The sequence below is a fragment of the Monodelphis domestica genome, chromosome 8, assembly GCF_027887165.1.
Source record: "Monodelphis domestica isolate mMonDom1 chromosome 8, mMonDom1.pri, whole genome shotgun sequence".
Taxonomy (NCBI): domain Eukaryota; kingdom Metazoa; phylum Chordata; class Mammalia; order Didelphimorphia; family Didelphidae; genus Monodelphis; species Monodelphis domestica.
Genome location: NC_077234.1, coordinates 209,651,483 through 209,763,788, shown reverse-complemented (window position 1 = coordinate 209,763,788; position 112,306 = coordinate 209,651,483). Strand labels below are relative to the sequence as shown.

Genomic DNA, 112,306 nt, shown 5'->3' with positions numbered 1-112,306 from the left:
TTCATTGAGTCACTTAGTCTAACTTTAAATTCAGAGCCCTTGCACCAACATACCAGAATCTGGATCATTATGAATAATAAGAAAAGGTGGCTGCAGAAGCACTAAGATTTGCCTTATTGGAAGAAAAGGCAAGAGATTAAGTAGAAAAGATGGAGAAAGTTTGTGAAGCCTAGAATGAAGCGCTTAAGTGGGATGCAAACGATGGTAGAGAAGTCTTTGGGTAATTATAAAAAGTAAAGACTTAATTCCCAAAGAAAGAAACTTTTGTCAGTGATGTTTTGGACTGAGTAGGAGGTCAGGAAGAAGAATGACCAATAAGGACAAATCTATGCTATGCCTAATTAAAGTCTTTCTGTTTCCATTTTTAAGTATCACAAATGAAATGATTGACACATCAGAAAGTAAATAATAATAGTGAGGTCCAAGACAATCCCTTATGTGCCAGGCCCTTTACTAAATGCTGTATATAATGTAAAAGGCAGTCCCTGCCCTCAAGGAGCTTACAGTCTAATGGGGAAAAGATGCATAAAAGCAACTATATCCAAATGAGATATATGCAGGATACATTGGAGCTAGTACCACATGGGAGGTACCACTATTAATGGGCAACAGCTAAGGTTTTTTGCAGAAATGGGATTTTAGCTGAAACTTAAAGGAAACCCAGAGGCAGAGACAAGAAGGGAGAATGTTTGAAGGGTAGAGTGAAAATACCTGGAGTTGAGAGCTGGAGTGAATAACAAAGAGGTCAGTGTCACTGGATCACATGTTAAAGGGAATACGGTATAAGAAGCCAAAAGAGGTAGGAAGAGGCCAAGATATGAAAGGACAATAAAAGCTAAACAGAAGATTTTATATTTGATCCCAAAATTCAGCAAGTAGCCCTTAGAGTTCTTTGAATGAAGAATGGCATAGTCAGATTGAAGTTGAACCACTGAAAACCTAGACTTGGCATATGTAAATAAAAGGGCTTAATTTTGCCTGATAGTTAATAAATAATGGGAACCTTACCTTCTTGGGAGTTTTATTTGCTATTAGTTGAGGAGCCCTACAAGAAGGATACTGATTTTAAATTGTTTGTTCCCTGGGATAGAAGAATGATGAGTAAGAGATTGGATTATATTTTATATTTAGTTATTTTTCAATCACGTGTAACTCTTCATGAGTCCTTTTGGGGTTTTCTTGGCAAAGATACTGGAGTAGTTTGCCATTTCCTTCTCTAGCTCATTTTTACAGATGAGGAAATGGAGGCAAACAGGCTTAAGTGATTTGTCCAGGGTCACATAGTCAGGAAGTATCTGAGACTGGATTAGAACTTAGAAAAAAAAAGTCTTCCTGATTCCAGACTTGGCACTCTATCCACTATACTACCTACCAGCCTCAAGAGTCAGGGTTACTTTCTTTGTAGTCATTTTGTGACTCAGAAGTCTGAGAGTTAAGCAGTACCATACTTCTACTTTGTTGGAAGACTAAAAGGAAGTATGACTTCAAAAGGAAGACATTTGAGCAGTGGAATCAGGAAATCCAGCTTTAGATATCCAGACTTTAATGGAAGCTCTGTCTTATTTTATATTCTTGGGCTCAAAGGTCACTGTAGATGGCAACAAGACCCTTGCTTCTTGGAAGGATGACTTTGGCAAGTCTGGACAGTATACTAAAAAGCAGAGACATCACCTTGTTGACAAAAATCTGTACAGTCAAGGCTCCGGTTTTTCCAGTAGCAATGTATGGCTTCAAGATTTGGACTATAAAGAAAGCTGAGCTTCACAGAATTGGCACCTTCGAATTACAGGGCTGGAGACTGCTATTTAGGAACAAATCTATCAATACTTAAAGAAATTAATTCAGACCATTTACTGGAAGATCAAATACTGAAGGCAAAGCTTAAATACTTTGGCCACATAATGAGAAGACAGGATTCATTGGAAAAGACTCCCAATGTTGGGAAATATTGGAGGTGAAAGGAGAAATGGATGACAGAGTTTGGGATGAATAGATGGTATCATGAAAAGTATGAACGTGAGCTTGGACAGACTTTGAGTGGAGGCTAGAAGAGTCTGGTGTGCTATGATCCCTATGGTCATGAAGAATCAGACAGGACTGGGCTACAAATTTTTGACCTTAGTCAAATTACTCCCCCACTTTTGGATTTAGATTCCTTATTTGTAAGACAGGGACCACAATGCCTGAACTGGGGATCTTGCAAGATTATTGGGAGAAAGGTGCTCTGTAAACCTTACAGCACAATAGAAATTGCTTTCTAACGTCAACACTTTCAAGTACCTGGGCAGCACCATCTCCAACGACGGGTCCCTAGACCATGAGATCAATGCCAGGATCCAAAAGGATCCCAGGCACTCGGGAGGCTGCGCTGCAAAGTCATCCAACACAGCGGTGTAAGCACTGCAACGAAGCTCAAAGTGTACAATGCAGTGGTCCTCAGCTCGCTCCCATAAGGTTGTGAAACATGGACACTGTACCGGAAGCACATGAAACAGCTGGAGCAATTCCACTAATGCTCTCTCCTGTCAATCTTGAGGATCCGATGGCAGGACCGAATCACCAACCAGGAAGTCCTCGACAGAGCCAACTCCACCAGCATCGAAGTCCTGGTCCTCAAAACCCAGCTACGATGGTCTGGACACGTCATCCGCATGGACCCACAGTGAATACCAAGACAGGTATTCTATGGTGAACTGTCAGCTGGACTCAGGAAACAAGGCTGACCAAAGAAGAGATACAAGGATCAGCTAAAGTCCAACTTGAAGTGGGCTGGCATGACACCAAAGCAACTAGAACTCGCTGCCTCTGTCAGAAGCAGCTGGCGAACCCACATTCACCATGCCGCCACCACCTTTGAAGATGAGCGACGTCGACGTCTTGCCGCTGCGCGTGAACGCCGACACCAGGCCACAACCACACCTCCCATAACAACTGGCGTCCCATGCCCCATGTGCCACAGACTGTGCGCCTCAGTCTTTGGACTTCAAAGCCACATGAGGGTACATCGTAGATGAAACTGCACAAAGACAATAGTCATTCTCAGTCACTGAGAGACTACCACTATATACAATAGAAATATAAGTTGTTACTAATAAAAGACAATGGAATACTAATACATAGAAGGCCAAGCCAGTGTCAGAATGGAAAAGAAATGACTTCTCTGTCTCTGAAACAGTCTCAGTTGCTATCAAATTCTAACCTCCATGAGGACAGGGACTTTTGTCTTCTGCCTCTTTTTGCATCCCCAGTGTGGGGGTATATAGGAGGCAATTAATGTGCTTATTAATTGATCAATTGATAACTCTGGGTAACTCACTTAACATTTTAGTGTCCTAGGTACCTCTCAGAGACTCTGGATTATAGTTAAACTGCCGGTTTGCAATGGTGGAAAGAGTTTATACCTACGGGAGTTAAATACCTAAGTGAAATAACTGATCAAAGACAAAAACAGTTATTTATGGAACAGGGCTTTAAGATATTTCTTTGTTTCTACTTCTTTATTTTTCTTTTGCCCCCTATTTTCCTGTCCTCAAGGGCTAGAGGTTTTATAGATATTACTCAAATTGAAAATATATTGGATTGTAATCTATACCTTCTGCTACTATCGTGCTATGTAGATTTTATTTTTGTATTTATTAAAAACTTTTAACTTCCATCTTAGAATCAATACCAACTATTAGATCCAAGACTGAAGAGCAGTAAAGGCTAGCCAACTGGGATAAAGTGACTTACCCAGGGTCATACAGCTAGGAAGTATTTGAGGTCAGATTTGAATGCAGGACCTCCCATCTCTAGGTCTGGTTCTCTATACACTGAACCACCTAGCTGCCCCTGCTTTATAGATTTTATGGATTTTTAATTTTATAAATGTAGAGTCTTCTTCCCACAGAGCAGATAACAACCCATCTACCCTTCTTCCTATCATGGTTAATTGCTATATATAAATGTTATAAGAACAGTTTTTCCAGTCATCCTATGAGTTCAGTTTGGCCAGTGGTGAAATCCCATTCAAACATTTCCCTCCTTCCAATAGGTGATGTCACTGGCCAGCAAACTCACTTATCTGATGAACCAGCATTGCCCAAATAAAGATATTTTCCAAGCAATGCCTAAACTGTGTCAACAAGGGGGAAAAGAAAATTATAACGTTTGAAAGGGTCAACTGGTTTTCTCTTGGCATGCAGGAAAACTATAAGCATTCATTCAACATTCCAGGGAATCCTGATTAGAGTATTGTCACAGTACTTGCTTGACCTTACAATTCACCCAATCTGAAGATGGCCATGTCTCCAGGGACAGGTGAATTCCTCGAGTCTTGATAAGTAGTCTTAGTGGAGGACGATCTGAAACAGAGACTACTGGCCCAAACACAAGACTACTCGCCTTACAATGCTAGATATCCTTCCAACTTCATGTGGGCAAGAGTCCTATTTTTCTTTAAACTGCATTTGTATGTACTTACCCATCAACAAGATGTGTTTCTACTAGTTTGAGTATGTGTGTGTGTGTGTGTGTGTATATATATATATAGATATATATATATACACACACATGTATAATGTGAGGAGGGATGATCAGGACACCCTTGATCAAAAGAGTATCTCCTTGCCCCAGTTGACAAAGTTACAGATGGTAAGGAGCACGTAGCTGAAAAAATAAGGTATTAATGTCTTTAAAGAACTGCAAAGAAGTGTCTACCCTTTGTAAGATAGAAAGTTCTTTGGTAGATTGATGGAATTAGAGGGTGATTAACCATTGACCACGGTTCTGGTAGCTCTTTAAAACATCAATGTGTTAACCTTGGAAAACTTAGGTGTAGATGTTAGTGGAATAAAATAAAGGGGGAAAAAAGCAATATGCACTCTCATGCAAAGATTCCCAACTTTTTTTGTATGTGTCATGTACCCCCATGGCAGTCTTGTAAATTCTATGACCCTCTTCTCAGAATATTAAAAAAAAAACAAAACAACCCTTACCTTCTGTCTTAGAATCAGTACTGTTCCATATTCCATAACATACTAATACCTTCTGCTATTATTGTGCTATATAGATTTTATTTTTGTAGTTATTAAAAACCTTTAGTCTTAGAATCAACAGGATGCATTGGTTCTAAGGCAGAATTGCGGCAAGGGCTAGGTAATGATGGTTAAGTGGCTTGCCCAGGGTCACAACCAGGAAGTGTCTGAGGTCAGATTTGAACCCAGGACCTCCCATCTCTAGGCCTGACACAATCCACTGAAACATCTAAGTTTCCCCTTCTCAAAATGTTTTTAAGTGCAGCAAATAAAATACATAGTATTACAAAGGAAACCAATAATATTGAAATATAATCATGGAAATTTTTAAAAATCATAGATCCCAAGTTAAGATCTCTGAATAATCTAAGCAGGAGACAATCCTCAGAAATTTGAGCTTTAGTTGTGGACATGTGAGCCATCCCTGGCCCAGGAGCTGAAATTCAGAGAACAGAGCCACATGCCCAGAAGAGATGCTGTGCCCAGAGGGAACAGAATGAGCACCTCTCTAGAAGGGAAAGACATTGAGGCTCTACAGTGCCAGAACTATGAGTTGCATGGGCCATAGTTTCCCTATGTATGTACCTCTCTATTAAAGCATTGTATGTGAATGACCATTCTTCCCACTAATACTGTGTATAGAAGAGCTAGAATATAGCCCAGGTTTATGGGGAAGCATACCAATGGGGGCTCATGAGCTATTGTTTTTAAGAGTTCAGATCTGTAGAGTATTCAGATATGGGAATAATTGCTTTAACAGGAACCCAATGTTATAATTTTACTTGGGAGAATAACTTTGATAAGGTTGATACATGCACACATATATATGTGCATATGTGTGTATATATATATATACATATATATATGTATACATATATGTATATATATATATATACTAGCACGTGTGTGCGCACATGTGTGTGTGATGAGGACTGATTCATTACCAGAAGATATATCCTCACAGGGGAGAGGTTGTGAGCTAACTTCCAGGAAATTGGGGTGATGTGTGATAGAAATGTTAGCATATGTGTAGACAGTCTGTATCTGATTTCAGCTGGCTAACTATGTGATAAATAAGAGATTCTAGTTGTCTACAGGGGCATTCAAAAAAAGATCGAGACTTTAATCATGTTCTTTTGGTGAATATTTTGGACTTCTTTGTTGATGGCATTTGGTGAGAGACAGTGTTGTAAGGGGACTGACTTGAGACCCTGTCAATTGAAACCAAAAATTGACCCCATGAAATGGGTTTTGTTCCTTGGCCTCCACATTTGTTTCTTTCCATTCTATGTGAAGATGTAAGATGAGAATGAGACTCTGATGTCCCAGCATCCCAATATCCATCTGTTGCAAGCAATTCTACATTGATGCCCCATGGAGGAATGATCCAGTTTAGTGTTGGTTCAGACAAGGAGTGTTCTTGGCAACAATTCTCTCTTTGGATAGGAAGTTAGTAGATCCATTGTTAAATAGAAACTAAGCAAGTTTGAGCATTCTCCTCCAGAGACAGAGGTGTGCCCCCTAAGTTGTTGTTGGGGTGTGTGTGGAATTTGTACTGTTATCATTACTATGTCTTTGAAGTAAGTATCTCTTTACAAAATTTAAGTGGCTAAATGAAACTGAATACTAGTCATTGGACCTAAGAGTAGAGGAACACAGCCCCAGGGAGGGGGTGAGCCAATAGTACTAGAAGAGAGGTACTCTAGAACCCCTCAAGACACCACTAGAATTAGGCTCTGGAATAGTTGTCCAGAGCATACTATTTCCAAGGCTTTAGGATTTTGCATCCTTGGCTATCTCTTTCAAGACCTGAGGGAAGCTGGTAGTCAAGATATGTATAAACATACATACAGGGAGACAGGAAATAGCATGTCCTTGGTGAGCATATCCCAACCAATATCTTGACCACCAGTTCCCCTTAGATTCCGACAGAGATGGCCAAAGATTCTGAATCCAAAAACTGAATTCCCCTCAGATCCCTGGCCCTGCTTTCAGCCTATTATGGAAATCAGGCAACTGCTCTAGGAGATCTCATCCCTACTGCTTCAGCAACTGCAGCTACTAAAGAATCAGATAAGAAAGCTCTTGGAAGGGGGCAGTTGGGTAGCCGGGTAGCTCAGTGGATTAAGAACCAGACCTAGAGACAGGATATGCTAGGTTCAAATCTGGCCTCAGACACTTCTTAGCTGTGTGATCCTGGGCAAGTCACTTAACCCCCATTGCCTAGCCCTTACAACTGGGAGAAAAAAAAAGCTTTTGATTCCTTTAAAGGTCCTTTGCACTGTCAAAAGAAAACACATTACCATATGCTTTGCCATTGCACTCCAAAGAGGGAATTGAGGGGATTAGGAGAATTAGTGGTTAATTGTGGGATTTGAGGAAACCAAACTGATTCCATCTTGTGACTCAAATCCCATTCTTTCAGTTATGGATCTAGTACCATTTTGTCTTGTGAGAAAATGTTATTCAATATGGGAACTGGGAGAAAATCTTATTGTATACTTTGAACCTAGCCCATGTGAGTAGGAAGTTGGACCACCCCTCCCTGCTGTCAATACCGCTTATTAGTCTAAGTTAGAATAGCTGTAAGAGCTAGGCAATGAGGGTTAAGTGACTTGCCCAGGGCCACACAGCTAGGAAGAGTTTGAGGCCAGATTCTAGTGCAGGACCCCCTCCTCTCTACATCTACCTCTCAAAGCATGGAGCCACTTAGCTGCCCCTTGTTTAGAGATCTTTATCAAAAGATCAACATTGTGCTGACCACCTAGACTAATGCAAAGTAGTTTTCTCACAAAGGTACACATTTAAAGCAACCCTTATGACTTATGAGAAAGAATGCTATCCACATCCAGAGAAAGAACTGTGGGAATAGAAACACAGAAGAAAAATAACTGCTCCATGGGTTGATGGGGATATGATTGGGGATATAGACTCTAAACAATAAGCCTAGCAAATATCAATAATATGGAAATAGGTCTTGATCAATAACACATGAAAAACCCAGTGGAATTAAGCATCAGCTACTGGGGTGGGGAGGAGGAGGGGAGGGAAAGAACATGAATCATGTAATCATGGATAAATATTCTAAATTAATTAATTAAATAAAAAATTTCAATTAAAAAAATAAAGCAACCCTTATATCTTATCTGAAAACTGGCCCCCACACTGATCAATCAGTTACAGTTTCCGCATTTTTTTAAGTTAGAGTTTCCATATTCCTTTGATTGTTCATAGATATTTGAGATACCTTTTTTTGATTTTAGGGAATTGCGCCCTTTTATTTCCTCCTCCTAACTTAGAAAGTCCCTAGTCTTCCCTCCAATTAGAAATCAAATCATCTAAAGTTGTATCCTGGTTAGTGGTTCCCTTTTAATTAATTGGCCTTATTTGAGTAATTGTTTTTTTAATGTATGTCTCTCCTTGTATTTGGGATCCAGTGCCAAAGCTGAGGAAGGCTACTGGTCCCAATTTGTTGGACAATTGGCACGCATTGCTTGATAAATCAATATGTTCAAAAGCTTGCATCTTTGCTTCCTTAGTCATTTTATCTTTCACCGGCCACACCAAGAGCTACTGGACTTTTCCATTTGACTTGCACCAGAAACTTCCATATATATATATATATATATATATGTATATATGTTATTCCTTCTCTACTTTTCTATTTGTATCTCCATTATTTAGCACAGTGCTTTGGACAGAGCTTAATAAAAAATGTTTTGTATTTATTTACTTATTCATACATATGTAGGTATACATATATGTATATTTTCCAGTCTTTTGGGATGTAAAGGCGAATCTACTAATTTTCTTTGGTTTCATAATCTTAAGTAACAAAAGATAGGTTCCTTATAGTTATGTAAGTAGTAGGGGGCAGGGAGGAGAGAAAGTGGGTAAATCCCACTTTCTGTGATATATAAGAGGTAATAAGCCCAAAAGCAAGAGCAGAGACATTCTTAGTCACTACCAGACTGTAATCACACTGGGTCAATAGACTCTTTTTGTGTGTGGTTTTAAAAATATTACTTTGAGGGTGGTTATAACAAAAATACTCCATTATTTCTCTGGACTGTCTATCTGTATTCTTGCAAATTATAGGCTACCTCTTTGGGGGAGAGGTTTGCTAATGAATTTTTAGTTTGCCAAGCATTCAAGAACTAAGATATACAGGTTTGTGTGCTGGGATGTGTATAGAGATAACCATAAAATACAGCTGGAACCAATGGAAACAGTAGCCAAAGTTTGACAATTGTCAATGCTTTTTTTTTTAACCTTTATCTTCTATCTTAGAATTGGTATTAGGTATCCATTCCAAGGCAAAATAGGCAATTGAGATTAGTGTCTTGACACAGCTAGGAAGCACCTGAGGCCACATTTGAATCCAGGATCTCTCATTTCCACGGAATCTCTCTGCTACCTTTTGTCAATGTTGTTTTTTCCAAGTATGTTAGCTACCTTCCTTCTCTTCCTAGGTTACCCTACCTGCCCCTTCTGGTGTCAGGCCTCGTCCTGAATACAAAGTTCCTACAAACCACACTTTTCTTTTCAGCTATTGTTAAAACCTGGAGAACTGGAATTTTCTGGTTGAAACTCCAGCAGTGTTGAATGTGATCAATTGTATATTACAACTGAAATGAGAAAGTTTTTAGATTGGGATAACAGATAGAATAGTAACTTTGTGTCTCCATAGTCTTGACCTAGAAAACTCAGAATTAGTCATGCCTGAGAAGAAGTAACTTTGAAATTTAAGAAAATCTATTTTCTCCTTTCTAAAGGGTGCTCACTCTAAGTGATCATTCTACTTAATCACAAACCCCTTTGGGTTTCTTTAACCAGGGTTTTCTTGCTGTGTTCTCTTTATTTTAGCCCATGATTTGAGAAAAGAATTTTTTTTGTGTGTGTGTCTGATGATATTGCAAAATGGCCAAATCAAACATTCACTTTAGGAGAATTTTGTTTATTGTTTTTAGTAAGCTTCTGATTAATTTCATGTATTTGCAGTTGAAGTGAGCCATCATTTGTCTTTGATTGCATCTTTTGGTGGAGGTTTTGGACCTGTTCTTTCTGATGTATTAAAAGAATTGATAAAGTAAGGACAGCCTGGATTTGGATCTCACCACAGATATTTTATAGCTCTTTGATCCTGGGCAAATTATTTAATCTTCTCATTTTCCTCTTTAAAATAATGAGGCAGAATAACCAGCCAGGTGGCTCATTGGATAAAGACCCAGGTCTAGAGATGGGAGGTCCTGGGTCCATATCTGATCCTAGACACTTCCTAGCTGTGTGACCCTGGGCAAGTAATTTAATTCCCATTGCCTAATCTTTACCACTTTTCTGACTTGGAACTGATTTCAATTCTAAGACAGAAGGTTTTAAATGTTTTAAAACAAAACAAAAACAACCAGCACTCACAACTAGTCAAACTTTGACTAGTATTTTCATTGGTTTATGTTGTGTTTTGTGGTTATCTGTATATGCATCCAAGCACACAAAGGGGTAAATCTTATTTCCTTAATGCCTAGCAAACTAAAAATTCATTAATGAACCTTTCCTCTGAAAAGGTAGCCTAGAATTTGCAGAAATACAGATACTCCTGAGAAATCATAGAGTACTCGAGTTATATCCACTATGCAGTAATATTTTAATGACATGTCTTGTATGATGGCATATATGCCACCTATATAAAATTGTTATATCAGGGACTGGTGAAGAAGGGGGGACAGAGTATTCAGAATTCAAAATTTAAAAAAAATGTAAAAAATTATTTTTGTATGTATTTTGGGGAAATATTATTGAAAAAAATTTTAAATTAGATTGGATTAATGGAACCCCTGAGGATCCCTTTTAACTCAGAATCTATGATCTATGATTCTAGGAGCCCAGAAAGCATTGACACTTGTCAATTCATTCACTCCTCAGTGAGGAAGAATGATTGTGTCTGATGAGAAATGAGTTGCTTTATTCAGGTGTGTTAAAGCCTCCCTTTTATCCTGGGCTTATAGAAAAGAGCTGACAGTTTTTTAGAGAGCTCCAAAGAGAGAACTGACCACAAGCCACATACTAAAGACCTAAATTCAGATCTGAGAGAGATGAAGTACGTGCACCTAAATAGTCTCTCTCTTTCAGGTACTAATGAGCCATACCTTGAATATGGTCTTGTCCAAGAAAAGATGGGAGAAGTCCTGGTCCCAGCTATAGAGAGATAGTAGTGAAGCTTCTCAGCTCTCAGGCAATCAAGGCAAGGAAAATTAGGTGACCAAGCAGTGAAATTCCTAAACCCAAGCTTTTTGGCAGGAGTGTTGAGAGTTGCAAGACTGAGGGTCTATCACTTGGCAGTGGAGCTTCAAGAATTATAAGGAACTGGGCCAAAATATGGAGGAACAAAAAAAATCTGGACATTGACTTACACAACTACCACGAGTTATTTGGACAGTGTAGTCCCTTGGGAAAGGGAGAGGCTGCTCAATCAACCTCAAATTTTTTCCCTCCTTTAGGGATTCTAGACTCTTGGGCTTTTGCCATAAGGTTGAAAGGCTGTATGGATCACTGTGGTCTAGAAAGGAGTCACCAGAATGTTGGGAAAGAGATAATCTTTCTTAAAACAACAACAAAAAATTCAGTTTCATTTTCCTTCCAAGCCCATAGGGTAGTAGTGTAAGACTGGAATAATATATTAGTCCCTTTAGTGAAGGTGGAACTTGTCAGAAAGGTGAGGGTGGACTCTTTATTAAGCTTTTGTGAATTTTTTTTTCCTTTTTCTATGGGAAAAAAATAAAGGTCAACCTAAACTTGAAATGAAATATTACCTTGAGTGGTTTCATGGGAACTGGGAACCCTTTTAATCCATTTTGATAGAAACATAGATATCAGTACTTTCAGAGAAAACTGGGTGGTGGTGAATAAGCAAAAGAAATTTTGGGTTTTTTTCCCAAGATTGAAATTGATCTATATACACCAGAGTTGTCAAACACAGTTTACAGGCTGTAGGTGGCCCAGGGCACTCCAAAATTCAGTTAGAACCAGATTAAAATGCAATTGGGAAATATTTAGTGAAACAAATAAAATTAGAATAAAATATAAATAATGTTTGTGTGTGGTTTTCTAAGTCAGTATGTGGCCTGCAGGGATCTTTATGTATGACTCAGTGGCCTCCATTTCTATTTCAGTTTGATACTACTAATATACACAATTGACCTTGGGATGCTGGGACACAAATTGTAATTCTTATAATTATCCTTAATATATTTTAGTGCCATAAAATTTTTCATCACACTGAACATAAATTAATTTGGAGACTATTTCAAAGCTCATTATTTTTAAATAAGGAATTTGTAATTCCCTGTTGCAAGGTAATATCTAATATGCCCATCATTATATGTTAGGATTAAAGCGTTAATAGGGAACCATTTGCTGGTTAATTAAGTCCCTGTTTGTACTTCTAAATAAAGGACAACCATCTATTAACTAAGTAATACGCTGTTTCTTCTTGAAGACATAAAAATAATGACTGACGGGAAACTTGTGATCTCACATTTTTGAAAGTTAAGAACAGCACTTAAAAATTTGTAACTTTAATTAATGATCTTTTTAAGAAAAACACATTTCCCTTTATATTCTTCTCTTACCCTCCCCCACCTTCCAAGTCTCTCTTGTAACAAAGAAAAGAGGGCAGGCAAAACCAACCATGACTATTCACATCTGCCACATTTGGCAATCTGTACTAGTCATCTGATCTCAACATTTAATATTGGTCACTGAATTTATTGTTGCCTTTTTAATCGTGTTATTGCAGTCATTGTGTATATTCTACTATTTCTGCTTACTTGGTTTTATATGAGCTCATACAATTCTGAATTTTTCATATTGGTTTTTCTTATGAGGAAACAATTTCCCATTACATTTATAAAGCACAGTCTCATCAAGACCTTTTTCATAAGGAATAGTTAATGATGAAAAGGGCAAAAAAGGGTTTTTTGTGAAGAGGAAAAATGGAAATTGATTGCTAAATGATGAGGGATATTGCTGTTTTATGGATGCACATTTTGATGTGTCTTATGATTAGAAAAGGATTTTGTTTTAGTAAACATTCCTTAAAATATCTGGGCAGTTAGGTAGCACTGGACTTGGAATCTGGAAAATTCATCTTCACGAGTTCAGATCTAGCCTCAGACATTTATTAGCATTGTGACCCTCATTTAATCCTGTTTGCCTCAGTTTCTCATCTCTAAAATGAGTTAGAGAAGTAAATAACAAATTATTTCAGTACCTTCGCCAAGAAAGACCTAAATGGGCTTATGAAGAGTCAGACAAGACTAAAAAAGAAAACCAAAATATCTGAATGAAGAAATAGTATTCAGATGGGATTTGGGCAGTTGTTTTTTTTAAACAATGTGAAATGATAACTCACTTATGTAGGAATAGCTTATTATAAAGAAGCAGAGAAAGATCTTTTATTCATTAAAGACTAGAGAAATGTGGTTACAAGAATTGAAGTTTCAAGGGCACCAGAAAGACATAATATCTTTTTGGAGACTTCAGTATGATGGATACCTCCCTTAATTTGCATATACATCAGGAAAATTAATATTTCATTGGGATATTTTTTGAGAAATGGTTCCACTTTTTTTGGCTGGCAAGAACAGTTTGATTTTAAAACTACAAAACCGTCTCTCCCTCAGGCTATGAAACCTGTTGGGTCCACCAACCAAGGATAAAGACTTATTACTGGGCTGGCTTTTGTTGCAGAAGGATTGAAGACCTGCTCCTTGTTTACTTGTAGACAAGAACTTGATTAGGTAATGAAATCAGTGTACTTGGAAGTTGCCATTTTGGGTGCCACATGGTGCAGAGGAAAGGGGCCTCTTGGTGTCCAGAAGATTTGCCTTTTCTGGAGATTGAGATCTGAGCTCATTTCTTATGTGACCACACTCCAGTCAGAGATGTTCTGGGGAAGGACCAGGGCAGTGATGGGGAACCTATGACACAGGTGCCAAAGATGGCATGCAGAGCACTCTCTGTGGGCACTTGTGTCCACCCCCACCCCCAGTTCATTACTAGAAAGGCAGAGGGACTCTGGCAGAGCTGCTCCCCTCCCCCTCTCCACTATGCTTGACAACATTTTTTCACATTCCCCCATCCCTCTACCCAGCAGCCCAATGGGAGCTCACAATGGGTAAGGTAGGTGGCTCACAGGCAGCAGAGCTGGAGGGGAGCAAGTGCTCAGGCCACTCCTTCCCCCCTCTCTATACTCTCTGAAGATATTCCTTACTTCATCTGCCCCTTTGCCCAGTAGCCCAAAAGGAGCACTTCCTCCCTCCCTTGTGTAGGGGAAGAGGAAGGGCACAGCATTTGGTCTGGGTTGGGTGGGGTGGGGGCAGGGACCAACACTCCATCTCTAAAAGGTTCACCATCACTGGTCTAGGACATGGTGCCAGAAGGGACACATATTGGTTTGCTAGATAAGAAGACTGCCTTTTTCTTTCATCTTGCTCTCCTGCCTAGCTTTCTAGATACTTGATCTCTTTGACCCTTCTCTCTAGCCTAGCTCTCCTGCCTAGCCATTTAGTTGCTTGGGCTTAAGCCTCTGCTCTTTCTGGCCCTTCCTGGCTACTTGTGCCAACTAGTCTTGTTCTTTTGGGCCCTCCCCTTCTGCCCCAAGCCATTCTGAGGTGGATGTTTCATCTGTGATTGGCTAGAGTTTTTCGATTAACTGATAAATAAATTAATATTTTAAAACTAAAAATACAGCTTCCAGAGAATTGTATTCATTACATGTGTTATTACTTAAGAGGTAATACAATGAAAAATAGAAACACTTTGAGATATGATTTGAAAAGGATGATAGATTTGATAGTGTGACAGATAAAAGAGTGGTTTGCATAAACTGTGACCGCAGAAATAGGATTTCAAATCAAAAATGAAGTGGTCGCCAGGGAAAAATTCCCAAATATGAAATATCCAAGTCAGCTGGGTTTTATGGAAACTTTAATTAATACAAATTAAGGAATTAATGAAAGAGAGAGATTAAGAGGAAACAATGAGAAAAGGGCTAGGCCAGCCCAGGCCAGCCTAAGCCAGCCTAGGACCAAGCCTTAAGAGAGAGATCAGTCAGTCTTTAATCCACTCACCACAAGATTTGTCCCAAGCAAGATTCTAGTGTTCAGAGAGACCCACCAGTTCAGCTCCTCAGCTCAACTTCAGCTTCCAAGGCTGAATCCTTTTGAGGTCTTCTGATTCTCCTTTTAAAGAGAATTTTCTCCTATGTCACCTCCCCTAAGTTCTCACATCTACCAATCATAGCAGATGTTTTTCAAAGGACAGACCATTCTTAATTCACACCTTCTTTAGTTCTCAGCTTCTCTGGGTAGACTAAAACTTCTGAGTAAGTTCACACCTCTTTGCCCCTTGCAAGTTTGCAAGTTGCCTGACCTTTATAAGTACTTAGCACCTTCCTAAAAATAGACTTAGCTTAAGGCTTTTGCTTCACTATAAGTATGAGTTAAGTACTTTTTCATTGTTCAGTAAAGAGTTTACAACTTTATCTTCCCCTAAAGTATGCTTAAGTATGGGTGGAGTAGAGTTCTCACATTCCTAAGTCCCTTCATTGTTTAAAATGGGGAATGGTCTTAACCAAATCTTCTGAAGTAGGGTCTGAGAATTTTTAAGATTCACAATAGAGACTGTTTGGATTAAAAAAAAAAAAACTTTTTAAACAAAGTTGTGACTTTTAAAAAAGAAAGGCAGGAGAATCAGTCTTTGAGTCAGGAGGACCTGGGTTCAAATGAAACCCCAGTTATTTCCTATTTGTGTGACCTTGGGCAACTCACTTAAACCCAAGTACCTAACCCGTACCAATCTTCTGCCTTAGAAATTATACTTAGTATTTATTCTAAGAGGATAAAAAAAGGATTAAAAAAACAACAACAAGAAGAGAGAAAGGCAAGTCAGTGAGAGTTAGGTGGTTTTTATTAAACCAAAGAAAGTCAAGATTCTCCATAGCAAAAGAATAGTAGGAGAGAAATAACAATCTGATAAGAATTAAAAATAGCAGTGAGGATGAAATGTTACTTTGTCAGAGAATCTTGGTGTGAAGCTAAAGACCTATTTTGTCTCTAGATCCCATTGTAAGACAAATACTATGCTTCATTGTAGGAGCATTGGAGCATACCCTTTGACGGTATTACACATTCATATAGTAAAATTTGTCCTTCTTGTCCTTGTTCTGTGGCTATTCACTTTGTTTCCAGTTTTTCACTACTACAAAAAATACAGTGGTTAATATTTGAACATATGTTTTGGAACTTTTCTTTTGGTCTTTAACTTTCTTAGGGTATATTACCAGTAGCGAGATTTCTAATTCACAGGTCATGAAATATTTAAGAACTTTTCTTGAGCAGTTCAAAGTTATTTTTCACAACATTTTGACAGTCTTCAGCTCAAACAACAATATATTAGTGCCTGATATTTCTTACCTCCTACAGCATTGACAATTTCTATCTTTTAGGAGAAACTACCTTTTAGAGGCATCTTGTGGAATCAAGAATACTTGAGATCAAATCCAATTTCAGACATTTTCTAGTTGTATGACTCTTAGAAAGTCATTTAACCTCAATTTGCCTTAGTTTCCTTAACTGCAAAATGGGAATAATATCTCCAGCCTCAGAGGGTTGTTTTAGAAATCAAACAAGGGGGCAGCTGGGTGGTTCAGTGGATTCAGAGTCAGGCCTGGAGATGGGAGGTCCTAGGTTCAAATCTGACCTCAGATACTTCCTGGCTGTGTGACACTGGACAAGTCACTTAACTCCTATTTCCTAGCGCTTACCACTCTTCTGCCTTGGAACCAATACCAAATATTAATTCTAAGACAGAAGGTAAGGGTTAAAAAAAAATCAAATGAGATACTATTTATTTTTAAAATGCTTAGCACAGTGTCTCATACATAGAAGGCACTAAAAAAGTACCCTATTATTCCCTTATCTTCCTCCACTTTTACGATATCTATCAATTTGAAGAGTATTAGATGATTTCTGAAAAACCTGGAAAGACTTACATTAACTAACGCAAAGTGAAGTGGGCAGAACCAGGAGAACATTGTACATAGTAACAGCAATATTGTGTGATGAACAACTGAATGATGACTTAGAAATTTTCAGCAATACAGTGATCCAAGAAAATTCCAAAGGACTCATGATGAAAAGTGCCAGAACTGATGGATTCCAAATGCAGAACAAAACATTTCATATTTCACTTTCCACAAAATGACTAATAAGGGAAAAAAAAGTTTTACATGATTGCACATGTAAATTTTATATCAGATTGCTTACCATTTCAGGGAGGGGGGATAGAAAGGAAAGAGGAAGAGAGAGAATTTGGAATTTTAAAAAAATGTTAACAATTATTTTCACATGTAATTGGGGAAAAATAAGATGTTATTAAGAAAGAATTGCTTTAGTTTTCACTTTTCTCATTATTAGCAACTTGAAGTGTTTTTAACATGATTATTGATAATTTCTGTTTCTTCTCTTGGAAATTGTTCATATCCTTTGCTTTCTTATCTCCTGGGTAATAACTCTTGGTCTTATTTTTGTTTATTTTTTATGTAACTTAGAAAAATGACTTTTTAGAACTTCAAGATTTTTTTTTACTTTCTAACTTCTCTTATTCCATATTTATTTCCTTCATAGTGTAATTAGGAATTTGACAAAGTAAGAGAGCAGTTCTTAACAATGTTAGTTATTTTAGTTTTAATGAGAATATAGTAAAAGGAGGGGAATATAGGAGCAAGAAAAATTGTCTAAGTACTCTATAACTCCCTATAACTGTCTAAAACTGCAGTTAGCGAAAGTTTAGCTGATCGCCCTTCAGCTCAGCTCAGCAGGCAGAATCAATATATATATATATAGACATATATATATATATATCCCAACCACCAACCCACACCACCAGCAATCAACCCCCCAAAGACCAACTACGAATGACCCAACCACTTCCCAACCCAAAAAAGATCCAAAAGCTCCTCCCAGTTCTCGACTGGCCTTTTATGTCCCCTTCTTACCTTACTTCCTGTCTTTCTGGTTTCTACTTCTTTTCACTGTGGGCTGGTATATCTTTAATATCTCTATAAAGAACCTCCAGGTCCCCAGTTAAATTAGAGAAAGGGATTAAGAATTTCCTTTTACCATAGTAAAGCTCTTAATTGTATATAATTGCATATAATTGAAATAATCAATTTTACCCTTTATGAAACTTCTATTTCTTGTTTCAGTCAGATTCTTCCACATTTTTATAATTGTACCCCTTTCTATTATCCTGTTTATTAATGATATGGTGCAATGTCATGCATATTTGTGGAGCTTTATGTGGTATATGGAATAAGATCTGGTCCAAACCCATTTTCTGCCACACTTTTTTCAGTTTTTGCAGTAGTTCCTGTTGAAAAGGAATTCTTTACTTCTAAGTATTATTTGTCTATTTTGCTCCATTTCTATTTTTCTTTTTAAAAAAATCAAACCCAAATCATGTTAATAACTTACTTTGGAGGATAATTTGGACCTAGTAATGCTAGGTCCTCTTTATTTTTGAATTTAAAATTTTTTTCTTGAAATTCTTGATTTTGATTACTCCAGGTGAATTTTCGTGTTATTTTGTCTTGCTCTCTGAAGTAGACCTTTGGTAGTTTGCTATAACATTCAATTTGCAAATTAGGACCATATGATTGAAGATCCAGAGTTGGAAAAGATTTTAGAAGCCATCTAGTTCAACCCCCCATTTTGCAGTTAAGAAATTGTGATAGGAGAATTAAATTAAGAGCACACTTTTTAAAAATTACATTTGCGTGGCCTAACCACGGACAATAAAGCTGTCTCTTAGTTATTTCATTCTTTTGTTTATATAATGAGTGCTTTGTAGTTATGTTTATATATGTACTGAGTTTATATATGTACTGAGTCTAAAGGTTAACTATAAGTTATTTCATGTATTTTATAGTTATTTAAGGTGGAAATTCTTTTTATTCACCACTACATTCTCCTAAAACAATTAAAAAAACAACCTTATTAAGTGATTTCAACTGTGAGTAAACATCATTTTCTACTTTTTTTCTACTTATTTTTTCTACTTATTTGCTGATTATTAAAGGGAAAGGGAGCATATAGGTTGTACAGTAGATATAATACCAGGCCTGAAGTTGGGAGGATGTGGGTTCAAATTTGACATCAGACACTTCCTAAGTTGTATGACCCTGGGCAAGTTACGTAAACCTGATTGTCTAGCTCTAGCCACAATTCTGTCTTAGAATTGATATTAAGACAGAAGGTATGGGTTATTTAAAAAAATAGGAGGGAAGTATTTCTGCTTTAACTTTGATAACTTTCCATCAATTTTGAATTATATTGTCTTATAGCATGATCTTTACTTTCTGGATCTGTCTCTTCACTCTTAACCATTTTTGGGTAAACCTTCCCATATTTCTTGAATATTTCATATTCATCATTTTTTAGTGTTATAGTAATATTTAAATCACATTTGTGTGCTATAGCTTGTTCAGGCATTTCCTAATAATCAGGTACCTATATAGTATGCAATTTAAAATTATTATAAATATAATGGTGCTATTTTTATACATATGAATTTACACAGATTTTGAAAAAATCAAATAGGAGATGATAAAATTGAATAAAGACTACTGATTTTTTTTAAACTGGTAAAAAGAGGTTAAAAAACTAATAAATAAATTATTAAGCATCGATTATATGCAAGATACTGGGCTATATGATTTATTTAATATATATTATATGTAAATAAAAATGATACAACATATATATCATATATAAACATATATAATATAAAATATGTATTGCTGATATATAAATGAAAAAGTCCTTGCTCTAAAGGAGCTTATGTTCTGTTGGGGGACAATACATATCTCTCCTATGTATATGCATATATATTATATATGTAAAATTCAATGAACCGTTAGCTAATTTGAGAGAGGGCAAGGGAGAAAGGGAGAGAGGGAGGGAGGGAGAGATAGGAGATAACCAAATACCAATATAAAAAAATGAAAAGGAAGAATTTAAAATGAATAGAAAGAAAACGATCAGAAATTACTTTATCCAACTACATGCCAACAAATCTGGAAACTTAAATGAAATGAATAAGCATAAACAAATATACAAAATATGCAAGTAAAAATTGTGTTGTTATAAATTAATTTAAAAAACAAGGAAAAAAACTCTAATAAAGCAGGATTTAGAAGTGAATTGTAACAAATATTCAAAGAATGAATAATCCTTGAGCTACCAGAATTGTTCCTAGTCACCCTATTAAACTCCTTTTTTGACACAAAATACCTTGATTAGCAAGAGACAATAGATCAATATCACTAATTAATGTAGATGCAAAAACATTGGATAAACTATTATTAAACCAATTATAGCCACATGTAAAAATACCCATTATCATCAAATTCATTTTATATATGGAGTGACAGGGTAGTTTAACATAAGAATAATTAATTACAATAATAAAAAATTTAAAGACTTCACTAAGACCTTTCCCTAATATGATCAAAGACATTTATCAAAAATGTGACAATACAGATACTCTGGAAACTTTCCCTAAAAGATTAAGGGTAAAACAAGGCTGCCCATTGTTTCTACCATAATTTGATATAGAAGAAATTAAGGGAATAAGCATGATAAAAGAACATGCAGATTTATATCGAATTTTGCATGATATGAACATATAAGCTCTTTAAGGAAAGGAATCTCCAATATGTGCCTAACTAAGTGCTTGACCCAAAGTAGGTACTAAATAATGCTTCCTGATTGATTGTCTTTTTTTAAAAGTCATTTTTATCAGTTTAATAGGCTTTTCATTTCAATTTGATTAATCCCTAGTTTGCACAGTAACTAGCATAAAGTATGTCCTTACTAAATGCTTATCAGTGGACTACTTAAGAAATGCCAGAGAATAAGAAAAGTAACCAAAACAATTACTAGCTTTAAGAAAGTAATCAAGACAAGATTAGCATTGTGGATAAAAGGCTCCTGATGAATGACAGCTTATCATCCAGTTCTTCAAAGTCCCCCACAAATCTCTAGATTACATTAGAAAATGAGTTGCCTGTCTAAACAGATTTGTGGAGGGAGTTCCCAACACTGATAAATCACAGACCTGGACAAAATAAATCCCCCCAAATCTCAGGATTTCTATAGAATTACTAACCAAATATGTCTCTCCATTTTTCTTTTAAAAATATTTTCAAATAGTACATTGCTTTTGTTGGTTTAAGACTGGTAGTGGAAGAGCTTACTTTTGCTTATCAGTTAAAGAGCTGCTTCTGTCATGGAGGAGGTATAGCAGAAAGTCCAAATGGCAAAGGATGGTGAGATCTTCCAAAAGTTTTTGTTCATTGATATCACTGTGCTGATTGTATCAAGCCATGAGGATGATTCAAGACCCACAGTTGATGTTTGTTTTGGGTCTTTATTTGACTTATGTAATCCCCCAATCTCTTCCCTGGTTCCTATGCTATGGTTCATTTGGGGAAATTTCCTACATTTGGATTTTTGACAGTCAACTAGAATTTAATAAGCAACTACTATATTCCAGGCACTGTGCTAAGCTCTGGGGATAGAAAGAAAGGTAACCCCCACCCCTAAAAAAACCAAAGATTTCCCACCAAACCCACCTCTACTCTTTTTAAAAAACATTTTAAAAAATTTCCCTAATTACATGTAAAACAATTTCTAACATTAAAGAAAAAGTTGAGTCCCAAATTCGTTTCCTCCCTTTCTCCCCTCCCCGTTCCTTGAGATGGTAAGCATTTTGAAATAAGTTATTCATGTGCAATCATGCAAAACCTATTTCCAAATTAGTCATGTTGTGAAAGAAAATGCAGACCAAAAATAAAAAAGAATGCATGAAAAAAACAAAGTAAAAAAATAATATACTTTGCTATGTACTCAGACTCCATCAGCTCTTCCTCTGAAGGTGGATAACATTTTTGATCATGAATCTTTTGGAACTGTCTTGGATCCCTGAATTGATGATAATAGAAAGTCAATCATTTTTGTTCATTGTACAAGCTTGTTGTTACTGTATACAATATTCTCCTTGATCTGCTCACTTCACTTTTCAAGAGTTCATGTAAATCTTTTTTTTTTTAATACTTCATTTCTGTCTTAGAATTGATACTGAGTATCAGTTCCAAGGCAAAAGAGAGGTAAGGGCTAGGCAGCTGGGGTTAGGTGACCTGCTCAGAGAAGTTTGAGGTTGGATTTGAACCCAGGACCTCCTGTCTCCAGTTTAGCTGTCTATCTGCTGAGCCACCTGTAACTATTCTTTTAGTAAGTCATTCTATTAATTAATCATGCCTAGTTCATGTAAGTTTTATCATAATAGTATTCCATTACAATCATATAGCACAAGTTGTTCCCCAAGAGATGGGCATCCCCTCAATTTCCAGTTTTGTGACCACAAAAAGAACCACCCTTAAAGAAGCTCACAGTCTAATGGGGCAGAAAACATGAAAAGAATTATATATAATCAAGATACACTATATACAGGATAAATTGATGATAAAAAACCAAAGAGAAACTACTGAGTTAAGGAATGGGAAAAGCTTACTATAGAAAGTGGGAATTTATCTGGGACTTGAAGGAAGCCAGGGAAATGAGATGAAGGTTAAAAAGGAGAGTGTTCCAGGTGTGGTGTACAGTTAACGAAAATGTTCAAAACTGGGAGATGAAGTGTCATAGTCAAGAAATAGCAAGAAGGCCACTGTCACTAGATCACAGAGTATGTAAAGGAAGATAAGTATAAGAAGACTGGAAAGTTAGAAGGGGTCATTATGAGAGGCTTTAAAAGCCAAATAGAAAACCTTATATTTGGTATTGGAGATAGTAGGAAGCCACAGGAGTTTCTGGAACGGGGCAAAGGGAGGGGGAGGTGTGACATGATCAGATTTGGATCAGATTTGTATTTTAGGAAAATCTCTTTGACAGAGGAATGGAGAATGGACTAGAGGGGGCAAAATTTGAGGCTGGGAGACCAATCAGCAAGCTACTGCAATGGTTCAGGTGGGAAGTGATGAAGGTCTAGATGAGACTAGTTGCAGTATAAGAGTAGAGAAGGGGGTGTATGGAGAGCTGTTACAACATCGTATTACTTGATTGGATATAGGGAGTGAGGGACAGTGAAGAATGGGAGTGGGAGTCCATGTAGAGTGATGGAAGTAGCATGATGCCACAGCATCCTCCAATACAGTACTCATGAAAACACTACAAAGGAGTAGGGAGCAACCAGCAAATGTTGAGTTGTTAAGAGAGAGAGTCTTGAGGAGGTGGAGAGGCCACCAAGGGCATTCAGGGAAACAAATGATCTATATGACTGCTTCTTCAGTGAGCCTACAACTACTATTTTAGTAAGTTATTCCATTAGTTAATCAGGTCTTTAGATTTTGGGGTTCCAAGGGAGAGAATCCTATATTTAGTTGAATAGTTTCTGATTAAGGAGATGAAATGCAAACCATCATCTGAAAAAATGATGATAGACAGTGATGATAGACAAGATGATAGACAAAATTCTCTGCTGAGAGACAGTGTGATATAATGGAAATGGCTATGGAGTTGAATTCAGGATGACTAAGGTTTATCCTTTCTCTGATACTCACTAACTGTGTGACCTTGGACAAATTGTTAACCTCTATGTGCCTGTTTTTTTCATCCGTAAACTGAGGGGTTTGGATTCAATAGCCTCTATAATACCTTCTAACTTTTAAATTTATGAACCTAAGAATGAGATGGCAAAATTCAGCAAATGCCACTGCATCCTGAAATGCCATGACTGGAAGAGACCTTAGGTATTGAGTCCACAACCCACATTTTACAAACAAAGTTCAGACAGGTTGTGACTTGCCTGGAATCATATTGCTAGTGAATGTCTAAGATGAGATTTGAACCTAGATTTTCCCAAGTTCAAGTCTAGCATGCTATTCAATTTGCCCTGGTTCCTCTCATAAGGTTTTAGCATTCAGGGAAGGAGATTATGGCAACCTTGGTTGTGTGCTGGAGGGTGGGACATAGTCCAGGGCAGTGATGGTGAACCTTTTAGAGGGGTGAGAAATATCTTCAAATGCCTATGGAGAGGGAGAGGGGAGCAACCTGACTCTGCATCCCTCTGACTTTTTAGTAAGGAATACTGGTGAACTCTGAGCTGGGGTGACAGCTTGTGCCTACAGAGAAGGCTCTGAGTGTCCCCTCTGGTATGCATGCCGTAGGTTCACCACCATGGGTCTAGGGCAATTGTGCAGAGAATTCAACTGTACTATTAAGAGTAGAACCTAACATTTAATTGGCTCTGAGTTAATTTTTCCCCCCTAGGCAAACCAAACAAGACAATTGAGCAAACCAAAAACCAAGGATAATATATTCCCTGAAAATAATCCAGCCAAACAACAAATAACAAAAGAGGGATTGTGATTGACAGCATATGCCCCCATGGCCTTTGGTAATTTGTAGTATGGTCAGGAGCTTTCTCCTTTCCACAAGAACTCCTTCTTTACACTGACACTAGTGGAGAAAAGGTAGGCAGATGGATGGGCAGTGAGTGTCCCATGCCTTCTGGCTATTCGAAGGGCAATGTTTATATCAACCACAAGGTGGTGCTCAAATTTTAACTTGTTCAACTCTTTCCTTTTGCACAGGTGGGACCAGACTTTTGTAGGTCACTGCATTTTTAGTATTTAGAATTCAGCCCAGTTTCTGTTCCATCTCAATTGCTCTAAAGAGGAAAATATGAAGATTGTGTGGATGAGAGAGGTACAGTCTGCACTGCAAGGACTTGGTTTGCGGGAAGAAAATGGAATTCTGCTGGGATGGGGCTAGAACCTCTAGCCAAGAAAAGCAGATGAACAGTTGGAGAAGAGTTCTTCACTCTTTTGAACTTGAAGGGAGAGGAGCATCTTTCTGAGCTCAACCTGCTGTGATCCCTCATCTATCTGAAGAAATCAGATTAGACATCCTTCCTCAGTAGTGGTGGATGGAGACTTTCCTTTTGGGGAAGATAAGAGACTATCCACCCAAGATTTTCAATTGACCTCTTCAATAACTGTACATTTTTCTATATCAGGAAAATACAACAACCTGATTCCTCAGTCTCCTCAGGGACTCAGGTCGCCAGACCTGAGCCCTCAACCCCTGAAGGGAATTTAGGTTAAAATAGAATTAGGGACTTCCTAATTTTCCCTCTTCCCTAAACCTACCATTCCTAAATACCAAATAGAATAAATAGATTTTATTAATCCAGAAGAAACTAAACATTGTATTCTAATGTGCTAAGGGGATCAGGGATCAAAGGAAGAAGCTGAGCTCAGAAGAGACTGAAGGGGATTTCCTCTTCACCTTTCAGCTCTGGACATTGACCAATCTCTCACCTTCCCTAGGAGAGGAAGTAGTGCTTCTTTTTATCTGTCCCCTCTATCCCTTAGGCCTTTCAAACTTTGGTTCCTGATTTCCAGCTAGTACAATTGTCACAACTTACCTAGCTTATTAACCACCATCATCATTAAGATTCAAATGTCCTAGAGGCAGCTGGTGGCTCAGTGGGTTGAGAGCCAGGGCTAGAGATGGGAGGTCTTGGGTTCAGATTTGACCTCAGATACTTCCTAGCTGTGGGACCTTGGGCAGTTCACTTAACCCCTATTGCCTAGCCCTTATTGCTCTTCTACCTTGGAACCAATATTTGTATGGAGTCTAAGATGGAAAGTAAGAATTAAAAACATTTTATTAAATATCCTCCCCCAGCAACTTCCTAGCTGTGTGACCTTGGGCAAGTCATTTAACTGCCATTGCCTAGCCTTTACCACTCTTTTGCCTTGGACCCAATACATAGTATTGATTCTAAGATGGAAGGTAAGGGTTTAAAAAATATATTCTAAGGTCCTTCCTGGCTTCTAGGGATGCACAAAGGATTAAATACTCATGCTCTCATTAGAGTACATTAACTGAAGAAAATTACAATGAACAGACACAGCATCCAAATTCTTAAGCAGCTGAGCCCAGCTACTCCTTCAAAGGTCTCATCTTCTAGTGGCTGTACCTAGGAATCTGAATCCTTTACTGCTGTACTTTTTCTAAAGGAACAGCTTCATCCAGAGCCCTTTTGCCAAAGAGGGTTAGTAAGTATTTCCCCAAAATCAAAGTCACAAAAAGGGAAAAGGAGCTACTATAGAAGTAGCAATTTCATTTGAACTTCAAAACATCTTCTACTTAACTGGCAGAATGACTTCTACTCTGTAAGCTAACTGTCATAGATTTCATAGCTCTAGAGTGAGAATGGAGTTCTGAGACGAACAGTCCCACAAAATCATTTTATTCATGAGAAAACTAAACCCTAGGGAGATAAAGTCATTTGTCCCAAATCACAGAGTAAATTTCAAAGGTGGGTTTTTAACAGAGCTCTCTTGAAATCAGTCAGTGTTCTTTCCATTGTATCATTCTGCCACCAAATAACATATCATTATGTCATATTGGGTATGTTTCCCACAAGGCAAGAACCTATTTTTAAATGTCTCAATATAGCAGACTTTGGATAATTTTTTTTTGGCAACTTTATTTATGTAAATCTCCCAAAGCTACTCAAATTGTAAGCTTCCAATCTTTCTGGCACCTTCAAGATCAGAATAATGTAGGAGAAAGGACATTTTAAGAAAAAGGAAGCTGTTTCAAATATGCAATTCTTTGACTACCAGGCTGCTGCCCAGTAAGCCCTGGTATAGAGATTTAGGCTTTTTATACTTAGTAATTCTATAAACAATCTTGGACAAGACAAAAGCTATTCTTCCAGTCACACAGATATGATTAAAAAAAACCACAAAACTTTTTTTCTAATTAAAAATTAAATTTCTTTAAAAATAATGATTTTGTCTTACCAGCATATGGCGTATGTAAACTTTTAAGGGGTTTCAATTTGTTAGGTTATATTGTGTTTGTATCTTAGGTATTTATACAAGGCAAACAGTTTTTCTTCTTTGTCAATAATAGCCATTTTGAATCCCAATGGTTTATTAAATTATATTTTCTAGATAATGCTTTTTCACTTTGGGTTTCTATATTTTTACTATTTAATATATCTCAGTAATCTTTCCTTATTCTAGTTTAAGTTGTGTGATTTCTCTCAAAACTGGTTATGCATTTATTCATCACAACAAGATATTTCATTTCTTAAAACTGGGAAATGGTAAAATACAAAAGAGCTTCAAAATTAAATTTTATTATTTGAAATTAAAAATACATGACTATTCCTGTTATTTCCAGTTTTGAAAAATTTCACTTTTTAAAAACCATCTTACTATTTTATGTTTATAAAAATGAGACATGCTGGGAAATATAACATATTATAGAACTATTAACTTTCCATGCAAAGAACTTTACAATTTATACATTATACATTCAAATGAAGCAAAATACAATGCTACAACTTCTCCATGTTATGACTGACAATGATGATGGAAGATTGTGATATGCATCAACTTAAATTTGACCTCCTTCGCTCATATCTAAAAGAGAAGAGTTGGGGAAACCTCCAGAGAACCCAACTAAGAGTAGAATTGCAGAGAGACTGAGTAGCCTCAATATAATGAAAAACAAAAAAACTTTGCAGTCTGAGTTGTTCAAAAGTGGAATGAGTTGCCTCAGAGAATAAAAGGTTGGTTTCCTCTCACTGGAGGCATTCAAGAAAAGCCTTGATGGCCACTTGCCATGTATTTTGAAGTGAGGTTTTCCCCATCTTATTTTCTTGAGCATTAGAGATAATTTAAGGGTGATACATATCCCAAGAAAATAAAAAAAAATTGTTTTATGCTATTGCCTTTTGATTTGATTTTTTCCAGATTTCCTTCTCTTTAAGTATTTTTGTGGGCCAAATCTGTTATTCTCTCTTAAACAGTCTCCATTATATATTCAATTTTCTTACTCCATTCTTAGTCTTAATTGTGTGTTTATTTAAATGCTATATGGAGAGCTCTAATTTCTGTATCAAAATAATTACTAATTTCTTCTTTTAAAATGTTTATTTCTCTTTTGAACAATTCTGGATTTTTTAATATTAATTCATGGTCTATGGGGATTCCATGGATTCTCTTAAAGAATAATACTATTTCCCAATATATTTTATTTGTTCAAAGTTCTTTGGTTTCTTCGTAAGATTTACTTTCTTCCCTTGTCTTTATGCTTCTTTCTACTGGTTTATCTGACTTAGTTGCTGTTTTTAAGCCTGCACCTTCTGCCTTAGAATTAATACTGTGTAGTGGTAAATAAAAGTGGTAAGGGCTAGACCATGAGGATTAAGTGACCTTGTCTATAGAGTTATACCACTAGGACACATCAGAGACCAGATATGAATCCAGAACCTCCCATTTCTAGGACTGGCTCTCAATCCACTGAGCCACCTAACTGGCCCCTAGGCTTAGTTTTATATAGGATTTTGATATCAAACTTTTGGTGATTTCTACTGCATTCCCTATCCCTTGCCCATCTTTCTCATTCTTCAATCTCAGCACATTTCTGCTGCCATACAGAACCATTAGGTTTGTTGATAAATGGTTCAGGCTCCTCACAAAGAAGGATCTTTGGTGGTGAAGCAGCCTGGGTCCTTGTTCCGAATAACCTAGAGGACTGCCTCCAGCTGGGTTTCCGGCTTCCATTGCTCTCTTCCTTTTTAGCCTGTTGCCCTTTGTGTTATGTATAGTATGTCTTCTGGCCTTGGTTTTCTACTGCTTCCATCTTACTTTCTTCACTTAGCTGGACAGAATTAGGGTCTGTCATAGGGTTAGGAGGGTTCGGCATAGAGTTGCTGCCATGAAGAATTCTGACCAAAGGACCTTTAGTCTAACAACTTCTACTAGTTTTTAAGTGTATTTACAAAAGTAGAGTTGGCAAAAATGCAACATGGAAGATTAGGAGAACATGAGTATTTGTTTAATGTGTTTTTATTCACTTTTGAAATATGTAACTAAAAGTTACCTCTTAGTTGCTAAGAGAGCATTTATAGCTTATATATGTAGCAAAATTATAAGATCCTAGGTTTAGAGCTGGAAGGGAACATATATGCCATTAAATACAACTCCTTCATTTTGTAGATGAAGAAACTGAAGCTTAGTGAGGTTAAATGACTTCCCCAAAGTCATATAGGCAGGGAATGGTGGAGTTATGATCAAGTTTAATGTTGTGACCTACTTAAAAATAAGGGAATATTAAAGTAATTAAGTATTCTACTGTTTTGAATCTGTTACTTTGGACAAGTAAACCTAAATACAGAGTAATTGAATGAATATCTATTTAAATTGGAATTTTAACCAAGGATTTCTCCAAGCAGGATAGTACATGTTTAAATGTCGTTTATGCTTGTTTCAATATTAATTTCCTATTTTTAAAAGTTCCTGTGTAATGATTAATGCAAAAGATACTATTACAAGTTAAGCTCGACATGTTAAATTTTGTAGGTCTTGACAAGGAAAGAAGTCTTTACTATTTTAAAAATACCCAAAACACCAGAATGAAACATGATCAAAACAGATATTACTACTATTAAATATTTAGGAGAATCTTATTTTTTCATTACTCTCCTCTCAGAAGATCTCCAACTATGTAGTACTTGCAGTATACATAAATTATTTTTCACTTGAGCACAGTGGATAGGGCCCCAGGCCAAGAGTCAAGAAGACTTGATTTTGAATCTAGCTTCAGACACTTTCTAGCTTGATCCTGGACAAGTTATTTAATCCCATCTGTAGAATGGGGATAATAATAAAACCCACTGCCCAGGGTTGTTGTGAGAATCAGATGAGATAATTGTAGAGAGCTTAGCATAGTACCTGGTACACAGTAAATAGTATGTAAATGTTAGCTAATATGATAATATTGGATATTTGTTGTTAGTTAATGGAATTTAAAAAATTCCATTTCCTCTTCCTACTCTCACTTCAATTCCTGAGGTAAGATCATCTTCCTTTGCCTACCAAGTTGATTCTCCCATCTTTAACCTAAAAGTCTCCAGCATCTCTTATATTCAGTCCTTTTAAATTTTTCTTTAAAGGTCTCAAAAATATACCTTCTACATTCAGTTTCATAACATTAGTCAAGTCCTAATCACATAAGGCATGAATTCAATTTCACTCAATTCAACAAATCATGAATTACCTTCTATATACAGAGCACTGTGCTAATTACCAAGATAAGAGATATGAGATGTTGCCTTCATGCATGACATTTAGAATCCAGAATGTGCACTTGACATTAAAAAAATGTAGTATAAAGCAACCTGTGAGACAGTCCACATTAAAGAAGATTAATGTAACAGCCTCATAGTTATTTATATTCCATGCTTATATTCTCTTTCCTGTAGCTCCTAATTTTGTTTTCTTGTTGTTTAATTAGAGTTTTAGATATTTAGAAACATTTTACATTCATAATTCAAACTGCAACTTTAATTTTTCCCAGTGGGGTGTGATGACTAAAAATTATGAGACTGGCTTTTTTCAGTAATAAAATCAATTCACTGATGAGGTGGGAAATGACTAATAAGTTAATTGGTCAGTGATCTCTCTTGGTGATCAAAGATCCCTAAGTCAAGCTGAGAGTTTCTATAATTACAGACTTGGAAGCTCACCCTTCAGTCATCAAAGTCTTCTCTAATCAATGAATAGCCAATGGGGCTGAGAAACATATTAAGGTCAAACCAGACACATTGAGGTGGACGCATGACCTCTAAAGGATGGAGAGAAGTATAGGTCATGCAATCTACAAAGGCATAAACTCTAGGGGCCCCTCAGAAAACTGCACTTAAGGAAAACATGAGGACTAAGTGAAGAGAGAAAAAGACCATGTGACCAGTGACCATAAGTGTACACCTTTATAGAGATGTGGTGGATTCTCAAACTCTCAAAACTCCCCCCCCCCCCAATCCCCTGAGTAATGGTTGACAGTCACATACTTGATCTTATGCCCTCAACATCTAGGAGAAATCAAGTACTACCTAGTTAGGAGTCCTTCTCTAATACTCAGTGGGAGAATCAAGGACTTGATTTGGCTATTAGCAGAAGCTCCTAGTCTAAATTTACTAGTCTTATTTACTAGGCCAGATGAACCTCATAATCTGTCTTTGCCATCTGTTTACTGTGGAAGATTCTTCAGGATGGGGCATTCTCTGAATTCCCTAGGAACAAAGGAATAAGTAGAGAGGTCAAGGAACTGATTTGAGTCTCTAATTCAAACTCCAGATATAGAAATAATTCAGTATATTAGACTTCAAACTGCAGCCTAGATCAAAATTTAATTATTCCAATCTCTACCCTACTCAGGTTAACAGGATTTAGAAAGGGCTGTAGCAAAGGATCAAAGATTTAATTATTTGAAAATATGACCTTCAACAGACATGTGCAAAGCCAGAGACCTCTGGGCGGTCCTGGGTTAAGCTAGAGCCTCCATTGGCACAGGGAAATTGATGGACAGTGATTGGTAGATGGGAGAACTGAGGGGAGGCAACTTGGATGGTTTCCTTAAAGAGAGAGGGGTCTGAAGACTCAGGTGGTTGGTGGTGTTTTTAGGAGTTTTGTCGGAGTGGTTGGTGTGTGCTCTGAGAAGCTTGCTCTGGAGGAAGCTGAAGGTGGGGGCCCTGAGACTGTTTCTCCATTTTGGTCACGTGAGTAATAGGGACTGATCTCCTTTCTTTGCCCCAGCTATCTAAGGGCTTGGGCCTTTTGGCCCAGCCTAAACAGAAGGGGTATTTAAGCCCTATTCCCTTCTCTCCCCTTTCTCTCTCCCTCTATCTCTCTATCTCTAATTCCTTTCTACCTCCTGTTTGTAATTAAAACTCCATAAAAGGTTGACGGCTGACTTGAGTTTTCATTTAGGAATTACATAGCTGAATTCCTTGGTGACCTTAAATTAATATATATCAGTCTTTTAAAAGTGATTTCCTTGTCACATATTCCAATTGCTTAAGTCTAGTTTTAGTTCTGTGGAGAGTGTTTTGTAGTTGTGTTCATATAGTTCCTGTGTTTGTCTCAGGAGGTAGATTCCTAAGTATTTTATTTTGTCTAAGGTGATTTTGAATGGGATTTCTCTTTCTAGTTCTTGCTGCTGAGCTGTGTTGGAGATATATAGAAATGCTAATAATTTATGTGGGTTTATTTTGTATCCTGCAACTTTGCTAAAGTTGTTGATTATTTCAATTAGCTTTTTGGTTGAATCTCTAGGATTCTTTAAGTAGACCATCATGTCATCTGCAAAAAGTGATAACTTGGTCTCCTCCTTGCCTATTTTGATGTCTTCAATGTCTTTTTCTTCTCTAATTGCTACTGCTAGTGTTTCTAGTACAATGTCAAATAGTAGAGGTGATAATGGGCATCCTTGTTTCACTCCTGATCTTATTGGGAATGCGTCTAGTTTATCCCCATTGCAGATGATATTAGCTGATGGTTTGAGATATATACTGTTTATTATTTTTAGGAATGACCCTTCTATTACTATGCGTTCTAGTGTTTTTAATAGGAATGGGTGTTGTATTTTATCAAATGCTTTTTCTGTATCTATTGAGATAATCATGTGGTTCTTGCTGGTTTGCTTGTTGATGTGGTCAATTATGTGGATGGTTTTCTTAATATTGAACCAGCCCTGCATCCCTGGTATAAATCCTACTTGATCATGGTGAATGATCCTTCTGATCACTTGCTGGAGTCTTTTTGCTAGAATCCTATTTAAGATTTTTGCATCTATATTCATTAGGGAGATTGGTCTATAGTTTTCTTTCTCTGTTTTTGACCTGCCTGGTTTTGGAATCAGTACCATGTTTGTGTCGTAAAAGGAGTTTGGTAAAACTCCCTCTTTGCTTATTATGTCAAATAGTTTGTATAGTATTGGGATTAACTGTTCTCTGAATGTTTGATAGAATTCACTGGTGAATGCATCAGGCCCTGGGGATTTTTTCTTAGGAAGTTCTTTGATGGCTTGTTGGATTTCATTTTCTGATATGGGATTATTTAAGAATTCTATTTCGTCTTCTGTTAGTCTAGGCAGTTTGTATTTTTGTATATATTCATCCATATCCCCTAAATTGGTGTATTTATTGTCATATAATTGGGCAAAGTGATTTCTAATGATTGCCTTAAATTCCTCTTCATCGGAGGTGCTGTCCCCCTTTTCATCTTTAATGCTGTTAATTTGCTTTTCTTCCTTCCTTTTTAAAATTAGATTGACCAGCACTTTGTCTATTTTGTTTGTTTTTTCAAAGTACCAGCTTCTTGTCTTATCTATTAAATCAATAGTTCTATCACTTTCGATTTTATTAATTTCTCCCTTAATTTTTAGGATTTCTAGTTTGGTTTTCTGCTGGGGGGTTTTAATTTGATCGCTTTCGAGTTTTTTCATTTGCATTTCCAATTGATTGATCTCTGCTCTCCCTTGTTTGTTAATATAAGCATTCAGGGATATGAATTTACCTCTGATTACAGCTTTGGCTACATCCCAAAAGGTTTGAAAGGATGTCTCGCCATTGTCATTTTCCTCGATGAAATTATTAATTGTTTCTATGATTTCTTCTTTAACTAAACGATTTTGGAGTATCATATTGTTTAATTTCCAATTGGTTTTAGATTTGGTTTTCCATGTACCATTACTGATAATTATTTTTATTGCCTTGTGATCTGAAAAGGCTGCATTTATTATTTCTGCTTTTCTGCATTTGTGTGCCATGTTTCTGTGACCTAATGTATGGTCAATCTTTGTGAATGTGCCATGTGGTGCTGAGAAGAAGGTGTATTCCTTTTTATCCCTATTTATTTTTCTCCATATGTCTATTAATTCTAATTTTTCTAAGATTTCATTCACTTCTTTTACCTCTTTCTTATTTATTTTTTGATTTGATTTATCTAAATTTGATAATGGTTGGTTTAAGTCTCCCACTAATATCATTTTACTGTCTATTTCTTCCTTCAATTCTCCTAGTTTCTCCATTAGAAATTTGGGTGCTATATTATTTGGTGCATATATGTTGATTAGTAATATTTCCTCATTGTCTAAAGTCCCTTTTAACAAAATATAGTTACCTTCCCTATCCCTTTTGATCAGGTCTATTTTTGCTTTGGCTTTATCAGATATCATGATTACCACTCCTGCCTTCTTTCTGTCAGTTGAGGCCCAGAAGGTCTTACTCCATCCTTTAGTTCTGACCTTGTGGGTGTCAACCCGCCTCATGTGTGTTTCTTGAAGACAACATATGGTAGGGTTTTGGATTCTAATCCATTCTGCTATTCGTCTACGTTTTATGGGTGAGTTCATCCCATTCACGTTCAAAGTTATGACTGTCACTTGTGGACTCCCTGGCATTTTGATAACCTTCCCTAATTCTAACCTTTTTTCCTTCGGCTCTACCTTTTAGTCCAGTGATTTACTTTAAATCCGTCCCCCTTATCCCCTCCCTTGATATGTTTACCTTTTTAGTCCCTCCCCTTTTGTTCCCTCTCCCTCCCCCCTCTCTTTCCCTCCCCTTTTGTTTTCCCTCTACCCCTTCCCCCCTTGGTTTTCCCTTCTCCCTACCCTTGTTGGGTAAGATAGAATTCAAGATCCCAATGGATGTGGATGTTCTTCCCTCTCAGAGTTGATTTCCCTGAGATTAAGGTTTAAGTAAAAAACCCTCTCTTCCTCTCCTTCTTATAGGAGTTTTCTTCCCCTCCCCTTCCCATGTGAATCTTTGTGTGAGAAAGATTATTCTATTTGGTCTTTCTTTACCCCCTATTTATACATTACATTTTTCCCACATGTTAGTATACATATATTGATATAAATGTAGTCCTTATAGAAGAGAGTTTGAGTAAAAGAAGAAGATAACATTTTTCTCCTTTCCCTTTTCCTTAATATTTACCTTTTCAGGTATTCCTTGCTCTTTGTTTTTCGGTATCAAACTTTCCACAGAGCTCTGGTCTTTTCTTTGCAAAAAGTTGGAAATCTTCTATTTTGTTGAATGCCCATACTTTCCCTTGGAAGTATATAGTCAGTTTTGCTGGGTAGCTGATTCTTGGTTGGAGACCCAGCTCTCTTGCCTTTCTGAAGATCATGTTCCATGCCTTATGATCATTCAGAGTAGAACTTGCAAGGTTTTGTGTGACCCTGATTGGCATTCCTTTATATCTAAATTGTCTTTTTCTGGCTTCCTGTAGGATTTTTTCTTTTGTTTGAGAGCTTTGGAATTTGGCAATTACATTCCTGGGAGTTGTCTTTTGGGGGTTTAGTGTAGAAGGTGCTCTGTGAGCTCTGTCAGTGGCTGTATTACCCCCTTGTTCTAGAATCTCTGGGCAATTTTCTTTGATTATATCTTCTATCACCATGTCCAGTTTGGTGTTTATTTCTGGCTTTTCTGGAAGTCCAATTATTCTTAAATTATCTCTTCTCCCTCTATTTTCCAGATCTGTCACCTTGTCAGTGAGATATTTTATGTTCTCTTCTAATTTCTTGGTATTTTGGCTTTGCTTTATTAATTCTTGCTCTTTTACACGATCGTTGTCTTCCAGTTGCCTGATTCTGGCCTTTAAAGTCTGGTTTTCCTTTTCAGTTTGGTCATACCGGTTTTGTAGATGCATGAATTTCTTTTGCATTATTTCCCACTTTTCCTCCCGGAGGGCTTCCATCTTTTTGGTCATTTCTGATTCAAATTCTTCATGGGTTTGTGGAGAGTTTCCATTTCCTTTGGAAGGTTTCGGAGCATTTTCTTGTGTATCGTCTTCTATCTCCTCTGTATTTTGTATTTTGGCTCCGTAGAATGTGTCCAAAGTCGCCCCTTTCTTCTTATTTTTCTTGGGATTTTGGGGCTTCTGTGCTTTTGTGGAGTTTGCCATCTCTGAATGGGGAGGATTAGCTTTTCTTATCTCTGTCTGGTGTTCAGAGGCTTTAGTCCTGGGCAGACTGTTGGTTCTATGAGCTTTCCCTGGGTTAAACTGAGTATGCCTTAAGGCAATGACTTTCACTGGAACTGGAATGGAAGGGTCGGACCAGGGGGCCACACTCTCCCCCGGCTCTCTCTGTTTCCCTGCTGCTAAGGTGCCCCTTCGACTGGACTGGGTTGGGTTGCTTTCCGGAAGTTGCCTTCAGAATAGCTGGCCGTGAGGCTGTTTCATCGGCCCTGAGGGTTGCTGTTGTTTCAGAGGACCCTGCTCTCTGCGGGGGAAGGGGCTGCGGCTTCCCGGAGCCTTGGACTCTGCGCTCCTATCCCTTAGGTCTGAGTGATCTTGGGTTCTGGCTTTTGAGGGGGGCCGTACCTTTTGATCCAGGTCCAGGTCCAGGAGGAGGATTCCCAGGGTCTATGCTGTTGATCGTTTTGAATTTCGGTGCCTTAGGAGCTTGAGATCGGTCGGGAAGGGTTTCCAGAGATCTGAACTTTAGCTTTCCCTAAGCTGCCATCTTGAATGGAAGTCCAGTTTTTTAATTCTTAACATGAACTTCATTAATTGCTATAGCTAAAATAATTCCTGGGAGCCAACTTTCTGGTTGACTCTTTCTAAATTTAGTTGTGATCCTTTCCATTAGCTCACATATGTGAAGTCGTTTTAGCTTGGTGGGGCCTGTTATACTTTGTGTGTCATTGGCACTTCAAGAACCAATGAAGCACCAGAGTTGAACTTTAGAATTTCCTTGAGCATCAGAGAAAAAAGAGGAAGACAAAAAAATCATACCATGGTAGTAGCAGTAATCATAGTAATAGATAAATGTGGCAAATATTTTTTCCACGGTTACATGATTCATGATTTTTCCTACCTTTCTTCACTCTCTCCCCTCCTGGAGCTCATGAGCAATTCCACTGGGTTATACATGTATCATTGTTCAAAACCCATTTCTAGATTCATATTTGCAACAGAGTGATTTTTTAAAAGTTAAAATCCCAATCATATCCCCGTTGAACCACATGACCAATCATATGGTTTTCTTCTGTGTTTCTGCTCCCACAGTTCTTTCTTTGGATGTGGATCATAGATCCCTTGGGATTGTCCTGGATCATTGCATTCCTACTAAGCAGAAAAGTCTGTCACATTTGGTTGTGCCACAATGTATCAGTCTCTGTGTAGAATGTTTTCCTGGTTCTGTTCCTTTCACTCTGCATCAGTTCCTGGAGGTCATTCCAGTTCACATGGAATTCATCCAGTTCATCATTCCTTTCAGTACAATAATATTCCATCACTATCAGATACCACAATTTATTCAGCCATTCCCCAATGGATGGACACCTCCTCATTTTCCAATTTTTGCCACTACAAAGAGTGCTTCTGTAAATATTTTTGCATAAATATTTTTCCTTATTATGTCTTTGGGGTCCAAACCCAGCAGTGATGTGGCTGGAAAGAGCAGGCAGTCGTTTAAAGCCCTTTGGGCATAATTCCAATTTGCCTTCCAGAATGGTTGAATCAATTCACAACTCTACCAGCAGTGTATTATGTTGGATATGGCACTTTAAAATCTTCACAATGCTTTACTGTAAGGCTCATTTCAGCCTTATAACAATGCTGTAAGGCACTATAGCTATTTTATTCCTGTTTTGCAGAAATAATGTATTTTGCAGAAATTAAGTGATTCATTCATCTATGGTGACATCATAGTCCATTGGTAGTGGTAGTCAGCAACAAGGAGCACCACAGGAGGAATTGCCATGGGAAAGAGGAATTTTTCTTTCTCACCTATCCTTTCCTACTTATGAACATAGAAGTTAATGGAAATATAATGACATCTCAGGAATAGAAGTGGTTGATAGCAAAGTCTACATCAGGAGCTGAGACATTAAGGTGAAACTAGACACACTGAGGAGGAAGCATGACCTCTAAAGGATGGAGAGAAGTATAGGTTATGGAATCTACAAAGGCATCAACCCTTGGAGTCTTTCAGAAAACGTGAGGTCTTTACAAAGGGAGAAAAAGAACCAGTGACCATGGTAAATGTACTCCTTTATAGAGATGTGGTTGAACTTATGAGAATCAATTGTTAAAATTATCAGTGTGAGCATTTATGCCTCAGAAACTGTCATACACTACAAATTAGGGCTTGGTTTATTATTTTGCTAATTGTCTATACTTAAGAAAGTGATGGAGAAAATGTTAATAATGTAGATTAAACTTATAAGTGTGTACATACTGTCTGGATTTCTCTTCCCCATTATTAGATATACATTTATTTTGATCAATTTAATTTAAATAAATCAAATTAAAATTAAAAAAGAAATTAAATAAGAAATATTTACTAGCATATTTCTGACCCTTTATCACATTTATATCTTTAAACTTGTAAAATGCTTTACAAATATTATCTCAATTTACTTTCTCAACAATCTTGAGAAATAGGTGCTCTTTATTTTACAAATGTGCAAACTGAAAAGACAGAGGTTAAGTGACTTGGGGGGGGGGTTGTATTTTAATAAAAATCCAAGATTTAAATTTTTGTTTAAGATCTTCAATGAAAGAAGCTTGCTAACTCCTAAATCCAGAGAATAAACTGTTGCAGAAAGATGCCAGAAAACCTACACTACATCAAGAAGATCCAGAACGAACTTTGGGTGTGGTTGATTGAACTGAAGTTTGATTGAACATTCATTTGAATGTATGCTCTTATGCCAAAAGGGGACTGCCCCCTAATTGGTTTTTGTCAATGCGCCCAGCAAACATTGGTTTTGCTGCCTGTCTTTCTTCTATTTCCCTCTTCTATCTAATTATTGTAGTTTCCTCTTAGAAGGTGAAATTATGTATGCACCTGCACTTAGAAAATTTGCAGGTGCAGGATGATTATGTTTAGTGATCAATTTGAGAGACATTCTCCCAATCATCATCAGGGGGGATCGTGAACTTTAGATTACTCCACCCTACTTAGTCTAACAAAAACAGGAATGTCTAAATCCATACTTAAGGATTAAGTATTTAGGAGGATGGCCTATGACAGACATGGGCTAGCAAATGACAAATCAGAAACAACTGACAGATCCCTGGGCTGTCCTAAGTCAAGCTTAAGCTACCATTGGTACATATGAGATGCAGGAAAGTGATGTAAAAACCATCTATATATTTTGCGTCACTTCCTCTCTCTGGCCTCTTTCCGCAGAGAGGTGGCTCTGGCGGCAGCTTGCTGAGTGTTTCAGCATCTTGGCATGGCAGCAGCTATTGTCTGGTTTTGGCAGTGAGTTTTCCTTGATACTATACTGGGAGGAGCTTAGTAGCCTATTTCAGGTGAGGCATCTTCACTGAGATCTTTCGGAGTTTAGGCTGATTCTTTTCTCCTTTACCTTCCAAACACTATCCTCTTGGGAAAGCCTCTAATCTTCTTCAAAGACTTCGTGGTGGAGGTCTTTGAACTCCCCCCTGGCAAAGGCCAGGTGGAAGAAATCTTATACCCTCTCTCTCTCTCTCTTCTCCTTAATTCCTTCCCTCTATATTAATTAAAATCACCATAAATTTCCAACTGACTTGGGTATTTTATCTGGGATTTTCTCTGGTGACCAATTTAATTTAGATTAAGTCACAACCCTAAAATTACCTTTACACCTAGGGGCATACATGCAGTAAGGGTCTGTGGCATGAATTTAACCCAGGTCTTCCTGAATGCAGGCCCAACACTTTATTTGCCTTAGATATGTGCCTTGCTATCTTTGTGTTCTAATTTTGAGACCTTTGTGTACAAAGAAAAAGTTTTCCTCCAGGTTGGGGGAGGAGAGAGTTTCTATGACTATTCTTGCAATAGCTGTTTAGCAAATACCATTTATAGTAGTTAATTAAGTTTGACTGATAATTGCTAGAAAACACATAAATGTTAGTATTAGAAAAACCCAGAATCTCTGAGTTACTTACCCATAGAACAGTGAGTTGTAGAAGTCTGATGTTCTCTAAGGACTTGAACTGTGAGGGCAAGTGAGAATTAGGCAAGGAGTCCCAGAAAGTGTATTGTACTGTGGGTATAAGGGGCAGTGTTTGAACTCATGTCTTCTTGATTCCAAGTTTGCTATTAAATTCACTATGCCAGTGTAGATAATCCAGGGCCTTTTATTTTAAGGAATGTACAACAAAGAATTTCTCACACTACTGATTATTGAAGTATTTATTAGCACATCTAAACCAATTTAACAAACTATATTAAAAAAAGATAATTATGATGTTAGAAACCTGGCACACAGTTTTCTTTTCTGTTGCTCCGTTAATTTTAATTTGGAGTAGTATTTTTTTTACCGTTCGTCTGAATCATCTTGTTCTGTGAAACAAATGTAAAGAAGATAACATTTTAATTTTAAACAATTTTAAATTCTTAAATTACCTAGCAAGGCTTTAGTTAACATAAGCATGAAATAGTATGTATATTATTTTTAAAAGCAGAAAATGAATATGCATTAATATGTCCTTTAAAAAAAATCTCTTACCTTCCATCTTAGAATTAATAATAAGTATTACTTCCAAGGTGGGTGGTAAGGGCTAGGCAAATGGGTTAAGGTGACTTGTCCATAGTTATACAGATAGGAAGTGTCTGAGGCCAGATTTGAACCTAGGACATACCTGGCTCTCTAGCCACTGAGACACCTCTCTGCCCTTCATTAATATTTTTTTTTAAGCCCTTACATTCCATCTTAGAGTCAATACTGTATATTGGCTCTAAAGCAGAAGAGTGGTAAGGGCTAGGCATTGGGGGTTAAATGACTTGCCCAGGGTCACACAGCTGGGAAGTCTCTGAGGCCAGATTTGAACCTAGAACCTCTCATCTCTAGACCTGGCTCTCAATCCACTGAGCTACCCAGCTGCCCTCTCCCCATTAATATGTTTTTAATGATCACATAGTAAGGACAGTTTGAAATCCATTTAAGGAAGAAATCCACTACCAGCTATTCAGTACTGGAGATAAAAAGACAAAAATGAACCCATGAAGTTAAGGAAAGAAAAAATTTAAGGCAGATAATGACACAAAAATCATACATTTTTCTGAATGCTGTATGCATCACTGTGATAACAGCAAAATCTTTAAGGGCTTCTACCATATAAACTAAGCTAATTTCCCCCCTAAGAAGCAAGGAAACTGTTCCTGAGCCTTCACTGATCCAGGGGCCTGTGACATAGCCTCTTGATAATTGAGGGTATGTAAAAAGACTAAACTACGAGAAGTCAGTGCTCCCTTGGACTTGTTGGATGTCTTGCTCAGATGTTAATGGGTTATCTTTTCTTAGGTAGGAAATTTGGGTCAAATTTCTGGATCCAAATTCATGAGCAAAGTAGGAACTAATATTATACTTTGACAAGCCTGGCCAAAAAAAAAATACTTCAAAATATCTGAGACCAAGATATCTCTAACTTGTCTTTCCTTATTTTCTCCCTAAAGTAACTGATGTATCCCTCAGTGTAATGTAGGATCTTTTGAAGGCAAAGACTATTTCTTATTTTGTCATTGTGTTTCCAGTGTCCAGCAGAGTGCTTAGCACATAGTAGGTTCTTAATAAGTGTTTTCTCATAGATGCATTGGTTGAATATTGATGCCAATACTTCCTAATATTTGTTATTTTTTGCTGTTCAGTCATTTTAACCTCGTTCAATTCTTTGGGATCTCCTGGGTTTTCTTGGCAAAAATACCGGAGTGGTTTGCCATTTCCTTTTCCAATTCCTAATCTTAGTATAGATGATTGAGACTTGCAGATCAGTTTTCTAAATTATGATGGACAAGCACATATTTCTTTAAAAGGCCAATGATTTAGTATTATGTAAACAGAAGGAAATTGGTTGTGATGCATACTCAAAAAAAATCTCTCAAAATTTATTTTTTTCCCTGATAAAAGGCAACCTAAAACTTTAGTGTAATTTAATTTCCTACTGATTTTTTTGGAGTCAACTTTGTGTAAGTCATAGAAAATTCGATTTCTTTTCATGAAGGTCAATTGTGATATGTAAAAAATGCAGTGTAACAATTGTCACAGTGATAGTATTTTCTTAAAGGAATTTCCTTGCACTTCAAAATCATAATATTAAAATATCTGGAGTGATAATAGCATTTATGTAACATTTAAGAGCTAGTGAGAATTAATTTTGCTCCTTTATTATTGTGTCTGGAGGAATTATTTCTTCACACTGGTACATATTATAATTTCAGATATCATATCTACCTTATTCTCTGTCTTTATCCTTAGGGCCTTCTAGATATTCTCCCTTTTTCATTTCTTAAAAAAAAAACCCACCACTTCCCTTCTGTCTTATAATCAATACTAAGTATCACTTCCAAGCAGAAGAGTGGTAAGGGGCAGGCAATTAGAGTTAAGTAACTTGCCCAGGGTCACAGAGGTAGGAAGTGTTGAGGTCACATTTGAACCCAAGTTCTTCCATCTCTAGGCCTGGCTCTCTATCTACTGAGCAACCTAGCTTCCTTTCCCTCTTTCATTTCTGGGTCACATTCACCTGCTTTGGAATAATCAGTAAGGGGTTAAGCAGTAACTTTTCCAGTGAAACATAATGATAGAAAAATTAGAGAATTGATATAAAATAAGATTATACACCCTTTATAGAAGGCTATACGAATTTATGCATTTGTGAGAAGTTTGAAAACTATTTCCCTAGCTTTAATAATTTGGATGAATCGAATACCTGCAGATGTTTGTACTGTTGATGGTTTGGATAATACTGGCGGTTCAAGAACAGGTGGTTTCCAGAGTGTTAATGGAGTAATTTTTTTAGCTTTCCATACTGGAACAGAAGGTTTGTAAATGTCTTCCACTTCCTCTTCTTCTGATCCCTGTTTTAAGTTAAAATATATGTATAATTTTATCTACAAAAGTAAAAATCAAGTTTGGAAAAGGCAACAATTCTTTCCCCCTCCTCCAAAGTAACACTAAAAAAAGTTATTGATGTTATAAAATTTATTGATGTTACCAAATCTTAGGAAGGTAACAAAAATGTAACTTTTAGGTGGTTTATTTCATAGTATCTATGACATTACTGAGTTTTGAGGCCACAGAGTTTATATAATTCTAAAGAAAGAGGTAGAAGAAAGAGGAAGAAGGTTAGAAGGGGAAAATTTGATATTCTCTTTTATAAATGCTCATATTTTTAATTCTAGAAAGTTTCACTTAGCAAGGTACAATAATATTTATTTTATGAAAGTAAAGTTGCACATGCTACAGTAAAGAACATTATCTTTTAGTTATTTGCTTTAACAATGCCCTCTTTAAAGGAGTAGAGAGCTTGAAACATATTCCAAAGGCAAAGAATATGGGCTTACTGCCACGAATAACCCATCCAGAAAAACTGAATATAATCTCACAGAGGGAAGCATAATAGATATTTAATAAAATAGAAGAGTTACAAAGATTCTTGATGAAACATCTAGAGCTGAGTAGAAACTGATATATAAGTATAGGAATTAAGAGAAGAATAAAAATTTAATATTGTTCAGAACTCTTTATTATCATTGAGATCTTTCTCTGTCTAATTAGATAGAAGACATAGGAATGACTCATGTTTTGATGATTTCAAAAGAAGAATGAAACAAATGTGAAAAAGAAACACTGAGAAAGGGTGTAAGTGTGAAGAAGCACGAGGAGGATTATCTTACATATTTGTGGTTTTTGAGACATATATACAAGAAAGGAGCATCAGGAAGGAAAGGTGACATATGACCTTTATTCTCATCTGAACTGGTCAAAGAGGGAAAAAATACAATAAATGAACACAGTTGGGTACAGAAATACATCTTATTCAATAGGGAAATAGAAGGGGAAGGAGTTAAAAGACAGAGGGATGATAGAGTAAAGGAAACATTAGTCAGAAGTAAAATAAACTTTTATAGAGGTAACAGAGAAGAAATAAAAGAAAAAGTATAAAAGAACATGATAGAGGGAAATATACAGTGAATAGTCATAACTATGAATATGAATAGGATGAATTCACCTATCAAAATTTGGTTCACAAGAAACATAGTTCAAATAGAAGGATAGGTACAGAATAAAGATCAGGGGCTGGATCTGAACCCATTATACTTCAGCTGAAGTTAATTAAAAAAAAAGTAAAGGTAGCAATCCTGATCCCAGATAAAGCAAAATCAAAACCAGACCTAGTTAAAAGAGATAGGGAAAATACATTTTGCTAAAAGGTACCACAGGCCACAAATTACTGCCAATACTAAGTGCACATGCACCAAACTACATTGGATCCAAATTCTTAAAGGAAAATGTCAAAAGAATTAGAGGAAGAAATATTTAGTAAAACAATTAGCAGGGTACTTCAATTTACCAACTCAGACTTAGATAAATCAAACCTATAATAAACAAAAAGGAAATGAAGGACCTGAATGAGATTTTAGAAAAGATAAATAGGATATATCTCTGAAGAAATAGAAAAGGAATGGAAATGGAAATGAAAAAGAAAAGGAAAATGGAAACAGAAAAGGCATACCTATTTTTCAGTTATGCAGGTAAGCACAAAAATTGAGCAAATATTAAGGGATAAAAACTTTACAAACAAATGCAGAAAATCAGAATTGTTGGATACATATCTTAGCAATCATAATACAATCAAAATTACAGTCAATGAAGTACCTTTCAAGCAAAGAAAAAACATTAATAGGAAATTATATAATTAAATTTTAAAGAATAATTGGGTCAAAGGATAAATCATAGAAAAAACCAATTATTTTATTAAAGATAATGACAACATACCAGAATTTTTGGGAAGCAGGCAATACAGAACTTATGGGAAAATTTATATAGTTGAACACTTTAATTAATAAAATAAAGGAAAAGTATCTCAATGAATAGTACACGCAACTAAAAAAATAGTAGAAAATAAGCTAATCAATAACCTCCAATTAAACACCAACATAGAAATTGTGAAAATCAAAGAGAACAAAATTTAAAGTTTAAAAAAATTGAGCTAATAAATGTAATTGAAAGCAAGTTTTTTGAAAAGAAAGTCAAACAATAAAATAGATGTTATTAAACATATTTATTTAAAAAAGAAATCAAATTAATAATATCAAAAATGAAAAAGGTGAATTCTCAATTTATAAAGAATAAAGAAAAACAATCAGAAGTTTTTTCATCCAACTATATGTCAAACTGACAATTTATATGAAATGGATGAATATTTATAAAAACAAATTGCCTAGAAGGAAATAGAACATTTTAATTTTCTTGTTGTTGAGTCATTTCAGCCATGGGTTACTCTTTGTGACCCTATTTGGGATTTTCGTGACAAAGATACTGGAGTGGTTTGCCATTTATTTCTCTGGCTCATTTTATATATGAGGAAACTGAGACAAACAGGGTTGAATGAGTTGCTTAGGGTTCATACAGATAGTAAGTGTATGAGACCAGATTTGAATTCAGGAAGCTGACTCTTCCTGCCTTTATGCTTGGCACTTTATCCATTGTGCTCCCTAGCTTCCTCACTGGGCCACTTGGTTTACCTGAGACCTTGAACAAACCATAAATAAACAATCACAGAAAAAACTGCCAGTACCAGAAAGATTTAAAAGATAATTCATGTAACTCCTAAAAACTTCACCATTATTAGGGTAGTTCAAATGAATTTACATAGACAGAGTGCACAGATGTGAGCCAATTATGTTGGAATGATCTTTAAAAAAATGGAGTGAGAAAGAGGGATACATTGGGTATAATGGGGAAATTTTCTCACATAAAAGAAGTATGCAAGAAAGAGCTTTCACAGTGGAGAGGAAAATGGAGGAGGTAGTGGATAATGCTTGAATATCATTGCCATAGGAATCAGTCTAAAGATGGAAGAAGAGGGACAGCTGGGTGACTGAGTGGATTGAGAGCCAGGCCTATAGATGGGGGGTCCTGGGTTCAAATCTGAACTCAGACACTTCCAAAAGACCCTGGGCAAATCACTTAACCTCTTGCCTCGCCTTACCACGCTTCTGCCTTAGAACCAACACACAGTATTGATTCTTAAGATGAAAGGTTAGGGTTTAAATGTTTTTTTTTAAATAAATTAAGATGGAAGAACATATTTACACATTTTGTTGTGTTCAGACATGCAGTTTACTTAATAGAGAAACAGCAGGAGAAAGGTTAACAGAAATGAAGGGTGATCAAGGGGAGGGTGGATTAAGAAAGGCAGTGGTTAAAAGCAAAATAAACCTATGAAGTGGGACAGAACAAAAAGAGAGAAGAAACAAGAAAACGGGATGGAGGGCAATACACAGTAATAATAACTGTGAATATAAATTGGATAAGCTTACCCATAAAATGGAAATGGGTAATAGAATGGATTAGAAACTAGAATCTAACATGTTGTTTCCAAAAGACACAGAGTTAAAATATTGAACTGGAACAGTATCTAATAAGCTTCAGCTAAATTAAAAAAGAAGGAGGGGTAGTAATCAAGATCTTAGATAAAGTAAAAGTAAAAATAGACCTAATTAGAAGAGATAATTAGGGAAACTACATTTTTCTAAAAGGTGCAATAGTCAAAGAAGAAATATCAAAAAAATTTCCAGGAAGTTCCTATGATAAAGGTCTCATTTCTCAAATATATACTGAGCATAGAAATGAATCAATTTTTATAAAAATAAGAGCTATTCCCCTCAAGGGATATCAACAAAGTGTTTTCAGAAGAATAAATCAAAACTATCTCTAGCCATATAAAAATTATCTATATCACTGTTGAATAAAGAAAGGTCAATTGAGATGACAAATTCTGAAAGGGATGAAGGAAAAATAGGTACACTAATGAACTGCTTGTGGATTAAATAATTAGTCTAATCATTCTGGAGAAAAATTTGAAACTATGTTCAGAGAGTCATAAAACTCTGCATATCTTTTGGCCCAGCAATATAATTTCTAGCTCTGTATCCCAAAGAGATCAAAGAAAAGGAAAAAAAAAAACCCACATATTTACATACACACATCTATCTATCTATCTATCTATCTATCTATCTATCTATCTATCTATCTATCTATATTTGAAATCAAGGTGCTACTTATCAGTTGGTGTTAAAGTACTATTGTCCTATAGAAATGATTAGGGTAGTGTTTTCAGAACATGGCAAGACCTATGGGAAACCATGCAAAAAGAAATGATAACCAGGAGGTCATTGTATACAGTATTAACAATGTTGTAATAATGATGATCAATGGTGAAAGACTTCGCTACTCTGATCAACTCTGATGTACTCTGATCTGAGTACAAATTAGATTTTCTCACTTTATTATTCTTGCTTTAAAAAAAAGACTAATACGGAAATACATTCTACTCAATTTCACATGTGTAACTGATATCATATTGTTTGCTTTCTCAGTGGTTGTGGGAGGGGGTGGGAATAGAGGAGATAATTTGGGATTCAACATTTAAGAAGAAAATAATAAAAACAAATTAATTAAAATCTTAAAAAATTAATTTGGAAGTTAAATTGGAAGAAATCTGGGGGAAAGTAGGTAGAGGAAGTAAACTAATATTTCAAGGGAGAAATTTCATGCCCTCATTCAAGAATCAGTATTTAATAGACAGGAAAATAATACAGAAGAAGACCTACCTCTAAAATGGTGCAGGAAATGAGGAAATGACTGGTAAAGATGTGAAAGGAGAGGTGGACAAGAAGCTTTCAGATTTTTTTTCCTATGCTTTTTCAGTGGCAGAAAAGTAGGGATAAAATATTGAGGGGGTAGAATACTGAAGGATAATTGGGAGTAGAGTATAATCAATAGAGGGTGAATAATAAGGGAGCAATAGAACATAAGTTCTTTAATGGCAGATACTATTCCATTTTCATGTTTTTTCTTTGTAAGTCCAGTACTTAAAACACAGTGTTTTGCATATAGTAGGCATTGGATGTGTTTGTTGAGTAAATGAGTATTATTTCCCTCTAGTAGACTATAAACTCCCTGAGGACAGGAACAATATCCTATTCATTTTAATACTTAGTAGAGTGTATTATATGCTGTCTGGCCTAAAATTTCATTGATGGAAAGAGCTCCAAATGTTCAATCTCTCTCCAACAATGCAGATTAGCAGCCTCCTGGCTATAATTTATATTCTTAAAAGTAGGGATTGTTAGCCTGCTATTTGTGAATTTGGTTTTTTAAAAAAATATTTTACTTAGTGTTTCAACATAATTTGTTTCCTTTGTAATCCTATGCATTTTATTTAATGCACTTGAAAATATTCTAAGAAGTGATCTATAGACTGTACCAGATTGCCAAAGGGATCCATGACAAAGAAACAGTGAAGAATCTCAGTCTTGGAGAGTTGCATGGCAGCAGTAGGAAGTTAAATGACTTGTGTCTATGGTCACATAGTAAATATCAAAGAAGACTTGAATTCAGGTCTTCTTGATGCCAATGACAGATATCTCCACTATGCTGCTCTCCCTTGTTGCACTACACAGGTAGTTATGTAATAAATGTTTGTTGAATGAATACAATGATTATCACTTAAATTAAAAAACAAAAGACTATAAAAAAGTACCAACAGAGTCACATTTACCAATTTTCTGATCATTGACACAAACTAATTAGATATTATAGAATGCAAGTAACACACTCATTAGGTAAATTTAATTCCACATAATGTAACATTATCTGGATAACATTTATTATTCACCACTTCTGTCTGCTTAATGCTTAATGTAAACAATAAAAGAAAAGATGTTTTGATATTTTGACAGTTGATACTTGAAGTGAAGTATCTTTTTTTTGAAGTCCTTGAAGTGAATTTATAGTCATTTATAGTGCCTTCATATTTCAATAGTAACAATGAAAAATTCACTTGAATCTTCAAAATTTTAGTATCCAATGTTTTCCTGTTAAATATTAACCACTTAATTTGCAGACATTGTCAATATTTTAATTTTACATTTATGAACACAAATAAAACAAAAATAGAATATTTCCCAAAGTTGTTCAAGTTTTAAAATAATTTTACTTCTAACTTTAAAACTGCACTAAAACTATATATGTATATAACTATAAACATGCTAATTATATTTTACTATACAACTTACCAGATTGTCAATAGCATATTCACCATGCTGCTCACATCCATTTTCAAAAACAAACTTGCCAGGGCCCATTGGCTATGCAGAAAAGAAACAAAATGTTATTTCAAACTAAGATGGTTGAATTCACAAGTAGAGTATGTTTTATAACCATCCCCCATGCCCACCCCAGATCTGGGATTTCATCAGTGTTGAAATTTTCTCCATCAATGCAAATCAATATCTTAGCTACAATTTTTAGTCTATGAGAGGTGTCTGGAACACCAAGAGGATAAATAACCTGCCCATATTCTTATACCCAGTTTGCATAAGGGCAGAACTTGAGCCCAGTTGATCCCAATTACAAGACTGCCCCTCTATCCATTGATGATATCACACTACTTCTCCCAAAGCATATCGTAGTACCACCTAAACAATATGGAAAAATTAGGGGAGGGATGCAATAAATTAAATTAATAATAAAATTTAAAAAATAAATTAGTGATTATTACAAAAATGTAGAATCCTTATTAAATGAATAGCTAAGCCTAATTTACCTTCATTTTAAGAGTATTTTAAAGCATGCCACATAGGTGGTACAGTGGATAGAGCACTAGACCTGGAGTTGAGAGGAGCTGGATTCAAATCTGACCTCAGACACTTCCTACCTGTGTGACCTTGGACAAGTCATTTAACTCCAATTCTCAGCCCTTGCTCCTTTGTCTTAAGAGTTTTTACTAGGACAGAAGATAAGGGTTAAAAAAAAGTATTTCAAAACATTGCTTTACCAAGGAAGCTAAATCTTTCCTAAGTAATATTGACACCATTATTTTTCTTAGCAAATTATTTTAAAAATTAATTGAACATAAAGTTTTAGTTTATCTCTCAAACTACTATGATTTCCATATTAACTGGTTCAGAATTAATTAAGCTTTCTGTATATTAAAGTACAACATGATGTCTTTAGAAAAAAGGGGAAAAAAGCTTACAGAATGGTGAATTTGCATTTTAAGATAACTTGAAGAAAACAGAAGAATAAATGATACAGTATAATGTCCTCTGTTATACATTATGAGAATAGTAATAGCACCTCACTCTCAAGGTTGTTGTGAGAACAATATGAAATATTTGTTCATTACTTTGCAAATCCCATTTGTTTTTTTGTTTGTTTTTAGCAAAAACACTAGAGTGGTATTCCATTTCCTTTTCAAACTAATTTTACAGATCCAGAGGAAACTGAGGCAAATAGGATTAAGTGACTCGCCCAGGATCCCACATTTAGTAAGCATTGGAGGCTGTGGATTTGAATTCAGATCTTCCAGACTCATTATTACCATTCAATTATTATAACCATTTAACATGCTTAATTTTTCTCTACTTACTTTGTAAGCCATGTGTGAATTTCAAAACTACCTGTTCAAACCATTCTTTAGAGGATGGGATTTGGCTATTTCCTGATCAATAACAATAGAGATACTTGGAATGACAGAATCAGGTCTTGGAAACTACAATATCCACCCTACTCAGGGTAACAGGATTTAGGAAGGGCTGCAGCAAAGCTCAAGATTTAATTATTTGAGAATATGGCCTTCAACAGACGTGCAAAGGGGACAGACCTCTGGGCAGTCTTGGGTGAAGCTAGAGCCACCATTGGCACAGAGGAGACAGAGGAAGTGAGGTAGAGGATAGCTGAGGAGGCTGGGACTTCCTGTGTGGAGGGAGAGTGTGGGAGTTGGAACCTGGTGCTTGGAGTGGAGGCCCTCAGACTGTTTCTCCATTTTGGTCACGTGAGTGATAGGGACTGATCTCTTTTCTTTGCCTCGGCTATCCAAGGCCTTGGGCCTTTGGCCCAGCCTAAGAAGAGTGGGTATTTTAAGCCCTATTCCCTTCTCTCCCCTTTCTCTCTCTCTCTCTCTCTCTCTCTCTCTCTCTCTCTCTCTCTCTCTCTCTCTCTCTCTCTCTCTCTCTCTCTCTCTCTCTTTCTCTCTCTCTCTCTCTTTCTCTCTCTCCAATACCTTTCTTCCTCCTGTTAGTAATTAAAACCTCCATAAAAGGTTGACTGCTGACTTGAGTTTTCATTTAGGAATTACATAGCTGAATTCCTTGGTGACCTTAAATTAATATATATCAGTCTTTTAAAGTGATTTCCATATCACACATGGAAGGAATTTGACAAAATTATCTGCAAAAAAATCTTAACTGAATTTTTTGTGAGATCCAATTAGTTCATATCACCTCAGGATCATTTAAAAATGCAACCAGACAGAGGAAAACAGGCAAAAAAGTGTAAAAGATCTGTCAACCTATCCATCAACATTTTCTTTATAAATAACTTTGGAGATACAATATTTGAACTGTACCATCACAGCCCTGATGTGATCAAATGGAATTACGTATATGAAGCACTTTACAAACTTTAAAGCACTACAGAAATGTTAGCTATGATATTAGATAAGACAATATCAATGATCCCAAATAAGATAAAGATGGTACAGTAGCTGGACCAAGTCAAGTGTGCATAAAAGAGGTCTGTACTTGAAGCAACTACATTTTGAGGAAGTTGAAGGATATGTGAGAGAGTAATAGCCAACAAGTGGAGAAAACCTCACAGATACTGAATTTATAAAAAGAGGAATTTAAAAAATTATTGACTCATCTGCTTTCTTACCTCTACAAAGTAATGGTCTTATCATTTGTGTAAGAGTATATGTTTGCATGTGTACACACAAATGCTTATATTTGTTTATATACATATATGTATATATATATACATATTATATGGACACATATCATTCTAGATGACAATACAGGGAGAAAACAGACTTTCACAATGATATTCTAGTGCAGATAACATTTCTGAAGTGATATAAGTCATTGAAAGATACCTGGAACACAAAGTCAAATTGTGTTTATTGCCTGTTAACTATTTTTAAAAGTATTTGATTGGAACAAAATATGCACTTAAAGACTCTTCCCATGACCGTGTTTCTCATGTATATGTCAGAATAATAGATTCAGCACACACACTAATAACTTTGTTCTGTGATCTGCTTAGTATCAAGTAGGGTCTCAACCAATAAGAAAGTCCCTATAATGGAGGATACTTGTGCAAGATGCCAATGAAAGAGGGAGTATCTATAGAGTGAGGTATTTAAGATTTCATTTATGAATAACATGGAGTTGATAAAATGAAGACAGAATATTATAAAGTCTTCTAATTGAGTATTCATGAGCCATTCAAAATAATTAAACCTAATAATCTATATAGATAAAAGGATACAGAATGTCCAGATTATGTTACACACTTAGATGAGCAGAAACTTGAGATGAACTTTTTGCACATAAGTTGGATAGAATGCAATTGTAGATCAGATTTTAATGGGGAGGGAGTAGCTAGGTGGCTCAATAGATTGAGAGCCATGCCTAGAAACAGGACATCTTTTGTTCAAATATGGCCTCAGACACTTCCTAGCTATGTGACTATGGGAAAGTCACTTAACCCCCATTGGCTAGCCCTTACTACTTTTCTGCCTTGGAACCAATACATAGTATTAATTGTAAGACTGAGGATAAGGTTTAAAAATTTTTTTTAAAGAACTTAATAGAGGGAAGGGAGCTGTGACAGAAGCTGGCACTAGAGAAAAAGTGCCAGGCTGAAGAGTATGTGAAATTGATCACCTCGACGGGGGAGGGGTCCCAGGAGGGGAATCCAGAGGAGAAGACTCTGGCTGGGAGAGCAGTGAGGGTCTCTTGGTCTTGAGAAGCCAAAGAGAGAAGTTGGGGAAAAGACTTTCTCCTGAGGGTTACCCATTTTTCCTGCTGGTGACTGGAAATATCCCCCTTCCCCCTTCACTTCACAATTGAAGGGACTTCTGAAGAGAAAACTGAGCAGACTTTACCTCAGCTCCTGTTGCCCAGGGGTGAGTCCACCTGACTTTCTCTCAGGGGGCTCAGGCTGCCAAGGCCTGAGTTCCCCCCAAACTCGAGGAGGGAGGGGAAAGGGTTTAGATAGAGACAGGGATCCCCTTTTCCCACATTCCTTTTCCCATTCTTCCCTGCCCGTTATTTCCTTTTGTATTACCTGTTTGAGTTGACATTAAAAGTTATCTGTTCCACAAGCTGAGTGTGAGTGAATGGATCAAGGGGAGACCTTTTGGTTTCAAGTAGTGGAGGGTGGACAAGAGGGACAAGAGTGAATCTGGGAGAGTGGCTATTAGCTAAGGAGGGAAGGCAGAAGGGGGAAAATTTTCAATTCCCCCTCTCCTCTCTCTGAGCCAACTCATTACACCTGCTGTTTCCCCTGAACCCCGCTTTGAGAAGGAGGTTCTCCTTTCTTTCCCCCTCTCCATACCGAAAGTTCAAACTTCCCTCCGGTACAAACTTCCCTCTTTTATTTTTTTTAAATACAGAGCAAACTCAGTTTCAATAACTTCTAATCTCACTGATTAGAGAGCCTCAACTTTTTTTTTAAGTCTTTTCTGAAATTCTAACATTTAATTAGTACAGTCTTTGTAGATGCAAACTTTTGTTTTGCTCTTTCAGTAATGTATGGATTATAGATCTGTACTTGTCCCCTGTTTCTAATACTTTTGAGGAATTTTCATGATGTCCTGCAAGATGAAAGTTATGATATTCATTGTGTCTATCTGCTAGATCTATCATCTTTATCTCTACACACTAATTACAAAATATCTCTTTCCTACCTTCAGAGTCAATTTTCTGATTAGCTAAGGAGACCACATTTTTCTTTTATATCTTTTTATTCTGTTTAAATTTTTTTTCTCTATTCTGAAGTTCTGAATTTCAAATCTGCCATTCTTTTTTTCAGAGCTTATTTATACTTTTTTCTCATGCCATTTCCAATTTTTATTTATTTTAAAGCATAGATATTTATTTATATGTATATAACACATATAACAACATAATACAGGATTTATTATAAATATATAATAAATTATAATATGCTTATACAAGAGAAACAAATTCTCATATTATCTATGTTTAAAAATCGACATCTTATTCTTTTTCCTTCCTCTCTTCCACCCCTCCTTATTCCCAAGAAGATAGGTAATATATAAGTACTTTTGAAGAGATTTTCTGCAATGTGTTGCAAATTTTCTACTTTCTCATTTTTTTCTTTGATAGCTTTGTCTCTTGCATTAATTAGCATTTCTTGATATTGTTTCATTATTTTGGGGGGTACCACAAAATACAGTCAATCCTCAACCTTCATTCACATTTAACTTTGGCAACTCCAAGCATTTATATGATTTCATTAGCTTCATTTTTACTTTTGTTTTGCAATCCTGCACACTCATGGCTAAGTGTAGGAGAGAAAAAATGTCAGAGGGGTGATGTGTGCAAGTCTGTGGAGTGGCTGGCATCATATTAAGTACTTCAGTCTCTGTGCTTTCATTTCATATTTTCATTGTCTCTCAAATTCAAATTTTGTGTTGAATTGATGCCTCCAAAGCATAGAGCAAGTCCTTTGGGCTCTAAACCTAAGCAAACAAATCAGGGATGCAGCATAGAGAGAAAATAAGGTTGATAGATAAACGTTATGCCAGAATGTCCACAGCAGCTTCCATCAAGTTTGTTGTTAATGAATCAACAATTTGTTACATCCTCAAAAAGGAGGAAAATATTTCCAGCTGGTGCATCCTTCAGAATCTCTAATGCCATCTACCAGCTGTGAAGGATGGAGAGTTGAAGGTGATGTCCAGACCTTGCTGATCTTGGTATATTCTGACAGCAATGACTAAAGTTCCAGCAATATCTCCCTTGGTTTTCAGAAGGCAGCCAACATAGAGAACTCTACAGTAGTATAATATACAATATAACAGAAAAAGGGATCTATGGGGAGATCAGGAAGGATTGACACCTCTGGTGTGAGGGCTTACAGATCTCTTTTCAAGGTCGCTCATCTAACTTTGGTATCTACTTTTTGCCCAACTTTCATCTGTGACTCCACATTCAGGTAAAAATTGTTTCAGCAGGCAGGCTAAACCAGGTTGAGAGTAACCAGCAAGCCTCATACCCATTGGTGAATTAGGAGAATGTCTACCCCAAGCATGTTTAGTCTTACTCTGCAGGAATGGATGGATGAAAACAATTTGTTTTAGTGATCATGAAGGTGATCAAAACAGGTGCTTTGGGGGTACTTAGAACTTAGACACCAAAGATGCTAAGATCATCCATTGCATTTTGGGCCATTGCCAGTCGTCCTGACTTTGGTCTTGCCACTGGTCTTGGAAAAGAGAATGATTTTGTGAATTCTGTCTCACTTAAATCCAATTCATGCAGGAGTTAAGATATCACCTGGAGAGGTCATTAGTCCTCTTCAAAAATGAAGGACAAAACAATACAGTACAATACCCTTACATTACCATCTAAAAAAGTAAAAGTTAAGATTTGTATAAAAAAATTTTCATTTTAAGAATTTTATTTGTTGTATGGTATTTATGGTTCTAAAGATTTTGTGTGTCATAAAAAAGTTAATATTGTCTGAAATCAAAGTTTTTAAAAATTGAGATGTTAACACAAAAGGTCACAGAATTCTAGGGAATTACTAGTGAGAAAAATGTTTTGCATTGTGCCAATTCTATTTTGTGTACTGCATTTTATGAATTATTTCATGGTTACTGTGTTAGGAAAAGTGTATATTAGTTTTGTTACAAAGAAATGTTTGTAGAAAAATGTCATTTTCAGTCACCCCAAGCAAAATATAGTTTTTGGTGAATGTAAGAATGCAACCCCCTATTCCCCTTAGGTTCAGGATATTAACATTTGTGTTTTTGACTTTTGTACTCTTTTCTAGGAACATTGCCCTTGTAAAAGTTGATGACTGATTATGTGATCTTTTTTTTTTTCACTGAAGGTTTTCTTCCTTTATATATTGATTATATCATGACCTCTTCTAGACTGGCTGTCCATTTTTCTCTCTTTGAAAATTTTACTGGCAATTTAGGCTGATGGAGCTGGACTTATTATATTTCTGTTTCATACAGTCGTGAATCTGATCCCTTCCTCTGGTGCTTTCCACATCCAGTACCAGTCATTTTTCTTTCTCCAAAACTCTAGAGTTGGGATGTTTTAAATTGCCTTATACTGAAATAGATATAGGGCCTCGTTTGATCCATATAATATACTGAACCTTCAAATGGAGGGAGGAGACCATATCTTTGCTCATATCTTCTTTTGTACTGCTGAGTCTCTTCTCTAATTGTAGATGGCTTCTTTCTACACCTCAAGGGCGGGCAGGTTCACTGCTTTCCCTCCATTAAGAATTGAACATGGAAAGATCAGGCTGGGTCACTGTCAAGAGTGGACAAGATTATAGCTGCTACAGCCAAATCTAAAAAGGAAGCATCACTTGGCACAGTCAGAGGGAGTGGAATTATTACTGAGTCCTCCAGTGCTATTTCAAAAGGCCTTTATATTGCATAGAGGTGTTTCTTCTTCTTATGATTGATTTTTTTTATTATATGCATTTCTTATTCTGAAGTGAAAGAGGTAGGAATTTTACTTTTATGTAGCTGTCACATAACCAGGATTATCACTGATAGATGCTGACTTGCCAAGAATGTAAAGAAAGTCAAAAAGCTTATGTGCAATTATATATGTACGAGAGTCTTTTCTGAAGAATAAATTTTGATCTCTCAATTTTTGGGGAGAGAACATATTTCTTTTTTTTTATTTCAAAATTTTATTAAGAATACTTAACATGTACAGTGTAAAACCCAGTGGAATTGCTCATTGACCATGGGAGGAGGGGAGGGAAAGGATATGAATCATGTAACCATGGAAGATACTCTAAATTAATTAAATAAATAAATGAACTTAGTTGAAAAACAATACTTAACATGTACAAGTAGGTAGTTTAAATAGTTAATATACAGAGGACATGTTCTCTGGGATAAACTGTAACACAGACAGGGCCTGGCAATCACATCTGTTACATCTGCTTCATTCAAACAGAATTCATTGTAGCTCTATCAGCAAAGCAGTATTAGTGCAGTCTGTCAATCAGAATCCAGAAATAACTTTAAAACAAGGGTGCCTTTCCAAGATTCCTGTATTTAAGGACATCATTTCACTTTTTAATGTAGATTGAGGCAATGCACAGTGGACTGTTCTTGTGTCCCCCAAAATAACATAATTTATGGATGATCCCTAGCTTTCAACTTTGAAAAAATGTATTATATATCATATCATATTGGCCTGAACATAGCCTGGTCCTCTCCCAGAGAACATATTTCTAAAAATAATTTAAAAGTTTGACTGACATTTTTGAAGTGGTATATTGAAGTAGCAGGAAAAGGGATGTGAGAAAAAATAATATTGGGCACTCATAGACAAAATCTCACTGTACCAAAATCTTCTTTCTCTTTTGATAGTAAAGGTGGAAGTGGCAAGTTGCATTCATGAAATGAGGCAGAGGATCATAATGCTCCCATATATCATACTGTACTGGCCTTTCATAGAGTGCCATCATATTTTTAAAAGTTTTGTCTTCAGTATTTTTATTTTATAACTTTTATACATTGACAGATATTTATACTAATATTTTTGTTACATATACTTGAAAGAGGCACTCTTAAAATTACTTACATTATTTTGTACAAAGTTGCCCAGGAATTTGTGGTTTTGATGAATTAATTCTCCTAGTCCCAGTTGGTGTCCATCTTTCCAAGAACCAGAAAACTTAGAGCCAGTCTCAGCATAGAAATAAGTTCCTTGCCCATGCCTGTTTGAAGAGGAAAAACTAAAATTTGCATATGTAAAAATTTAAAGATTTTCAAATTGATTGGGAAATAAAGTTTCATAGGTGAAAAAAATAAAAATCAAGATAAAGCCAATTTACTGGATATAGAAGTAAGAGCAGGAGATTAGGAGTCAGATGATTTTGGTTTACTTTCTACTACTTACTGTGTGACCTTGGTCAAATCACTGTAGATTTAAAGCTCAAAAGGTTCACCAAGATCATCTTTACCCTTTTATTCTGCATTTTAGGTACATTTGAAAGATAGTCTAAGGGCCTTGATTTTCCCATCTGCAAAGTTAATGGGTTGGACTAGATAATGTCTAAAGGTCTTTCTAACTCTAAATAAAAAACAAACCTATGGAATATATTATAGTCTTCCTCTTTGGTGGATGTTTATTAAACTTTATGGAAACTCAGAGGTGGAAGGGACTCTAAGATACCTATCTAGACCTAATTTAATCTATAGCTAAACAAGATTATATTTTATAAAATACCAAATACATCTCAAAGTGGATCCCCTATTCCCTCTAGTATTCTAATTTGTAGAGAGCTTTTCCTTGTATCAAGATTTGAATCTGTCTTTGAAACATCCACTCATTATTCTGAGTTGCATTCTCTAGAACCAAGAGGACATATCTTTTTTGCACATGAAAATACTACATAGACTTGAAGACAATTACTGTCAGCTCTTCTGTTATGCAGTATGGGTTCTCCAATTCTTCTAAGTGATCTTCATATATAGCATAATCCTGGGCATGCTCCATCTTTACAGCTTATCCACATCCATCCTAAAAATACAGCAACTGGATGAATACTCTAGTTTAAATATGGTCCAATGAGGGCAGAATATAATAGGATTATTACTTCCCTACTGTTGGACATCTCAAAGTAGCCCAACACTTAAACTGTTCATTGTTATACTAGATAATGTCTAATGACATTTCTAGCTTGAAATCCAAACAAAACTTAAGAATTGTCTGATAGAATTCTCCTTTGATGGATACTTATAAATGTCATAGATCCTTAGTAATCTTAAAAGTCCAGTAAAACTTAGATCTTTCTGAGATGAATTTTTTGTAGGAATGTAGGTAAGGGATAGAGTAAATTTCATGGATGAGCTTTAAGAGGAAAAGAAGAGAATTTGGATACAAGCCCTGAGGATTTTGAGAAAAAAAGGATTGTGGGGGTTTTACTGGCATTAACTATCATTCTTTTACTCTCTGCCCTGTTTTTCACTGAGCTGGAAGGAAGTTTTGCTCTGACAGATTTTCCCTTGTGTAAAAATAATAGCCAATGAATTTATTATGGGTTATAAACTGATTTAGATACTATGCTTGCTGTGCTTACAAAGTATCTTTAGTTTATATAAGTGAAGTGAAGCTCATAAGTAAATTTCTCTTCAGGGCCAGGTGCAAAGACACTAAAGAGACTCTTGTTATAAAACATAAAATACTTATTGAAAATATAAGGATGAAAAAGGATTTCTAACTCTAAGGGATTCTGACTTCACCCAAATAAAACTCCCTGGTTCCACAAGGAACCACTTTTCCTGTTTCCACAGACTACACTGATCCTTCCTGATCTGACTAACCCAAATTTTTACTATTCTAAACAAACTGACAACTATTATCCTTATAATTCTTAACTTCATCTCCAAGGTAAAAAAATAATAAAAGATAGCTGGCTGAGCTTCAGCAAGAACCAAGTTAGTACTCTGAGCCTTAGCAGACTCAGAGTCCAAACCAAATACCAGTTCTTTCTTTGGTCTTCTCAGAGTTAAAACAATCTATAAAAACAGTAATTGATAGTCAATAGTGTTTCCCAAGATGAAAAAAGAAGACACTTAGCTCATTCAGGTCTTCCCCTCCTTTCCTTCTATCTCAGACAGTGAGAAAGAAAGAAAGAAAGGCAAAGATGTTACCTCCTCTAAGCCCTCAGAGAGAATCTCTAACTGCCAACTGCCAGAGACCAACTGCCACAGTGGGGGAAAACAAAACAAAACTTTAGACTGTCAGCATTTGAAACTGACACTGTCTCATATCTGCTTCAAACTCCAATTCTTTCACAAGCCACCTTCTCTACTTCTTATGTTTAAACTAATATAACAAGACTTAATTTCTAATATCATCCTTATACTTGGTGGCCATAATCTTGTGGAGAGATTAGTGACTCCTTGGTTGAGGATCTACTTTGGAGTGGACTGTTTTCCTGAGGTACAGAGACCATCTGTTAGTGATCCATCTGCTGGAAATCTACTTGGCCAAGGTAATCCAAAGATTGTTACCTGGGACTTCGGGTTACCTAATATAGCCAACTCCAGGCTTTGGGGAAAGGCTCAAATTCACCTGTAAGTCCTTTCCTCTTCCTCTTTTTGTTAATTCTTACTAGGTAGATTAGTTTAGAGTCAGATAGATTTTGGGTTTTTTAGATAGGAGCAGGAAGATATAAGCAGGGCTTGAGAAGATCAGAAGAATGAGCCTTGTAAGGGGAGGTGTAGATTGGTGGGAGGAGATATAACTGGATAGATTTAGGACTGTATTTATAATTTTCTTACCCTTAATAAAATTGGTTTTACTATTTTTAAGGTTTGTGCTTTACTGGCCCTGGGGAGGTTTCTAGATGGGTTGCACCATCTCACATCCATCTAGGAAGGTTTCTTATTTCATACTGACTAGTCATGTTTCTCTCATCTTGTACTTAAGAACTTTTTTTAAGTCAAATATGAGATGTCACATTCAATTGTATTAAATTTAATTCCATGAATAATAATAGCATGCCTGATAGACTGAATTCTAGACCTGGCATCAGGAAGACAGATGCAAATTTGGACACATTTACTAGCTATATGCTTATAGAAAGTTTCAGCTTTAGGAAACTAAATAACTGCTATAGATGGGTCACAATTTGTATCAGTAGAGGACATTCTATTTCTATACGAAATAAATCATAGGTCCTTTAAATAGATTACATCTTATTAAATTTGACTTAATATTCTAAATTTTTGAATTTCTTTTAGATTCTTCCATTATTACTTGGTTAACTTTCACACCTAGTTTTGTGTGATCTGCAAATATGATAATGATGCTAGCTATTCCTCTATCCATTGATAAAAACGTTTAATAAATTCTGCCTCTTGATGTCCTTCAAGTCCCAGCTAAATCCTACCTTCTGCAGGAAGCTAACCCTAACCCTGACTCCTCTTCTCCAATTTATTCTGTATATATCTTGTTTGTACATACTCTTTTGTATGTTGTCTTCCCCATTAGAGTGTGAGTGTTTTAAGAGAAGGGACTGTCATTTGCCTTTCTTTATATTCTCAGCACATGGCACTGTGCCTGCCACACAGTTGCTTAAGAAATGTTTATTATGGGGGGGCAGCTGGATGGCTCAGTGGATTGAGAACCATGCCTAGAGATGGGAGGTCCCAAGTTCAAATCTGGCCTCACACACTTCCCAGCTGTGATACCCTGGGCAAACTCCATTGCCTAACCCATATCACTTTTCTGCCTCAGAAACAATACATAATATTGATTCTAAGGTAGAAGGTAAGGGTTTTAAAAGAAAAGAAAAGAAAATGTTTATTGCCTAAACAAATGGTTCATATAATAGAGACAAGGGAAGATTCTTAGAGCATAGCAACAAAGACTTTCATCCATGTTGATATCAAACTTTTAACAACTGATTTTTTATTCCAGTTATTAAACCCAACTCAAATTCACCTAAGTAAACTAATTTCTAACTCAGATTTAATCAATAAAAGCAATGAGAGACTTTGTAAAATATTTTGCTAAAATATAGATAATCTACAATATGGCTATTAAAAATCCCAAATCTAGATTATAAAATTTTTGGCTCAGAAGGGACAGAATTAGAAAAGCTTATGCCAATCCTAAACTAAGTGTCCCTGCTCTTTCTGGTTTTATTCTAATACTTCTGGTCTCATGAAGTCAATGATTTCTATTTGGTCCATCTTAATTTTTAGGGAAACTGACTTGAGTAAGGTTTTGATTTATCTGCACTAAACTATTTATCTTCCTTCCATTCTTTCCTCTAAAACTCTCATTTAATTTCTAATTCTTTCCTCTAGAACTTTCATTTAATTTATATTATTTTAAAACTCTTCCTTGAGTCTTTCAGAGATTCTATTAGAGCTTATGTCATCTTTCATTTTGTTTAAGGCTTTGATTATACATGTTGTGAAGTTTCTTCTGAGGATATGTTTTATAGACTCCTGGAATGACTTCTATATGGTGGGTATCTTCTTTTATTTATTTATTTGTTTGTTTGTTTGTTTGTTTATTTATTTGTTTGTTTATTTTTTATTCATTTACTTATTTATTTACTTGTTTGTTTATTTATGTATTTATTTATTTTTCTAGCCTTACTTCCTTAATTAGGACTTTGTGTCAGGGCCAGTCTCTGAGATGTTCTGGAAGGAATGGTGGTACCTTATTTGGTTCAGATCTGTGTTATCTGGGCTCTTGCTACTGCTTCCTATAGGGGCAGAGTATTGTGTTCTTCAAAGACTTCAGAGTTGGCACAGGTCAACAGAATGAAAACTTCCAGTTCCCTCTTAGGATCTTATCTAGAGCATGATTTGGTAGCTGCCCTCCTTGTATAAAGCTTCTGAACACAATACAGAAGCCTCCAGGTTTCTCTTGTCCAAACTTTAATCTTAATGCCCCTAAGTCCACCACCAGAAAGTCTGAGTTTTCCTATCTCTGCCTCTTAGAAGGCCTCTCTATGTGCACTGCTCCTAGGTGAGGCATTTTTGATCAAAGCCCTTCTCTAATGCTAAGTTTCTAGCTCTCTCTTTCTCTCAGTCAACCTGGGCTGAAAGTATTAAATTACAATAGTTTCTCTTTGCAGAATTCTTGATTATTTAGTAGGTTGCTGTTTTTTCTCTTTTTTACTCCCATTCTGCTTCTAGCCCTAGCCCTCTCAATATCCTGGTCTCTTATGTTATGTGGCACACATTCAGCTAAGAGTTTTCTGTATGACTTTAGGTGCTTTGCTAGGCACCAATACTCTAGGTATGTTTTATATATATATATATATATATATATATATATATATATATATATATATATATATATATATATATATATATATGTGTGTGTGTGTGTGTGTGTGTGTGTGTGTGTGTGTGTGTGTGTGTATACACATATATATATGTATTGCTCATATAAGCTGCCATTTGTAATAGATGCAGTAATATAGCTTGTTGCTCAAATCTTCCATATTTTGTTTTCTCCATTAGAATGTGAGTTCCTTCAGATCAGACTGCATTTATATCTGAATTTTCAGCATCTAGCACATACATAGTGAGTATTGTGCAGTAAGTAATAAATACTTCATTCATTTATCAGTATTAGAACAAACAAACAAAAGTTATATCAATGGAACTATTCTAACATGAAAATGAAACACACCAGAAAACATGTTGTCCAATTATTGTCTAAAAAAGAAAAAAATATTTTTTTCTAGTGGACCCCTATAAAAAGTATGGCGTTTAAGGAACAGATGGAAAATTTTTCCCTAGGGGTCTTCAAAAGTAAAGGACACCAAAATATACAGTATATATCTCTTTCTAGAGTTTCCTTCCATTTGGACTTGCACTCACATGTTGGATCCAGAGAGAAATGGCTGCTACTTTGAGTTCTATGACTAAACTTGTAAATGACTACTCTTACTCTGATAGCTTTTGAGTCCTCATCTGTATGTTTCATGTTTAGTCAGCAAGTATGCAATTAGATTTTACCAAAAGAAATTTACATAGATTTGATATTATGAACATTTATTTGGTACAAAACTTTCCCCCATGATCCTGAAGCATGCTCTCTCTCACAAATGTACACTGTATCCATGAGTGGGCTCAAACTTAGTGTAAAATGATAGGCAGGCACATATGATTTTCTTAAAATGCAGATCTGATCGTGACACCCTACTACTAAAACTCCAGAGGCTCCCTATTATTTCCAGGAGCAAATGCAAAATGTTCTGTGGGGCAACCAAAGTCTTTCATAACCTAGCCCTCTCCTACCTTTTCAGTCTTCTCATAACCTTGCTTTCCACCATATAACTGATCTAATGACACTAGGCTCCTAGTTTCATGTTTCATGAATTAGACACCCTGTCTTTTGACTCTAGGCATTTTCTCTATCACCCTTGCCTGAAATGATTAACCTCCTCTCCTCCAACTATTGACCTCCCTGGCTTCCTTTAAGTCCCAATTAAAATATCCCTCCTACAGGAAGCCTTCCTCAACTCTGTGTCATTGATGCTCTTTGAGTACAACGGACAAATAATAATTCTGGTGCCTTTCCCCTGTTAATTATTTCCTATTGAAGTTGTATATAGCTTGTTTTGTATACATGTTGTTTCTCACATTAGATTGTAAACTTCTTGTTATTTGCTATATAGGAGTTTAATTAATATTTATTGTTGATTATTTGACATGTAAGATTACATACATGACAAAGGTTAATTCCAACTCTTGCTATTTCATAGTTTGGAAAGTCTTTATGCAGCTACCATTAGGTGTATTGTTTCTGCTGGGTTCACTACTCCACTGCTAGGTGAGATTTGCCTCTCACAGGGCATGATGTCTATGCTGGATGGCTCTCATGGGCAACTGTAGCTGTCACCACCTCCACCTTTGGGATCAACCGCAACAGTCAGGTCTTGGCTTTATCTGAGTCTTGCCATCTCCCAAGAAGACTATAGGAACACAGAGGTTCAGCCTTTCTTTTCAATAACTTTCCCTGGCTCAGAGCCGAGTCCTATGGGTAAAATTGTTGGTGCCACAAGAAAGCAGAACCAGAACCAAAACCCCTACCTAATCGAAAACCAGAATTCAAAACCATACAATAAATTTAGAAACTATTGAAAGTTTCCAGTAAGGAAAACCTCCCCCCCCCCATTCTACCTCCCCTTGCCCCCTCCAACCAGCAAAGACTCTCCAAAGAAACAAAATTTAATTTAGGCAGCAGGTGAATTGGGTATGACATTGCTCCGGATTGGACAGGGGTGTTGTTGGTGGACTCTCAGGATAGGAAAAGGGGAAGTGGTATCCTGTGACTGGACAAAGCATGTTTTGGGGGCTGGTAACAGGAATGGCTCTTCTTCAAGTTAACTATTTCTTGTAACCCTGACCCAAAAGTTAGACTATCCTTGGCATTTCAGCATTAAGGAAGGTTTTAGACAGGGTAGGGGTGTGCAATACAAATAGTGGCAGGGGCAAGATAAAGAAACTGAAGATAATATGGAATTACTTTCTGCTACCCACCAACTCTTCATTAAGAGACCTCACCTCAACTTATAGTAACCATTTCCCCAATCTTCAGCTATGATTTTGCCCAATAATTTACCCAGTAATAACCAAACAGGTCTGGGGTTCAAGGTTTCCCAGTTTTTCTAAGTGCTAAGATTCTCTTGTTGGGCTAAGCAAATTAACGACTTGGGATAAGATAGTAAGACAGTCTATGCCCACAGAGAATCATCATTATCTCTGCTACCTTTTTCATATATTACTCAAAGCCTCAGATTCATTAGAAGGCAGTAGAGCAACTAGGTGGCACAGAAGAAAGAGTGTTAGGCCTGGAGTCAGGAAGACTCATCTTCCTGAGTTCAAATCTGACCTCAGACACTTACTGTGTGACCCTGGGGAAGTAGCTTAACCTTATTTGCCTGTGTTCCTCATCTATAAAATGAGCTGGAGAAGAAAATGGCAAACCATTCCAGTATCTTTTCCAAGAATACTTCTAATGGAGTCACAAATATCTGAAATGATGGAATAACAATACCAACAACAGAATTATACCTGAAAGACTCCTCACCCTTGGTTCTAAGAGGCACCACCTTATAGAGGTGATTTTTACAACATTGCTCATTCTCAGCTCAAGGGGAAATACTATTAAAAAATGACTGACAGAGAGAAGGTGCCTGTTCCAGGATCCTTTCTTTGCCCACTCACTGATGTGGGTGGATGAGAAGGACTTAAAAGTTTTAAAAGTAGAGGACCTGACCATGATAACAAATGGAGTGCATAGTCAGTAAAGAAGAAAGCCAGTTATGCAATAAACTAGATCTAGAAGATGTTTAAGGTTCCTTTCTTTGTTCTTTCACTTGAGCTTCTCAGAGTTGCATCAAGAGGTAGAAACTTCTTTCTCCTTCCACCCCTGTTCACCATGGTTGGTTGGTTGTTGTCCTTTGCACTTAAAGAGGACCATAATGATATCACTATGTCAGGGTCAATGCGTGTGACTGAGACTGAAAAGAGCACTACAAGATCAGAAGGCTCTGCCACAGGTGAGGACAAATAGCTTGTATAAATATATGGGTTGGAGATATCACCATGGCAATGAATGAATGAAAAAGCATTCTTAAAGCACTTAATACATGCCAAGCTCTGTACAAAGTGCTTAAGATTTTTTCTAGGATGCTTTCTTTCCAAATCATGTAAGAGTTTGAAAGAGTTGGAGATTTTATTGTTATGAATTTTCTTTTTCAATGAATATAACAATCTAAAGAGAACATCAGTCTTCTGTTTGACTGAATAAAAATATAAGACTGAAGAAACAGTGACAAACAAACAAAAACCAAACCTGTTGCCAGCAAACCATTCTCCTGAATATGTATCATTATTTCGGTAATGATAAACTCCATAGCCATGCCTTTCGTCATCTACCCACTCTCCTGAAATTGATAATGCAAAAATAAACATGCAGGCATTAGGAATTCAATTTGGGCCGTCTTTGAAATTTTGCAATTACCATAGCATAATACATACACATACATATCTAAAGAGAAATATTATTTGAAAAAAAAACATTTATCTAAAAAAGGTCATAACTAAATATTTGGTCAAAGTATATATTGAGTACCTAATGTATGTTGGGCATTTATACAAAGAGAAGACAGTTCCTGCCCTAATGGAGCTTATTAGGTTATCACACATGAAACAGAGAACAAATATAAGAAAATGTAAATTACAATCCATGTTTAATTGTATAATACTGTACTTGTAGTAACTCAGAAGATGATGTGGATACATAAGGGCTACAGTAGGATAGCTTTATAGGGGCCAAAGGAATTGAGCCAAGGAATAAAGTCAATGAATATTAGAGTTACAAAAGGACTTTCTTTTGAGCTAGCTGATTATCCCTCATATTCTTTTACTCTGGATGAGGAAATTGAAAGGGAGTGGTAAAACACTTTGCTACACAGCCAATTTGAGGTGGGCCAACAAAAGAACCTAGCCTTTCCTAAACTCTCGGTCCAATATTCTTTCCCTTGTACCATGATATCTTGAGAATACTGAAAGTAAAGATGAGTGGAAAGGAACAGCGGGGTACATAGAAGGGGGAACAATTATTGTGTTAGTACAGTAAAAAAAAATTCCTGTCTTAAGGGTGCTTTTGAGTTAGAAAGCAGTGAGCTTAAAAAAAAAGGTTGTTTAGCTAGGATGAGGAAATCATTCTTTTTTCGAACCCTTTTGGAAAAGGGTCTTGGAAGCCAGATAGATAATTCTGAACCTGGTAATACTAGTTAGTAGCTACTTCAGCAACGGAGTGCTATGAGATGACACTTAGAATCATCTAAAAGACTTGGAGAATAAAAGCTGTTTATTTACCTCTGGACACTTGAAATTCAGTTCACCAAGACTTGGTTTATAAAATACCATATCAGCCAAATTGTCTATGATACCTGTAAATAGGTTATATCCTTTACATTGGTATACTTTACATATGGAATTTTATTATGAAGTAATAAACTCCCTCATTCAAGGCATCTCCCCAATTTGGAAGCTCATGGCAGATTTTTGCATTGTTTGTGTTATGGGGAAAATATTCCTAATGAATTTATGTGATAGATAACACAGCCAAATAACTATGCAGAAATAATGAAGAAAATCCAGATGTTAATCCCTTGGTTTTAGTTTTCTTAAACATAGGTTCAAAGCCCAGAAAAATAACTCTGAATGATGGGTAGGGTTCTGGGATAGCTTTTTAAAAAAGCATCATATATTTATTTGATATTCTTTTCTTTTTAAATTTTGTGTTCTAAATTCTCTTTCTTGTTGCTATGCTCTCCTATACCCATTGAGAAGGCAATCAATATGATATCAATTATACATATGAAATCAGACAAAATATTTTTCTATATTAACCATATTTTAGAAAAGAAAGAAAAAGAAAATGAGAATATTATTCCTTAATATACATTCAGATTTCATCAGTGTTCCTTCCTCCTCCCCCGGAAGATGGATAGCCTTTTTTAATATTGAGTCCTTTGAAATTGTTTTGGATCATGGTATTGATCAGAGGAGTAAAGTTTTTCATGGATGATCATCACTACAACACTGCCATGTTTTTCTGAAGCCATCATTGGCTATTGTGATTTACAAAATAATAAGGGAGATACCTTTCTCTAATCAATAATGATTTAGAGCATTAAAAATTATTCATTTGTTTGTTACATTAAAACTTACAGGTATCTCCCACCCTCCTACTTCTCACCAGACTAGAGAAGGCATCATTTGACAAAAAGACATTGTAATCAAGGAAGAATGACAAAAGGCAAAGAAGATATGAAAGGTAATGAAAATGGATCCAAGAGAGCAGATGGAACCATCATGAGCCAGCAGGGGAAGAATTCCATGGAATTCTAAAGAGGGTTCAGAAGGAAAAACTGTTGACCAGAAGGAGGTCTGGGCACTCTTTGACTTCTCTCTTCTCTTCTGACTCTCTCTCACCAAAGACTCAGTCCTGAGCTAGTGAGCAGAGTTGGATTTCCATGACCTTTTCCTACCTGGCTTGTGCTGAAGAAAGTGTTACTGCTTTGTCTGAAGATCATCTTATACCATCATTTCTTTCTTGAAAAGACATTTGATCTCTCATCAAATATAGATATAGGAAATATAGGGTTAGGGCCTACCAATCTCTCTGTCCTACCCTTTCCCCCTTTTATCTCTTTGCCATAGAAATAAATTAGCTAATTAGTATACCAAGACTGTCTTTGAAATTTTTAATAGGTGGGAAGATTTTAAAGTCATCTAGAATCAGAGTTGTGAGGGGTTTTGACTCACTCAGGGTCAGGTCCAGACTCCTGGCTCTGGTGGAGAAAGAGGAAGTGCTGCACTCTAACCAGCCCCTCCAACAGCTAGTTTCCTATTTCCTAGTATTGAGAAGGACTGGTTTCTCAATCCCACCAATAGAAGTTGGCACCTCTAGAAAATCTGAATCCACCCTAGGTTATTGAAAAAGATTAAATAGAAGTGTGCTTGAAGTAAACATCTAGAGACAATATGATGCTTCAATTGTTATTCTGGGCATCTATAATTGCTGTCATAGCAATGTATTGGCTATACTGTATAGTATATAATACAGTGACTGGAGTTGTGTGGGACACTATGAACTATATAGCTAATTCAACGTCGTTTGTAACCATAATACCATTTTCCAATGCTGTAATGTGGCAAGTGGTTACACAAATCTATGTTATCCTAATGGCCATGAATCAGACCCTATCCTATTTGAGAAATGTTTTGAGACTGATAACACCCAGGAAAACAGCTCAAATATTAGTTCTGTATGACAAATTGGAACAAATTCAAAGACTATGCTCTGAATATTTGACAAGCAAGGAAAAAGAGACCAATAAGGAAGGGACTGAAATACAGGCAGAAATAGTGGAAGATGCAGTGTCTAAGGGAAAAGGTATAAAGAAAGACACAAACAAAGATGATGAGATGAGGGCTAAAGACAAAGTTACTACTAAGGCAGAGAAAAAAAGACAAATATGATGCAGATGAGGTTACAGAGGCTCATAAAATCTTACCTCTCAGAGACATAGACAAAAATCATGGACACGGCTGGAGTACTACATTCAAAAGTCCATAAATCCTTTTCCACCCAGGACCTGGACTCTTTGAAATTTTGGTTTCTGAAATTTTTATACAAGCCCTACAAATGTCTAAAAGGACTGAAATAAGCCTTTAAAATCTTTGAGCCTGATTTTGATGACACAGATCTTATATTATCTGAAGTATTTAGCCCCCATGAACACCAGCAATTTGTAGAGAAGACTAGGCAGGATGCTTCTTTGACAGATTTGCCCAAGGCAAATGAGAGAGAGGACTTGATTTTGTTAGCCTAGCAAGCTTTACCTACCTGAGGAAATGCAGAGACCTTCTGCAAGCTATTGAATCTTTTTGTTCCAAGCCTAATGCATTGAGCAAATTTGATAAAATGACTCAAGACAAAGATGAATACCTGGCTACATATACTGATAGATGATCTAAGAGCATTGGTTCTATCCTGGGCATAAATCATGATTCACAAGAATCTGTAGCACACATAAGGAGATAGTTTCTATGGGGATGCAATATGCAGTTAAGGATTTTTTTAGGAACTTTTTCCCTAAATATGATACTATCTCAATTACAGAGTTGAGGGACATTGCTACATATCTATTTGATCATCAGAGGGAGCAAGAACGGGGAAAAAGAGGAATTAAAACAAAAGTTACATCATACACAGGCATCTTTAAAGCAGAAGGAAATTGATGAAATTAAGAATTTAAATATGATAAAGATATAGCTTAAGGGGTTTAGCTTTACTTTAAGTATGGGTTAAGTACTTTTCATTGTTCAGTAAGGAGTTTACAACTTTATCTTCCCCTAAAGTATGCCTAAGTATGGGTGGAGCAATGTTAGAGTTCCCACCTTCCTGACCAAAATCCCTTCATTGTTTTAAAATGAAAAATGGTCCTAACCAAATGTTTTAAGGCAGAGTCTGAGAATTTTTAAGATTCACAAGTCTGAGAAATTTTAAGATTCACACCCAGGGTTCACAAAGCTTCCATGAAGCCAAGATTCTGTATGCAGTGGGGAGGTCTGAACAAGTCAAAGAATATGAACAGACAGCTAGCTATGGGTTAGATTCATGCTCTAAGACAGAGAAAGACATTACAGATCTAAGTGTTACTAAAGATCAGTCAGGAAATGAATTAAACCAAGAAATTTTAATTGGTCCAACCATACAGTCAGCAGATGATGAAAGTTCAGTGCAGATGAACATCATGACTAATGGTTCATTGAAATCTGAAACACCAGAACTGTATGTATGGAGTAAAGTGAGGAAAACAGTATACACAGAACCCAGTGATACAGGGGGAAATGCATCTGTACTAAAGTAAAAAATAACAATGAAATATTCCTAGGTATCAAGAAAATAACTCCAGATAAGAACAGATCTCTGCTAATAATGAAACAAGATTAATTAACAAGAAAAACACATCTCTGCCAGACCACACTACATTGTGAATTATTTCTATCTATACCAACAAGTATAAATCAAAGAGAAAAGAAAATTTCTATCTCCAATAAGATTCAAAGATCATAAAAATTTGCCAATATTCATATCTCCATGAAACCAAATCTCCATGAAATCAAAACCCTATAAAACTAGACATCAAATTATAAAAGTCAATAGTAATTTTCAAATTTATAGGACATGTTTAAAATCTAATTAGTAAAACAGATTACATATACCTACATATGAAGATTTCACAACGTGAAAAGTATACATCCACTAATGAAGAATTAAACCAAAGAAGACTGACATGCATGCATGAAGAATTCATACTTACTTCCATGCATATGCACTCATGAAGAAAAGTTAATCTTACATACATGCATATTGTAATATTACACACATGCATGATCCAATATGGTAAAATAAGCAGAGAACACAGGACTTCAATCAAGGAGAGATGACAGGCAACATGTGACTCAGTACAGAGAAGGCTCAAGACCTGTCATACAATCAACACTGAGGACACCAAAAGAATTTTGAAATCTAGGACTGATGATGAGGGGATCACATAAGATTTCATCATACATGTCAACTTCACATATAGGTACATGCATAAGCATAACATGAAGTTAGACTCATGGATGGGGTAAATATGTAACAACTCATAAATAATGCACACACATAATTCATACTGACATTAATTGAGCTTCTGCAGGACTTAGGCAGACAGGAAACTATACAACAATTCTTGTCTGAATGACTTCTGAACAGAACTAATATGCAAATGTAACATAATATACATATGTAAAGTTTGTACAGAAAGAACAATGTACATTTGTAAAAATACTAATGACTTGTAATGGTAGAAATTTTAGGCTTCTGGGAGAGGTTATAAAAAACTGTAATGGTTAAAATTGTGGCTACAGGATTTATGTAATATTGAACAATGGCCGCCAAGGAATTTACTTATGAAATTCCTAAAATGAAGCACTCAAGTCAGAATGAAGTTTATGGAGGTTTAATCACACTGGGAGTAGGGAAAGGAGAGGGAGAGAAGGAGAGAAGAGAAAAGGGAAAGGGGCTACTCAACCTCTGACCAAGGCAGAGGGAGTTTAGGCCCAAAGGGCCAAGGTGGAAAGAATCAGTCCTTAACTCACGTGACCGCTCTGAAGGAAAGCTGTCTGCGGGCGTCCTCCCTGTCCAAGCTCCTAACACCAACTCCCGTCTTGCTCTCTCCACAGGAAGTGAGCGAATTCCAGAGGCTGTTCCCTACCTCACTTCCTGTGTCTCACAAATGCCAATGGTTGGCTCTAGCTTGGCTTAGGACAGCCCAGATGGGCAGTTAGTTATTTCTGATTTGTCATTGATTAGCACATGCCCGTGTAGTGTGGGTGTGCACAATTTTTGGGTGCTAGACCAAGATGGAGACTTTTAAAATTCACAGACTTAGCCTACTAATAAAATATTTTAGTGTACTAAAATTTACTAATATCTAACACAGAGTAAGTGTAGTTAGGGAAGTTGAGACTCAAGGTAGAGCAGGGACAGATTGATATTATATCTATGATAAGTTAAGAAACATGGTTACCTTAGGAATTGATAGTGTTTATAAAAGCTCTTACTTAGAATATGTTATAGTTCATTGAGATAAGAAAGTTTACTTTGTTGCAAAACTGTTTTAATTGTTGAATTGGTTATTTTGTGTTCAAAAACATCTTTCTGTATTGAATTTACTTTTTCATTACCTCTCCCATTTTCCTACAATCCCAAATCTTAGATTAGGAGTTAGATAGATTAGAATAATAAAGATAGATTAAGATTTTTTACCCCCAAAGGTGGTAGCATATTTAGAAAGGTAGTTTCTCATAGAATAGACAATTAGAATAAATTAGCATTATAATATAGGTGAGTATACATAATAGGCAAACAAAAGTGGGTTGGCATTTTGTTTGGACAACAGAAAATGGGGGATTTGTAATCAAAGAAGAATGACAAAAAGCAAAGAAGATATGAAAGGTAATGAAGATGGATCCAAGAGAAGCAGATGGAGCTATCATGGGCCAGCAGGGGAAGATTCCATGGAATTCTAAAGAGGATTCAAAAAGAGAAAACAGTTGGCCAGAAGGAGGTCTGGACACTCTTGGACTTCTCACTTCACTTCTCTTCTGACTCTCTCTCATCATAGACTCATATGTCTTATTTATTTCTATTTATCAGTTCTTACTCTTGAGGTAGGCATATGCAAATCATTCTTCAAACTATTTTTCTGTTGCTGTATATTTTGCTCTCTTGATTCTGCTCATTTCACTTTACATACTTTCATGGAGGTCTTTCCATGTTTTTCTAAAATTATCTTGCTTGTCATTTTTTATGGTACAGTAGTATTTCATTACAATCATATGCCATACAACTAAACAACATTTAGCCATCCCCCAATTGATGGGCATCTCCTCAATTTTCAGCTCTTTGCCCCCACAAAGAAAGGTGCTCTAAATATTTTAGAATATATATGTTTTCATCCCTTTTCCCCTGACCACCTTAGGAAATAAACCCAATAGTGTTATATTGCTGGAACAACATGTATGTGTAGTTTTATAGCTCTTTGGGCATAGTTTCAGATTGCTACCTAGAATGACTGGTTTAGTTCACAGGTCCACCGACATGTGTATTAATGTCCCCATTTTCCCACATCTCCTCCAACATTTGCCATTTTGCCCTTTTATCATTTTAGTCAATCTAATTGATGTGAACTAATATCTCAGAGTTCTTTTGATTCACATTTCTCCAATCATTAGTGATCTAGAGCATTTTTCTTATGATTATAAATAGTTCTGATTTCTTCTGAAAGCTGCCTCTTTATGTCCTTTGAATAATTATCAATTGGGAAATAGCTCTTACTTTTATAGATCTGAGAAGTGAGGCCTTTATCAGAGAAATATCTATAAAGTTTTTTTTTTGCTTTCACTTCATTGTCTTTTGTATCTTTTAGTAAAATGTAGTCTCTCTGATTATCCCTTTAAATAAAGTCTATTTAGTTATTTTTTGTCTGAGATTATGATTGCCACTCTTGCCTTTTAGTTTAGTGAAACCATATTAGATTCTGCTCAAGTGCTTTATTTTAACTCTCTGCTTCAAATTCTGGTTTTTAATCTATTTTGCTTCTCCATTTCATAGGTAAATTTATCTCATTTTATAGATGTGCATCCCATTCACATTCATGGTTATAATTATTTACTGTGCATTTCCCCTTTTCCCCATTTTCTTCTGTTAGGGCAGGCTATTGTTACTTGTAATCCCATCACCCTTTCCTTCCAAAATATTATATTCTAATCCTTCCATTCCTTTAACTTGGAAGCTGTTAAACCTTGTATGATCCTGATTGTGTCTCTACAATACTTACATTGTTTCTTTCTGGGTGCTTGAAGAATTTTCTCTTCAACTTGGAAACACTGGAATTTGACTATAATATTCCTGGGACTTTTCATTTTGGGATGTCCTTAAGGAAGTGCTTGGTTGATTCTTTCACTTTCTATTTTACCCTCTGGATTTAAGGTATCAGGGCAGTTTTCCTTGACAATTTCTTGAAATTTGATGACTGGGCTCTTTGTTTTGATCATGGCTTTCATATAGTCTAATAATTTTAAAATTATCTGGCATGGCTTTTATAGACTAAAATTATGTCAGAGAGAGAAATAATTTTTGACATGTATATCCTAATGTATATCCTCTTAGGACATGAAAGTTATACAGGCCTAATAAAACAGAATTAGAATCTCATACAAACATCCTCTCAGAATACTCAGACTTACATATTAAAGTTAAATTTCAAGGTTCAGAAATTACAAATTAAAAGAAGAGATTTACATGTCACAGAAATAATGATAGAGTTAGAGCCAGGAGAATCCTTCTATAAACAAACAAACAAATAAATGAATAAAGTAAGTTAAATTAATTTGAAAAGCTCTAACTCCCTACTGGCCTCTTATCTCAGGAGTATAACAGATTTCACTCTGTCAAATAATCTCCTAGTCAAGAGAAATGGCCCTGACCTCTAAATAATAAAGATTAATAAAAAGAAATAGAAATGTTTTTTATGGTATTTGTCACCAGGAAAGAGAAACGATTGTCAGTTCAGATGTCAGGATTGCCTCAGCAGCCAACAAAAAAGCTTTTTATACACCATAGGAAATAGTCAAAAAATACCTACACATTTCCTAAAGTATGATGATGGGCATGGGGGTGAAGGGCTCTATTATGTATTCCTTGAAGCAGACTCACTAAGTGTCCACATTAGTATCACATTAGTGGGTTAGTGCCAAATAGGTAGTATTTGCACATGCTTTAAGGACTAAGCCCTCATTGGCCACTCACTCCATTACATAAGGGTAATAAATGGTGGCAGGGTTGGCTAAGAATATTAAAATCAAGAGGCAAAGGGAATGAGCACCCTAATGAAGGAAATATTTCTGGCAGATTGACCCAAGACCCTGGATGAGGAAGTTAAATACAAAAAAAGATTATGCCCGTGAGGAAGTCTGAGAAAAGATTAATTTAGTTGGGAGGACCTTTGTTTTGTGACTTAAGAAGTTTCGCTCCTATAGCAAAGAATCTCTCCCTAGAAATGAAGTGCTTCTTATAAAAACTGTGGAAAGAAAGAGATGGGCCACTCCATTAGAAAATAAAAAGCCAAGAAGACTCCATTACTACCCTGATTAAGGGCTGTTGCTGATTCTATGACCAAATCAACGGCTGGCTTTTTAACTAAAGAAAGAAAGCAAAACTGACTTGAGATTTTTATAAGGAATAGCTAGCACTATAGTCAAAGATTTTGTCTGAAAGCAGAACTGAAAGAAGAAAACTCTAAGCCTTCAAAAGATAGTACCTATCAAAATCCAAAATAGATAAGCAGCTTCAGTGGAATCAGAGTGATAACTAGAAGTCAATTGAGTCCCTGTAGTATCAGAAATGTGGGAGCTGTGTCTCCCAAAGTGTACCCTGACCACATGTCCCTTACATATCTATTTCTTTAAACACCCTTTGACCATATGTATTCCCCATTTGGGTTTACTTTTCCTATTGAAGGTCTGTGCATTTGTAGGAGAGGAGGTCTTAGGTTGGGTACCTAGTTTGGGACAGTGAATATAGCATTGGGCCTGGAATCAGAAAGACTAATGTCTGGGAAACAATCTTCATAAAAACCTCTGACAAAGGTTTAATTACTCAAATTTACAAAGAGCTAAATCAATTGTACAAAAAATCAAGCCATTCTCCAATTGATAAATGGGCAAGGGCCATAAACAGGCAGTTCTCAGCCAAAGAAATCAAAACTATTAATAAGCACATGAAAAAGTGTTCTACATCTCTTATAATCAGAGAGATGCAAATCAAAACAACTCTGAGGTATCACCTCACACCTAGCAGATTGGCTAACATGACAGCTATGGAAAGTAATGAATGCTGGAGAGGATGTGGCAAAGTAGGGACACTAATTCATTGCTGGTGGAGTTGTGAATTAATCCAACCATTCTGGAGGGCAATTTGGAACTATGCCCAAAGGGAGATAAAAGAATGTCTGCCCTTTGATCCAGTCATAGCACTGCTGGGCTTGTACCCCAAAGAGATAATAAGGAAAAAGACTTGTACAAGAATATTCATAGCTGCGCTCTTTGTGGTGGCCAAAAATTGGAAAACGAGGGGATGCCCTTTAATTGGGGAATGGCTGAACAAATTGTGGTATATGTTGGTGATGGAATACTATTGTGCTAAAAGGAGTAATAAAGTGGAGGAATTCCATGGAGACTGGAACAACCTCCAGGAAGTGATGCAGAGCGAGAGGAGCAGAACCAGGAAAACATTGTACACAGAGACTGACACACTGTGGTACAATCGAAGGTGATGGACTTCTCCATTGGTGTCAATGCAATGTCCCTGAACAATCTGCAGGGATCTAAAAAACACTATCCACAAGCAGAGGATAAACTGTGGGAGTAAAAATACCGATGAAAAGCAACTGCTTGACTACAGGGGTGGAGGGGATATGACTGAGGAGAGACTCTAAATGAACACTCTAATGCAGATACCAACAACATGGAAATGGGTTTGAATCAAGAACACATGTGATACCCAGTGGAATTACACGGGGGCTATGGGAGAGGTGGTGGGAGGGAGGGGAGGGAAGAAAACAAAATGATCTTTGTTTCCAATGAATAATGTTTGGAAATGACCAAATTAAAAAAATGAAAAAGACTAATGTCCTTGAATTCAACTCTAGCCTCAGGCACATTTAGTCACTTAACCCTGTTTGCCTCAGTTTCCTCATCTGTAAAATGAGGTGGAGAAAGAAATGGCAAGCCACTCCAGATGGGATCAGAAAGACTCAGACATGAATAAAAACAATCAAATGGCAAAAGGGCCTAGGTTTATGAAGATTTTGTTGCCACTTTTTATGCATCAAATGCCTTTGCCTTTGACTCATAATCTCTGTCTATGAAAGAGTTTACACATTGTTCAGGGTTTGTAGCTTACCATTTCTCCTATGACCACCTCCAGACTATGATTCTTTGACTGGACTCTGGCCTTTAATTTCACTTCTTTCCCACTAGAAACTTAGATTCTATGTTCAGAGTCCAACAACTCTTGGCTCTGAAGAGTGAGGTTTCATCATTTCTGGCCTAGAACTGAACCCCCACCTCACTACCTGGCTATTAGCTCCAAACCATGCCATCACCACTCATAGTCCTCTGTTTCCCTTTTTTAGTTACCCCCAATAAAATCTAGACTCCTTGAAGGCAGAGGCTTGCTGCCATGCTTGGATTTGTACCCCACCTTGAAATGCATTGTCTAACAAATAGTCAAGAACTCATTATGTATGTATGTGTGTTTGTATGTATGCACCTATCTATCCAGACCCAAATATATAAAATTTAGGGTAGTTAAATGTAAGGAACTTAAATTGTATTTGGAGGAAATGCTCCCTGGTGTCAGAAGACATTACATGTCTTTCAATCAAACTGGCTTGCCTCCCTAGTAGGTTGAAGATAAAGAATTCTAAAATTCTTTGGTCTTTGATGATCTTCTGAACAGAGGAGGAAGATTTCCTAGGAAACATAAACCCAGAATCTGACTTTTTACTTACAGTTTACTTAAAGTTCTTGTTCAGTGCCAGCTTCAAGTGTTGTATTACATGTAATCTACAGTTCAGAGTTCAGAGATCCTGTCTTTTAAAAGCTTAAAAATCAGGATGTATAAGGAATAAGCATCCTTAATGTGGGAAAATTAATTTTCCTAATAAATTTCTCTAATCTTAAAAAGGGGCAGCTAGGTGGCATAGTGGATAGGATGCTAAGTCTGAAGTCAAGAAGACTCATCTTCCTGGATTCAAAAATCTGGCCTCAGATACTTACTATCTGTGTGACCCTGGGCAAGTCATGTAACCCTGTTTGCTTCAGTTACCTCATCTGTAAAATGACCTGGAGAAGGAAATGGCAAACTACTACAATATTTTTGCCAGGAAAATCCCAAGTAGTTATGAAGAGCAAGACGCAAATGAAATAACTGAACAACAACAATCTAGGAAGATATATTAATATATTAAGTGAAGGAGCATTATTTGAGCAGTATGACTCTTGTAAAGAGAAGAATTTTGTTCTTATAGCTCCCATATTGGGACTTCATGATGTTGAGGAGCAAGGAAAGTGGACTTTGCACTTCCCTAATATAAATTTCTGGGGTGTCTTTGTGAATTGAACAGGGACAGAAATCACTACCATTGCCTTCACTTCTATCTTTAGCAGCTCCAAAAGACATTTTAAAAAAATCTCAATCTGTAATTACTGATTCCCTGGCAAAATAATAGTATAAGTGACACCATCAATATGGGGTTTTTTCTTATCATTTTACTGCAGAATGAAGTCAGGATTCCCTTAGAACATTATTTCTAAAAGGACCCAAAGCTATTGTTTCCCATTATCCCAAAGTAATCAGGATAGAGAATTTAGTTGCCAGGTCATCATCCTTCTTCCTATCTCCCCAGAGAGTAACCATAGTCTATTCTATACCTGTTGACTCTGACTTAGTTTCTAAAGGGCAATTCCTTATGTTTATTTAAATCTTATATGTGTGCTAATCTTGTGATAGTTGTGATAGTATTTAGGGGTGGAAAAAAAGAGTGTTGACTTCGAAATTTCCTTTAATTCTGTGGCACCTAAAACTCAAAATGGCATACAGGGCATGTGGCACATGGCATGTAGGACCAAGGAGAAGGATCTCTTTCTCTCACTTTTAATTTTCTGTTTGGGAAATTGTGGCAATCCTTGATCAAAGTTCCACTCTAATGTATCACAATGGTAAGTGGATTATGAATATTGATGACTAATTCTGGCAAGTCCTACCAAGCTAAAAAGGCTCTAAGTATTTGTTTGAAATAGATGAGTTCTGAAGTTTATCCTAGCATGGTATCCACAGATTCATTAATAGATGATTCAATAATCCACATAAGATATCACATCATGATTTTTCTTTTCCCTGAGGGTATTAATATTGTAGGTAGAAAGAAAACACCAAATTTCCCTCTGATGGAAGTACCTTCAAAAAAATGAAATAGTCCTTGAAAAATGCCTTATTTAGGACAGCTAGGTGGCTTAGTGAATAGAGAGCTAGGCCTGGAGAAGGGAGTTCGAATCTGACTCTCAGACACTTCCTCTCTATTTTGACCTTGGGCATGTTACTTAACCCCAATTGCCTAGCATTTGCTGCTTTTCTGCCTTGGAACTACTACTTATTGAATATATGAAAGAAGGCAAGGTTGTTTTTTTAAAATGTCTTTTTGAAGTTTTTTTTTTTAAACTTAACCCCTCCCCCCCCACCATTTTCTATTCTATGTAAAATCTGATTAACCCCAAATCCTCCTTTGAAACTGTAACTTGGCTCTCTGGCAAAGAGACTTTGATGATGAACTAGACCAAGGCACAGACAATGAACGGTCTTAACTGTCAAGACTAACCCCTCTCACCTTTGGAAAAATAATTTTTAGGTTGAAAACAGGGAAAACCAGAGACAGGAAAGCTAAAAAATAAGAAAGAAGAGATGTGAGTACAGGAGCAAGGAAGTAGGCAGTTTTAAAAGGGATAAGCCATGAGAGCTCAGTGTGGGATGACCTTGTGTTTCAGAATTTCAGAAGCAGGAATTCACAAATCTTGAGTAATGAGAGCCAACTGTAGAGAAATATTCATTCATTAATTAAGAGTTTATTAGGAAATACAGTTGAGTAGCATAATTTATAGATAGATACATAAGTGAGACTAATTAATACATTGGGTTTCTTTAAATCTGAATGGAATCTTAGGAATGATTTATGGGAGAGAATTTTCTCAAGGACCTTTGAGAAAGGCAGTTGAGCTAACAGTTCTCTCTTTGGGCTGACCTGAACAAGGAAGGTAATCCAAAGAGCCATTCTACAAGTTTGGAAAATCTTGGTGAATTTGCATTCTGAGAATAAACCATCTTAGGCCAGAGAAGAGATTGTTGGTTTAAGTGCCTGTATCTGCTCCAATAGGTGACAGTAAAGTCTGACCTGTTAAAGTTGAGAAGACAGTGGAATTTCTGACCAGCTGGAAATCACATCTGAACAGCAGGAAAGAGAAACCTGACTTATTCTTCTTGTTTATAAGTTTATAATTTAGATTAGGATAGTTAGATAAGGATTTGGGGGTTTTAAATAAATAGGAAGAGAGGATAGCTTTGACTCTGTCGGAGGAGAAGAAGGTCCTTGCAAACCAGATTGATTGGGTGGTGATAGTTAAGATTTATTAGCATAGGGACCTACATAATACTTTCTATCTGTTTTCCTTTTACTATTCCTTCCTCTAAAATTTTTATACCTACAATAAATATATTTTTATATAACTGGCTTGAGCTGGAATTCTTTAGGTACTATTTATAAAAGCCATCTTTTTCAACAGTCAAAACAACAGCCTGTCCACTCAGGACACAGGTATTGGAAATGCCTATATCAATACCAATAATCTATATTATACCCTTATAACATCAATACCAATACCAATAATCTATATTATACTCTTATAACATGACTAAGTAATAGGATTGATCTGTGACCCTGCTATTTTCTGGGTATTATGCTAAGTGCTTCACCAATTTAATCTCATTTAATATTTGCAAAAATCTGGGAGATACTCTCTACACCAATTGGCATTCTGTATACTAATGAAATCAAATATCTGTTCCAGAAAAAGGTTTTGCACTAAGTTATAAGACCCTATGGCTTTCATTAAATATTGACAAACTACTAGATGTCTTAAAATATATGTTATGTTGTTTAATTAGATGTTTAAATCTGAAGAAAAATAGGCGTTGATTATCAGGACTGATATAGTTTTGTTTTTTTAAAAGAATATTCTAAATGTTGAGTGAAGTCACTTTACTGAGTCTCATTTTCCTTATCTATTAAATGAGAGAGAGAGAGAGAGAGAGAGAGAGAAAGAAAGAGAGAGAGAGAGAGAGAGAACAAGAGAGCACATTATTCAAAAGCAGAAGCGACTGCCTCACTAGTGTTCTTCAAGGGATGGTCAGATGACTACTCATTGAGTGTGTTTTTTTAATGGGTATTTCTTGGCCACCTACAGTTGAGTTTTTTGTTGTTCAGTCATTTCAGTCATATCTAATTCTTGGTGACTCCACTTAGAGTTTTCTTGGCAAAGATACTGGAATAGTTTTCCATTTTTTATCTCTAGCTCATTTTATTGATTAGGAAATTGAGGCAAACATGGTTAAGTGATTTGCCTAGAGACACACAGCTGGAAAGTGTCTGAGGTCACATTTGAACTCAGCTCTTCCTGACTCCAGGCCTTGAGCTTAATCCACTCTATCACCTAGCAACCCTAGGTGGGTTAGGTACAACTTTATAGCTATTAGCACTTACTGTGCCTCAGTCAGATGGTATCTGAATTCTCTTCTACTTATAAGATTCTATTTTTGGATCCATTATGCTTCAGACCACTTCTCTTGATTTTTCCTCTCACCTCTGATTCTATATTTCTTCATTCTTTTGCTTGGTCTTCTTGCCTATTTGTTTTCCTTTCATTCCATAGGGTTTCTTATTTCTTCCTAAAATTACATTGTATTCTTCAACTAAATTAAAGTGAATTTTGTTTTCTGTTAAATTAGTCTAAATAGAAACTATAAGGAAAGCAAAATGATGATCCATCTTGCTTAGAGATCTATTTTATAAGCAGTTACTAAAAGTAGAAGAGATCTCTTGCTAAATATTACACCCTGGCATTTCCTATAGACACATATACTTTATTGTTTACATTGTATTGTAGGGAAATATATAGATATAATAAATGCCCCAGGGGTTCCATTTTTCATTGCTGACCCTGAATTTCTAAATTTGATCTGGTATCCACATCCATTGTTTGACAAGAAGCTATGAGTTCATAAAAAGAGTACCCTCTCATCTTGAACCCAGAGGGACAGAAATCACTTTTCACAGACCCAGATCTTTGGACTCCTAAATTTGGCCTAAAGTCCAACTTGATACAGATCTTGGAAAATGAGAAAACTAATCATTTGAGAAATGTTTATTAAGCACATACCATGTCAAGGACCGTACTATGTACACGAGTATAAACACAGGCATGAAAAAGTCCTTATCCTCCTTGCTGTTTCTTCATTCATTACCTTTAGCTCAGGCTTTCATCACTTATTTCCTTTGACATTGCAATAACCTTCTACCTTGTTTTCCTGCCTCTGGTATCTTTCCTCTCCAATTCATCCTTCAGAGGACAGCTCTCCAGATTAAAAAACAACAAAAAAAAACCCTAATGTAACTTTCTATTGTTGTTCAGCTGCTTTCAATCATGTCCACTTCTTTGTGTTCTCCTTTGAAGTTTTCTTGTCAAAGATATCGGAGTGGTTTTCCATTTCCTTCTCCAGTTCATTTTGTAGATGAGGAAACTGAGGCAAACAGGGTTAAGTGACTTGCACAGCTAGGAAGCAACTGAGCTAAATTTGAACCAGGACCTTTCATCTCCAGGCTTGCATTTCTATCTACTGAGTCACCTAGTTGCTCTTTCAGAGAAACTTCATATTTTAAAGAGCCATCTGGTTGTTTTGTTCTGTTTTAGTAGTCTTAGGAAAAAACAGAATTTGGAAGGACAGAGGACTATGCCACAGAGAAAAAGAAGAAAAGAGAAGAGAAATCACTTGCACAGAGATACAGAAGATAGACTATAGACAAGAAGGAAGAGTTGGGGAGAAATGAGCATCCAGTTACTCTCATTTTCCTCTAAACATATAAAAGATGATTGAACACAATTATAAATGAATTCACTTTAAAATATCTTAGTATAAATAAGCTAAAAATGGAAATAAGAGGACAAGAATAAAGGAGATATAAAAAGGGGTCTCAGAAGAAGGCAGAGTAAATAAAGGAATAGGCATAAGTAAAACGCTTAAATGTTGGAAGGAGGAATATGAAGATGAAAATGAAAGAAAGATTAAAAAACCCTTGATTCAGGGACAATTTAAGAGGAAGAGAAGAGCTTTAATAGAGAAGAAAGAGTTTTCCCCCCTATATATAAGATCACAGATGACCAACAAATGCCATCTCTTTGACCACTTTCTTATTTGTAAGGAGGGAAATGGAAAAAAAGGAAAGGGGGGGAAGAAATGTACAAAAGGACAAAACAGAAGGAAATACATAACTAATGATCATAACTATTGATGTGAATAGAATGAAATCATCCACAATATGGAAGATGGTAGAATATATTAGAAAACAGAATCTGATAATAGGCTGTTTGCAAGAAACACACATGAAATATAATGTTTTCATACCAAGTTAAAATGAGGGGCTAGATTGTTCTTTATGGTGGCAAAAAATTGGAAAATGAGGGGATGCTCTTTGATTGGGAAATGGCTGAACAAATAGTGGTATATGTTGGCGATGGAATACTATTGTGCTAAAATGAATAATGAACTGGAGGAATTCCATGTGAACTGGAACAACCTTCTGGAACTGATGCAGAGTGAAAGGAGCAGAACCAGGAAAACATTATACATAGAGATGGATACACTGTGGCACAATCGAATATAATAGCCTTCTCTACTAGCAGCAATGCAATGATCCAAGACAATTCTAAAGGACTTATGAGAAAGAATGCTATCCACATCCAGAGAAAGAGCTGTGGGAGCAGAAACACCAAAGAAAAACAACTGCTTGATCACATGGTTTAATGGGGATATGATTGGGGATGCAGACTCTAAACAATCACCCTAGTGCAAATATTAGTAATATGGAAATAGGTCTTGATCAATGACACTTGTAAAACCCAGTGGAATTGTGTGTTGGCTATGGGAAGAGGAGAGTGAAAGAACATGATTCATGTAACCATTGGAAAATATTCTAAACTAATTAATTAAATAAACTTTTTAAAAAAGGAAAAAAGTATGTAATAAATTCAATTTATTTCAACATTGAAAAAATAAAATAAAATTATGGGCTAGAGAAAAATGTATTATGCTTGAGGTGAACTCAAAGCAGAGGTATGGTTTCAGATAAGGCTACAGAAAATATGGATAAATTGAAGGGAGATGAGGACGGAAATATATATTATATAATAAACTAATAGTGATACTTAATTAGATATGTACCTAGTGTGAGAGATTATAACACCAGAGAGATATTTGGCAAGCATATGCAAGAGATGGAATTTTAAAGGAATATGACAAAAATAACTATTTTCCTGTATTGAACTCCATAGGACATTAGGGAGACCCTAATTTCCCTCTTCCCTCTCCCACCTCCCTTAATTCCCCTAAATTAAGAATAAAACCCCTTTCAGAAAAGAGTGACAGTGTGAGATCAGTCCTTTGGAAACTTCTAATAACTTACCATATTGAGAAGAGCTGTTAAGATCAAATGAGAGAGGGACAGGAAGTGGGGTGGGGGAAGGAGTGCAAACCCTTAGCCTTTCTTCTAATTTATTTCCTGGTATTATCACTCCAACACCTCTCTGATACCGTAAACACCTTAATAGGAGCATTTATTACAATTGGCACCCTGAGAAAGGTCTTACCCTGTACCCAGGCTGAGAAATACAGTGCAGAAAAGAAAGATGCTGCTGCAAATTATATGGGGATTAATAGTGTTGTCTGCTATTGCCTGCTATTGGCTATATACCCTCCTGTATAGTGCAGTGACTACTGTAATTATTGACCCTACAGGCTTAATATCAAACTCTACAGCTTTTATAACATCTATACCATTTACCACTGATACAGTGGTATGGCAGATTATGACTCAAGTGTATGTTTTCACCATGGCTGCAATCCAAACTTTCACATACATCAAGAACCTCATTAAGTTTGTTACACCAAAAAAGGCAGCTCAGATTCTGGTGGTGGACACTAACCTTGAGCAGATGGTACAGAAGATGTGTGAAGAGTTTTTCCAAAAGCAAGGGCAAGAACAGGCTAAGGATGGGAGTGGGCAAAAGGCTACAGGGTGGGCTTATGGACAAAGAAGTTAAGGAGAAAGATAAGAAATCCAAAGATAAGAGCAAGAAAGGGGCTGAGGGAAATGTCAAGGAAGATACTGATACTGAAAAAATACTACCTCTGAGAGACATAACCAAAATATCTGACTCTGCTGGTGTGGTTCATTCTTTTTTTTTTTTTATAATATTTTATTTGATTATTTCCAAGCATTATTCATTAAAGACAAAGATCATTTTCTTTTCCTCCCCCCCCCCCCGCCCCAGGTAGCCGACGCGTGATTCCACTGGGTATCACATGTGTTCTTGATTCGAACCCATTGCCATGTTGTTAATATTTGCATTAGAGTGTTCATTTAGAGTCTCTCCTCAGTCATGTTCCCTCAACCGCTGTAGTCAGGCAGTTGCTTTTCCTCGGTGTTTCTACTACCACAGTTTGTCCTCTTCTTATTCATAGTGTTTTTTCTCCTAGATCCCTGCAGATTGTTCAGGGACATTACACCGCCACTAATGGAGAAGTCCATTACGTTCGATTATACCACAGTGTATTAGTCTCTGTGTACAATGTTCTCCTGGTTCTGCTCCTCTCGCTCTGTATCACTTTCTGGAGGTCATTCCGGGCTCCATGGAATTTCTCCACTTTATTATTCCTTTTAGCACAATAGTATTCCATCACCAACATATACCACAATTTGTTCAGCCATTCCCCAATTGATGGGCATCCCCTCGTATTCCAATTTTTGGCCACCACAAAGAGCGCAGCTATGAATATTCTTGTACAAGTCTTTTTGTCCATTATCTCTTTGGGGTACAAGCCCAGTAGTGCTATGGCTGCATCAAAGGGCAAACAATCTTTTATTACCCTTTGGGCATAGTTCCAAATTGCCCTCCAGAATGGTTGGATCAATTCACAACTCCACCAGCAATGAATTAATGTCCCTACTTTGCCACATCCCCTCCAGCATTCATTCTTCACTTTGCTATCATGTTAGTCAATCTGCTAGGTGTGAGGTGATACCTCAGAGTTGTTTTTATTTGCATCTCTCTGATTATAAGAGATTTAGAACACTTCTTCATGTGCTTGTTAATAGTTTTGATTTCTTTATCTGAGAACTGCCTATCCATGTCCCTTGCCCATTTATCAATTGGAGAATGGCTTGATTTTTTGTACAATTGATTTAGCTCTTTATAAATTTGAGTAATTAAATCTTTGTCAGAGGTTTCTATGAAGATTTTTTCCCAATTTGTTGTTTCCCTTCTGATTTTAGTTACATTGGTTTTGTTTGTACAAAAGCTTTTTAGTTTGATGTAGTCAAAATTATTTATTTTACATTTTGTGATTCTTTCTATGTCTTGCTTGGTTTTAAAGCCTTTCCCCTCCCAAAGGTCTGACATGTATACTATTCTGTGTTTACCCAATTTACTTATGGTTTCCTTCTTTATGTTTAAGTCACTCACCCATTTTGAATTTATCTTGGTGTAGGGTGTGAGGTGTTGATCTATTCCTAGTCTGTCCCACACTGTCTTCCAATTTTCCCAACAGTTTTTATCGAATAGTGGATTTTTGTCCCAAAAGCTGGGATCTTTGGGTTTATCGTATACTGTCTTGCTGAGGTCGCTTTCCCCCAGTCTATTCCACTGATCTTCCTTTCTGTTTCTTAGCCAGTACCAAATTGTTTTGATGACTGCTGCTTTGTAATATAGTTTAAGGTCAGGGACTGCAAGGCCCCCATCATATGTGTTTTTTTTTCATTATTTCCCTGGATATCCTTGATCTTTTGTTCTTCCAAATGAACTTTGTTATGGTTTTTTCTAAATCAGTGAAGAAGTATTTTGGTAGTTCAATGGGTATGGCACTAAATAGATAAATAAGTTTGGGTAGGATGGTCATTTTTATTATATTGGCTCGTCCTATCCATGAGCAGTTAATGTTTTTCCATTTGCTCAAGTCTAGTTTTAGTTCTGTGGCGAGTGTTTTGTAGTTGTGTTCATATAGTTCCTGTGTTTGTCTTGGGAGGTAGATTCCTAGGTATTTAATTTTGTCTAAGGTGATTTTGAATGGGATTTCTCTTTTTAGTTTTTGCTGCTGAGCTGTGTTGGAGATATATAGAAATGCTGATGACTTATGTGGGTTTATTTTGTATCCTGCAACTTTGCTAAAATTGTTGATTATTTCAATTAGCTTTTTGGTTGAATCTCTAGGATTCTTTAAGTAGACCATCATGTCATCTGCAAAGAGTGATAACTTGGTCTCCTCCTTGCCTATTTTGATGCCTTCAATTTCTTTTTCTTCTCTAATGGCTACTGCTAGTGTTTCTAGTACAAAGTCAAATAGTAGAGGTGATAATGGGCATCCTTGTTTCACTCCTGATCTTATTGGGAATGCATCTAGTTTATCCCCATTGCAGATGATATTAGCTGATGGTTTTACATATATACTGTTTACTATTTTTAGGAATGACCCTTCTATTCCTATGCTTTCTAGTGTTTTTAATAGGAATGGGTGTTGTATTTTATCAAAGGCTTTTTCTGCGTCTATTGAGATAATCATGTGGTTCTTGTTGGTTTGTTTGTTGATGTGGTCAATTATGTGGATGGTTTTCCTAATATTGAACCAGCCCTGCATCCCTGGTATAAATCCTACTTGATCATGGTGGATGACCCTTCTGATCACTTGCTGGAGTCTTTTTGCTAGTATCCTATTTAAGATTTTTTGCATCTATATTCATTAGGGAGATTGGTCTATAGTTTTCTTTCTCTGTTTTTGACCTGCCTGGTTTTGGAATCAGTACCATGTTTGTGTCATAAAAGGAATTTGGTAAAACTCCTTCTTTGCTTATTATGTCAAATAGTTTGTATAGTATTGGGATTAACTGTTCTCTGAATGTTTGATAGAATTCACTGGTGAATGCATCAGGCCCTGGGGATTTTTTCTTAGGAAGTTCTTTGATGGCTTATTGGATTTCATTTTCTGATATGGGATTATTTAAGAATTCTATTTCCTCTTCTGTTAGTCTAGGCAGTTTGTATTTTTGTATATATTCATCTATATCACCTAATTGGTGTATTTATTGCCATATAATTGGGCAAAGTAATTTCTAATGATTGCCTTAATTTCCTCTTCATCGGAGGTGCTGTCCCCCTTTTCATCTTTGATGCTGTTAATTTGCTTTTCTTCTTTCCTTTTTTAAATTAGATTGACCAGTGCTTTGTCTCGCCATTGTCATTTTCCTTGATGAAATTATTAATTGTTTCTATGATTTCTTCTCTAACTAAACGATTTTGGAGTATCATATTGTTTAATTTCCAATTAGTTTTTTATTTGGTTTTCCATGTACCATTACTGATCATTATTTTTATTGCCTTGTGATCTGAAAAGGCTGCATTTATTATTTCTGCTTTTCTGCATTTGTGTGCCATGTTTCTGTGACCTAATGTATGGTCAATCTTTGTGAATGTGCCATGTGGTGCTGAGAATAAGGTGTATTCCTTTTTATCCTTATTTATTTTTCTCCATATGTCTATTAATTCTAATTTTTCTAAGATTCTATTCACTTCTTTTACCTCTTTCTTATTTATTTTTTTGATTTGATTTATCTAAATTTGATAATGGTTGGTTCAAGTCTCCCACTAATATGGTTTTACTGTCTATTTCTTCCTTCAATTCTCCTAGTTTCTCCATTAGAAATTTGGGTGCTATATTATTTGGTGCATATATGTTGATTAGTGATATTTCCTCATTATCTAAAGTCCCTTTTAACAAAATATAATTATCTTCCCTATCCCTTTTGATCAGGTCTACTTTTGCTTTGGCTTTATCAGATACCATGATTGCCACTTCTGCCTTCTTTCTGTCAGCTGAGGCCCAGAAGGTCTTACTCCATCCTTTAATTCTGACCTTGTGGGTGTCTTCCTGCCTCATGTGTGTTTCTTGAAGACAACATATGGTAGGGTTTTGGATTCTAATCCATTCTGCTATTCATCTACGTTTTATGGGTGAGTTCATCCCATTCACGTTCAAACTTATGACTGTCACTTGTGGACTCCCTGGCATTTTGATATCCTTCCCTAATTCTAATCTTTCTTCTTCAGCTCTAACTTTTAGTCCAGTGATTTACTTTAAATCAGTCCCCCTTGTCCCCTCCCTTGATATGTTTCCCTTTCTAGTCCCTCCCTTTTTGTTCCCTCCCCCACCCCCTCTTCTTCCCTCCCTTTTTTGTTTTCCCTCTCCCCCTTGCCCCCCTTGGTTTTCCCTTCTCCCTTCCCTTGTTGGGTAAGATAGAATTCAAGATCCCAATGGATCTGGATGTTCTTCCCTCTCAGAGTTGATTTCCTGAGAGTAAGGTTTAAGTAAAAACTCTCTTCCTCTCCTTCTTATAGGAGTTTTCTTCCCCTCCCCTTCCCATGTGAATCTTTGTGTGAGAAAGATTATTCTATTTGGTCTTTCTTTTCCCCCTATTTACACATTACATTTTCCCCACATGTTAATATACATAGATTGATATAAATGTAGTCCTTATAGAAGAGAGTTTGAGTAAAAGAAGAAGATAACATTTTTTCCTTTTCCCTTTCCTTCATATTTACCTTTTCAGGTATTCCATGCTCTTGGTTTTTTCGATATTGAACTTTCCACAGAGCTCTGGTCTTTTCTTTGCAAAAACTTGGAAATCTTATATTTTGTTGAATGCCCATACTTTCCCTTGGAAGTATATAGTCAGTTTTGATGGATAGCTGATTCTTGGTTGAAGGCCCAGCCCTCTTGCCTTTCTGAAAATCATGTTCCATGCCTTACGGTCATTCAGAGTAGAACTTGCAAGGTCTTGTGTGACCCTGATTGGCATTCCTTTATATCTAAATTGTCTTTTTCTGGCTTCTTGTAAGATTTTCTCTTTTGCTTGAAAGCTTTGGAATTTGGCAATTACATTCCTGGGTGTTGTCTTTTGGGGATTTAGTGTAGAGGGTGTTCTGTGAACTCTTTCAGTGGCTGTATTGCCCTCTTGCTCTAAAATCTCTGGGCAATTTTCTTTGATTATATCTTGTATTACGATGTCGAATTTACTGTTTATTTCTGGCTTTTCTGGTAGTCCAATTATTCTTAAATTGTCTCTTCTCCCTCTATTTTCCACGTCTATGACCTTGTCAGTGAGATATTTTATGTTCTCTTTTAATCTCTTGGTCTTTTGGCTTTGCTTTATTAATTCTTGCTCGTTGTCTTCGAGTTGCCTAATTCTGACCGTTAAAGCCTGGTTTTCCTTTTCACTTTGGTCAAACTGGTTTAGTAGATGTGTGAATTTCTTTTGCATTATTTCCCACTTTTCCTCCCAGAAGGCTTCCATCTTTTTGATCCTTTCCAGTTCAGATTCTTCATGGGTTTGTGGAGAGTTTCAATTTCCTTTGGAAGGTTTCGGAGCATTTGCTTGTGTTTCCTCTTCTATCTCCTCTGTATTTTGTATTTTTGCTCCATAAAATGAGTCCAAAGTCGCCCCCTTCTTCTTGTTTTTCTTGGAATTTTGATGCTTTTGTGCTTCTGTGGAGTTTGCCATCTCTATCTGAGTGGGGAGGACTAGCTTTTCTTATCTCTGTCTGGTGTTCAGAGGTTTTAGCCCTAGGCAGATTGTCCATTCTATGCAATTGTTGTTCTGTCTTCCCGGGGAAGCCAGGAATTGCTGGTGTTTCCATGTTACTGCCCTCCTCAGTTCCCTCCCAATGCTTCTCCGTTGCCTTACTTCCACACTCTGAGCCTGGCTCGGCACTCTCCGCGAGGTGTTTTAATGCCTTTGCTGGCCAGAAGACCCAGCACTCTGAGGGGGGAGGGGCTACGGCTTTCCGGAGTTCAGCGGGCTCCTGATAGGATTAGCTTTCCCTGGGTTGAACTGAGTATGCCCTGAGGCAGGTACCTTCCATGAGACTCTGATGGAAGGATCCAGCCAGGGGGTTACAGGCTCCCACCATCTCTCTCTGTTTCCCTGCTGTCTGTGTTGGGTACCCCCTCGTCTGAGTAAGGCTGTTTTCAGGAAGTGGCCTTCAGAATAGCCGGCCCTAAGGCTCTGAGGTTCCCTCTGCTGCCTTGGACTCAGCTCTCTGGGTTGGGGGGGGAATGGGTCCTGGGAACTTCCTTCTGCCTACCCCTTAGGTCCGGGGGTTCTGGCTTTTGGGGGGCATACCTTTTTATCCAGGTCCAGGAGGAGGGTTCCCGGGATCTATGCTGTTGTTCGTTTTGAATTTCGGTGCCCTAGGAGGATATAGCTTGAGATCGATAAGGAAGGGTTTCTGGAGATCTGAACTTTAGCTTTCTCTAAGCCGCCATCTTGACTGGAAGTCTGGTGTGGTTCATTCTAAGATTCATAAACAGTTTTCAACCCAGGAACTGATTCCATCAAATGGATATTTCCAAAATTTCTCAGTGAACCCTACCGTGCATTAAAGGAGCTCAAGAAGGCCTTTAAGATATTTGGGCCCAATTTCCAGCATTCAGGTTTTCTCCTGTCTGAATTATTTAGCCCTCATGAACACTGGCAGTTTATTTAAAAAATAAAACAGAAAGGACAGTGCATTGACCAGTTGGCCCACTGAGGAAGAACGGGAGGATTTTGACTTTGCAAACCCTACCAGTCTGGCTTATCTAAGAAAGTGCAGAGAAGATCTTCTTCAAGCCATAAAATCATTTTTTCAAAGCCAAATGCTTGGGGAAATTTTGACAAGCTGACCCAAGAAAATACAGAACATTCTGCCAGCTATGTAGACAGATTATCAGAAATTGTAGAATCTATCATGGGAGTAGATCAAGATTCAGAGGAATTGGTAGCACATGTGAGGAGACGGTTCCTAAGGGGTTGCAATGCACACTTAAAAAACTTTTTTAGGAATTATTTTCCAAAGTATGACAACATTACCCTAACAGAGCTAAGAAATACTGCAACTTAGTTATGAGACAGTCAGAAAGAATAACAATCAGAAATGAAAGAATTAAAACAAAAATTGCTACATACAGAGGAATCCCTTAAGCAGAAGAAAATTGAGCAAATTAAAAATTTATAAACTATAAAAATCTATTCTAGACCCTCATACCAACAACATAGAGGTCAGAAAGAAACAAGGAAATGTTTCTTTTGTCACAAGTTTGGTCACTTGATCAAGGACTGTTATTTAAAAAAGAAAAATGAACTTATTAACAAAAATACACAAGGAAAAATTTATTATAGATCAAAAACAAATTCATGCTGCCAGCATTGCCAGTTAAAAACTGAATCAGAGGCTTCAGACCTTGATGCCATGAGATTAGCCATAAAGACAGGTGCAAAACCAAACTATGCAGCTATTGTGATGGAAGGTAGACAAAATTCATGAAGCCAGGAATTTAAGATACTTAGAAATAAATAAGAGGATGGCAGAAAGGAGTTGCAGGATGTGACAAGTAATGAGGGACTGGCAGGAGTGAAACATAAAAATATAAGGAAAAAAGAAAATATATGGGTGGAACATAAAAGTGAATTTATTGAGTCTGTGAGAAGTTATGATGACAAATCAAATCAAATCTTGAGTGAAAAGCAGAGACAAGTACATGAGTTAGATAAAGAGATTAAATATCTGAGAGCACAGATTTTGGAGATTCATACAGAAAGGGCATAGTAAACAGGCAAGAGAAAAGCAAAGAACAGATAAAAACATATTTAGAAATTTTTTTTCAGTGCAAATTGGATGCAGGGATTAAATTGAAGAGAAAGAGAATTCAGGAAAACTCACATAAACATGATCATAAGCTGTTGAAAGAACCAATGAAACAAAATTTCAATTCCCTGCAACATAATGACCAAATGAAAGTGCAGACTGAGGTTACTATAGGAGATACATTTACAGGAGCTATAAATAAGATGCATAAACTCAAAGACAAAGATAAAAGCCCACTTGGACCTATTAAAACCTCAAAAAGTTATATGCTACAGAATTCCATAAAAAAAATCTAACTTGAACCCAGAAGCTGAAATTTGTCATTCTACACAAAATAAATTGGAAATTTCAAATCTAATAGAAAATGGAGCTGAAAATACAGTTGATATTGATAATCATATTCATAGTATTGGAAGTGTAACAGTAGTTAGATTTGAAAATACAGATAGACTGGAGGGCACAACAACTGCCATGATAGCCAAGGGTTCAAGAAACTCCCATGAAACCAACATTCTAAAGGGAGGGGGGAGGTCTGGCCAGGTCAAACTATATGAACTTACAGATAGCTATGGTTTCAATTCATATTCCAGTGAAGGAGATAACAAGATAAACTCTAATATAAATGAAGATCAATCAGGAAATTACTTAAACCAAGAATATTTAACTGGTCCAACCATACAAATGGCAGAGGATGACAGTACAGTACAAAGTGATACATTAGCTATTAATGCAATATCTACACAAAGACCAGAACCATATGTATGGATTAAGGTGGGGAAGAAACAATACAAAGCTCTCATAGATACTGTGCTTCAAAATCAGTCCTAAAGACATTTCTAGGAGATACCACTATGGGGGTATGGCTTCAGTGGTGGGAGCTATGGGAGAAATACAAGAGGTCCCAGAGCTCAAAAGCACAATGGTTAAGCTAGGTCCTCTCACTATTGATGATACATTCCTACTGATTCCTGGATGTCCAGATAACCTTTTAGACTTTTTATGTAAGATTGGGGCAACCCTGCAATGTGAACGTTCTGGAAGTATATACCTACATTTACCCAAGCAATCTTTAAGCCATTACCTATTGCTATATCTGGAGCAATTGGAGGAAAAACCTGAACAAATTCAAAGTTTAACATCATTGTATGAGATACCAGATGACATTCCACAAGGGGTTTTTGCTAAATATCAGAATGTATAACAAAATCAGTTGCACCAGTAAAGATAGAAGTCAGGGATGGTGTACCTCCTAAGATTCCTCAATACAAATTAAGCAGAGAAACCATAGAAGGCATACTACCAATTATAAACAGCTTACTGGAACAAGGCATTTTAAGACCTACAGTATCTGAATTCAATAATCCAATTTTAGGTATTAAGAAAAACAAGTTGAATGCAGACGGGACACAGTGCTGGAGATTTGAACAGGATCTTAGGGCGGTAAAAAACTTTATAAAGAACACATACACTGTGACACCTTCACCAAATGATATTATCACACAGATATCACCAGATGCCTGGTAATACACAGTGATAGATCTAAGCAATGCATATTTCACCATACCATTGCACCCTGACTCTAAAAACATTTTTGCTTTCCAATGTAAAGATTAAAATTTAGGGGAAACTGAGGAAACTGAGGCAGGTAGAAATTAGTTTCTCTCTGCAAGGAGTATTATATTTTTTAGAGGTTTATTAAAAGTTAAGGATTAAAGAAAATACAGGATAAGAAAAACATGCCTAGGCCAGAGAGGCCTAGACAAGACCTCACCTACATTATGGAAAGAGCCAAGTCTGCTCCAAAATGGAAGTTCAAAAGAGAGAGCTCAAAAACCTTGGCAATCAGGTTAAATACCTTCTCGATCTCGGCCCATGTGAGAATTCAAAGCATTCTGGGGAAGTGGAGCAAGGACTTCTGGGGATCAAAGTCCAGAGTTTGAGTCTATTTTTTACACCAATGGGATCAAAATCAGCTCTGTTATACTAGGCTGGTCCAAGGATGTTGTGAGTCAGCCTCTATATTTTGCCAACTACTTCAAAGAGATCTAGCCAACAACTTTCAAGCACAGCAAGCTGGTATACTATGTAGATGATTTATTGTTTGCATCACCTGATCCAAGATTAAAAAAAGACGACTAATAGAGCTTTATAAGAGAGGACACAAGGTCTCTAAGAAGAAAATTCAGTGGGTAATGTGAATCTTAAAACTGCTCAGATTCTACTTCAGAAGATTTGGTTAAGCTATTCCTCATTTTAAACAATGGAGGTACTTGATCAGGAATGTATTGAGAACTTTAAAAATTACTCCACCCTGCTCAAGCAGTGCCTTAGGGTAAGATAAAGTTGTAAACTCCTGACTGAACAATGAAAAGTTCCTAACTCATACTTATAGTGAAGCTAAAAACTTAAGCTAGATGGTTTATTTTTAGATCTAATACAAAAAGATGATAAGTACCTATAAAGGTTAAATTAATCACTAAAAGGTCAAGCAACTTACAAAAGGCAAACTTAACAAAAGAGGTGTGAAGTTTTAGGCTAACTAGAGAAGGTGAGAACCAAAGAACGGTGATAACAAAAGATGTGAACTAAGAATGATCAGTCCTGGGGAAAACATCTACTGTGATTGGTAGATGTGAAAATTTAGGGGAGGTGACACAAGAGAAAATTTTCTTTAAAAGGAAGGAGCTCGAGGTGGAATGTTTTAGTTGGAGTTTGGAGTTAGTTGGAGGAGCTGGGTCTCTGAAACTCAGTTCAGGAGTTGAGGATTTCAGTGAAGGACTGGAGTTTTGCTTGGGACAAATCTTGTGGTGAGTGGATAAAAGACTGACTAGTCTCTCTTAGAGCTCAGGCCTAGGCCATTTGGCCTAGGCCCTTCCTACTATTTCCTCTTACTCTGTCTCTCTCTCTCTCCCCTTAATTTCCTTCATTTGTATTAATTAAAATCTCCATAAAACCAGTTGACTTGGGTATTTTCATATTTGGGAATTTTTCCCATGGCAACGACTTATTTTTTATTTAAATCAAGACACTAAAAATTATCTTCACAATTTTGGCAATTTAAAGTCTTGAAACCCACATTTTTCACAATCACAGTACTCCCAAAATTTGAATATCTTGGATTTATTGGACTAATGCGTTTCCTGGTGTTAATGCTCCAACACCTCTAAAGAAATAGAAGAAGTAATGTTCGCAAAAAGTTCCTCTAATAAAAGTCTCATTTCCAATAAATCTGAGGAATTGATTTGAATTTGTAAGAATAAGAGCTCTTCTCCAATAGATAAATTGTAAAGGGATATGAACAGGCAGTTTTGAAAGAAGAAAAATCCAAACTATCCACCATTACATGAAAAAATTCTAAATTACTAATTATTAAAGAAATGCAAATTCAAAGGACTGCAAGGTTCTGTTTCCTATCTCTCAGAATGATAAGGCTATGGGAAAATAGGAATAAGAGTACAGAGTTGATGGAACTGTGAATTGATTTAGCCACTCTAGAAAGCAAAGAGGAACCATGTCCAAAAAGTTACTAAACGATGCCTGAATTTTGCCCAGTTGTATCACTATTATGCCTATGTCCCAAAGAAATTAAGGAAAGAGGAAAAGGATCTAGATGTATCAAAATATTTATGGCAGCTTTTTATGTGGTAGTCAAATATTGGAATCTAAAAGCATATATTCTTATGTGTAATGGCTAAAGAATATGGTATATGTAATAAATGGTGGACAATTTTTAAGCAGTAAGAAATGATGAAATGAGCAATTCAGGGGACACTAGGAAGATCTTTATTAATGGATGCAGAGCCAGGTGAGCAGATCTATTGAGACAATTACATATTGAAAAAATTATTGAAACAGTTTAGAAAAAAACAACTCTGAAATATTTTAGAACTCTGATTAACACTATGATAAACCAAAATTTAAAAAGAATGAAGATGAAAGATGGCATTCATTCCTGATAAAGGTAAGAAACTTGAAAAAAATTGTAAATTTTATTAATAGAATTTATTTTAAGCTATCTCAGCCTCTTCCTCCCCTTCCTTTACTTCCTTTAATAGGAGGTATCATCTGGCAAACAGATATATATATATAAAATTATAGATAGATAGATAGATAGATAGATGATAGATAGATAGATAAGGAACTTAAAATGCTAAGACATTTTCAGATACTGTTCACAGGGGAATTTGTTTTGATAGGATATACAGCTACATAATGTGTAATAAGCCTGGAAATGAAGTTTGGATCTAGTGTGTAAAGAGCTTAAAAAGCAAAGGGTGGAAATTATATTTGATCAGGAGCATTGGGAAGCCACTGAAGCATCTTGAGTACAGGAGAGCCATGCTTTGGGAATATTCTTTTGGGAAGCTGTATGGCATCCAGAAGAATGCATTGAAAAGGAAGGAGACCTGAAGAATGGAAACCAAGAAAGCTATTGGAATAGTTGGAATAGTTTGGGCAAGTAGAGAGAAGAGGATACATATCAGAGCTGTGATTGTCTTATTTTCCTTCATATTGGTATATGAAGGAAAATAAGACAATCAAGGATTATCCCCAGGTTGCAAGCCTGAATGTCTAGAAGGATGGTGATGCCCTCAAAAAAAAAAAAAGAAATTAGGGCAAGGGGTGGATTTAGAGTTAAAGATAATGGGTTATCTTTTGCATGCATTGAATAGAAAAATATTATAATTATGACCTTCCATGGTCTTTGACATTTCTTCTTTACCAGCAAGTTCTCTGCTGCTCAAAATTAGATTTAGAATGTTTATACTTTCTCTACTTTAGAACATACTCATTAGATTGTTAGCTCCTCTAGGGCAGGGTCTATGTTTTACCTTTATTTCTATCCCCATTCTTTGGCATGATGCCAAGACAGTGCCTAAAAATACTTATTATCTTTTAATGATAAGGGGAAAATTATCAATAAGATAAGGAAAATAAGGAAAGAAGGAAAGAATTTACCAGATTCTTTTCTCTTAGGTGAAAGAAAGATCCAGCATAAAAACTTTCTAAAGACCCTCATCAAAACTATATTCTACCTTAGCACCAGCTTTTGATATGCATTAGGAACTCATTCGTTTCTTTTAACTTGTTTAGAATCATCATAAAACACCTCATAGATTATGTCAGTCACATGCCCCAAATCTTTCAATTATTTCTCACTATTACTTGATGATGTCTCATACTCCTTAGGCTGGTATTCAAGGGTACAATCTAACCCCAATAGAAATTTTTAGGGGTTTTTTCTCCCATTATTTCTTAACATGACCATTCTGCTTTAGTCAGATGTTTCTCTTTCTTTATTTCTCTTTTGTCTTTCTCTTGCTTCCTTCCTTTCTTTCCCTCCCTCCCTCCCTCTCTCTCTCTCTCTCTCTCTCTCTCTCTCTCTCTCTCTCTCTCTCTCTTTCTTCTTTCTTTCTTTCTTTCTTTCTTTCTTTCTTTCTTTCTTTCTTTCTTTCTTTCTTTCTTTCTTTCTTTCTTTCTTTCTTTCTTTCTTTCTTTCTTTCTTTCTTTCTTTCTTTCTTTCTTTCTTTCTTTCTTTCCTTTCTTCCCTCCCTCCCTCCTTCCTTCCTTCCTTCCTTCCTTCCTTCCTTCCTTCCTTCCTTCCTTCCTTCCTTCCTTCCTTCCTTCCTTCCTTCCTTCCTTCTTTCCCTCCCTTTCTTTGTCTCTATCTCTGCCTCTATTTATGTCTCTCTCTTGCTAACCCTTGAATCAATATTATATGTTGGTTCCAAGGCAGAAGAGTGATAAGGGCTGAGCAATGGGGATTAAGTGACTTGTCTAAGGTCATACAGCTAGGAAGTATTTGAACCCAGTACCCACCATTTCTAGCAGCTACCTAGATGCCCCCTATTATTAATTACTTTCTAGTATCTTCAGATAATCCTTTGCTTATGTCAATCCCATTAATCATTCTCCAGTTAATATTCCAAACTCAGGTCTTTCTCTTTATTTCTCTATAAATTGTTTTCTGAACATACCAGTCAAAATGAATTTTTAAAGTAATGATTTTTTTTGTCATTTATTACAATGGCCCTTACATTACTAGCTCTCTTTTTAAAAAAAAAATCTATAGGTTCTGTCTTACTGGCCAGATTGCAAAGTCCTTTAAGGAAAGGATTACATTTTTATTTATCTAGTGTCTCCCACAGTGGATAGTATAATGCCTTCCCCATAGCATGTACTCAATAAATTGGCTATTGACCAACTGTGAATCTTAAAACTACTCAGACTCTACTTTAGAAGATTTGATTAAGCTATTCCCCATTTTTAACAATGGAGGTACTTGATCAGGAGGTACTTGATCATTGAGAACTTTTAAAATTACTCCACCCTACTCAGACAGTGCCTTAGGGGAAGATAAATTCATAAACTCCTGATTGAACAATGAAAGTCCCTAACTCATACTTATAGTAAAGCTAGAACCTTAAGCTAAGTCTACTTTTAGATCTTATACAAAAGGGTGCTAAGTACCTATAAAGGTTAAATTAGTACCTAAAAGGTCAAGCAACTTACAAAAGGCAAGCTTAACAAAGAGGTGTGAAGTACTCAGAGGATTTAATCTAACCAGAGAAGGTGAGAACCAAAGAAGATGAGAACTAAGAATGGGCAGTCCTGGGGAAAAGTGTCTACTGTGATTGGTAGACGTGAAAATTTAGGGGAGGTGACATAAGAGAAAATTTCTTTAAAAAGGAAGGAGTACAGGGGCAGCTGGGTAGCTCATTGGATTGAGAACCAGGCCTAGAGACGGGAAGTCCTAGGTTCAAATCTGACCTCAGCCACTTCCTAGCTGTGTGACCCTGGACAAGTCACTTGACCCCCATTGCCTAGCCCTTACCACTCTTCTGCCTTGGAGCCAATACACAGTATTGACTCCAAGACAGAAGGTAAGGGTTTAAAAAAAAAAAAGGAAGGGGTAAAATGTAATTGAAGGGGTTGGAGTTTGGAGTTGAAGTGAGGACATTTTGAATGGAGTTTGCAATTGAATTCAGTGTGGAGTTAGACTCTGAATCAGTTCAGGAGATTCAGTGGAGGACTAGAGCTTGCTTGAAGACCATTTTGTGGTGAGTGATAAAGACTGACTGGTTCTCCCTTAGGCTCAGGCCTAGGCCATTTTGACCTAGGCCCTTTTCTATTGCTTGGCTATTCTTCCCTCTCTCTCTCTCCTTCCCTTAATTCCTTAATCTATATTAATTAAAATCTCCATAAATCCCAGATGACTTGGGTATTTTCATATTTTGGGAATTTCCCATGGTGACCATTTAATTTAGATTTTAAGTCAAAACAATAAAAATTACTCTTTACAGTTTTGGTCAAAATCCTTTACAGTTTTTGGCATTTACAGTTTTTATCTTAACACAACTGAACCAAAGAATCTGGTGCTTCCCTCATGTACTTACATATTCAGAGATAAGCTCAGTTATCAAAAGAAAAACTAAACCAATTTTCTTATATTGTAACAGTAATGTTTAACTTAAGACATATTTACCTTCATATTTAGATCCATCTGCATAGAAAAAGGTGCCTTGACCATGTTTTTTATTTTCTTTGTATTGTCCAATGTACCGAGAACCATTCTTAAATGTGTAGGTCCCCTGAAACACATTTTTTTTTTGGTGACTTTTAGGTTAAAATATGCTCTAAAAAATTCTAGATGCAGTTTTTCTCTGAAAAGAGAAATTCACCCCTACAAATTTCTTCTTCTTTTTAAAGTAAAACTTTCTGTCTAGAATCAGTACTCAATATTGGTTCCAAGGCAGAAGAGTGATAAGATCTATGCAAAGGCAGTTAAATGACTTGGCTAGGAAATATCTGAGGACACATTTGAACCCAGGACTTTCCATCTGTAGGCCTGGTTCTCAATCCACTGAGCCACCTAGCTACACCCCCTACACTTTTATTCTTACCTGACCATGCCTTTTACCATTTTTGTATTGTCCTTCATATACATCTCCATTGGGCAACAGTGCTTTCCCATGTCCATGACGTTCACCTGCCTCATTACGTTCTCCTTCATATTCCTAAAGAAATGAGATAATTGAAGTGAACTGATTTATTAAACACATAAGTCAGTAAAAATTAAATTATTAAGAGGAATTTAAAAAATATTGAACATATGAAGTATTAGAAGAGCTGAATTTATGAGTAAATGGAAGAAGTAGTTTATTTTGTATAATTTCAGGGACTCTGAGAAGGCTTTCCTATCCACAAAATATGTTTTCCACATGCTGATTGATGTCTGAAATTCCTTCACCTTTATTTTTTATTTTTATTTAATTTCCCCACCCATAACCAGACTTATTCTGTTTTTTTCAGAGTGTGATTTTTCTTATTTATTTAATTCCCATATATCTCACCTCTCCCTTCCCTCCCTGAATCATCAAAGGCATCAACTATACAAAAAAAAAAGTATATATAAATTATGCCTTTTGTGTGTCTATTTATCAGTTCTTTCTCTATATTAGACATTCACAAGTTATTTTTCAAATATTAATTCTGTAGCTGTATATAATATTCTCTTGGTTCTACTTGTTTCACTCTTCATTATTTCTTGTAGGTCTTTCCAAGTTTTTTTTTTTAACTCTTACCTTATATCTTAGAATTAATTTTAATTATTGGTTCCAAGGCAGAACAGTGATAAGGGCTAGGAAATTGATGTTTGATGACTTGTCCAGGGACCCAGAGCTAAGAGGTGACTTGAGGCCAGATTTGAACCTAGTCTCTAAGCTTTCAATCCACTGAACCACCTAGCTGCCCCTTCAAGATTAAAAAATATATATATATTGATTTAATTATGTTGATAGTTTCCTTATATTAAGCCACTCCCACATTCCTGGTATTTGTTCTTTGTGATATATTGTTGTAATCTCCTTCCTACTATTTTATTTAGGATTTTTTTACATGCATATTCATTAATGAAATTGGTCTTTAATTTTTTTCTCTGTTTTTCCTTTTCCTAGTTCAGGTATCAGCACCATATTTGTTTCATATAAGAAGTTTGGTAGGATTCCTTCTTTATCTATTATTTCAAATAATTTATTTAATATTGGAATTAGTTGATCTTTAAATGTTTTTTGAAATTCACTTGCAAATCCATCAGGTCCTGATGTTTTTTTCTTAGTAAGTTCATATATGGTCTGTTTAATGTCTTTTTTAAAAATAGATTTATTTAGATATTGTATTTGTTGATTTTTTCATAACATCAACATCTAGTCTTTTTTTATTAATTCAGTGGTTTTCATATATTCAATTTTATTGCTTACCTTTGAATTTTAGGATTTCCAATTTGGTGTTTAGTTGGCAATTTAAAATTTGTCCCCCCCCCCCCCCCCCCCGCTCCAGTTTTTTAAATTGCATTGCTAAGTAGTTGATCAGTTCTTTATTTTATTGATATAAGCATTTATAATATGATATGATATATGATATGATATGATATGATATGATATAATATAATATAATATAATATAATATAATATAATATAATATAATATAATATAATATAAATTTTCCTGTAATTACTGCTTTAGCTGTATCCCACAGGTTTTGGCATGTTGTCTCATTATTACTCTCTTTAATAATTTTATTTATTGTTTCCATGATTTGTTCTCTAACTCTCATTATTTAAAATTATTTTTATTTTGTTTTCATGTTCTCTGATTACATATATTTGTTGTATTATAGTCTAAAAAGAATGCATTTAACATTTATGCATTCTTGCTTTTCTGCATTTAACTACAAGCCTTTTGTGCCCTAATGTATGGCCAATTTTTGTAAAGGTATCATGTACTGCTAAGAAAGTATGCTCTTTTCTATCCCCATTCAATTTTCTACAGATAAGTGTTTTATTTAGCTTATCTAAGATTCTATTCATCTCCTTTACTTGTTTCTTATTCATTTTTGGTTAGATTATCTAGTTTGGAGAGGAGTAGGTTGAAGATCCCCACTATTATTGCTTTGTTATCTATTTCTACTTGGACTTCATTTAGCTTTTCCTTTCAAAATTTGTACTCTATAACATTTGTTGCATATAGATTTGCAGATTAGCACTTTCTCTGTAAGCTCATTCTCAGGTATTTGTATTTTTATTTAATAAAAAAGCCCTCACCTTCTGTCTTGGAGCCAATACTGTGTAGAGGCAGAAGAGGGGTAGGGACTAGGCAATGGGGGTTAAATGACTTGCTGAAGATCACATAGCTAGGAAGTGTCTGAGACCAGATTTGAACCTAAGACCTCCCATCTCTAGGCCTGTCTCTCAATCCACTGAGCCACCCAGCTGCTCCCTTCCATGAGGCTTTAAGAAACAATTAAACAAAAACAAAAGAATAAAAACATAACAGAAAGTATGAAATTTCTCATTGGAAAACACTGACTTGGGAATTAGACTGCAAAGAAATAATTTATGAATTACTGAACTGCTTGAAAACCAAGAGCAAAAAAAAGAACCTAGACATAATATTAAGAGAAATTATCAAGGAAAACTGTCCCAAAATCTAAACTCACAGGGTAAAGTGGAAATTGAAAGAATTTACTAATCACCCCCAAAATATATCCTAAAAGGAAAAAGCCCAGAAATATTGTAGCCAAATTTGAGAGATCACAGATCAGAAAGCAACCAGAGCTGCTAGAAAGAAATAATTCAAATATCATGGAGCTGTTGGATTTCACAGGATTTAGCAGCTTCGACTTTAAAACATTACAGGGATTGGGGGGCAGCTAGGTAGCTTAGTGAATTGAGAGTCAGGCCCAGAGATGAGAGGTCCTGGGTTCAAATCTGCCCTCAGACACTTCCTAGCTGTGTGACCCTGGGCAAGTCACTTAACCCCCATTGCCTAGCCCTTACCACTCTTCTGCCTTGGAACTAATACTCAGTATTGATTCCAAGATGGACGGCAAGGGTTAAAAAAAAAAAAGATTACAGGGCTTGGAATATGATATTTCAGAAGGCAAATCAACTAAGATCACAAACTGGTATCAGCTGTCCAGTTGTCTCAGCATAATACTTCAAGGGGAAAAAAAGGGATATTTAATGTCATTGAGAACTTCCAAGAATTCCTAATGAAAAGACCAGACCTTCATAGAAAATTTGACATTCAAAAAGAAGACTCAGGAGAAACATAAGAAGGTAAATGGAAAAGAGAAAATGTAAGGATTCAATAAACTGTTTAACTATGTATATTCTTATATAGAAGATTATACTTATAGCTCCTATGATCATATTGATATTAGGACAATTAGGAAGAATATTCATAGATAGAGGATATAAATGTGAATTTCCTGTAATGGGAAGATATATTAAAAAAAAAAACTAAGGGAGGAGAAAGAAGACTGCCCTGGGAGAAGAGGGAAGGGAGAAATAAAACAGGATGACTTATATCACATAAAAGACACTCAAAAGAATTATTACAGAAAAGGGGAAGATAGAGGGAAGAGGTGGCAGGCAATATGTGAACCTTACTCTCATCAGATTTGGCTCAATGAGGAAATAATGTACATATTCCATTAGATACAGAAATATATTTTACCCTAAAGGGAAGTAAAAAGGGATGGGGAAAAGTAAGAGAGGGGGCCTATAGAAGGGAAGATGGAAGGGGGAGATGATAAACAGAAGTTCATCAACTTAGAAAAGGGACAAGCTAAAAGACAGAAGAATAAACAGATGGAAGGCAAGATGGAAGGAAATGCACAGTTAATTATCATAACTATGAATGAAATGAAATCACTCATAAAACAGAAGCTAGTGACAGAATGGATTAAAACCATACTCCTACAATATTCTATTTGCAAGAAACACATTTGAAGCACAGAGTCATACACAGAGTAAAGATAAAAGGGTGGAGTAGTATCTATTGTGCTTCAGCTGAAGTAAAAAAAAAGTAGGGGTAGCAATCATGATCTTAGACAAAACTATAGTAAAAATATATCTACTTAAAAGAGATAAAGAAGGAATCTATACCTTGCTAAAAGGTACCATAGACAATGATGTAATATCAATACTAAACATATATCATTCAACACTTTAAGAAGTTAAATTATAGGAGGAAACAGATAGTAAAATACTTGTGGGGGACCTCAGCTTTACCCTTTCAGAATTAAATAAATCTATCCAAAAAATAAACAAGAAGCAGCTAAGTAGGTGAGTAGAATTTTAGAAAAGTTAAATATGATAGACCTTTGGGGAAAGTTAAATGGAATAGAAAAGAATACTTTTTTCCAGCAATGCCTGGCACCTACACAAAAATTGACCATATATTAGGACATAAAAACCTCACAATTAAATGAAGAAATATCGAATGCATTCTTTTCTCATTATAATGCAATAAAATGAAATTCAATAAAGTTCTATGGAAAAAGAGATTAAGAATAAATTGGAAACTCAGTAATGTAATCCTAAAGAAAAAGTGGGCAAAAGAAAATTCATAGAATCAATTAATATTTTATTAAGGAAAAATGACAACAATGAGACAACATGCCAAAACTTATGAGATACAGATAAAGCAACACATAGGGGAAAATATGTATCTCTAATTGCTTATATCAATAAAATAGACCAAGAATAGATTAATGAATTGAGCATGCAACTAAAAAACCTAGAAACAGAACAAATTACAAATCTCCAATTAAATACTAAATTGAAAATCAAAGGTAAGATGAACAAAATTAAAAGCAAGAAAACAATTGAACTAACAAAATTAGAGGCTGGTTTTATGGGGGAAAAACCTCAATAAAATAGATAAACCATTCATTAGTTTGATTTAAAAAAGGAAATAAGAATACCAAATTACCAGTATTAAAAATGAAAACAGTGACTGCACCACCAATGAAGAGAAATTAAAGCAATTATTAGGAATTATTTTACTCAACTCTATGCCAACAGATTAACAAAAGAGGATATAGAATACTTAAGTATCTCATATCAAATAAAAGACATTGAAGAAACCCTCAATGAACTCCCTATGAAAAAATTCCCAGGACCAGATAGATTCACAAGTAAATTCTATCAAACATTTAAAGAATAACTAATCTCAAAACCATATAAATTATATGAGGAAATGTTATTGCATGTAATTTGGAAAAAAATATATTATATAAAAAAGAGAAAAGAAAGTTGGCTGATAGAATGAACAAATAGAGAATTCCACTATATTGATTATATTTCCACTATTATGATTACAAGGATACTCAAGATACAAACCCAGAAAATGACTCCAAAACATTTATGAGGAAAGCGTCCTAGAAAAATATAACCTGAGCACCAATTCAACTAGAATTCCTTAATAAGGTGAAACAAAAGTTTAAAAAAGAGAGATTTAAAAATATTTTAATAGATTAAATTAGGGAGTGCTAGAGAGAAAAAATGAAAAAGAAATGAAAGTTATAGAAGAATTGGAAATGGAATGGAATCATGGCATGAGAAAAACAAAACTTTGTCCAAGAAACAAGATCCATGAAAATTAAAATTGACCAAATAGAAGCCAATGATTCTGAGAAAATAAGAAACATTAAAACACAAGACTGAAGAATGAAGGGAAAAAAGTAAGGTTTTTCTCAACAAAAACAACTGACCTGGAAAATAAATAAAAAGAACAAATGTAAAATCATTAGACTGCCTAAATGCTATGACTTAGACATTAAATCTTAAAAGAAAACTATGCATATTCCTTAGAATCAGAAAGTATAATGGAAATAGGTAGGACCTATCTTTAATATCCTGAAACCCCAAAAAAGGAAAATTCCTAGGACCATTATAGCCAAAATCTAAAGGTAAAAAAAAAATACTACAAACTGACAAAAAGAAAAAAAATCAAGTACCAAAGAGCTACAATAAGAATCATAGAATTTAATAGCCACCACAATGAAAAAACAGACATCAGGAACTACAATAATCCATAAGTCAATGGATATATTGATTTACAACCAATCATAATTTAGCCAACAAAAGTGAGTATAATCTTTCTGGGGTAAAATGGATCTTCGGTGAAAAAGAAGATTTCTAAGCATTTTTGATGAAACAATCAGAACTGCATAGAAACATAAAAGTTAAAACGTAGTGTTTAAGAGAAAGATAAAAAAGGTAAACATCAATGAATAATGTTAAAGGACATAATGAGGATAAACTGCTTATATTCTGAGACAGGGATATGACACATGTGAATATTCCCTCTGAACTCCATCATTATCTGGGATCATAATCATAGAATCTAAATAGACAGAAGCCTGGTAGTGGTTTGGTTAGTTCCATCTAAAATTCCACCTTCTACAAGGAACTTTTCTTTACTCCTCTTAATGCCCCTTCTGTTGATAATCTCCATTCATCAGTTTATAAATAGCTGTTTGCATATTGTCTCCTCTACTAAACAATCCTTGAGAGGAACTAGCCTTTCTTTTTAACCAGTGCTTAACACAATGCCAGGCACCTAGTTAGCAATTAATTTTTTTTAAACCCTTATCTTCCATCTTAGAATCAATACCAGGCATTGGTTCCAAGGCAGAAGAGGGGTAAGGGCTAGGCAATGGGGGTTAGGTGACTTGTCCAGGGTCACACAGCTGGGAAGTGTCTGAGGCCTGATTTGAACCCAGTACCTCACATCTCTGGGCCTGGCTCTCAATCTACTGAGCTACCCAGCTGCCCAGCTGCCCCCCTAGTTAGCAATTAATAAATCTTGTTAAATAACTACATTAAGTCCTCTTGCATGGTCTCTGTCGTAGAATAAAAGCAATAAGGCAGGCACAAATAACTTCTATACAAAATGATAGTTCACATTCACATAGTGCTTTAATTTTGGGCATAAATGGTGAGAGACTAGTTCTTCTTTTATAAATGAGGAAAATAAGACTTGTCTTCTGTGTCCACATCCAATATTCTTTCAACCTTATGAGAGTGCCTAAAATATAACATGGTTGTCATCAGGAAAGTACTTTTAAAATCTTAAATTGCTATTAAAACACAAATTATTTTTTAAATAATGAAGGAATAGACAAAATACTATGAGAATTCTGAGAAGTAAGCAATGGCCTCTGGCAGAGGGAGAGCTCCACAGAAGACTGCAATTGATCTGGTTCTTGAAGGACAGGGAATGTTGGAAAGAACATTCTTAATCTAGATTGTTGGGAACAAAGGCATTGAAGTAGTAGGAAATGTTCTTGGTAAAGAGGGCAAATCCAGTTTGCTTCCAACATAATTTGGAAGGGGAGGAGTGTGAAACAGTGGTCTCATTTGGGATTCAGGAAATGTGGAATTAAACTCAGCTTCCACACTTCTTAGCTTTGTGAATTGAACTAAAAAATCAGTGAAGTACCTACAATGTGTCATTCAACAGTGCTAAACACTGGATCAGATGGAACAAATCACTTAACCTTTAATATCAGTTTTTGTTGTTCAATTGTTTTTGTCATGTCTGACTCTATACTTGATTTGAGGTTTTCTGGGCAAAGATACTGGAGTGGTTTGCCATTTCCTTTTCCAATTAATTTTATAGGTGAGGAAACTGAGGCAAACAGGGTTTTCTCATCTCTAAAATACCACTATATTGGATTGTTTTAAAGAGAGCACTTTATAAGTTTGAAATCACTTTAAAAAAAGAAATAAAGATATTACCGGAAATATGTAATGGAAGACTTTGGATGAGAAATTTGGCTTTTACAGTGTAAACAATGGGGAGTCAAAGAAAGTTTCTCAAGAAGGAATGGCATGATCAGTATCTGGAAGTTGAATCTGACAGTGGTATACAGCCTTTCTCTGGAGCTTTGTTTGAGAGTAGGCGAACAATGAGAAATAAGGAAGAGGAGAAAGATGAGTATTTTAAAAGGTAATCCTTAGAAGGAACAGGAAGGAAGGATTGAAAGAAAGTTGGGAAAAGATAAGAGGACAAAATGAGTGGGTGGGTAATCACCATCCTTTTAGAGAAATCAAAAGTCAAGGATGGTTCCAAAGATTGGATCTTGTTCATGAGACCATTCTTCAGTCACAGAATTCTCTGCCACTTGTTTCTATAGCAGTTGTGGACTTGGTCACAGTCTAGTACTTCTCTTGGGATTTTAGTTGAGGTAGATGGAGAGGAAAGGGAAAGGGTTGAAAATGTGTATCTTATAAAAAAATTCAGAAAAATACCTTTCCCACCCTTTGACTCTTCCCCAACTTCTAGTTTATCACTTCCCAGAATCCCCCCTAAAGAAATCTGAGTAGGGTATAAGACAAAAGCACTGACCCAGGGGAAGTCAACAAGAGTCTCCAAAGTTCAAAGCATTGTGTGGAACTAGGAAAGGAAAGCAAATAAGCAAAAATAGTGTCTGCCTTTCAAGGAGTTTATGGGTATAAAAATTTAGATAAGGCAATACAAGATAAGGAAAGGTGTGGGGGGGAGTACCAAGAACAGGAGAGATCAGAAGAGACTTCCCATTGAGGTGACACCTAAATCAAATCTGGAAAGAAGCTTAAAATTATAAAAAGGAGATAAAAAGAGGTTAGGAAGGAGGCTGTTCTAGGCTTTGAGGACAGTGCAAAGACACAATAAGAGATACTTTGCTGAAAAAAATTCAAGAAACAATGAGCAAGCCATTTTGTCTGGAAAGGAGAATTCATGTCTGGAAAAGTAGGCTAGAACCAGATAGTGAAAAGCTTTAAATGCTAGGAGGACCTTTTTTTTTTTTTTTAAGCTCCTACCTTCCATCTTAGAATCAATATGTATTGGTTTCAAGACGCAAGGGCTAGGCAGTAGGGGTTATGTGACTTGTCCAATGTCACACAGCTACATAGCTAGGAAGTGTCTGAAGCCAGATTTGACCCCAGGACCTCTCTCTGCAAGCCTGGCTCTCAATCCACTGAGCCACCTACCTGCCCCTAGGGAGTTTGATTTATTATACTAGTCAAGGGACCTCCATGGGAGGTTTTGAGTAGAGTCCTAGAAGAGAGAGGAAGTTAGAAGTCATTACTAAGGCTGGGTTGTTGAGGTAGAATAGGTCAGACCTTACAAATGACTGAAGATGGAGGTAACAGAGTGAAGAGTGAAGGATGATTACAAGAATTGCCAACCTGAGTGACAGGAAGATGGTCTCAACAGAAATAGGAAGGGGTAGGAATATAGGATGGGGGAGAATATGATGAGCTTAAGGAGATCTCCAGCAAGTAATTGGAAATGTGGCACAGAAGCCTAGAAGAGAAAAGACCTCTTTTCTCTCCTAGTGTGATGTAGTGGATAGAGAATTCGTCTCAAAGTCTGGAAAATTTGGTTTCAAGTTTGACTTTCCACATGTACCTGCTGTCTCATCCTTGACTACTAACAATCTCTCAATATTCTAGGCAAATCTCTGAGTATAAATTGCAGAAAAGATATCTTCCTGCATTGGAAGAATACAGTTGTAGGTCTAGTCCCTATCCCTAAGTGTATATGAATCTACATCTATATCATCTAAACTATTTCTATATATATGAGTATAAGTCAATTGCATAAAGAGAAGACCTTAGAGGTTATCTACTGCAACCTCCTCATTTTAAATTGGAGAAACTAATAATTGATTAAAGGGGTCTTCCGAAGGGTTGCTGCTATACACCCTACCATTTGCCCCTAACACAGAGGACTAGACAGGTTGCGTCAAAAGGCTAATTCAAATTTAGTTCTCTTCCCTCCAACTTTGCCCAGCCGCCCCTCAGAGGCTAAATTCAGGGGGAAAGTTCAACATTTTCCCCACTGCTTTACACCATCAATCGAACCCACTGGAGTTGATGAGATCACCGAAAGAGGGAAGGAGGGAGGAAAGGGAAGAAAAAAAAGACGGATTCAGAGATAACAAAGAAAGAGATTCTTGGAACACACAAGAGAAGGAAGAAAGGGACGATTTTTCATTAAAGAAGACAAGGGAATTTTCAGAAAGACTGGAAGTAAACCAGAAAAGAATTCTGTTAACCGTGTTATTGGCACGACGACTAAATCCAGGGAAGAAAGAGCATCCAGGAGAGGGTTATTGATACTGTTCAAAGCAGAAGTCACAAGACAAGCATAAATGTTCCCCGCCTTCTCCGCCCTTGAGGTGCTTCCCTCACCCGGAATCTATAATCCTCATCCTCACCCCGAGAGATAGCACTTTCCCCTCCTCATCATCTTCTTCTTCAGTGTCTGGTTCCGACATAACTTTCCCAAGAGTCTTGCCTCCAGCGGAATTTAGTCACTTTGGGCCTCTGCTTTTCCGTCAACAAGCACTAGGAAGATAAACAGCAGATAACTGAGGTGCAAACCTTCCTTCCCCCAGACCAGAGCTAGTCACTCCCAACTTTAGGATCTCCTTTCCCAGATGCGAAAGGGAGGGTTAGAGTGTCAGGGGGCGTGGTCGAAGTGGAGAAATTGGAAAAGAACAAAAGCTAAGAACGTGGGGGAGGGGGGTGTTTGGATGGAAGGAAGCAATTGTGAGCTTTCAGCTTTCAGGTTGTTATAGCGACCCATGGCAACCGAGACAAGTTTTTGTTTTCCTGTGTTTCCCTAAGGAAGCTAAATAGAGAGGGAATTAGAATGCGAAGGGAAGGAATCAGGAACATGTTGTAGCCATAGAATCTCAGAAAAAAACAACAGATTCTTAGACGTGGACCTCCAGATTCTTTTTGACCCCTCCCCCCAAAAAGTGATTGAAGACTCACTACCTCTCCAAAGCAACCCGTTCTTGAGGTAGCTCCAATTGCCACGACATTGTTCTTAAATGGAGCTTACGTTTGCCTTCTGTAACGTCCATCCTTTCCCTGTTCTTTATAATCAAGTAAAACATATTGAATCCATCTTCCCCACAAAATAGCCTTTCAAAATACTTGACAGTTATGGCACGCCTAAATCTTCTATTCTCCAGGCAAAATATCCCCGGTCCCTTCAGTTCATTCTCTATGGCAGAATCTCCAGTACTTTCACGTGGTTGACTTATCTTTGGACCCTTCTAGGAAAAAAAAAAGAATAAAAAAACCATCAACTAGATTTCAGAGAAGTTCCCAAATTGGTAATCAAGACTTGTACAAGTGCCCATGAAAAGGTGCTCTCTCTGTCCAGATGGAGGTCAAGGTAGTTATATG

The 112,306-nt window shown here is 36.3% G+C and overlaps 1 protein-coding gene across 1 annotated transcript; it reads right to left on the bottom strand.

Annotated features, from left to right (window-relative positions):
• Positions 1 to 40,123: 40,123 nt before the first annotated feature.
• LOC100012142 (radial spoke head 1 homolog) lies at positions 40,124 to 111,680 on the bottom strand. Its single transcript, XM_007501050.3, has 8 exons — positions 111,325 to 111,680; positions 101,169 to 101,282; positions 100,751 to 100,856; positions 66,371 to 66,461; positions 57,611 to 57,746; positions 49,028 to 49,099; positions 42,652 to 42,799; positions 40,124 to 40,288 (listed from the first exon to the last, which is right to left on the bottom strand). Exons 1-8 carry the CDS (start codon positions 111,382 to 111,384, stop codon positions 40,263 to 40,265), a joined length of 753 nt encoding a protein of 250 aa, XP_007501112.2. The 5' UTR covers positions 111,385 to 111,680; the 3' UTR covers positions 40,124 to 40,262.
• Positions 111,681 to 112,306: the final 626 nt, after the last annotated feature.

Bases quoted from the DNA above. Each gene is read 5' to 3' on its own strand.
- LOC100012142 (XM_007501050.3), bottom strand. From the start codon at position 111,384: ATGTCGGAACCAGACACTGAAGAAGAAGATGATGAGGAGGGGAAAGTG. The intron at 66,462-100,750 runs GTAAATATGTCT...TATCAATTTCAG, and splicing joins AGATGGATCTAAATATGAAG to GAGAGTGGGTAGATGACGAA. The intron at 40,289-42,651 runs GTATTCGATTCA...TTTGTTTCACAG, and splicing joins AACAGTACAAACATCTGCAG to AACAAGATGATTCAGACGAA.